Raw genomic sequence first — 129,389 nt, 5'->3', positions numbered from 1 at the left:
GATGTGCTGCAGCCAGCCAGCACTGTCCAGTCAAAGCCTGATTGTTAAATTGTCAAGAATCTTGTGAGCTGGTTACGCGTTAGTAGCTTGAAATTGGCTGCAGTGGGAGTACTCACAACCACATAAGTCAGAAAATGCTACAAATCGAGAGCTACTGTTAAACGGTTACCACCACATGGCTTCTAAAAGTGAAACTGGCTCAGTTATGTCCAACTCTTTGCCACCCCCATGGACTATACAGCGGAGAAGGCAATGGCACCCCACTCCAGTACTCTTGCCTGGAAAATCCCATGGACCGAGGAGCCTGTTAGGTTCCAGTCCTAGGTGTCACTAAGAGTCGGGGACGACTGAGAGACTTCATTTTCACTTTTCACTTTCATGCATTGGAGAAGGAAATGGCAACCCACTCCAGTATTCTTGCCTGGAGAATCCCAGGGACAGAGGAGCCTAGTGGGCTGCCGTCTATGGGGTCGCACAGAGTCGGACACGACTGAAGTGACTTAGCAGCAGGACTATACAGTCTATGGAATTCTCTGGGCCAGAATACTGGAGTGGGTAGCCGTTCCCTTCTCCCGGGGATCTTCCTAACCCCACTAAGGCTGGGCTCAAGCCTTGTCTTTATCCTGTTTTAGATCCTGGGGAGGCAGAGTCCTTTCATCAGGACCCCAGGCCCATTCCTTCTAACTTCTACTTAGAACCACTAGAGATGAGCCCCTGTCTTACTACTCCAACCTTCTCCGATGGCTCAGTGGTAAAAAGTCTGCCTGCCAATGCAGGAGACACAGGAGATGTGGGTTCGATCCCTTAGGGTAGGAAATGGCAACCCACTCCAGTATTCTTGCCTGGGAAATCCTATGGACAGAGCATGGGGGGCCACAGTCCATGGGGTCGCAAAGAATTGGATACGACTAAGCGTGAGCACAAGAGAGCTACCTTAATGTTCCAACCTGCTCAGGCTCCCAGACTAGCATAGCTGGAAGGGAGGTTTCTTTTTCTTTTCCTTTTTTGGCTGCATGGGATGTGGGATCTTAATTCCCCCACCAAGGATCCAACCCACACCCCCTGCAGTGGAAGGAAGTTTGGACTCTCAATTGCTGGATCACCAGGGAAGTTGAAGGAGGTTTCTAATCCTGTGTGTCCATCCCCTTATGTTACAGACCTCAGAACCATGGGCCCAAAGAGGCAGGATGACTAGTTCTTTGTGGCAGAGACAGGAGGTCATACAGGTGTCCTGAACCCCGGCCCACTGCTGACCGTAGCACTTACAGAGCCGGCACGTACTGCTCTGTGCACATGCTGGACTGAATTCTCATAGGCAGGTACTCTCAGCCTGCAGACCTGCCCAGCTACTTTTCCTGAACCTTTTTGCTGGCCATTTCACAGACACTGTTCTCTGCCTTTTTGCTCTTTGAAAGCACCTCAGTTTCTTTCTTTACTTTTCTTTCTCTAAATTGAAATTTAATTATAAGAGTAATATATTTATGTGTGCTGTGTGCTAAGTCACTTCAGTCGTGTCCGACTCTTTGCGACCCTGTGGATTGTAGCCTGCCATGTGAATGTATTCATGGCATCTCTTTACAGAAAATTCATAGGTATTCATATTCATATGCATTCATATATGAACATATTCATAGTATCTCTTTATAGAAAATTAAACCAGTAAAATCTGTCAATTCCACCAGAAATTAAATGCACTAAAGATTCTTGTACATATGCTCCAGCAGATACATGCCAGAATTTTCAAGCACTACTAAGGGTAATAGCAAAAGCAAAAGAAAAGAACCCATCGGTCTATAAGTGATTGAATAATGAATGAGTTTTACTTGAATAATAAATGATTAATAAATGATAGATTCCCCTAACAGAATATTCACCCAATGGAATACTTTCAAGGAATGGAAATGAGTGACCTGCATGAAGTCACATACAATAATGTGGATGGATCTTAAAAATATAATATTGAATGACAATGTGAATGCATTCCTTAATGCCAGCGTATCGTATGCTTAAAAATGGTTTTAATGGTCAATTTTAGGGAACTCCCTGACGGTCTAGTGGTTAGGAATCCGTACTTATATTGCAGTGGGCTGGATCCCTGGTCGGGGAACTGAGATCACATAAGCCATGCAGCCAAAAAATAAAGTTAATTTTATGTTATGTATATTTTACTGCAAAAAAAACAAGCAAACAAATAAGCAAAACCATAATATTGAGTGATATTGAGTGAGAGAAGCAAGACACAGAAAAGAACATGATAAGACTCCATATATATGAGGTATAAAACCAGGCAAGACTAAACAGTTTTGTTGTTAGGACACATACTTAGGAGGTAGAACTAGAAGAAAAGTAAGGGAGTGCGAGACACTGCGCCTCCTGCTGGGGAATAAGGGTATGATCAGGAAACATCTACGTTTCTTGGGGAGGTCCTGGTCTCAGCATGGGTTTTCATGTTGTGATTTCTATATACTATTTTGTATATTTGGTACAGCTCACAATACAAATCTTAAAAATAAAAATACATTTATATATTCATATACATATGTAAATAAGACACCTGATAAAATCAACTTCAAAGCCACTTTGAAGGGAAGTGCCCTTGGCACCCGGGCATGGCATCTGAACTTGAGATTCAAAATCAGAAAACGCACCTCAAACAGTTTGACTTAGGGCACCTGTTTCCATCTGGGTCAGGCATGAAAACCAAATATTTGAACTTAGATCTAGAGCTCCTAGTCACTCTATATAAAATATTGTAGCAGGATTTTAAAAAATAATGAAACACATTAAATCCCATTGCTCTTACTAAATATATTATTGCTAAATATTGTTATATTGTATAAGATTTCATTATATATTAATGTTTTAGTGAGAGTAAGAGAGATCTTTGGTGTTGTAAATAAATGAAAATAATATTAATATTATTTCTAAATGTTGTTTTCCCCAACTTAATTTTTATTTTAGCCACACAGCTTGTGAGATCTTAGTTCCCAACCAGGGATTGAACCCTGGCTCACTGGGCCACCAGGGAAGTCCCTTAAAATTTGCCAATTAAAAAAAAATTTTTTTTTTTGGTGGTGCCACATGGCCTTTGGGATCTCAGTTCCCTGATCAGGAATTGAAACTGGGCCATGGCAGTGAAAAACCCAGCATCCTAACCACTAGGCCACCAGGGAGCTCGTTTTCCTCAACTTTCTGTCATCCTTTTTTATTTAAAAAATTAGAAGTGAAGATGGAAAAAATATTGAACAATTATAGATAAGACTCAAATTCCCTTTGATTGACCTCCTCCCCTCAGCCCCTGTCTGGTCCTCTCCCTGCCCCTCAGGGGTAATCATTGTTTAAGATTAATGAGGATTCTTGCAGAACTTTCTCTAAACAAACAAATTCTATGTGTGTGTTTTTGTTTTAGGAATGTTCACGGCCCCAGATGAGGAAAGGTGCCTTTCCCTTTCCCTTGTTAGGCTGTGGTTGATAAACAGGTTATTTTTATACAGCAGGGAATGAAAGTCCGAAACTGCCAGAAACAGATGTCTACCAGCAGAAAACCAGACGAATTTTTCCAGTAAAGTGCGTTTTATTTCCTACTTAAAATATTATTAAGCAAAACTCAAATATTTCACATTCTGATCTTAGCCCCGCTCCTACTGAGGACCTTCTGCTAGAATTTCCCAGAGGAGGGAAGATGTCCTGTCTCCAATGCATGCTCAGTTGCTTAGTCTGACCCTTTGCAAGCCTGTGGACTGTAGCCCGCCAGGCTCCTCTGAGCATGGAATTTTCCCGGCAAGAGTACAGGTGGTGCGATGCTATGCCCTCCTCCAGGGGATCATCCCAACCCAGGGATTGAACCTGCGTCTCCCACAGTGCAGGTGGATTCTTTACCACTGAACCACTGGGGGAAGCCCCCTGTCTCCAGTTCAGTTCGGTTCAGTTGCTCAGTCGTGTGCCATTCTTTGCAGGAGTCGGGAGGTGACAAAGGGAGTCCCTTTGTCTCCAGGGAGGTGAGCAAAAAGCCGCTTGTACAGCCTGTGGTCACTACTTCTCCCTAGCAAGGAGCTTACCCCTCCTGCCTTTATACCGAGATAGTTGAATGCACCTTCCCTTTCTGATTTGGAAATGGTAGGTTACCTCTGTTCTTAAAAGGAAATACTACGCAAGCCTGCAGTAATTCTCCTAGCTCAGAGCCAGAAAGAGCCTATGGAACCAATTATGCATTGAGTCTCTGTACTCATTAAAAATGATCTCTTGGAAATGAAACAGCTCAAGACTGGCAAGTCCATGTTCTTCTTGGGTTGATTTTAAAAGTCCATCTTTTGGACCTAGAGACTGTCATACAGAGGGAAGTGAGTGAGAAAGAGAAAAGCAAATATCTTCTATTAATGCATATATGTGGAATCTAGAAAAATGGTACAGCTCAACCTACTTGCAAGGCAGAAATGGAGACACAGAGGTAGAGAACAAACATATGGACCCCGGTGCGGTCGGGGGTAAGAATGGGGAGTGGAATGAATTGGGAGATTGGGATTGACATGTATACAGTTATACTTTATGCATACTTTATATTATGTATACAATAGATCACTAATGAGAACCTACTGTATGGCTCAGGGAACTGTCTGTACTCAGAGCTCTGTGGTGACAAAGAGTGGATATATATAGACTGATTTGCTTGCTGTACAGCAGAAACTAACACAACATTGTAAAGCAATTAAACTCCAATAAAAAATTTAAAAATAAATAAAGATCCATCTTTTTCAGCTTCCCTGGTGGCGCAGTGGTAAAGAATCCATCAGCAATGCAGGAGCCTCAGGAGATGTGGGTTCGATCCCTGCATTGGGAAGATCCGCTGGAGGAGGGCATGACAACCCGCTCCAATGTTCTTGCTTGGAGAATCCTACAAACAGAGGAGCTTGGAGGGCTACAGTTCCATGGGGTCGCAAAGAGTTGGACATGACTGAAGCGACTTAGCATGCACATACCATCTTTTTCCAGATAAAGAAAGGATTGTTAATTGGCCTCGCACCCCAGCCTGCCGGGCAGAATTCTCCAAGGGCCTAGCACACTTGCATTTTGGGTTTTGCTTTGTTTTCTTATGAGGGTTGCCTGGTGGCTCAAATGGTAAAGCACCTGCCTGCAATGTAGGAGACCTGGGTTTGATCCCTGGGTTGGGAAGATCCCCTGGAGAAGGCAGTGGCAACCCACTCCAGTACTCTTGCCTGGAAAATTCCATGGATAGAGGAGCCTGGTGGGCTACAGTCCATGGGGTCACAAAGAGTTGGACACAACTGAGCGGCTTCACTTTTCTTCTGTTTTCTTATACATGATACACAGTACACATCCTTCTAAAATTTGCTGTTTTAATCCAGTAATAGGTCTTAGAGATCATTTCATGTTATACATGTAGAACTGTTAGTTTGGATAGAGGATGGATATATGCAGGCTTTTTAGCCATTTTCCTTTTTAGGAAATATTTAGTTTAGAATATTCAGTTTTTCCCCCAACATCTCATTATTACAAATGGTGTCGCATAAATTTCTGAAGTATCTGTATGTCTGTGGGAGTGTTCCTTTAGAATAGATTCTGGGCACTGGAATCGCTGAGTCATGGGGTGTGCACATTTTTCACTTTAATAGATACTGGCAAATTGCTCTCCAAAGAGGCTCTACAATTCACACGCCTACTAGCTGTGGGATGAGAGCGCGCCTCCTCACACCCTGCTCACTTGTCATATTAGCAAACCACTGTGGACCATCGAATTGGGGGAAATGCTGTCATGCTGTTTCAGTGTCCATCCCCTGATTACCAGCGAGGCCCAGCATCCTTCCGTGATTGTCGGCCGTTGTATTTCCTCTTTGTTTTCGACATCTTTTTCTCCTTGGATCACCACAGGTGTCTTCAAGACCAGTCTTGGTTCTTCCCTGTGAAAATCCTGTTTTAAGACTCAAATTGCAGGGCCTCCACCAGTCCTGTGGATCCCTTCAGATTGTTGTTTTTTTTAAGTTGTGGAGAACCCTTTATTGTGGCATGTGGGATCTGGTTCCCTGACCAGGGGTCAAACCCAGGCTTCCTGCATCAGAAGCATGGAACCTTAACTACAGGACCACTGGGGAAGTAAGTCCCCTTCAGATGTTTGCCCTCATCCTAGGTGCTTAATGTCCCTGTGGCAGTGGGGGTCACTCCTGTCTCCCCTACAAACCTCCAGAAACTTCAGACTTGCATGGAGGTGGTGTGCCTTTCCTTATTTGCAAAATTCCAGTAGGACTTGGAGGAACCCCAGACTGCTCTGCCTCAGCACCAAACACCTCCCTAAGACTGCACCTCTTCTGGTTCAGACTGAAGAGCAACTTGGTGCATGCAGCCTTTTTAAAAATTGAGATAAAATTCCATATTTTAACCATTTTATAATGTACAATTCAGTGGATTTTAGGATTTTTCCTAATGTTGTGCAGATAACACCACTCTCTGATTCCAGAACATTCCCATCTCCCCTAAAAGAAACCTCATGCCCACTAGCAGTCAGTCTCACTTCCCCCCTCCCCCATCTCCTGGCAATGACTAATCTATTTTTGGTCAATATGGATTTGCCTGTTCTTAACATTTCATACATATGGAGTCATATAATATATGGTCATTTATGTCTGGCTTCTCTCACTTTAGCAAAGTATCTTCAAAGTTTTCCCACGTTGCAGCATGACTTCAGTTCATAATTCTTTTTTATGGCTGAATAATGCTCCAAAATCACTGCAGATGGTGACTGCAGCCATGAAATTAAAAGACGCCACTCCTTGGAAGGAAAGTTATGATCAACCTAGATAGCATATGAAAAAGCAGAGACATTACTTTGCCAACAAAGGTCCGTCTAGTCAAGGCTATGGTTTTTCCAGTGGTCACGTATGGATGTGAGAGTTGGACTGTGAAGAAGGCTGAGCGCCGAAGAATTGATGCTTTTGAACTGTGGTGTTGGAGAAGACTCTTGAGAGTCCCTTGGACTGCAAGGAGATCCAAACAGTCCATTCTGAAGGAGATCAGCCTTGGGATTTCTTTGGAAGGAATGATGCTAAAGCTGAAACTCCAGTACTTTAGCCACCTCATGCGAAGAGTTGACTCATTGGAAAAGACTCTGATGCTGGGAGGGATTGGGGGCAGGAAGAGAAGGGGACGACAGAGAATGAGATGGCTGGATGGCATCACCGACTTGATGGACAAGAGCCTGAGTGAACTCGGAGTTGGTGATGGACAGGGAGGCCTGGCGTGCTGCGATTCATGGGGTTGCAAAGAGTCGGACACGACAGAGCGACTGAACTGAACTGAATATTCCATCATATAGGTGTCTCACATTCTGCCTATCCATTTATCAGCTGATGAACATTTGGGTTGTCTCCACTTTTTGTCTGTTATGAAAGAAGCTTCTGTCAACATTCACTATAGGTTTTAACTGAACATATGTTTTGAGTTCTCTTGAGTATGTACCTACAATTGGAATGCTGGGTCATACGTTAATTCTTTGTTTGGCCTTTTCAGGAACTGCCAAACTGTTCTCCACAGTAACTGAACCATTTTGCATTCCCCCTAGTGGTACATGTAGTTACTGTACAAGCTTACCATCATCTGTCAATTTCCATTAAAAAATTATAGCCACCCTAGTTATACATTCTTTTCATGTCCTTTTTGGACATTTATATATCTTCTTTAAGAAATGTCTGTTCAAATCCATTGCCCGTGTTTAAATTGGATTAGTAGTCCTTTTTGTTTGGTTAGAAGAAGTCTTTATATATCCTGCATGTTAGACTCATCAAATATGTGACTTGCAAATATTTTTTCCATTCTATGAATGTTTTTTTTTTTTTTTCACTTTCTTGGTAGTGTCTTTTGATACACTAACATGTTTAATTTTGATAAAGTCCAGTTTATTGCTTGTGATCTCGATTTTCATATTTAAGACATCCTTGCATAACCCAGTGTCACATGGATTTACACCTGTTTCTAACAGTTTTATTTCTTTGCTCTATTTCAACTTAATTTTTATATATGATTTGAGGTAAGAGTTCAACATCATTCTTTTGCCTGTGAATATGCATTGTCCCAGAACTAGTCGTTAAAAAGAGACAATTCATTTCACATTGAGTGATCCTGATGCCCTGTCAAAATCAATTGGCCATAGATATATGAATTGATTCCTGGACTCTTGAGTTTATTCCATGGATCTGTCTGTCTGTCTTTATGCCAGTACCACACTGGTTTGACTACCAAACCTTTGTAATAAGTACTGAAATTGGGAAGCGTGAGTCCTCCAATTTTATTCTTCTTTTTCCAGATAATTTTGGTTATTCTATATCTCTTGTATTTCTGTACAAATTTTAGGATTAGCTTGTCTATTTTTGTAAAACAAGGCAGTTAGAATTTTGATAAGGGTTGCACTGGATCTGTAGATGAATTTGGGGAGTATTGTCATCTTAAAAAATGTGAAGTCCTGAGACTTCCCTCACAATCCAGTGGTTAAGATTTTACGCTTCCACTGCAGGGGGCACAGGTTCAATCCCTGGTCAGGATTCCACATATCTTATGGCTGGAAAAAAAAAAATCAGAAAATCAGAGTCCTCCAATCTATGAGAAGATAAGCTATTTTTCCATTTATTTAGATTTTCCTTGATGTCTTTCAACATTGCTTTGTAGTTTTCATTGTACAAGTGTTGCACTTGTACATGTCTTCTTTAAATGTATTCCTAAATATTTTATTCTGTTTGATGCTGGGCATGTAACTATTCTTAGTTTCATTTTCGAATTGTTCATTGTTCGTGTAACATTTTGACTTTCAGAGGAGGCCATTGTTTTCTCCACAGGGTTAGAACTTGGTGTGTGTTATGATTACATCCGGTGGGCCGTGGCTTGGGTTACCTGTGACTTATCTGAAGTCACTGATGGAGCATTTGATTCTGTGACGGAAAGGGAAACTTATCTGACTCATCTTCCCCACACTTCCTTTTCTTTTGTCTCCCTCTACTGGGAGAGGAAGAGGGTGCTTTGGTGACGGGAGCTTCCCCATCTCTCACAGTTGCTTTCCCTGACCTTGGGGCACCTCTGAGGCATTTCTGAAGGTCGAGGGCTGTGGCAGCCATCCCTATTATGTGTGAGTTGGACCAGAATCCTCCCTTCTTTGATGAACGTCTTGCCCACAGAGGAACAGAGACGGTGCCTAACCCAAGGTCACATAGATTTACACCTGGTTCTAAAAGTCTTATTTCTTTGATCTATTTCGACTTAATTTTTTGTATATGATTTGAGGTAAGAGTTCAACATCATTCTTTTGCCTGTGAATATGCATCGTGCCAGCACCAGTTGTTAAAAAGACTACTCATTTCATGTTGAGTGGTCGTGGTGCCCATGTCAAAATCAATTGGCCAGAGATGCATGAATTGATTTCTGGACTCTTGAGTTTATTCCATGGATCTGTATGTCTTTATGCCAGTGCCACACTGTTTTGATTACCAAAGCTTTGTGTTAAGTATTGAAATTGGGAAGCATGAGTCCAATTTTGGTGTGAGTCCCTCCAGGAAGGGTCCTGGAGGTGGGTGGGATCAGAGCAGTCTGGGGAGGGTGAAAATCTGGTAAATGGGATGACACAGTTCACCTGTACTAGAGCTCAGAGACAGCAATGAGAGCTTTAGGATGGGCAATGGGGAGGGGAGGGGTTCTGTGGCCAAGGAGACCCCATCATATGTTCATGCTAAAACAATGGGATAGGCTGGCTAGGTACAGCTGTAGGAAGCAGGATATTTGCAAGTTTGTGTGTTTTGATATTCGAGGGCACAGAAAAAAAAGTCTATGCATAGTTACTGGAATTTAAAGATCCAGTAACTTTACTTATTAATCAATTTCAAACCTTATTTTCCTTAGGCTCTTTAGGTTCAAATAAGTTTTGTTATTCTGTTAAAAATACAATAAAAATGTAAAATCTTACTTATTATTTTTCTTTAATTTCAACCTATAGGTTTTGTTTGACTCTTTATAATAGAGTAAAACAAAGGCAGTGATCTTCACTTTTACTGAGCATTTTTTTATGGTGGTAAAGTACACGTAAAAATTACCATCTCAACAATTAAGTATACAGGCCAGTATAGCTATCAGTGCAGGGCTTCCCTGGTGGCTCAGATGTAAAGAATCTGCCTGCAATGATAGAGACCGGGTTCGATTCCTGGGTCAGGAAGAGCCCCTGGAGAAGGGAATGGCTACCTACTCCACTATTCTCGCCTGGAGAATTCCATGGACAGCGGAGCCTGGTGGGCCACAGTCCACGGGGTTGCAAAGAGTCGGACATGACGGAGTGACTAATCAACATACAGGCCAGTGATATTAAATACATTCACCTGTTGTGAAGCCATCGCCATCATCCACCCCCCACCCCCACAAACTCTTCTTAACTTGTAAAACTGAAATTCTGCATGCATTAAACAAAACTCCATTTCCCCTCCTCCTAGCCCCTCGCAACCTCCGTCTTGCTTTCTGACATTATGATCTTGACTATTCTAAGTACCTCAGATAAATGAAATGAATAGTTTTCTCATGATGCCCTCAAGGTTCATCCATGTTGTAGCATATTGTAGAATCTTCTTCTTTTGTAAGGCTGAACAATATTCCACTTCATGCGTATACCACATTATGCTTATTTACTCATCTGTCAATGGACATACGAGTTGCTTCCACATTTTAGCTGTTGAGAATAATGCTGCTGCAAACACAGTAAACCAATCTCTTCTACACCCTGCTTTCAAGTCTTTTCTGCATATAGCCAGAAATGCAATTGCTGGATCATGTGAGAATTCTATTTTTAATCTTTTAGGCACCACTGTTTGCCAGTAGCTGTACTGTTTTTACATTCCCATCAACAGTGCATGAGATTTCCAATTGCTTCACATTTTTGCCAACACGTATTTTCTGTTGTTTTTTTTTTTATAGCACCCATGCTAACGTGTATGAGGTGATACCTCACTGTGGTTTTGTTTCACACTGCTCTAATGATTAGTAATGTTGAACAATCTTTCCATGTGCTTATGGGCAATTTATCTGTCTTCTTTGGAGAAATGTCTATTCCACTTCTTAGCACTTTTTTTTTTGGCCATGCCACAGGGCGTGTGGGATCTTAGTTCCCTGACCAGGAATTGAACCCATGCTCCTGGCCATAGAAGCGCAGAAACTTAACCACTGGACTGCCAGGGAATTCCCTCTTTGCACACTTTTGAGGGTTTTGTTGTTGCTGTTATTTTTTTAAATTGCTATCGAGTTATTAGAGTTCTCGCTATAATCAGGATATTAATCCCTTATCAGATATATGATTTGCATATATTTTCTCCCATTCTCTGGGTTGCTCTTTTACTATGTTGATAGCATCTTTTGGTAAACAAATTCTGAAAATTTTCATGAAGTTAAATGTGTTTTATATATGTATATATATGTATATATAGTCAGATTATTTTCCATTATAGGTTATTATAAAATATTGAATATAGTTTCCTGCTCTATACTATAGGTCCTTGCTTTTTCTGTTTTACATATATGAGTGTGTATGTTAATCCACACTCCCAATTTACCCCTCCCCACCCTTTCTCCTTTGGGAACATAAGTTTTTCATGTCTGTGAGTCAGTTTCTGTTTTAAATATAGATTCTTTTGTATTATTTTTTAGATTTCTGCATGTAAGTGGTATATAATATTTGTCTTTGTCTGACTTACTTCACTAAGTATAATATGGTCTAGTTCTAGCCATGTTGCTGCAAATGGCAATATTTCATTCTTTTGTATGGCTGGTTAATACTCTATTTTATATATATACCACATTTTCTTGTATCGATTGTTTGTTGATGGGCACTTAGTTTGTTTCCAAGTCTTGGCTATTGTAGACAGTGCTGCTTGCTGAGAGGTTTTTTAAAAATTAATTAATTTAATCTGTGGCTGTGCCGGGTTTTCGTTGCCGCGTGGGCTCTCCAGCTGTGGCCAGCAGGGGCTACTCTGTTGTGGTGCACGGGCTTCTCACTGCGGTGACTTCTCTTGTTTCAGAACACAGGCTCTAGGACACGGGGCTTCAGCAGTTGTGGCCCACGGGCTTAGTTGGCACATGGCATGAGGAATCTTCCTAGAGCAGTGATTAACCGGTGTCTCCTGCAGTGGCAGGCGGATTCTTTATCACTGAGCCATGAGAGAAGCCTGCTGAGAGATTTTTGATTACTGATTTAATTTCCTAACTAGTTACAGGTCTATTCAAACTTTATGTTTGTGATGTAGTCTTCGCAAGTTTTGCGTCTCTAAGAGTTCATTCATTTCATCTAGGTTATCCAGTCTTTCGGTGTACAGTTCGCAGTACTCTCTTATAATCCTTTTCATTTCTGTAGAATGAGTAGTAATGTGTATTTAATTTGATTTTATTATTTTTGGCCGCTCTTCACAGCTTGCAAGATCTTAGTTCCCCAGGCAGGGATCGAACTCGTGCCCCCTTGTAGGGGAAATGCAAAATTCTAACCACTGGACCCCGGGGATTCCCTCATTTCTGATTTTAGTAATTTGTCTTCTCTCTTTTTATCTTAGTTCATCTAACTAAAAGTTTGCTGATTTTGTTGATCTTTTCAAAGAACCAACTTTTGGTTTCAGTGATTTTCTCTGTAGTTTTCCTGTTCTCGATTTTGTTTATCTTTGCCCTAATCTGTGTTATTTACTTCCTTCTGCTAGCTTTGGGTTTAGCTTGTTCTTCTTTTTCTAGTTCCTTGAATTGTAAAGTTAGGCTGTTGATTTGAAATCTTGCTTTTTTTAATGTAGGAAAACTTGCTATAAAATTTCCACTTAGTACCACAATCACTACATCCCCAAAGTTTTAGTATGTTGTGTTTTCATTTGCCTTTAAGTATTTTATAATTTCCTGTGTGGTTTCTTCTTTGATCCATTAGTTGTTTAAAATGTAAAAGTGTTGTAAAAATATGCTGTTTCATTTCCACAGTATTGTGAATTTTACAGTCTTCATTTTGTTATTAATTTCTAACTTCATTCTATTGATCAGAGAAGATACTTTTAATGATATCTATCTTTTAAAATCTACTGAGGGACGTCCATGGTGGTCCAGTGGTTAAGACTCTGAGCTTCCACGGCAAGGAGCGTGGGTTTGATCCCTGGTCAGAAAACTAAAATTCTGCATTGCCATATGAGGCTACCAAAGAAAAGAAAAGAAATCAAAAAGAACTCAAATATATGTGAAGCTTAGCATGAGTCTGATTTCCTTCATCACTTCTTGTTGGGATCAGTTAAGGTTTGACTGGAGAAGCAAAACCGCTGTGAGTGACATGGAATAAGGGACTGAGGAAGGGTCTGTGGTGGGCCTGAGATCACCATAGATCATTTGGGAAGAAATACCGGCTGTGAAGTGGGGGAGGGCTCGGAAGGACCATGTGGAACCTGCATCTGTCCCTCACAGCTCCAACCTGGACGATGTGGGTTGTTTGCAGAAGTACTTGGCACCCTCTGCCATGGAGAGGCACACACTCCTGGCCCAGGAGCTGGTGTAGCTGAAGGGGGAGGTCTGACAGGAGCAGGAGGCTGTGCAGACTGGTTGTTGCTCCCTGGGCTGAAAAAGTGAACTGTCAGAGCAGCTGCGACGGGTGGGGGCTGCCGCACCCATGCACCCATGCTGACCCTCGGGGCAGTGGTTGCTGCTTCACTTCTCCCTTTCCACCTTTCAGACCCCACGCACACATCTCTCATAGCCAGTCCTAATCTGGAACCACACAGAGATGGAATTTCAAGAAACGTGGCTTCATCTTAGCTATGCTGACAATGCCACTGCGTCGATCCCAAACCTTTCTGGAGTTAAAAGGACACCTATCCACCAAGGGAACAGTGTTACTATCTCAAGTGGATAATGTATGACCAGGATCTGTGATGACTATCTCAAGAAGGCTTAAGTTATCTATTTGCCAGGGATCTGAAGCTAGGATGCCAGACCTGGGGCCAATGTACAACTAGGTGAGTCTTCTTGATTGGATACAATAAGTTCCCTGAAATATTTTAACCTCCATTTATAAATTTAATATTTTTGATTTTGTCTAAGTCCATAACCTTTCAATGGGTTTAGATTTGCAGCCTGCCTTCTGGGTCCAAATTGCACCCTCGCTACAGTACATGGCGGCCCGAGACCCCACCCAAGCCTCAGCTAATTCTTGATAACTCTTTCCTTCAGCCTCAGTAAGTATTGGATGTTTTCCTTATCCTGTCTGCTGCTGCTCAGTCATGTCTGACTCTTTGCAGCTCCATGGACTGCATCATGCCAGGCTTCCCTGTCCATCACCGGAGTTTGCTCAAACTCATGTCCACTGAGCTGGTGATGCCATTCAACCATCTCACCCTCTGTCATCCCCTTTCCCCCTGCCTTCAAACTTTCCTAGCGTCAGGGTCTTTTCCAATGAGTCGGTTCTTCACATCAGGTGGCCAAAGTATTGGAACTTTAGCTTCAGCGTCAGTCCTTTCAATGAATATTCAGAATTGGTTTCCTATGGGATTGACTGGTTTGATCTTGCTGTCCAAGGAACTCTCAGGAGTCTTCTCCAGCTTTTTTAAAATTCTGTCTGAGTAGGTCACAACTCTCTCGAGATGATTTCATAACATCCCACCAGCGTCTGCAGACCTCTGCGCACAGCCGTGAAGTTGCTCAGTGGTGTCTGACTCTTTGCGACCCCGTGGACTGTAGCCCACCAGGCTCCTCCGTCCATGGAATTCTCCAGGCAAGAATACTGGAGTGGGTTGCCATTTCCTTCTCCAGGGGATCTTCCCGACCCAGGGATCAAACACAGGTCTTCCACGTTGCAGGCAGACGCTTTAACCTCTGAGCCACCAGGGAAGCGCACAGCCGTGAACTCACCCTAAAGACAGAGCCCTGAATGACAACCCTGCAGGCCCAGGAGTAACCCAGGGAGCTGAGAGACAAAGCACGTGCTGCATTCACCTCTGATCAGGATGTTCACAATTCATGTGATCCAGGGAGACTCTGAGGAGGAACGTGGGGTCCAGGGTCACCTCTAGGGAAAGGATTGAAGCCAGCAAGAACATATTTTGTACGGAAAGGAGTGACTAAGCCTTCCCCCGGGACACTGGGCGTGGGTAGAAGGGCTTTGTGGGCGGATTGGATAACCAGAAGCTTTGGCTCAGAGTTTGAGAAGCTTCTCTGAGCAAGAGGCAAGAGGGTCATAGTCCTATCTGTCTGAGTGTTGGGTGCCCCCTTGTGGCAGAATAATGTTTCTGTCTTCGGCGAGGGCGCTACTTAGAAACCCAATACCCCAATCATCTGGCTCCAAGGCCATCCCGCCCCTGCCCTCCCCAAAGCTTCCCTCTGTCTGCAGAGCAGGTTGGGTTTCAGTAAGACCCAGGGATTTGGAAGAGTCCCTCAGGGAGGGCTGCTGATGGGTGGATGGACTCGGTTCCAAGGACTCCAGTCTGGGGCTATTGAGGCTTCTGTCTTTGGTATGACCCCAGAGAGTACTGTTGAGTATTGTTATTGTTGTTCAGTCACTAAGTCGTGTTGGACTCTTTGTGACCCTATGGACTGTAGCCCACCAGGCTCCTCTGTCCATAGGATTCTCCAGGCAAAAGTACTGGAGTGAGTTGCCTTGCCCTTCTCCAGGGGATCTTCCCGACCCAGGAATCAAACCTGGGTTTTCTGCACGGCAGGCAGATTCTTTACTATCTGAGCCACCAGGAAAAAGTCTCTTATCTGAACTTAAAAGCCCCTGTACTTCCCAGTCTATTTTAACCCAGACTCTAGACCAGTGGTTCTTATTCAGCTTTTCTGGGTCAAGGGGCTCCTTTGAGAATCTGAAAAGGCCCTTATCTCTCTTTGGAAAATGGACACAATATTGTGACTAGACTCAGCGAGTTACTGGACTCTTTGGGGAACCAGGGAATAGTCTGTAAAACCCCTAGTCTAGACCTTCTGCTTCTGTTAGCTTCGCAGAGGCTTGATGCCCTTGAATGACTTGCTGCCTTTTCGGGGAGACTGACAAAGTCTACTTAAGGACGATATCTTTGATGAGGGAGGAAGGATTCAGGGTAAAATGTTCTCTCCCGAGAGAAGGCACATTTGCTTCAAAGAGGCTAAAGAGCTGCCCTGTGTAGAGAAATGATCGTTCCTTTTGGGATAGTATCTGAGATAGATCAATAACAGAAAGAGTTAATGTGCCATAATGAGATGAAAGGCAATCTACTCTCTGGAAAGGCTTCATAAAGCAGTTCCTCTTAAACTCTATTTCAGATAGTCTGAAATGTCTCTGAAAGGTCTCAGCGGCAAGACAAAATATGTAGGAGATTAAAAAAAACACAATAACTTGCTTCTAGAATAGAACTTAGGCAAAACTCACTGCTTCTAGAATAGAACTTAAACAAACTGACCCACATCCCTTAGAGTTGCACCTTCAAAGGGATTTTATTTTGGTTGGATTCTATTCATTTGCTCACCAGCCATTTATATAATGTATATTGAAAAGGAAATTCTAGAGTTGGTAAGAAATTCAGGCATCTCTCTCTTTTTTTTTTTTTGGCCATGTCCCATGGCATGTGGAATCTTAGTTCCCCAACCAGGAATCAAACCCACGCCCCCTGTATTGAAAGCACAGCATCTTAACCACTGGACCACAAGGGAAGTCCAGGTGTCCCTTATTCTGATTCCTTTATTCTCAGACAAGCATCTTGAGAACCAGAAAATTAAAAAGTCACTCATTCATTCACTCACTCAAGTTTAGGGGTCACTTCCTATGTGTTAGGAACTGGCCTTTGTGTGAAGAATAAAAGAGGAACAAATATTGAGAATAATCTGAAGAGGGTAGAGAGGTATGTAGACAAGCAACCGTAATTCAATGAAGACAATTTCTCTAACGGAGGCTACTTCAAAAAAAGAGGAAGCTTAAGCCCCAAACCCAACAACATCTGCTAGAGGAAGATGATGTCACAGGGGAGGCAGTGGTTGAGCTGATACTTGGTAGATGAGTAGGGGGTTGCTGGGCAGGCTAGCTGTGTTTGCTCCAGGCTTCGGAAATGGTGTGCAGGTTGATCCATGCAACATGGGGCCAGGCCAAGGGCTGAGAGGGGCCTGAAATCCAGCCTGCACGCCACTGGCACGAGGAGGTACTTGAGATGTGGGCATAGGTGGAGAAACATACAAAAGCAAGCGATGTTCTGAGAACCATTATCTCAGGAGGGCTAGTGTAAAAGCAGAGGGCAAAGTGATGAGTCTGACCAGGTGAGTGAAGCCAGGTCATGGAAAGCTTTCTCCAAGGTCATGAGGATAGTAATGGTGATGTTGGGAGTGGAACCTAGGTGTTTTCCTACCAGACCATTACTCTTCCTGCAACACCAAATGAACTGCCTCTAATCAGATGCTGAGCTCTGTGCCGGTGGCCAGCAAGGGCACTGTGAGGAATACGTACAAGGCCTTGCCCTTGGGTTTACAATCAGGGAAAAGCACCAGACCAGTGGACAAACAGTAAAATGCGGTAAGTGGCAAATAGAGGGAGAAAAGCAAAATCAACACCCAGAAGTGACTTGCCCAAGGCCTGTGCCACAAGCCAAAAAAAAAAAAAAAAGAGAGAGAAAACTTGCAGTCTAGTGAAAAACCAACCAACAAACCAACATTGTATGGTGTCTAGCGGTTTATGAAGCACATGCTTTGTCACGTTTACTTTTCATTACAGCGCTGTTGTTTCCCCACTTTACAGATGTGGAAGCTCTGTGGGCACAGCCCCCAGCTCTTGCCCAACTGCTCCCTCTGTGTCTGCTCTTCACTCGGGACTGCCAGGCCGTGGCCTCCTCTCCTCGGTTTCCAGCCATCCGCTCCCTCCCTCCATTCTCACTTCCCTTTCTGTACTCTTTAGATCCTACCCTATTTCTGTCTCTCTTGTCAATATTATAAAATCCTTGGCCCCTCTGTCTCTTTTTTTTGGCTGGCTTGCACAGGCTATGAGATTTTAGTTCCCTGAAGATGCATAGAAATCAAGCCGTCTTCAGTGGAATTGTGATGTTTTAGCCACTGGCCGACCAGGGAAGTTCCACCCTTGCCTCTCTGACTTTTAATCACACCTTCGTAGGAATACCTTAATCCTGGATGAACAGAAGTATTTCCTCCTCCACGTGTGCCGTTAGATCTCTGAGCACCATCAGGCAGTAACACCCACGTATCAGCATAGACCAGGACTTCAGTTTATGACCAACTGAGCCCCCAGCTCTGCCTGATGAGCCTGCTACGTCCTTCTGGTCAACCTGCTCTTTCCCTCCCTGCAATGACCATTCATGCTTCCTCTAATCAGACTTCCAAGCGCTATTTCATTCACTTAACAGATGACTTGGCTTCCTTCTTTGCCCCAAATCCAAACACTCCCAAATTGACAGATACACCTGCATTTGCCTCCATCCTTACCCTCCTCCTTGCTTTACAACAGACCAAGATCCCTCCTCTAGTCTAAGGCCAGTTCCTGCCCATGCATTCTGAACCCCATTTCTTTCAGCTTGCTTAGGAGCCTTCTGCTTTTGATTATTCCTTCCATTCTGAGGCTTCAGTCATTTCTTCTCTACTGGCTCCTTTCCCAAACCTTTAAAATATGCTCAAGTTTCTCTTCATCTTAAAACAAACAAAAAAAAATCTTCCAGTCAATGTTGTTAAGATGTCAGTTCTTCCCAACCTGATCTGTAGAATCAACACAATTGCAATCACAATTTGGTGTGTATTAACAAGTTATTTTGTGTATATTGACACACTGATTTAAAAATTTATATGAGGGACTTCCCCAGTAGTCCAGTGGTTAAGAATCCACCTTGCATTGCAGAGGATGGGGGTTTGATCCCTGGTCTGGGAACTAAAATGTCATGAGCTTCAGGGCAACTAAACCCACGTGCCCCAACTACTGAGCCCTACCACCACAATGAAAGATCCCGCATGATGCAAATAAGACCTGACACAGCCAAATAAATGAGTAAATAAAATAAATAAATGTTTTTAAAAAATTTATATGAGAGGCAAAAAGACTCAGAATAGCCAACTCATTATCACAGAAGAACAAAGTCACAGGACTGATCCTAAAGCTACATGTATCAATATTTTTTACTATTTACTGTATCACTACATTTTAGTATTGTATTTTATATTAAATTGGATAAATATGCTCCAATTGTATAAATATTCTGTTTATATGGCTTTCACCTTTTCAACTACTAGAAAACAATGCCCATATCAGCATCCTCCTGAATGCCTCCTTATGTGAACAAGAATTTCTCTACGCCTAGAAATAAAATGCGCATCACATGTAAGAAAATGTGTCTTCTGTTTTGCAAACTACAGCCAGTTTGCTCTCCAAGATGATCTTATTCATTTAAAGTCCCGTTAACAATGCATGAGAGCTCTATATGCTCCAAAATGAGTATTAGTCACTTAGCTGTGTTTGACTCTTTGCGACCCAATGGACTGTAGCCTCCTAGGCTCCTCTGTCCATGGGATTCTCTAGGCAAGAATATTGGAGTGGGTTGCCATTCCTTTCTCCAGGGGATCTTCGACTCAGGGATTGAACCTGGGTCTCCCACATTGCAGGCAGATTCCTTATCGTCTGAGCCACCAGGGAACCAAATCCTTACCAGTTCTTGGTCTCATCAGATTTCTTAATTTTTGCTAGTTCTGATGTGTGAAATAGTATTTGTTATTTTAATATGGATTTTCATGACTACTGATGAAGCTGAATGTTTTTTCGAAATATTTTTTGGCATTCTTTATGAGTGATTTAGGAAAGTTATGACCAACCTAGATAGCATATTCAAAAGCAGAGACATTACTTTGCCAACAAAGGTCCGTCTAGTCAAGGCTATGGTTTTTCCTATGGTCACGTATGGATGTGAGAGTTGGACTGTGAAGAAGGCTGAGCGCCGAAGAATTGATGCTTTTGAACTGTGGTGTTGGAGAAGACTCTTGAGAGTCCCTTGGACTGCAAGGAGATCCAAACAGTCCATTCTGAAGGAGATCAGCCCTGGGATTTCTTTGGAAGGAATGATGCTAAAGCTGAAACTCCAGTACTTTGGCCACCTGATGGGAAGAGTTGACTCATTGGAAAAGACTCTGATGCTGGGAGGGATTGGGGGCAAGAGGAGAAGGGGACGACAGAGGATGAGATGGCTGGGTGGCATCACTGACTCGATGGATGTGGGTCTGGGTGAACTCCGGGAGTTGGTGGTGGACAGGGAGGCCTGGTGTGCTGTGATTCATGGGGTCGCAAAGAGTCGGACACGACTGAGCGACTAATCTGATCTGATCTGATGAGTGATTTGCTGGTTTATACTTTGTCTGCTTTTCTGTCTGATGGTCTGGTTCTCACTGATTTTTTTTTTTTTAACATGCCGGAGAGTAATTCTTTGTCAGTTGTATGAGTTGTTAATATCTTCTGCTAGTCTGTCCTTTGTTTATGGTGTCTTTTAAAGCACAGAGGTTTACTTTTTTTGTTGTTGTTGCCCTGGGTCTTCTGCCTGGAGAATCCCAGGGACGGTGGAGCCTGGTGGGCTGCCGTCTATGGGGTCGCACAGAGTTGGACACGACTGAAGTGACTTAGCAGCAGCAGCAGCAGGGTCTTCATTGCTGTGTGGGCTTTCTGTAGCATCAGTGCTCGGGCTTCTCATTTTGGTGGCTCCTTTTGAAGCGGAGCACAGGCTCTGGGCACACGGTTTCAGTGGTTGCAGCATGTGGGCTTGGTAGTTGTGGCTCTAAGGCTTCAGTTGTTGGGGCTCAGGGGCTGAGTTGCTCCGAAGCCTGTGGAATCTTCCTGGACCAGGGGTCAAACCTGTGACCCCTGCGTTGGCAGGTGGATTCTCATCCACTGTATCACCAGGGAAGTCCAAGTTTTACGTTTTAATATAATCAAGTGTACTAACCCGTCACAGTGTTCTAGTTCAGTAAATGACATCATTACTCATTCAGTGTTCAGGCCACAATTATGGGAGTCATCCTGTCTGCTCAATTCTCCCTTACTTCCCACATCCAGCCTGTTAGCCAGTTCTATTTACTCTACTTCCCAAGTATCTCTAGAAGCTATCTTTTCTTGTTGTTAATTAAAAATTTTAAAAAAGTATTTTTTGGCTACATCACACAGCACGTGGTATCTTAGTTTCCAGACCAGTGATCAAACCTGTGCCCCCTGCAGTGGAAGCGCAGAGTCTTAACCTTTGGATCACCAGGGAAGTCTCAGAATCCATCTTCTTTTCCTTCCCACTGCCATGAGCCTTGCCCAGGTGAGCATCCCCTCCTTCAGGTATGACAGCTATGGGCTCCTCCTAACCCTTCCTCTCTTGCCACCACTAACCACATTCTCCCCACTTAAGTGCTGCAGTCAGAAGCACTTAGGGTTACATTTCTGGTGGTGATCATTTGGAAATGTATAGAAATATCGAATCACTATGGTGCGCACCAGGAACTAACATGGTGTTGGAGGTCAACTGTGCTTGAGAAACAGACAAACTCATAGAAAAAAAGAGATCAGATTTGTGATTACCAGAAGATGGAGAAATTGGACAAAGGTGACCAAAAGTTTCGAACTTCCAGTTAGAAAATAAGTAAGTACTAAGGATGTAGTGTGGGCCTTCCCAGGTGGTGCTAGTGGTAAAGAACCTGCCTGCCAGTGCAGGAGTGACACAGGTTTGATCCCTGGGTCGGGAAGATCCCCTGGAGGAGGGCATGGCAACCCACTCCAGTATTCTTGCCTGGAGAATCCCATGGACAGAGGAGCCTGGTGGGCTACAGTCCATGGGGTCACACAGAGTCGGGCATGACTGAAGTGACTTAGCGCACAAAGATGTGGTGTACAATGTGATTTATATAATTAACAGTGCTTAAGTTATAGATGAAAATCGTTAAGAAAGTAAATCCTCAAAGTTCTCATCACAAGGAAAACATTTTTTCCTACATTTCTTATTTTGTATCTGAGATGACAGCTGTTCATTAAAATTATTGGGGTGATCATTTCGTGATGCATGTAGGTCACTTCACTGTGTTGTACACCTTAAATGTATACAGTGCTGCATGCCAATTATATCTCAATAAAACAAGGAAGAAATAAAGTTACACATGTGATCATTTCATTCTTCTGCTTGACACTCTAGTGTTGTGGTCCTCAACCTTTCTGGCACTAGGGACCAGTTTCATGGAGGACAATTTTTCCATGTATGCGGGGGAGATGTTTTTGGAATGATTCAAGCGAATTACATTTACTGCGTGTTTTATTTCTATTATTATTACATCAGCTCCACCTCAGGTCATCAGACATTGTTAGATCCCAGAGGTTGAAGACCCCTGGTTTAGTGGACTGCTGATCCAAACTGAAAGTCTGGCAAGGTTATTGCTCCCATCTGCATAAGAAAATGCCTAGATGACCAGTCCAATGCATGAAGCTGGGCACTCAAAGCCGGTGCACTGGGACAACCCGGAGCGATGGGATGTGGAGGGACGTGCGCGGGGGGTTCGGGATGGGGGACACGTGAACACCCGTGACTGATTCATGTCAATGTATGGCAAAACCCACCACCAAATGGTAAAGTAATTAGCCTCCAACTGAAATAAATAAATTCATTTAAAAAGAGAGAGAAATGTGACTTTTTTTGATCTCATCAGAGAATTGAGATCATAGGACCAACCATTAACCTGGAATTTAGAAGGTGACAGACACTGACACGGAGAAATAATACTTGTGATGTGCTTACTTGAGAAAGAGGATTAGACTAGAATTTTTTGACAAATAAAAGCCTAGTATTGGCTATTGAGAAAGCATGGAGCCCCTGGGAGCTGAGACACAGGAGGGCTTGTATTCTCTTTCAGACTTTTCCTTCAGGAGCCCCACCAGTCACCCAAAAGAAGACAGTGGGAGTGGGGAAGGGTTCTGAGCAAGTCTCCCCACCCACCCTCTTTGGTGCTGTCACTGTTAAAATTCTGCTCCTCTTAGACAAGACTTGATCTGCAAGAGAAAGGTTGTCAAAACCCATAGGCTGAAGGCACTGAGGGAAGCCCATTGAAATGGGGGCGGGGGAGAGTTGGGAGAGCAGGGAAAGAAACTCTTCCCTTGAGGGAGGGCAGGAACACATGCTGGGCCCAGCAGTGCATCTGGAGAGGAGGGGGAACACTGGGCCAAGGCCCAGGTTCACAGTGCCTGCCTAAGATCCCGGCTTAGCGATAACACCAGACAGCACGAAACCTCCTCCACATCCCATCAGCACGTGAACAGGCTCCAGCCAAGACAGCAGAGACACACCTGGGAGAGCTTGTGAGAGACAGACTCTCTCTGGGGAGCAGCACAAAAGGAGGGTGCAAAGCCAAGTGGGGAGACACAAACAAGGGTCTCGCTAGAGGAACAACTAGGAATTGTGGTCCTGGAGAAGACTCTTGAGAGGCCTTTGGACTACAAGGAGATCAAAGCAGTAGTTAGTCCTAAAGGAAATCAATCCTGAGTATCCATTGGAAGGACTGATTCTGAAGCTGAAGCTCTGATACTTTGGCCACCTGATGCAAAGAACTGACTCATTGGAAAAGACCCTGATGCTGGGAAAGATTGTGGATAGGAGGAGAAGGGGGTGACAGAGGATGAGATCGTTGTATGGCATCACCAACTCAATGGAGACGAATTTGAGCAAGTTTTAGGAGATAGTGAAGGACAAGGAAGCCTGGAGTGCTTTCGTCCATGGGGTCGCAAAGAGTGGGACACAACTGAGTGGCTGAATAACAGCAACAACATGATGAGAACTCCATAAAAATTCCTAAACCACGGGGTTCAGAGAGTTCTGGATGGTGAACACATCCACGAGCTGGAAGGGTGGTGCTCCCCAGCTTCCATAGGAGCAGTAGCTTCTGTATTCTGGACACTTCCAGACCTTGTTCTATGTACATTTTTCTGGCTGATCATTTTTCTCCTTTATAACAAACCTATAATAGTAAACAAAATGCTTTCCCTGAGCTCTGTAAGCTGCTATAGCGAATTATCGAACCTGAGGAGAGGATCTTGGGAATCCCTGATCTGAGCCCCTTGGACAGAAGGGTGGGTAACCTCCTAACACTGAGTATTTAGTGTTAAAACCGAACTAAGTTGTATTAATAACACACCCAATAGGTGTCTGCAGAGAACTGAAGGATATCTTGCTGTGGAAAACCCACACATTTGGTGTCAGAAGTGTCCTGAATAGAAACAGATCTCATTAATTGCAGTCAGAGCAGTGGGATTTGCTAAAACAGTCCTGGTTCCCGGAAACTTGTGGTTTGGGAAAGAGAAAGTATGAAGGGTGGGGGATGAGGAACCTCTGATCCCTGATGGCTATCTAGTCACGCGTAGTCTGAAACTGCAGCTTTGCGGTGAAGGTTACCAGTGGGATTTAGAAGTGGTGGTGGACCGGATTTCTGAGAAGTCGGCTTATTGAGTACATAAGGAAATGCAAAATAATCAGAAGTGTGCTAAGTACACAGTCCCACAGTTATTGTTAGCTGACATAGCGAAAGTGAAAATAAAAGAGAGTGATACGGACTTAATACTGGACCAAGCTCACACTGAGGTCAGTCTGAGCGTTGGCCACCAGCTTCAAAGCTGCTCCCAAAGGGAAAAGTTGTGCCAGGAAAACAGAAAGCAGGACAAAGCCTCTGCTTATCTCTAAAGTGGTCAACATGGAGGGAGGACGAAATCAGGAAGCGACGGAAGCCAGGGAGTACAGGGAGAAGGAATTGCCTCACTTTGTAGACTGGAATCGTCGGCTCCCTGAAGAACGTTTAGGGAGATGGATTGTGAGCGTGTTTAATCTGGGGGCTGTGTCTTTGGTTTTGACATTGCAGAGGCGGAAGAGCATGTTTGTGTTGATGCCGGGCCACTGTTGAAGAATCACATATGGCTGGGTGAAACCCACTGCACAGTGAATTTATCCTGAGAGGAGGGAACACTCCACCCCCCCATCAAAGCCAGGTGGAACATTCCAGATGAAGTGGCTTATATGCTCCATGTACAAGCCCCAAGGACTGGCTTTAGGATGACCTGGATACTCACCTGATGAACGTGCTCATTATCCGGTTGTAGGAAATGCTATGACTATGGGGTGTCTTTAGGACACACCCTGGTGCCTCAGGTGGTAAAGAATCCACCTGCAATGCAGGAGACCAGTGTTCGATTCCTGGGTTGGGAAGTTCCCCTGGAGAAGGGAATAGCTACCCACTCCAGTATTCTTGCCTGGAGAATCCCATGGATAGAGGAGCCTGGTGGGCTACAGTCCATAATGTTGCAAAGAACTGGACACAACTGAGCGGTTAGCACTTTCACGTTTCACTTTAGTATGCATACCTCATATAATTTTCCTGCTGTAAAATTGGACCACAATAGCAGAAGCCCTATCAAACTTGCTGTTTCAGCTTCCTTGTGATCCTTTTTTTTTTCTTAATTAAATTTACTTATTTATTTACTTATTTTTGGCTGCACCGGGTCTTCCTTGCTAAGCAGGGGCTTTCTCTAACTGTAGTGAGCCGAGGCTACTCTCTAGCTGTGGGGTGCTGGCTTCTCATTGCGGTGGCTTCTCATGTTGCAGAGCATGGGCTCAGGCTCATGGGCTCAGTAGTTGCGGTGCACGGGCTTACTTGCCATGTGGCATGTGGGGTCCTCCTAAACCAGGGATAAAACCAGTGTTCCCTGCCTTGGCAGGGGGGTTCCCAACCACGGGACCACCAGGAAGTCCCCTTGTGTGATTCTTACTGATACTGAGAACATTAAAGTAATTAACAAGAAAAAGGGGTGAGACGGAGGGGAGCACCCTGGGCTGTGCCAGCAGAGTAGAAGTCTTTAGATGGCTATTGAGAAATGAGGGGAATGATGGTGGACTTTTGATCGTGTTGAAACATAGTTGTTGATAAACTCTACTGAAGTTTATCCAATGAGCCAATTGGATCCTCTGCTGGTCCATCAACATTAAAAGGCCCCAAATTAATTTATTCCATTTACTCCATTTTGTAGGAGTTTTGCAAATCGGAAGGCAAAAATTATGATGAGAATTGTGCAGGGCAGTGTTTAGCTTAATCCAGGTAAAGACTGATGGATAGGCCAGTGTCTTCTTGGTCCCATTTCCCAGCTGGGGACTCAAGGCCGAATGCATGTGAGTGGATAAACAGCTGGGGTGTCTTGGGGAGGTGTTTCTGGGGCTCCTTGACAGGACAGCTCAATACACTGTGATTTCCATTGACAGATGAATGGCTCAAGAAGAAGTGGTACATGTATACAATGGAGTATTACTCAGCCATAAAAAAGAATGAATTTGAGACAGTTCTAGTGAGGTGGATGAACCTAGAGTCTGTTATATAGAGTGAAGTAAATCAGAAAGTGGAAAACAAATATAGTATATTAACACATATATATGGAATCTAGGATAATGTCTTTTAAAAAATATGTGTAAAGTTTATTTAAATTTATTTTTAATTGAAGGATAATTGCTTTACAGTATTGTGCTGGTTTCTGCTGTACATCAGCAAAATTGAGTCATAGATGTACATATATCTCCTCCCTCTTGAATCTCCCTCCCACCTCTCACCCCATCCCACCGCTCTGGGTTGTCACAGAGCTCCAGTTTGAGTTCCCTGAGGCATACAACAAATTTCCACTGGCTCTCTATTTACATATGGTAGTGTATATGTTAGTAGGCTACTCTCTCCATTCGTTGCACACTCTCCTTCCCCACCTGCAGGATAATGTCTTTTAATAAACCAATACACTTACATAATACAAACAAATAACTGATTACACTATTTTTGCCAGGGTAGGGGGAGATGAAAGAAATAAACTCCAAATTTAGTTCAACGTTTGTCTTTATATAGGTTGGTACTCAGCAGAGAGTGAATCTGACGAACCAAGAAGCTGACCTGCAGCTGCCAGGGCAAAAAATGAAAGTCCTCATTGCTGATGTGCGTTGCTAGGGAATGAAGGTGTGAGTGCTGGGGGCAGGCAGAGCTGCTCCGAGGGTTATCACTCCAGGAACTCTGGGTTATGACTCCAGGCACTACCTGCGGTGCTGCCTAAGAGGAGTGCCTCTCGGAGGCAGGAGAGGTGCTGCCCTTTCTCTCCCTGAGACTGCTGCAGTTTTAACACCACCACCACCAAGAGGGGCCTGGCCAGGGCAAGAGCCAGTGTCTCAAAACTGTCATGGAGCTGGATCAGCAAACGGTAGCTTTTGCCCAGACGGAACTCTGGATATTTCTCACAAACTCTCAGCACTCACAGCCTAGACGTCTCCTTATCAAAGTTGCTTCTCCATGTGTTCTTATCCATATAAGACCCGAGGGTCTTCTCAGAAGTTGAGCTCTTTGTGCTTATCAAAGCCAATAGATGAGGTAGGGACATCCTGACCCAAGGCACTACATTCTTACATCGAAACAACTTTCTATTTTTTTTAAGTAATAAGTAAAAGTAAGACTTTATTTTTAAAGCATTTTTATTGGAGTCTAGTGGCTTCACAATGTTTAATTTCTACTGGAGAGCAAAGTGAATCAGCTATACGTATACATTTATCTCCTCTTTTTGAATTTCCGTCCCATTTAAGTTACCGCAGAGCATTGGGTAGAGCTCCCTGTGCAGGAGGTTCTCGTTAGTTGTCTGTTTTACAGACTTCCCTGGTGGCTCAGTGGTAAAGAAATTTCCCTGCTAATGCAGGAGACACAGGTTTGATTCCAGGGTTGGGAAGATCTTCTGGAGAAGGAAATGGCTATCCTCTCCAGTATTCTTGCCTGGAGAATCCCATGGACAGAGGAGCCTGGAGGGTTACAGTCTGTGGGGTCGCGAAAGAGTTGGACACGACTTAGCGACTAATCAACAGCAACAAACAGTATAAATAGTGTATACATGTTAAATCCCAATCTCCCAATTCATTGCCCTCCCAAGCAACTTTATTTCTAAAACAACCTTTTTAAAAAAATCTTTACCATGAACAAGTGGATTTAAAACAGCTTCACTGACATCATAAATAAGCAGATCTGAAATCATATCAAACCAATACACAATAGGATTTCCATCTGAAGTGGAACCTGGGGAATAGAAAATGGAGACACACATGTGTACTCAGGAGAAGGGAACTTAAAAAACGAGAGACTGATTTCCATCAAATGCCTGACTTGCGGAGACAGACTTATCTCCTGACCAATGAACGCCCAACCAAGGTTTTCTCCCCATTCTGAGGCCAATGAACCTACTTCTGGGACCTTGCCAATAAATCCAGCCCACTCCAAACCCTCAATTTGTAGCTTACTGGAGATTACTTTTCCCAAATTGCGATTCTTTTACTGTTTCAGAATAAACTCAATTTCTGGTCATTGGAGCTTGCCTCAGTTTACCTCCTTTGTTCAGATCAACACTGACAAGGTCAAATGGCAGCCTGCAAAACTGAGTGGGCAGTGCCCTGGAAGACATTCTGTTCATATGATATGATGGTGAACTAGACCAATGGTCAATGACCAAAGGGAGCTGCAGTGATTGGCCAGTATCTTTGAACTCCTATTTTTCAGGCTACATCTATTACAAAGGGTATCACTTGGGAAGCAGTTTCTGACAACTGCTTCCTGCTGGGCCTTCAGACCGGGTGGTGTATGGCTCCCAACAGAATTATGGCTGTGCAACTATAAATCTTAATGATAAAATTCATAACAAGACCCCCGATTATAATTGACAAGATACAATGGCAGCATGCATGCCCAATGTGCCATTCCCATTGGGTGCTATGCACTAATACACATCACCCTTGTTTTGTGGATGGAAAGCTATTAAGCACAATAAGGAAAAACAATGAGTCCTGGATGGAATTAAAAGAGGGGGACATCACGTGGTGGACTTGAGTTCCCGGAGACTAGCCCCGCCTTGAGACATGGGACACTGTGAGAGGCCCCCAGGGCACACTCAGGCTAAACTACATCTAGGTGTGTGTGCTCAGTCATGTCCCATTCTTTGCAACCCCATGGAGTGTAGCCCACCAGGCAAGAATACTGGAGTGGGTTGCCATTTCCTCCTCCAGAGGGTCTTCTCAACCCAGGGATCAAACCCATCATCCCTTGCATCTCCTGCATTGGCAGGCAGGTTCTTTACCACTGAGCCACAGTCACCTAACCCCGGTGGGGGGGACCCAACGTTTTTGGATGCAAAACATGTATCCTAACTGCACAGGGGTCATTAGTACCCAAAGGCAACAACACGTACAGCAGACTGGCCCACAGGACAGGCAAAGGCCTTAGGGGACATAGGTGCTGGTCTAGGTATCCTGGGACAAATTGGAGTTTGCTTCAATGAAGAATGACATTCAGAAGAAAAGATTTATTAATTAGGCTAGGCAGAGTTAAGGGAGTTTTCAGGAACAAAGCAAATGATGAGTCAGCTTGCAAAAACAATGAGGCTATAGCAAAGTGGGTCAGGCAAACTCAACCAATACTGCTGGATAATGCTGGACCCAGCTGGGAAGGGCCTGTACCCTGGCCCAACAGACTGTCTTGACCATTTTATTAGACGGAGGTTGAAGTGGCCATGGGGCAGTGGCCCTCTGTCTTAGCTGTTGAAGCCTAAAGGGCTCACGTCGGGGAATCTTATGGCCCCACAAACTTATGGAAGTTCTTTAGGGGGTTGTCTCAACCCAGATTAAACCAAAATAAAACGTATCCTATGGTGGCTGAGATAGTAAAGAGTCTACCCAGGTAGAGACCCCTGGATTGGGAAGATCCCCTGGAGAAGAGAATGGCAACCCATTCTAGTATTCTTGCCTGGAGAATCCCATGGACAAGAGGAGTCTATAGTTCATGGGGTTGCAGAGTCAGACACAACTGAGCGACTAAGCATGCGTAGTATAGTTAGTATAGCTATTCCATAAACCTAAAAAAATCTGTCCTATAAATGCTACACTCAGTGTAAATGCTCTGACAGATCTCATCAATTTGTTGTAAGGAGTCCATGGCTGGAACTCCTATTCAATATCATACAAGATATCATACAAGATAGCCAGTGTAACCGTGAAAGTCACTCAGTCATGTCCGACTCTTTGCGATCCCATGGAAATTCTCCAGGCAAGAATACTGAAGTGGGTAGCCTTTCCTTCTCCAGGGGATCTTTCAAACCCAGGGACTGAACCCAGGTCTCGCACATTGCAGGCAGATTCTTTACCAGCTGAGCCACAAGGGAAGCCCTGCCAGTGTAATAAGTGAAGAAAACAAATAAAAGGCATACAGATTAGAAAGAAAGAAAACTGTGTTTTTTTGAAGACAACATGACTGTTTATTAATCTACAAAAAGCTTCCTAGAACTAAGAAGTGAGTTTAACAGGCTCGTAAGATACAAGGCCAATATACAAAAGTCAATCATATTTCCATATTCAGCGACATACAATTAACATTTGAAATTTTAAAAATACAATTTATAGTAGCTTCCTCTCTCCATAAAGTACAGATCTTGCATACAAAACTTATGTGTAGGATCTGTATGCTGAAAACTACAAACCACTGTTAAAAGAAATTTAAAAAAAGATGTAAATAAATGGAAAGATATGTTTATGGGTTGGAAAACTCAATATTGTAAAGATGTCAGTTCTCCCCAATTTGAATCATGGAGTCAATCATCTTCACTCAAAAATCACAGCAGGTTTTTCTTTTTTTAAAGAAATTGGCAAGTGGATTCTAAAATGTATGCGGAAAAGAAACTGAAAGGGACTGAAAAAAGAACAATAATTGGAGAAATTACATCACCCAATTTCAAGACTTAGGAAGCTACAGAAATCAAGACTGTGATGTTAGCAAAAGGATAGACACAAGCCGATGGAGCCAGCGGAGTCCAGAAATAAAGCGGCACAAATATTATCAACTGACCTGACAAAGAAACAAAGATAATTCACAGAGAAAGAACAGTCTTTTTAACAAATGGTGCTGGAATAATTAGACATTTATAGGCAAAGACCAAATACTTCAACACAAACCTCATACTTACACACACACAAAAGGCTCATAAGCATAAATTTAAAAAGTGAAACTGTAAAACATCTAGAAAAAATGTTTCCCTTTTATTTATTTATTCAGTTCAGTTCAGTTGATCAGTCATGTCCGACTCTTTGCGACCCCATGGACTGCAGCACACCAGGCTTCTCTGTCCATCACCAACTCCCAGAGCTTGCTCAAACTCATGTCCATTGAGGCGGTGATGCCATCCAACCATCTTATCCTCTGTCAACCCCTTCTCCTCCTGCCTTCAATCTTTCCCAGAATCAGGTCTTTTCCAATGAGTCAGTTCTTCGCATCAGGTGGCCAAAGTATTGGAATTTCAGCTTCAGCATCAGTCCTTCCAATGACTATTCAGGACTGATTTCCTCTAGGATTGACTGGTTGGATCTCCTTGCAGTCCAAGGGACTCTCAAGAGTCTTCTCCAACACCACTATTCAAAAGCATCAATTCTTCAGTGCTCAGCTTTCTTTATAATTCAAGTCTCACATTCATGCATGACTATTGGAAAAACTATAGGTTTGACTAGATGGACCTTTGTTGGCAAAATAATGTCTCTGCTTTTTAATATGCTGTCTAGGTTGGTCATAGCTTTTCTTCCAAGGAGCAAGCATCTTTTCATTTCATGGCTGCAGTCACCATCTGCAGTGATTTTGGAGACCAAAAACAATGAAGTCTCTCACTGTTTCCATTGTTTCCCCATATATTTGCCATGAAGAGAAGGGACCAGATTTATTCATTAAGTTTTTTTTTTTTTTAACTGGGTAACTGCTTTACAATGTTGTGTTGGCTTCTGTCGTACAACAATATCAATCAGCCACAAGTATATATATATATATATATATATATATATATCCTCCTCTTGAAACTTCCCTCCTCACTTCTGGCACCATTTCTTTAAAAAAAAGTTTCCTCCTTTTATTTTATGGAAAAAAAAAGTATAGTTTTTTAAAAATCTAAATACCCTGAAACAACGATTAAGGAATCATGATGTCTGGCTCTAGCCTATGGCAAGAGCAGGAGGCTTTCATTCTCTGTCTAAAAATACAGCTCACATTATTTACTGCTCAAAAAAGGAAGTTGGATTTAATACTTTCAAGGTCAACCTTAAATAACCCATCCGCTGGGTTGGATCAGAAGACTCCTGGAGTGTGGGCCTTGGAGCTTCCCCACCTTGAAGGGCCCCAGCAACAGTCATAACATTAGACCCAGAGGGTGGCCTTTTATGGAAGGAGCCGTCAGCTGCAGCAGCTTCCCTCGCAATCTTTCCAGCTAAGACTGTTTCTACTGGGCAGCACGGTAGATAAATTCTGGGGCCCCAAACATTTACAAACAACAAGAGAGCCTGAGAAGATCTGGAGTTCTTTGGGGGAAGAAAAGAAAATACAAGCAGATTCGGAGATGCTGTGGTTTGATACCAGACCACTGGAATAAAGCGAGTCACACGAATTTTAGGGGGTTTCTCACTACATCTAAACGTTATATGCACACTGTACTGCAGCCTATTAAGTGTGCAGCAGCATTAGGTCTCAAAACCAACATACATGCCTTCATTTAAAAATACTTTATTGCTAAAAAATGCTAACCATCATCAATAACTCAGGGTTGCCACGATTTGTTTAAAAAAAAACCACAATAAAGCGAGGTAAGCCTGCAAGACAAGAAGAAATAAAGTAAAAGTCAAGGTGCTTCTTCTGGTTGAAGGAGGCTGGCCTCCATCTCTCTATCAGCAGGATGTGAACTTGGCCTCTCAATTTATGTCTAAAGTATGGATCTTTCCCTCCACCCAATCTTGCCAGATACGGCCTTCTCTGGTGTTCCAGGGACTATGACTCCATGCTTCCGATGCAGGGTATAGGTTTGATCCCTGGTCCGGGAGGTTTGCTGCATGTCACACGGTGTGGCAAAACAGACAAAACGGAAAACCTTGCCAAACACTTTTGTACTTTGTTTTAAACTTGGGGGTTTGAGAGTTGGCTGAGAACTTCATGCCTGCGGGGTATGGAGGAAGTCTGGTGATTTGAGAAAACCAGTCCATTTTATCTATTCAGAGAAATTCTCTTTTTTATCCATCAGGACTCTAGAGCCAGTCTAACAGGGCCTATCCCAACCATGTGCAGTAAACTGAGCAGCTGACTCACCCCCTCTGGGCCTCAGTCTCCTCATATGTTAAATGGGAATAGTCCTCATACCTGCCTCCTGAGGGTTTTGTGAGGGCTGCATAAGGTAAGGTTGCATGGCATTGAGAACACTGCCTGCCACATTGCCAGAGACTGCTGGCCAATACTGTCATCTCCTGAATTCCATATACCAGCCTCTCACACAAATACCTCGTGGGATTATAGTTGATAACATTTTATATTCCATAGTTTTGACCTGTGCCTTTGACATGGCCCCAATGGAATCGTGTTTCTCTATAAATCCCAAGGAAATCAATGGCCTAGGTCTCACTCTCCTCTTTATTTGTATGTGGGTACAGTTCATAAATACACTCACCAATTTTTTTCCTCCCCATCCAAAACTCGCCCTTATACCTTGAACCCCACCCAAGCCCTTGGTTAGAGAGACTCGCTTTCCTGTCGAGGAGGGGAGTGGTGGGTGGTCTTCCTTGTCACTCCGGCTTCTTGTTGGGTCTCCCTCCGTCCATTGAAGTGTGGGCCCTCAAAGGGCCTCTGAAGCTTGGGGATGTTGAGCACCATGACTCTGCCAGGGGGGCCCCAGTCCTTGAGTGATTGCGTGGCTGGCTCCGTTCCGTGCCAGGCTTGGGATTCAGATGCCACGGGGCAGTGGTTAGGGTCACATGCCCTGTCTGTGCCTGAGGCTGAGCCGGTGCAGCCCCAGTGGGCAGGGAGTCTGCAGTGGAGTCCTGGGCCTGCTCAGGCGGCCTGGAGAGTCCCGCCGGGGCGCCGTTCCCAGCCAGCGCCGGCCCTGCTCGCAGAGAGGCAATGTCTGAGGCCTGGCCCCTCGGGGTCCAGCTCTCCGGGCCCTTCCCAGGCCCTCAGTCAGGCCTGTGCGGGGAGGGCAGCCTCCCTTCTCCTGGCTCCTCCAGACATCGTCCGGCATGGCTGACGCTTTGGGTCCTTGGCCCTGTCAGAGGGCGTAGCACCCCAGTGTCTCTGTCTCAGCCAGGTGCCAAGCCTTGCCATCCTCCTGGTAGGGCATGGAAAGCCCGGGAGGGCGGGGGGCACCCTCTTCGGGGATGGGGTACGGAGGCTCTGGCGGGGCGGGGGGGTCTCCGGGGCCCCGGGCTCCCCCCAGGACCGGCCCGTTGTAGATGTAGATGTTGCCGGTGACCGTCACAGACCCGCCGGTGACATGAATGCCGTTGGTGCCTGTGGGAAGGAAGGCAGAGTGAGGGGGCGAGGGGTCAAGGTTGAGGGGGGCCCAGCGTGCTGCCAGCATGGGACTCTGGCTTCCCCAGGGCCCCATCTGCCATCACCCCTTTCTGCCCTGTCCCTCTCCATGCGCTTTGGTTTCCTGAGCTCTGTGTTCATTCCCTGTTTTCTTGGTTTTCAGTCTCGTCCCTTCTCTGTAGTCAGGACGCTGGCTGTTGCAGTCTCTTCTTTTCTGCCCGGCTCACACGCTCTCCCCCTGCCCTCCCTCCCTCCCCGTCCCCTCTTCTCACCAGGGGCCACCTGGCCTTGTTCTGGGGGCTCAGCATCCAGGTCCCTGGCCTGGCTCAGGGGACTCTGCTGTTGGAGCACCTCTTCCTCCAAACCCGGGTTCGCTGGGACGCCGCCGGAGGCCAGAGCCAAGTCTCCAGGGGCGGGCAGAAGTGGCTTTACCAGGTCAGGAACATGTGTGTTGAACCTTGGGGGCTCCCAGTTTCCATCAGCAGGATTTGATTCCTCTCCCTGCAGGACAGAGGCCGAGAACCAGCCCAGGACGGGGGCCTCAGACTCCATCTTTCTTTAATTCCCACCCCCACCCTGTGCCTAGGCAGCTCCAAGCCCTCCTCATCGAGCTTCCTGCCACAGGGCCTTTGCACTGACGATCCCTCTTCCTGGAGCACTTTCCCTGCTACCTCCTGATGTCTGGCCCTCTGTTTTCTTCAGCCCTCAGCTCAAATATCAGCTGACCACAGAGGCTGTCTCTGTCTACTCTAAGATAGTATACCCTCATTGGTTGCCACTGCCCCCCTCCCCCGCCCCCACCATGCTTTATTTAGCAGTTGGGCTCAGTTGCTTCAGTCACGTCTGACTCTTTGCGACCCCATGGACTTGTAGCCCACCAGGCTCCTCTGTCCACGGAATTCTCCAAGCAAGAATACTGGAGTGGGTTGCCATTTCCTTCTCCATATTTAACAGTTGTCACTACCTAATACATAGTCGACTAACTTTATCCTTGCTCCACATATATGAAACTCTGGGAGGATAGAGACTTTGCTTTGCTCACTGCTATTGATGCTAAAGCTGAAACTCCTGTACTTTGGCCACCTGATGCGAAGAGTTGACTCGTTGGAAAAGATCCTGATGCTGGGAGGGATTGGGGACAGGAGGAGAAGGGGATGACAGAGGATGAGATGGCTGGATGGCATCACCGACTCAATGGACATGAGTTTGAGTGAACTCCGGGAGTTAGTGATGGACAGGACAGGTGTGCTGCAATTCATGGGGTCGCAAAGAGTCGGACACAACTGAGTGACTGAACTGAACTGAATTTCCATAGTGCCTGGCACATAGTGTGCTCAATAAATTATTAGTTGAATGATTAAATGGATGTTGAAGCTGCAGATTCTTTTCCTGCCTGCCCCCCACCCCTGTTCACCTGTCCCCTGCCCCTCCTTGCTGCCTCCCTAGCCTCTGCATTACCTCTGGGTGCCTCTTGAGCAGGGATCCTGGAATAGAAAATGAAACAGCAGGCCTCAGACTCCCAGGCTTTCCCCTCCACACCCCACCCCACAGTATGGCACTGCCCACCCTGGGCTCCCAGAATGATCAGTCTGTCATTACCCTTATCTCCAGCCTCAGAATGAAGGGGCTGGATAGATGTGATGTCTGTGTTGGGGACAAGTGCTGGGTGTCTTGAGGTGTGAAGGGGCAGAAGTATTGGCCCTGAGAGAGCTGAATATTCCCTCCAGCCCCCTACCCAACCTGGATGGGCACAGACCCAGGCAGACATCCCTGCCAGCCTCTGAGTCTTTCCTACCCAGCTTTCTGCAGAGAGAGGGGTGGCTCTTCCAGGTGTAGACGAAGACAGTGGTGAGGAGCAGAAACGAGACCAGAGGCAGCAGGATGGCCAGAACTAGCATCGTTCCTGGAGGACAGCAAACAGGACGAGGCGTGAGGACCCGAGGAGAGCAGCGGGTGGATGGGGCAATTAGGGAGCAGCTCTCCAGTTCTCAGGCCACCCAGATGGGAAACAGGGAGCAGGCTTCCCCTCCTGCTACTGCTACTGCTCAGTCCTGTCTGACTCTTTCCAACCCAGGCTCCTCTGTCCATGGAATTTTCCAGGCAAGAATATTGGAGTGGGTTGCCATTCCCTCCTCCAGGGGATCTTCTGACCCAGGGATGGAGTCTCTTACATCTCCTGCATTGGCAGGCAGATTCTTTACCACTTGTGCCACCTGGGAAGTTCTTTCCCCTTGTAGACCCACTGCAGTTCCTAAAGGAGGAATTGAAGAAACTTCTCTTGGGTTACAGAGAAGGGGCATGGAGCCTGATGTGGGTGGGCTGAGAACCAGGAGAGACTCTGCCTCAGATGGAGATGTTTGGGGTGAGTGTGGTTGGCCACCGGCACAGGGGCAGCCCTGTGAGGGTGAGGACAGGCACTTGGGCTGGAAATGGGAGTGGGAGGCAGTAAGGGAGGGTGGGCTTGGGGTTGTGAGCAGACTCAGGCTGCGGGGTAAAGCCATGTTTCTGCAGATTTGGCTATCTGACGGCAAGATATACAGCAGTAGGAGCTGAACCTGTCCTTCTCTAGCCATGGAAGTGTTTACAGGGGTGACAGAATCGGTGTCCCGGCTGCTGAACTCTGCCTGTGGCTTCCTGGATGAGGGGGGCTGCTGGATCTCCACTGGCTTGCCTGGGGCAGCTCCCAGGAGTGTGAGGGAAGGGGAGGCTGGGCTTCTCAGGTGTCTGTGTATAGCCATGGCAACCGTTGTCTTCCTGTGGGCCTTGTGCTGCCATTGACAGCATGGAGTCCACTATGCCTGTGGCTTGTTCTGTCACCTGCTCCTGAGGAAACTCAGGAGGACTTAGACATTTAGACACTGGGAGTTCACCCTTGGTGGCCCATCTAACTCTGTGGCCTAAGTTAGTCCAGAATGGGAGGTGTGGGGAAGAATTAGGCCTGGGTTCCTGCCCAGTTGTGTGTTTTTCATATACAAAATGAGGAGATTAGTTTATGTACTCTCTGAAAGTCCAGCACTAAATACCAATCTGAGAATTACAGAGCCAAGGACATGAAGACCTATTAGCATCAAAAGATGTGTGCTTCCAGCGGGGGAAGGATGGGGGGAAGGGATAGTTCGGGACTTTGGAATGGACACGTATGCACGGCTATATTTAGAATGGATAACCAACAAGGACCTACTGTATAGCACAGGGAACTCTGCTCAATGTTATGTGGCAGCCTGGATGGGAGGGGAGTCTGGGGAGAATGGATATATGTATATATATATGGCTGAGTCCCTCTGCTGTACACCTGAAACTATCACAACATTGTCAGTTAGCTCTGGTGGTGGTGGTTTAGTTGCTCAGTCGTGTCCGACTCTTTAAGACCCCATGGACTATAGCCTGCCAGGCTCCTCTGTCCATGGGATTTCCTAGGCAAGAATACTGGAATGGATTGCTATTTCATTCTCCAGGGAATCTTCCCAACCCAGGGATTGAACCCAGGTCTCCTGCATTGCAGGCAGATTCTTTACTAATCGAGCCACCAGGAAAGCACTGTTAATCAGCTATGGTGGTGGTTTAGTTGCTAAGTCATGGCCGACTTTTGCGACCCCATGGACTATAGCCTGCCAGGCTCCTCTGTCCATGGGATTCTCCAGGCAAGAACATTGGCATGGGTTGCCATTTCCTCCTCCAGGGGATCTTCCCGGCCCAGAGATTGAACCCAAGTCTCCTGCATTGCAGGCAGATTCTTTGCCAACTGAGCTACAAGGGAAGCCCTCATCAGCTATACACCAATACAAAAGAAAAAAGAAAAAAAAAAAGCTAATCATTTTTGATACACAGTTAAAAATTAAGAATAGAATGTAGAAAAGATTATGATATAGTTGGATGAAAAATTAAGTTACAAACATTCAAATGACTCCATTTTTAGAAAAAATGTAATTTTTTTCTATTGTGTGGAAAAATGCCTGGGAAGATATATTCAAAAATGTTGAGTGGATATGCCAGCTGATGGTTCTGTAGGTGAGGTTTAGTTTTGTTTATCTGAATTTTCTAATCTTCTACAGTCTGCATGTATTATGGCATGGGTTTTGAAGTAAGAAAGACCTAGAACAGGTCTTCATAATACCAGCTACCACATGGGTGATCTTGGGCAAGTCACCTAACCTCTCTGGGCATTGGTTTCCTCATCTGTCAGTAAGGATAATAATAGGACTATTTCATAGGATCATTACAAGGTTTAAATGAGTTAGTGAAAGTCAAGTTCACAGAGTGTCTGACGCACAAACTCTTATTAAATGGAAGCTATGATTATAAATGCTCAGCCATTTTTTAAAATTAAGGAAATAAACTTTCCTTTGATTGATAACAATGACAGTCATTAGAAACATCCTATAATTCTCTATAGGGCTTCCCCAGTAGCTCAGCAGTAAAGAATCCACCTGCAATGCAGGAGACGTGGGTTCGATCCCTTGGTGGGGAAGATCCCCTGGAGGAGGGCATGGCAACCCACTCTGGTACTCCTGAAGAATCCCCTGGACAGAGAAGCCTGAGGGCTATGGTCCACTGGAACATGACTGTAGCGACTAAGCACGAGCATGCATATTCCTCTTCCAGGCAAGGAAAGCAATAATTTCACAGAAAAAAACAAGAAAGCATCAAATGTAGAATCTTCTCTCTAGTGATGGAAGGTGTAACCTACTATACTCAGTAAATGGATTATGTGACGGTGGCATGTCCAAAATGACGACAGTGATATCAGGTACAGTTATATCTGTATCTATATATCTATAGTTATATCTATATCTATGTCTCTGTGTAGACATACTATTGTATGTAACTTTTAAGTTACATGTAGAACATATAACTTTAAAAGTGCATGTATACACATATATGTGTATACACATACATGTGTGTAAGTAACCTGGCCCAGGGATACTCCAGTTTTTCTTTGAGGAACTTCTTGCCTCAACTCTGAGAGGAAAGGGTTCATCAATTCCCTGTTTTTTTTAGATGGATGGAATTAAGGCATCTTCCCAGATGTCCCCTCCCCATGCCCCTGGCCCTTCCTCACCTGGCATGTCAGGGGGCTCTTGTGGATTTCTGCAGCTGGTGTCAGACTGGGGGGTGCCCGGAGCTTCCTCCACAAGGCCCTGGTCCTCACACCTGTGGAGGAAAGAGCCCAGCTCAGGGGGGCTCCTGGCTGGAAGTGGAGCTGGTCTGTGGAGCTGAGCGTGAGGTGGGCTGTCACCAGCTGGGGCTGGGAGGGCCAGAGGAATGCAGACTGGGCACCCTCACCTGGTATGGGGCCGGCAGCGGGCGGTGGGAGAGGAGGTGTTCTGGAAGTGTCCAGCTTTACAGGGGACACAGTTGCTGTTAGCCTCTATGACTTCATCTGGCAGGAGAGAAGCATGGGGCAGCCAGGGTGAGTGGGCACAGGGGGTTCTGTCCAGCTGTGGGCTTCTGTGACACCTGCTGGACGGCCCCCTACCCACCCATCCTCTCCAGTCTGTACTTCACAGTATCTTTCCTTCTCTCCCCATTGCCCAGCTTCCTCTCAGTGCTGGGAGGACCTCGAACCCTGCACCGTCCCAACTCCATTTCTCTGCAGGTTCCATCTGTGAGCCTTTCTCAGGGAGGGAGAAGCATTTTATTACACAGAGAACTAGCCACCCGGGGCGTCACCATGGACACAGCACCCTGCACCCATTCAAGAGCGCCCGCCCAGCCTCCTTCCCACCCTCTGCTGCCAGTGACCTCTGACCTTTGAGCTCGGCCTCGGTGCCAGGCGGGCAGTCGGAGAGTGGCTCGCAGTGCTCACACTCGGAGTTCCAAAAGACGCAGTACATCCCCGGCTGGCAGTGGCACTGGGCCTTGCGGTTGCTAGTGCAAGGCGTGAGCTCCACGAAGCCCAGCACTGCAGGGGCGATGAGGGGCTGCTCAGCACAGGGGCTGTGCTCCAGGACATCCCAGCCCCCCACCCCCACCCCGGAACACCCCACTCACTCTTGTCACAGGGGCGGCACAGCTGGCAGAAGGAGAGATGGTTCCAGTGCTCGTTGTACGACTTCTCGGGGCATGTGGCACAGACGGTGTTCTGGCGGCGGCTACATTTGGTGGAGATGTGCGTGCCTAGGTTGTGAGTGGGGCAAGAGAAGGGTCAGGGGACTGGGGTTCCCACGGTGCCCTCTGCCGCTCGCTGCGTGACCCTGGGCCTGTCCCGGTGCCTACATAGGATGGCCGGCCAGTGTCTCTCGCCCTCTGTTTCTGCCAGCTGATTTCCCTGGGAGCTGGTGTCCGGTGTCTATCCAAGGAAGCAAGGCGGGCTGGAGCCCCCTGTACCCTGCCTCCCCATCCCAGACTTCCTCTGGCCCTGGCCTCTTACCTGGGGGGCAGCGGGAGCAGCAGAGGCGAAGCTTGGACTCATAGTACTCCTTTTCCTGGTCTCCGCAGCTTTGGTTCTCTGTGTGGTATGGGAGCCCCTTCAAGAAGAGATGGAATCAGGGCGGAGAATTATTCAGGGGTCAGCTGGGAGGAGCAGAGGGACATCAGAGAGGATGGCCCAGACCCCTCTCCCCTAGCTAAGCCTGCCCCCACCTACCTGCATAGGCTCCTCCCTCTCCAGCTGGGGTTGGGATGCGGCCAGGAGACCCCAGACGCCCAGGATGAGTAGCCCCCAGGCCAGGCCGCGGTGGGAGGTGGCCCATAGCAGGCGCATGGCGGCCAGTCAGCCTGCCAGCCGAGCAGAGGGATGGAGGCCTGGGAGGGAGGTGGAAGCCTGGACGTCCTGGCCAGTGGTGGCAGAGCCCAGAGGCTGGGACAGGACTTGATGGACGCGCCCGGGGGCCGGAACGGCCGGGCCTGGCCTGGCCTCCGGGGCTCCAGCGCCGGGGCTCAGGAAGTGGGAGTGGAGCGGCCGGCGCGGGGCGGGGACAGGGAGCGCTGGAGCCCAGGCGGCCTCTGTCGCAATCGGGAAGAGGAACAGGCTTGGCTGGCCGACGACGCAGGGCGGGAGGGGCGGCCGGGAAAGCACGTGAGGGCAGCGGGGCCGGAACCGGGGCCTCCTCCCTTCTCCGCAGGCCTGATTGGAGAGGAGGACGCAGGCCAGGCTGGGCCGGCTGGTGGGAAAGGGGTGGTGGAGCCAGCGGATGGTCCTCAGATGGGCACTCGGGAGCCCGGCTGGGGCAGAGGGGACCCGGGAACAGATAGAGTTCCAGACAGAGCTGTGTCCGGCCAGATCTGAAAAAAATGGATGGGCTTGGGAGTGTCAGACTTGGAGGGTGTGGAGACCCACAGGGAGCCACGGACAGCCAGCCAGACCAGCATCTGGGAACCAGAAGTCCCTCTTGGCAGACTTGCTGGACTCCTGGGTTCCCGCCCTGTTGTGTGAATTTTTAACATAAACTGTAAAAGAGTCGCCCCCCCGCCCCTCCCCTGAGTCAACCCAACCCACAGAGCAGTGGGCACAGGTCACCTAGGAGACACTCCAGAGGGTACAGCAGCCCCTGCCCTCCCCCCCAACCTCCGTGTCATCAGAGAATGCGGGGACGTGAAGACCGAGTTCCCATGGTCAGGGGGGCCAGGCTGGGCAACCACTACCCTCAGGCCTAAGACCTTGCCTTAGAGCTTTCGGATCCCTGAGCTGACAGCCTGCCTGTCCAGGCCTCTCACCTTAAGGATGAGGACGCTGAGGCCACGATACCATGTAAAAGAGAGCAGGATTTCAGGAGGGCTTGGTCTGGCCCCTGCCCTGTTTCTTCCTACCATTTCCTTACAATTCATTAAGGCATCCTCCCCCTCCCCGGCCCACACCAGGGAGTCTGGTTTCCACGTTTCTGTGCTCCTGGCTAACTCCCACCTGTCACTGAGGGTCACCTGGGCTTGGGGAGGCACCCCACCCTGGGATGCACAGCCACTCCACCCAGATCCCTCCCTGTGACCCGCTGCTTATCATCCGCCAACCACTGGCCTTTTGTGCTTGGCAACAGCCTGCCCTGAAACTGCAAATCTGGGTTCTGGGAGCTTCGCACAGAGTCCGGTATGGACCACATGTCCAGTACATATTTATGGACTAATTTGATGATGCATCTGTCTACAATGAGGGAGACCCGGGTTCAATCCCTGGGTCAGGAAGAACTCCTGGAGAAGGAAATGGCAACCCACTCCAGTACTCTTGCCTGGAAAATTCCATGGATGGAGGAGCCTGGTAGGCTATAGTCCACGGGGTCGCAAAGAGTTGGACATGACTGAGTGACTTCAATGTCAATGTCAATGTTGATGATGCCTTGCCCATGTCACATAGCCAGTCCATGGCAAAGCAAGCCTAGAGTCTGGGCTCCAGATGTCTGGGTCCTAGCTCAGTCCAGCAACTGCCTCCTCATGACTCAGGGGAGCCCCTCTAGGCATGAGGGGTTGACTCGCTGGGCGTACATCCTTTCCCTGGTTGGTCTGACTGGCTGGACAGGCTCCTGGTGGAGAAGCAGGGGAGCCCTGGGCAGGGGTGCACCGCTGGGGTCAGGGGAATCACAAAAGAGTGAACTGGCCTGCCTGAGATTTAGACACCTCTTTTCTCTCCTGGTACAGGCCCAGGACTTGTATTCTTCCGGTGAATGTCCTGGGCTGCCCCGGTTGTGGGGGGAGAAGAAGTGTCAGAATGGGCGTGCACTGCTCAGGTCAAGGAAATGGAGACTGGGACTGGAGCAATTAAATGCAGAGAGGTCTGTGTGCATTTTGACTTTAGATCCATTTTTCTGTTTTTTAAAGATATTTATAAAAATTGAAGTTTAGTTTATTTACAATATTATATTAGTTTCAGGTGTTGTTGTTTAGTTGCTAAGTTATTTCCAACTCTTTTGCGACTCCACAGACTGTAGCCTGCCAGCTTCCTCTGTCAGTAGGATTTCCCAGGTAGGAACACTGGAGTGGGTTGCCATATTCTTCTCCAGGAGATCATCCAAACCCAGGGATTGAACCTAAGCCTCCTGCATTGGCAGGCAGATTCTTTACTGCTGAGCCACCAGGGAAGCCCGGTTTCAGGTGTACAGCAAAGTTATTTTCTCAGCTTCTTTCCCATTATAGGTTACTATAAGATTTAATTATAATTCCCTGTGTTATATAGTAGGCCCTTGCTGTTTATTTTATATGTAGTAGTATGTATCTGTTAATCCCATACCCCTAACTTATCACTCCCTGCTCTCTCTCCCTCTTGGTAACCATAAGTTTGTTTTCTATGCCTATGAGTTTACTCCTATTTTGTATATAGAATCATTTGTATTATTTTTTAGATTACACATTTGTGATATTATATATTATTTGCAAAAGTAGGAAGTCAAGAAATACCTGGAGTGACAGACAAATCTGGCCTTAGAGTACAGAATGAAGCAGGGCAAAGGCTAATAGAGTTTTGCCAAGAGAGCGCACTGGTCATAGCAAACACCCTCTTTCAACAACACAAGAGAAGATTCTACATATGGGCATCACCAGATGGTCAACACTGAAATCAGATTGATTATATTCTTTGCAGCCAAAGATGGAGAAGCTCTATATAGTCAGCAAAAACAAGACTGGGAGCTGACTGTGGCTCAGATCATGAACTCCTTATTGCCAAGTTCAGACTTAAATTGAACAAAGTACGAAAACCACAAGACCATTCAGGTATGACCTAAATCAAATCCCTTATGATTATACAGTGGAAGTGAGAAATAGATTCAAGGGATTAGATCTGATAGACAGACTGCCTAAAGAACTATGGACAGAGGTTCGTGACATTGTACAGGAGACAGGGATCAAGACCATCCCCAAGAAAAAGAAAGGCAAAATGGTTGTCTGAGGAGGCCTTACAAATAGCTGTGAAAAGAAGTGAAAGGCAAAGGAGAAAAGGAAAGATATACCCATTTGAATGCAGAGTTCCAAAGAATAGCATGGAAAGATAAGAAAGCCTTCTTCAGTGATCAATGCAAAGAAATAGAGGAAAACAACAGAATGGGAAAGACTAGAGATCTCTTCAAGAAAATTAGAGATACCAAGGGAACATTTCATGCAAAGACAAGCTCGATAAAGGACAGAAATGGTATGGACCTAAAAGAAGCTGAAGATATTAAGAAGAGGTGGTAAAAATACACAGAAGAACTATACAAAAAAAGTCTTTTCAACCCAGATAATCACAATGGTGTGATCACTCACCTAGAGCCAGACATCCTGGAGTGTGAAGTCAAGTGGGCCTTAGAAAGCATCACTACGAACAAAGCTAGTGGAGGTGATGGAATTCCAGTTGAGCTATTTCAAATCCTAAAAGATGATGCTGTGAAAGTGCTGCACTCAATATGCCAGCAAATTTGGGGAACTCAGCAGTGGCCACAGGACTGGAAAAGGGCAGTTTTCATTCCAATCCCTAAGAAAGGCAATGCCAAAGAATGTTCAGACTACCGCACAGTTGCACTCATCTCATATGCTAGTAAAGTAATGCTCAAAATTCTCCAAGCCAGGCTTCAACAGTACATGAACTATGAACTTCCAGATGTTCAAGCTGGATTTAGAAAAGGCAAAGGAACCAGAGATCAAATTGCCAACATCTGTTGGATCATCGAAAAAGCAGAGAGTTCCAGAAAAATATCTACTTCTGTTTTATTGACTATGCTAAAGCCTTTGACTGTGTGGATCACAATAAACCGTGAAAAATTCTTAAAGAAATAGGAATACCAGACCACTTGACCTGCCTCTTGAGAAACCTGTATGCAGGTCAGGAAGCAACAGTTAGAACTGGACAAGGAAAAACAGACTGGTTCCAAATTAGGAAAGGAGTACATCAAGGCTGTATATTGTCACAGTTCTTATTTAACTTATATGCAGAGTACATCATGAGAAACGCTGGGCTGGATGAAGCACAAGCTGGAATCAAGATTGCCGAGAGAAATATCAGTAACCTCAGATATGCAGATGACACCACCCTTATGGCAGAAAGTGAAGAAGAACTAAAAAGCCTCTTGATGAAAGTGAAAGAGGAGAGTGAAAAAGTTGGCCTAAATCAACATTCAGAAAACTAAGATCATGGCATCCGGTTCCATCAGTTCAGTTCAGTTCAGTCACTCAGTCGTGTCCGACTCTTTGTGACACCATGAACCACAGCACACCAGGCCTCCCTGTCCATCACCAACTTCCAGAGTTCACCCAAACCCATGTCCATCAAGTTGGTGATGCCATCCAACCATCTCATCCTCTGTCATCCCCTTCTCCTCCTGCTCTCAATCTTTCCCAGCATCAGGGTCTTTTCAAATGAGTCAGCTCTTCGCATCAGGTGGCCAAAGTATCACTTCATGGCAAATAGATGTGGAGACAGTGGAAACAGTGACATACTTCATTTTTTTGGTCTCCAAAACCACTGCAGATGGTGATTGCAGCCATGAAATGAAAAGATGCTTGCTCCGTGGAAGAAAAGTTATGACCAACCTAGACAGCATATTGAAAAGCAGGGACATTACTTTGCCAACAAAGGTCCATCTAGTTAAAGCTATGGTTTTTCCAGTAGTCATGTATGGATGTCAAAGTTGGACTATAAGGAAAGCTGAGCAACAAAGAATTGATGCTTTTGAACTGTGGTGTTGGAGAAGACTCTTGAGAGTCCCTTGGACTGCAAGGAGATCCAACCAGTCCATCTTAAAAGAAATCAGTCCTGAATATTCATTGGAAGCACTGATGCTGAAGCTGAAATTCCAATACTTTGGCCACCTGATGTGAAGAGCTGACTCATTTGAAAAGACCCTGATGCTGGGAAAGATTGAAGGCGGGAGGAGAAGGGAATGACAGAGGATGAGATGGCTGGATGGCATCACCGATCCAATGGACATGAGTTTGAGTAAACTCCAGGAGTTGGTGATGGACAGGGAGGCCTGGAGTGCTGCAATCCATGGGGTTGCAAAGAATCAGACATGACCGAGCGATTGAACTGGACTGAACTGATATTATTTGCTTTCCTCTGTCTTATTTCACTTAGTATGATATCCTCACCTTATTACCAAATTCAGACTTAAATTGAAGAAAGTAGGGAAAACCACTAGACCATTCAGGTATGACCTAAATCAAATTCCTTATGATTATACAGTGGAAGTGAGAAATAGATTTAAGGGCCTAGATCTGATAGATAGAGTGCCTGATGAGCTATGGAATGACGTTCATGACATTGTACAGGAGACAGGGATCAAGACCATCCCCATGGAAAAGAAATGCAAAAAGGCAAAATGGCTGTCTGGGGAGGCCTTACAAATAGCTGTGAAAAGAAGAGAAGCAAAAAGCAAAGGAGAAAAGGAAAAATATAAGCATCTGAATGCAGAGTTCCAAAGAATAGCAAGAAGAGATAAGAAAGCCTTCCTTAGCGATCAATGCAAAGAAATAGAGGGAAACAACAGAATGGGAAAGACTAGAGATCTCTTCAAGAAAATTAGAGATACCAAGGAACATTTCATGCAAAGGTGGGCTCAATAAAGGACAGAAATGGTATGGACTTAACAGAAGCAGAAGATATTAAGAAGAGATGGCAAGAATACACAGAAGAACTGTACAAAAAAGATCTTCACGACCAAGATAATCACGATGATGTGATCACTGACCTAGAGCCAGACATCCTGGAATGTGAAGTCAAGTGGGCCTTAGAAAGCATCACTACGAACAAAGCTAGTGGAGGTGATGGAATTCCAGTTGAGCTATTTCAAATCCTAAAAGATGATGCTGTGAAAGTGCTGCACTCAATACGCCAGCAAATTTGGGGAACTCAGTGGCCACAGGACTGGAAAAGGGCAGTTTTCATTCCAATCCCTAAGAAAGGCAATGCCAAAGAATGCTCAAACTACCGCACAATTGCACTCATCTCACATGCTAGTAAAGTAATACTCAAAATTCTCCAAGCCAGGCTTCAGCAGTACGTGAACCGTGAACTTCCTGATGTTCAAGCTGGTTTTAGAAAAGTCAGAGGAACCAGAGATCAAATTGCCAACACCCGCTGGATCATGGAAAAAGTAAGAGAGTTCCAGGAAAACATCTACTTCTGCTTTATTGACTATGCCAAGGCCTTTGACTGTGTGGATCACAATAAACTGTGGAAAATCTGAAAGAGATGGGAATACCAGACCATCTGACCTGCCTCTTGAGAAATCTGTATGCAGGTCAGGAAGCAACAGTTAGAACTGGACATGGAAAAACAGACTGGCTCCAAATAGGAAAAGGAGTACGTCAAGGCTGTATACCGTCACCCTGCTTGTTTAACTTATATGCAGAGTACATCATGAGAAACGCTGGACTGGAAGAAGCACAAGCTGGAATCAAGATTGCTGGGAGAAATACCAATAACCTCACATATGCAGATGACACCACCCTTATGGCAGAAAGTGAAGAGGAACTAAAAAGCCTCTTGATGAAAGTGAAAGAGGAGAGTGAAAAAGTTGGCTTAAAGCTCAACATTCAGAAAACGAAGATCATGGCATCAGGTCCTATCACTTCATGGGAAATAGATGGGGAAACAGTGGAAACAGTGTCAGACTTTATTTTTCTGGGCTCCAAAATCACTGCAGATGGTAACTGCAGCCATGAAATTAAAACGCTTACTCCTTGGAAGGAAAGTTATGTCCAACCTAGACAGCATATTCAAAAGCAGAGACATTACTTTGCCAACAAAGGTCCGTCTAGTCAAGGCTATGGTTTTTCCTGTGGTCATGTATGCATGTGAGAGTTGGACTGTGAAGAAGGCTGAGCGCCAAAGAATTGATGCTTTTGAACTGTGGTGTTGGAGAAGACTCTTGAGAGTCCGTTGGACTGCAAGGAGATCAAACCAGTCCATTCTGAAGGAGATCAGCCCTGGGATTTCTTTGGAGGGAATGATGCTGAAGCTGAAACTCTAGTACTTTGGCCACCTCATGCGAAGAATTGACTCATTGGAAAAGACTCTGATGCTGGGAGGGATTGGGGGCAGGAGGAGAAGGGGACGACAGAGGATGAGATGGCTGGATGGCATCACTGACTCGATGGAAGTGAGTCTGAGTGAACTCCGGGAGTTGGCGATGGACAGGGAGGCCTGGCGTGCTGCGATTCATGGGGTCGCAAAGAGTCGGACACGACTGAGCGACTGAACTGAACTGAACTGATATCCTCTATGTCCACCCAAGTTACTGCAAATGGCAGTATTTCATTCTTTTTTATGGCTGAGTAATATTCACATATATATTTATATGTATACACACACAACACACACACGTACCACATCTTATTAAACCAGTTGTCTGTTGATGGGCACTTGAGTTGTTTCTGTGTCTTGCTTATTGTAAACAGTGCTGCTATGAACCTTGGGGTGCATGTATGTTTTCAAATTAGTTTTTGTCTTTACTGGATACATGCTTAGGAGTGGGATTGCTGGATCATATGGTATCTCTATTTTTAGGTTTTTAAGGAACCTCCATACTGGCTATATGCAGGAGCCAGGTGGAAAGGACTTTTGCAACCTCCTGGGCTGCCTTACACATTCCACCCTCCTGCTCTCTCCTTGAGAAGCCTGGGCCCCACAGTGGTAAAGTGTCATTTAAAAAGTAATTAATTGGGGATAGGGAGCGATCTCCGAGCGAGGCAGCAAGATGGACGCGGGATTCTTCCGCGGAACAAGTGCAGAACAGGATAATCGGTTCAGCAACAAACAGAAGAAGCTACTGAAGCAGCTGAAATTCGCAGAATGCCTAGAAAAAAAGGTGGACATGAGCAAAGTAAATTTGGAGGTTATAAAGCCTTGGATAACAAAACGAGTAACGGAAATCCTTGGGTTTGAAGATGATGTTGTGATTGAGTTTATATTCAACCAGCTGGAAGTGAAGAATCCAGATTCGAAAATGATGCAAATCAACCTGACCGGGTTTTTGAATGGAAAAAATGCTAGAGAATTTATGGGAGAACTGTGGCCCCTACTCTTAAGTGCACAAGAAAACATCGCTGGGATCCCTTCTGCTTTCCTAGAACTGAAGAAGGAAGAAATAAAACAGAGACAGATTGAACAAGAAAAGTTGGCATCTATGAAAAAGCAAGATGAAGACAAGGATAAGAGGGATAAAGAAGAAAAAGAAAGCAGCAGAGAAAAAAGGGAGCGGTCTCGAAGCCCAAGAAGACGCAAATCCAGATCTCCTTCCCCTAGAAGACGATCTTCCCCTGTCAGGAGAGAGAGAAAGCGCAGTCATTCTCGATCTCCCCGTCACAGAACCAAAAGCCGGAGTCCTTCCCCTGCTCCAGAGAAGAAGGAAAAAACTCCAGAGCTCCCCGAGCCATCAGTGAAAGTAAAAGAACCTTCAGTACAAGAGGCCACTTCTACGAGTGACATCCTGAAAGTTCCCAAGACTGAACCAGTACTAGAGCCTAAAGAACCTTCTCCAGAGAAAAACTCCAAAAAGGAAAAGGAAAAGGCCCGACCAAGATCTCGGTCACGTTCCAAGTCAAGATCCCGGACACGTTCTCGCTCTCCTTCTCATACTAGACCAAGAAGGCGCCATAGATCTCGATCAAGATCATACTCACCTAGAAGGCGGCCAAGCCCAAGAAGACGGCCATCTCCTCGAAGAAGAACCCCGCCGAGACGAATGCCTCCTCCACCAAGGCACAGGAGGAGTAGATCTCCAGTGAGACGAAGAAGGCGTTCATCGGCATCCTTGTCTGGGAGTAGTTCATCATCATCTTCATCTCGTTCCCGGTCACCGCCAAAGAAGCCTCCGAAGAGGACATCCAGCCCTCCTCGAAAAACTCGTAGGTTATCTCCTTCAGCAAGTCCTCCGAGGCGAAGGCATAGGCCATCACCTCCAGCTACTCCGCCGCCAAAAACTCGTCATTCCCCAACACCCCAGCAGTCAAACCGTACAAGGAAAAGTCGTGTTTCTGTCTCTCCAGGGAGAACTTCAGGTAAAGTGACAAAACATAAAGGTACTGAGAAAAGAGAATCCCCTTCACCAGCACCGAAGCCTCGGAAAGTAGAGTTGTCTGAATCGGAAGATAAAGGTGGCAAAATGGCTGCAGCAGATTCTGTGCAGCAGAGACGCCAGTATAGACGACAGAACCAGCAGTCTTCATCTGATTCTGGCTCCTCCTCTTCCTCAGAAGATGAACGACCCAAAAGGTCCCATGTGAAGAATGGTGAGGTAGGCAGGCGACGGAGACATTCCCCTTCCCGGAGTGCCTCTCCATCACCTCGAAAGCGCCAGAAAGAGGCTTCCCCTCGGATGCAGATGGGAAAGCGATGGCAATCGCCAATGACTAAAAGTGGTAGACGGAGGAGAAGTCCCTCCCCACCTCCCGCCAGAAGGCGACGTTCTCCTTCTCCTGCTCCTCCACCTCGTCGACGCAGGTCTCCCACACCACCACCACGACGAAGGACTCCGTCTCCTCCTCCACGTCGTCGCTCACCTTCCCCAAGAAGATACTCTCCTCCAATACAGAGGAGATACTCTCCTTCTCCACCTCCAAAGAGAAGAACGGCTTCGCCCCCTCCCCCTCCTAAACGAAGGGCATCACCATCTCCACCACCAAAGCGTCGGGTCTCCCATTCACCACCTCCCAAACAAAGAAGCTCCCCAGTCACCAAGAGACGTTCGCCTTCATTGTCATCAAAGCATAGGAAAGGGTCTTCCCCGAGCCGATCTGCCCGGGAGGCCCGGTCACCACAGCCAAACAAACGGCATTCGCCCTCACCACGGCCTCGCGCTCCTCAGACCTCAAGTCCTCCACCTGCTCGAAGAGGAGCATCATCGTCACCCCAAAGAAGGCAGTCCCCATCTCCAAGTTCTAGGCCCATTAGGAGAGTCTCCAGGACTCCGGAACCCAAAAAGATAAAAAAAGCTGCCTCACCAAGCCCTCAGTCGGTAAGGAGGGTCTCATCTTCCCGATCTGTCTCGGGATCTCCTGAGCCAGCAGCGAAAAAGCCCCCAGCACCTCCGTCACCTGTCCAGTCTCAGTCACCCTCCACCAACTGGTCACCAGCGGTACCGGTTAAAAAGGCTAAAAGCCCAACACCAAGCCCATCACCGGCAAGGAATTCAGACCCAGAAGGAGGTGGAAAGAAAAAGAAGAAAAAGAAGGACAAGAAACACAAAAAGGATAAGAAGCACAAGAAGCACAAAAAACACAAGAAGGAGAAGGCTGTAGCTGCCGCTGCTGCAGCCGCTGTGACCCCTGCAGCTGTAGCTGCTCCCACAACCACATCAGCACAGGAAGAACCGGAGGCAGAGCCAGAGCCTAAGAAGGAGACTGAAAGTGAGGCTGAAGATAACCTTGATGACTTAGAAAAGCACCTGCGTGAAAAGGCCCTGAGATCAATGCGGAAGGCTCAAGTGTCCCCACAGTCCTAGGTGGAAATGTTTGTTACGATGTAAATTTTATTTGGTTTGTACGCAATTCAATTTCAAAATTGCTAAAATGTGTTTGAGCTTTAGACTATAACATTTGTTGTAATAATTGCTAGGTTGAAGTTCACCATGTAAACAAGGGCATGGATTTACATTGCAAAGGTGTCCCCAGTGTGTTAGTGACATTCTTTCATTGACAGCTGACATAACTTCGTTTAGAGTGAAGTATTTTAAGCCAAAAAAGAAAAATCCCCTTTTTAAAAAAGGGGGTTTAAATACTGTTGGCATTCTTATGGTTCCTTTAAATACCCCTGGCTATTCCCAGAGGTTTTTTTTTCTTTTTCTTTCCTTTTTCTCATTTGAGTCTTAGCACCCATTTAAGTTATGATGCTTTCAACCTTGATGGTTTGCAAGCTTGCCCAGAAATAAGACCACTGTTGAACTACCACAAAAGTATAAATGAATATTTTAATGCCACAATCTTTCCTGTTGCCTGTGGAGTCTCTGCTGAAATGAATCAGGATTCGAGCTCTAAGATGAGACAGAAAATGAAAGCATGTTGTTTGCCAGGACACTGTGGGTTTATATAGATGTGTAACAAGTTGATTTGGAACACTGGAATTTCATTCTTTCTTTCTTTTTTGTAAAGGCAATTAATTAGCCCCAGGAAGGATCCTTCAGTTACGTTAAAAATTTTGTTTTATGAAATGTCATGGCTCCATTCATAATTTTGTCTTGTTCCAGTCAGTATATACAACTTTCAGAGCTCTTGTATTTGGAAAGCTGGAAGGGCCCAGACTTTGAAATAGTGTCTTGTTTTCACTGTTATTGTTTTGTTTTTGTTTCTGTTTTTTTTTTTTTAACTAAAGCTATATAAAGCTTGTGGATTAAACAGAATAAATTTCTAAATTTAAAAAAAAATAAAAATAAAAAGTAATTAATTTATGAATTTGGCTGCACTGGGTGTTCTGTACTTGGGATCTCTGAGCCATCATTGTGGTATTCGGATTCTTTTTTCAGTTGCAGCATGTGAGATCTTTAGTTGCGGCATGCAAACTCTTAGTTTTGGTGTGTGGGGTCGAACTTGGACCCTCTGCTTTGTCAGCTCAGAGGCAGGGAAATCCTGAGTGTCATTCTGAAGTCACATAGTTTACAGGTAAAAATGGAAATCATAGAATAATGCCTATAACATGGTCCCATTTATGGAAAAGCTATATATTTTGTTTTAAAAAAATATATGGAAGTCTACAAAAGCACCCAAAAAAGATACAGATGGACACAATGACAGTGGCACCCAGAGGCGAGGAGTGGAAACGGAATGGGCCTGAGTGAGGCTTTGCTTGATCTGCAAACTTCTGTGTTATTGGAAAACTGTGTTGTGAGGAAAATGTGTTCAGGTTTTTTTTCCCCTGCACCTTAAAAGAGAATATTTAAAACGGAGCTATGACACAGGCGCAGGCCTCAGGTTTCTATTTTTTTTTTCCACCAGAACAAGCTTGTTCTGGCCCATTCCAGATCTGGAACGCTGTTCTCTCTAAGCTGCCACACCTCAGCAGGTGCTTCAGGGACACTGGGCTCGCTCCCCGGCTCAGCCCAGACCGGGCCTCGGGATCCTGCTCACTGAGGCTTTGAAGGAAAAACTATTTGCCTTGCGGCCTTGGGCCAGTGACTAGATTTCAGGCATCAACCGGCAAACAGACGTGGCAGGGATGTGCCTCTCTGAACCTCTGAGATGGGACAGGCAGGGTGCTGGCTACTCCTCCTGTTGGTAGGATGTCCTTTGGGAAGGTGGGGATGGTAGACAGGAGCTTCTCATGGAGCCTGGGAGACAGTCCAGGACCCAGATGGCTGGTGGGAATATGCGAACCTGCCTGACTTTCAAAACCAGGTGCAGGGGAGCCCCAGTTCCCCATGATACTGTGGCTGGTCTGTCTTGGGGTGTGTGGCAAAAGCCCTAAGCAGATAAACCCCCACTTCCCGAAGAATTCTGCTTCTGTTCTTCACGCTACTGCTGTTTGGTTTTGTGTTCACAGAAAACTGGCCTGTCTTTGCGGAGGGTACTTTCTTCAACTGGAAAATGAAGAAAAAGCCAGCCTTTCCCTTCTCCACAGAAAGGTCCCCTAAGGCGCTGGGGAAAGCCGTGTGGTGGGTTTGGAATCCTGATTGACAGCAACTCTCACTGTAAGAGGCCACGGGAGACCAGCCACAAATGGGAGCCTTCATTAGTTTCGCAAGACCCAGATGAGATGCTGCCTTCTCCGAGAAGTCTTCCTGAATCTCCTGGGTTACTGCCTCTCCCTTCCTCCTCACCCCCAGGCTCCCTCAGCACTTGGCTCCCCTCTCTGTTACCAGGATCCTTGTCTTCTGACTTCATGACCTCGAGGGCCTGTCTTCTATCCAGCTGCATCCAGGCTCAGGCTGGGCCTGTCTGCATGTCCCAGCCCCCTCCTCCCGGAGGCGAGGCGAGAGGAGCCAGTGGCTACCTCCTACAGGGGTCACAGTGGCAGACCTCTGGCCTGGGCTGTACGCTTGGGTCTCTGTGCCTCCTGAGCCCTTCTCTGATCCCTTCCCCCTTTCCTGCTCAGTCCCTCACTCTCTTGCTGGGTTGTCTGGGGCAGAGATTTTGGAGGAAAACAATGGCCCCCACGTTGAGTTTTGCCTTCCTTCCAGGGTTGGTGCAGCCTTGGGCCAGGCTCAGCTTCTTCCTCCCCTCTCTCTTCACGGCCAAATCCCTCCTGCCTCCTCGGTGCCCGCTATCCCTGGGCTCCAAGGCTCTGCCCAAGTGCCCTGGTGGCCCCTCTTCTCTGAGCACACATTCCAGCAACCCCGTGACCACAACTGGGGACATTCCTGGCCCGGCAGCCAATGGTGTAAAAAGGAACAGAATGTCCCAGGGCCCCGCCCAGCCCCCAGCTCCACCTGGGCCCCTCCCTGGGCTGGACAGGCTCGGGGTGGGGGTGAGGGGTCAAGAGGGCAGAGGGGTGCTCCTGGGCGGGTCGGGAGGTGTTCACACCTTAGTGAGCAGGGAGGAAGCCTGCAGGCCTTGTTTCCTTCTTCTCCAAGGCCTGGGGGTGAGGCTGACCCAGGGGTGCCCTTGGAAGGATTCCCCGGGGAGGGGCCCTGGTTTTTGGAAGCCCACTGGGGGCAGTCCCTCCCCCGCCTCTCCTTCAGCGGTGGGGGAGGGGGACTCCTTTGGGGGTTGGCTCCCTCCTCCTCACCATCCCCCCTTCTCTGCCTGTCCTCCATCCCTCCCTCCCTCCCAGTCCTTCCCCCTCTCCTCTGTCCACCCACCTCCACTATCTGGGCTTCCCTGTTCTCCTGGTCTCCACACCTTAGTCTCACTCATCCTGACTTGTCCTTTTTCCTTGCTTTGCCCTCCTGTCTTTGCGTTCAGCATCACCTCCTGGTTCCAGACCTCCATCCCTCGCCTGCCTTCTTATCTCCTGGTCTCCCTGCCTGCTGGCTCCCCAGGACTCCCAGCCCTGACTTTTCTTCTGCCCCACCGTCTTGCTTTTCCAGTCCGGACGCTGCAGGTCACCTGCCCTCAGGAGCCCTCCTCCCTCGGGAGAGCTCTCAGCTCTGACTCCTCCTTGGCCCCTCCTCCTGCCCAGCTCACCTTTAATTGAGATGCTAATGAGGCTTCTGCGGCTTCCCTCCTGGGCCGGCGGGCTGGCTCCCAGGTCTGGCTGCTGCACCTGTCAGGTGAGGGGGAGGAGAGGCCGGGCTGCCAGATTCAACTGGAAAGGAACCAGTCCCAGTCCAGCCACAACCTGGGAGTGGGAAGCAGGAGGCAGCCCAGACCTCTTGGAGCCCAGCTGTCCCTGGGGCCGAGAGGGAGTCAGGTCACAGCCCGAGGTCAGGCCCGGGGACCAGAGGGGAGAGTCCAGACTGCAGGGAAGAGTGGGCCGGGCGGGGAGGGAGAGGAAGAGGGCAAGATCACAGAGCCTGACACCTGGAGAGGAAACAGGCAAGGAAGAGAGCCGAGAGACCCAAAGAGAAGCGAAAGGCAGAGAGAGGGACAGAGAGAGAGAGAGAGAGAGACGGAGACAGAGAGAAGCTAAGACACAGATATTGGAGGAAGAAGACCAAAGACAGAGATTGACTGAACAGAGGAGACAGAGGAGACAGAAAAGGAGAGTCTAGGACAGAAATCAAAGGGAGTTTTATCAGGGAGGCAGAGAGGCCACTCAGGGGAGGCTTGGCTCCAGCTTTTCTGCCCAGACGCTGGCAGGTCAGCAGGCTCCCGGGGACGGGCTCGAGGAGGAAGGGGAGAAAGTGGGCAAGAGGTGGGAGGAGAGTGGGATGAGGGCACGGGCCCCAGGTGATGAGGATGGAGGAGGCACCCAGAGCCCAGAACTCAGCCTGGCCCCTCGCCCTCCCCGACCCCCCAAAGGGCTCATGAAGGGAGACAAGCCTGAGGAGCCGGGGCCGGGTCCCGAGCCTTCGGGCCCCCCACCGCCCACGGAGGAGGAGGAGGCCCTGCTCGAGTTCCACCGCTCCTACCGGGAGCTCTTCGAGTTCTTCTGCAATAACACCACCATCCACGGCGCCATCCGCCTGGTGTGCTCGCAGCACAATCGCATGAAGACAGTCTTCTGGGCCGTGCTCTGGCTCTGCACCTTCGGCATGATGTACTGGCAGTTCGGCCAGCTCTTCGGAGAGTACTTCAGCTACCCCGTCAGCCTCAACATCAACCTCAACTCGGACAAGCTCGTCTTCCCTGCGGTCTCCATCTGCACCCTAAACCCCTACAGGTAACCCGAGTCAGACGTCCCTCTGGTCAGGAGAGGGGAGCCCTCGACGTGATGGGCCGGCCGCTCTGCCCAGGGAAGACTTCCTAGTGCCTGGGCCTTCTCCAGAGTGGGCTTGTTGTACCTACAGTCTCCTCCTCCACCCCTTCATCCTCCTGAAAGTGGGAGGGAGTGCCAATGAGTTCAGAAGGGCAAGGTAGGAATCAGCCCCTCCTTATCAGGAGATAAATCTGATGAAGATCCTGCAAGTCATCAAGGAGATGACTGCAGGTGGGGAGGGGGGGCGTTGGTGGTGGTGGTGGTGGTGGGAGCTGGCTGGTACTGGGCCCTGGCAGGGTGGTCTGGTTTGAGAAGGGCAGTTTGTGTTGGAGAGAGCAAAGTGGGGGAGCGGTGGTGATGGAGCCTTCCATGAGCCTCGAGGCGGGGTTGGGGGGTGAGTGGGGGTGTAGTCCCAGAGCCAGGACAGCAGGACAGGATGGAAGCTGCCCTGGCCAGGCTGTTCCTCCAGAGGCCCAGGTGGCCCTGTTGCGCTGTGCAGTCCACCTGTCCAGGTGTGGTGTTTGGGTATGTCCTAAAGTTTTGGGTTTCACCCAGCGTTCTTTGCCAATTTTCGGTTTGGAAGCCAGAGGGGATGGTGGTAACCATGGAGAAGACAGGAGGGCAGAGTTGGGTGTTTACACACACCTGTGTGTTCACTCGGTCCTGCCACACCTCACACCTTGGGACACCTCCAGCAGGCCAGATATGGCTCTAGGCACCCAGCGAATGGGTTCATCAATAATTCCTACAACAATCGTTGCTGAAGGCCAAGTACTCTGCTACGTATTGAAAGATAAGATGGAAGAGATAGGCATATAAACAAATAACCTCAGCGCACTGGGACAGGTACCATAAAAATTGTGAGCTAGAGTCAGAGTGTAAGGTTTATGAGTGAGTGTGTATGTGAACGCATGGATGTGTGTGTGGAAACAAATGAGGTGTGCGTGCAATTGCGAGTGACTGGGATTGGTCACATATCAGGGGCGGTGTAGTGTCATGAGCTGATCAGGGTTGGGACATCCTGTCCTACAGAGAAAACACTGCTCTTCCACTTCACTGACAAACTCCTGTATGAGGCCCAGGTTAAGAGGCCAGTTACTGAGAAGCTGCTTCATGCACCAGACCACCGGATGCAGTTAGGAACTCCTCGGGCAGCTCCTTTAATTCTTCCAACAATCCTCCGAGGCAGATACTGTTATTATTCCTGGGTTACGCTTGAGGAAACTGAGGCAGAGAGCACTAAGGCACACGGTCACAGACTCCACTGTGACTTTCCCTGTTTGTGGTGGTTGTTGTTCAGCCACCAAGTCGTATCTGACTCTTTTGCAACCCCACGAACTGCAGCACCCCAGGCTTGCCTGTCCTTCACTATCTCCCTGAGTTTGCTCAAACTCATGTCCATCAAGTCAGTGATGTCATCCAACCATCTCATCCTCTGTTGTCCACTTCTCCTGCCTTCAATCTTTCCCAGTATCAGGGTCTTTTCCACCCTGTTTGCCTGATTGCAAACCCCTGTCTCTTCTTAATACCCAAAATGTGAATGTGGAATAATGGAGTTTCTGCTCAGATGCTACATCTCATTTCTTTTTCGTTTGTTTGGGGTTTTTTTTGTTTGTTTTGTGCAGCATGTAGGATCTTAGTTCCCTGATCAGAGATCAAACCTGCACCCCCTGCATTGGAAGCACAGAGTCTTAACCACTGGACCACCAGGGAAGTCCCTACGTCTCATTTCTGAGCTTGTCTTATTCCCTCTCTCAGCCTTCTTTCTCTTCCCCTGGTGCCTGCGGCTTTGCTTCTCTTCTTCCCAACCTCAGTGCTCCCAGCCCTCTTCCTTCCCCTACTTCCCCCACCCTCATCCCCTGGGGCAGTGGGGAGGGGAGGGCAGGCAAGCGGGAGGAACTAGCCAATAGTAGGCTCTCAATAAAGACTGTGGTTGAAAGATGCGGGTGAGAGACGGACAGTGTAAGGTTAATCTGTTGAGGCCTGCATATTTTCCAAGGTTCCGCAGGGTGCAAGGCTGTGGGCAGTAGAGGAAAACGCCCCAGGGAATGAAAACCAGGGCCCTGGCCTCTGGGGCTTGCAGGCTGGGAGGCAGGTATTCTCACCGAATAAAACAGTCCCTCCTGCAGGTGTTAGTGGGGAGACACCCAGCACCCTGGATAGGAGGGGAGTCAGAGAAGGCACCTCAAAGCCGGGGCAGGATATGGAGCCCCTACTGTGTGTTCGATCCTGAGCTGGGAGTTCTCTAAGCACTACCTCATTTAATCTTGACCGGTCCATGGAGACGGGCATTATTATTTCTATTTTGCAGATGAGGAAGTGGAGGTGGAGTAACTGAGCAGGGTCAAACTGCAAGTAATAATAAAAAATAACAACGAGAACGTCTCTGGTGGTCCAATGGTTAAGACTCTGCACTTCCAGTGCAGAGGATGCCAGTTCAATTCCTGGTCAGGGAACTAGGACCTCACATGCCATAGAGTGTGGCCAAAATAAAAAAAAAGAAAGAAAAAACACCAATGACAATGGCTAACACATATAGTACTTAATATGTGCCAAACAAAAATTTATATTAATCAAATTATTTAATTTTCACAACAGATCTCTTATGTAGATACCAGTATTGCTCCCATTTTATAGATGACGAAACTGAGGCCCAGAGAAGTTAAGTAATTGCCTAAGTTCACACAGGGAACTGGTGGTGAAACAGATTCAAAAATCCGTCACCTCCCCATCACATAGAAGCCAGTGAATCTAGGGTCAGTAGCTGAGTCGAAGACCAAGTATGTTTGCTTTCAAAGTTCTTTCTCCCATTGCAGTTTAAGGAGGGGCCAGGCAAAGCCATCCAGGGATGGGGGCTGGTGGGAGCCTGTGGGGAGCAGCAGGAGTCCAGAGGGAGGGAGGGGGAGAAGGGAAGCATCCGGGTTATTGGTTCCTGTTCCAGGAGAGAGGCAGGGGTGGGTGGACAGGTTGATGCAGCCTGGTGGGTGGGGACCTGCGTGTGACTCATGCTGCTAGCTGGTGTGGGTGCTGGCAGAGGCAAGATAGGTGACTCGGACTGGGGAGCAGGGAAGGGGTGGAAGTCTTGGAAGAGATAGAGGAGCTTGTGAGATAACTGGAGGCAAAGTCAGCCCAGGTGCCCAACTGCAGGTGGCAGGAGTGTGGCCAGCAGAGGGGGAGGGGTATTCTGGGCTGTTCTGTAACTTCCAGGAAAGGGGATAAGGCTGAAGACCTTCATATTAAGCAAGGAGGTGTTGAGAGTCCAATGTGAAAGGTCAGCCACAGCAATCCCCATCCACTTTCTGGTTAACAAAGGTCTTTTTTTCACCCAAGAGAGGGGGCCAGACAAAGCCACATCCATGGCAAACAGAGCCCAAGAGCGTATTTTTTTCATTCAATCCTTGGGGGGACTGAGGCTGGTTTTAAGGAAGAGTGTGGCATTCTTGGACAGCAAAGAAGGTCATGGAATCTTCCTTCCCCTTAGAGAGCTGCACTGAGGGAGGGGAAGGCTCTGAGCCAGGCCATCCAACCTTGACCCTGCGGGGGACCCTGCACTGCCCCCCACTCCCCCCACAGGATCTGGAAAGCAGGCTCTGCATTGGCAGGCCTGGCAGGGACAAAAAGCCACTGTCCCCACCCCCCGCCCCCCCCGAAGTGATGGACTCCTTCGTGTCAGGAATGTCACTTATCTCTGCAGCAACTGCTGATGGAAAGTTCTTCCTTAGGTAAAGCTGCAGCTTACCTCACTGTAACTTCTGCCTTCCGGCCCTGGTTCTGTCTTTGAAGCAGCTCTAAAGACATCTCCTCCTTCTTTACCCAGTGGTCATCTGTTCAGGGACTCCAAGGACAGCAGTCACCAGGCTGTCTTTTCAGCATCCATTATCATGATCTGATCTTTGTCACAGGCTTACTGGATATGGAGAAAACTACCAGCCAGAGTTGGAGGCTCTGAGAAACGTACAGGTTTTGCAAAGGTCACCCAACTGTTTAGGTGGACGAATCAGAATTGGAATCTGGTCTTCGGCTCCACTTTTATTTTTTAACGAATTATTTATCTTTGGCCATGCTTGGTCATCGCTGCCATGTGCGGACTTTCCTAGTTGTGGCGAATAGGGGCGCAGGCTTCGCATCGCCGTGGCTTCTCTTGTGCAGCGCCAGCTCTAGGCGCGTGAGCTTCAGTAGTTGTGGCGCACAGGCTAAGTTGCTCAGCCCCATGTGGGATTTTCCCTACCAGAGATCCAGCCCGTATCCCCTGCATTGGCAGGTGGATTCTCAACCGCTGGACCATCAGGGAAGTCCCTGTACTTCTCTTAAGATCACAAAGTCACAGGGCAGTTGAGTGGCAGGCAGTGCTCTCCTGTCTCCTCAGCCTTCTCTTCTCCAACAATAGGTTACTATTATTTTACTATCATTATTACTATTATTAAACTGTTCTTTCTTATTAAAGAACAGTTGTGACCATAAAAACAGTAGCTGCAGTTAGACAGTACTCACTCTGCCAGCTCTTTTTATCACTGTTTCTCATATGTTAATTCACTTAATCCTTATCACCTTGAAGGTAAGTGGTGAGGCTAGGAAATGAACCTGGGAAGCTGATTAGAACTCAGTTCCTGTAACTTTTACTGTTTTTTTTTTTTTAAACTTTTAATGTTATATTGGAGTATGCTGCTGCTAAGTCGCTTCAGTCGTGTCCGACTCTGTGCGACCCCATAGACGGAAGCTCACCAGGCTCCCCCGTCCCTGGGATTCTCCAGGCAAGAACACTGGAGTGGGCTACCATTTCCTTCTCCAATTCGTGAAAGGGAAAAGTGAAAGTGAAGTCACTCAGTCGTGTCCAACTTTCAGCGACCCCATGGACTGCAGCCTACCAGGCTCCACCATCCATGGGATTTTCCAGGCAAGAGTACTGGAGTGGGGTGCCATTGCCTTCTCCAATATTGGAGTATAGCTGATTAACAATGTTGTGATAGTTTCAGTTGCACAGCAGAGCAATTCAGCCATACATACACATGTATCCATTCTCCCCCAAACTCCTTTCCAATCCTGTCTGCCCCATAACACTGGGCAGAGTTCCCTGTGTTATATAGTGGGTTCTCGTTGGTTATCCATTTAAATATAACTGCTGTTCTCGGGAGCCTGCTGGGCTGCCGTCTCTGGGGTCGCACAGAGTCGGACACGACTGAAGAGACTTAGCAGCAGCAGCAGCAGCTGTTCTTATAATGACCAATAACAAACAAATCTCAGAATGTCAAACACACACCTTCAACCTGAGCTACATTTTTCTCCTATGAGAGGATGAGGGGCAGCCTGCTAGACTTTTATGAGGGAGATGGTGGCTGAGGACTGTGAGGTTTGGACTAGGCACATGAGGACCGCCCTGTGTGTGTGTTAGTTGCTCAGTTTTGTCTGACTCTTTGTGACCCCATGGACGCAAAGGCTCCTCTGTCCATGAAATTCTCCAGGCGAGAATACTTGACTGGGTAGCCATTCCCTTCTCCAGGGGATCTTCCCAACCCAAGGATCGAACCCAGGTCTCCTGCATTACAGGCAGATTCTTTACCATTTGAGCCACCAGGGATTGTCCTCCATATTGGTGGTACCATTTTAGACTCCCGCCAGCAGCAATTTCAGATGCTCCACATTCTCACCAATACTTGATGTCATCAGTCTCTTTGTTTGAGCCTGCTGCTGCTGCTAAGTCGCTTCAGTCGTGTCCGACTCTGTGCGACCCCATAGACGGCAGCCCACCAGGCTCCCCCGTCCCTGGGATTCTCCAGGCAAGAACACTGGAGTGGGTTGCCATTTCCTTCTCCAATGCATGAAAGTGAAAAGTGAAAGTGAAGTCGCTCAGTCATGTCCAACTCTTAGCGACCCCCTGGACTGCAGCCTACCAGGATCCTCCGTCTATGGGATTTTCCAGGCAAGAGTACTGGAGTGGGGTGCCACTTCCTTCTCCGTGGTTTGAGCCTAATGGATGTTAAATGGTACCTCATTATGGTTTTAATTTACATTTAAGTACTAATGATGCTGAGTGCCTTTTCATGTGTTTAGTGACCATTTGAATATTTGGGGGGTTCCTTTTTAAAACTATGTCATTTTCTTTTTAATTTGTAAGAAGTTTTTATATTTCAGCATTTCTTCTATTTTTTATTCTAGTAAATTTTGCCTACCCCTAGGTCGTGAAGGTATCTTTGATGTTTCCTTCTATAATCTTTATGGTTCTGAATTTTTTGTTTGGGTTGCTTGACTTAATTTTTGTATACAGACTAAGGTAGAGGTTGAGGTTCTTTCTTTCCCCCCTTTTTTCATACAATATCCAGCATCATCTTTTTAAAAAAAATTATTTTCCTCATTGAGCTGAACAGGTGCTTTGGTCAAAAATCAGGTTGACCATATATATATTTGAGTTTATTTCTGGATTCTATTCTGTCCTATTGATCTGTTTATCCTTACATAAGCACTGCTGCTGCTGCTGCTGCTGCTAAGTCGCTTCAGTCATGTCCGACTCTTTGCAGCTCCATAGACGTCAGCCCACCAGGCTCCCCCGTCCCTGGGATTCTTCAGGCAAGAACACTGGAGTGGGTTGCCATTTCCTTCACTACACTGTTTTGATTACCATGGCTTTACAGTCTTAAAGTTAGGTAGAGTAAGCACTCCAACTTCGCTGTTCTTTTCCAAACTTGTTTTGGCCATTCTAGATTTTTGCATTTCCAAAGCAATCTTAGAACTGACCCGTCAATTTCTTCAAAAATGTCTGCTGGAATTTTGATAGGGCTTGGCTTGAATCTGGGCTTTCCGGGTGGTTCAGTGGTAATGAACCTGCCTGCAATGCAGGAGATGTAGGTTCAATCCCTGAGTCCAAAGATCTCCTGGAGAAGAAGATGGCAACCCACTCCAGTATTCTTGCTGGGAAAATTCCATGACAGAGGAGCCTGGTGGGCTACATTCCTGGGGTCAAAGAGTCCCACACAACTTCTCCACTGAGCACGCATGCACAGCTTGAATCAGAGAGCAATCTGGAAGGTGGCATAGGAGTTCCTGATCTACTTATGTCTGCACCTCCTTTTATTTTGGTCTTTATTTCAGCAGGATTTTCAGTGTACAGGTCTTGTACACCTTTCATCAGATTTACTCCCAGTATTTGATGTTGTTTATGCTATTTAATATGGTGCTCTGATTTCATTTTCCATTTTTTTGATCGCTAGCATGCAGAAACATTTTTTGCATATTTTTTTTGTATCCCGCAACCCTGTTTATTTATCCGTCCTAGGTGTCTGTCTTGTTTTGGTAGATTCTATCCCTAAGGCCCTGCTACTTTGCCTGGACTTTCATGATGGAGATGGCATGGGCCCTGTATTGAGAAGGAACGTGAGGATTTACACTGGACAGTGTTTAACTCACGGTTTGTGAGCCCCACCTGAAACTCCTTAAAACTGAGTCTTTGGTAGGAGGGCGGGGAAAGGAGACTGTGTGGTACCGGTATTTTTAAAGTTCCTCGGAGGTTCTAGAAGTGCAGTTGAGACTCCCTGATTTAGAAACTGTCATGTGGCAGACGGTCGCCGAGATCGGGGCGGATGGCCCATGCATCTCGGGTCCGTGGGAGTGTCTGGGCCTTGCCGGCCCACCCCCTCTCCTGCTTTGGGAAACGGCAGACAAGTTCCGGGTTCCCTTCCAGGCCAGGGCGAGTGGGAAGAGAGCACCTCCCGTCTCTCCCTTACGAGAAACATGCGGCAATAAATGCCGTCCCCGCCGGGGCTCACTGTCGCCTCCAATCACCAGGCGGACACACCTGTCTGCGCCTCCCCTCGCCCCCGAGATAGCCCTGCAGACCCCAGAGCTATTCCTCGCAGACTTCTCTGGGCTGAACTGATCTCACCCGTTACAGACGGGGAAACTGAGGCACGGGAGATGGTGGCGTGGGAGGCGGGGGGGCGAGGATTGTTACCAGGCCGCCACCTCCTAGTCCGACCTTTCGCCATCGCCCCTTCCAGGTACAAGGAAATTCAAGAGGAGCTGGAGGAGCTGGACCGCATCACGGAGCAGACTCTTTTCGACCTGTACAAGTACAACTCCTCCAAGACTCTCGTGGCCCACGCCCGCTCCCGCCGCGACCTGCGGGAGCCGCTGCCGCACCCCCTTCAGCGCCTGCCCGTCCCGGCTCCGCCCCACGCGGCCCGCGGAGTCCGCCGCGCCGGCTCCAGCATGCGGGACAACAACCCCCAGGTGAACAGGAAGGACTGGAAGATCGGCTTCCAGCTGGTAAGGCCCCGCCACCCCTCCGCTACCGCCCCGCCCCGCCACCGTCCGGAGGCCCCGCCTCCTCCCCGCCCCAACCCGCTGGTTCCGCCTGCGCGCCCGAGTCAGCTTAGCTCCCCGCCCTCCACGACCCGCCTTCGCTGCCAATGATACGAGGCGGCAGTCCGCGCGCTGGCAAGATAAATAGGTTACATACACGAATAAATTTGAAAATTAAAATTAAATAACGTCTCTCTGGGCGCCAGCTTGTGGAGACTCCTCGCTGGGGGCCTCTGTGGGAGCGTTTATGGGGATGGGAAGCCAGATCTACTGTGGAAATGCTGTTTCTGAATACTGATCCCCAGTGTGGGACTCACTTGGGACCTTCCAGGGTGATGGGGCATTGGGGTTCCTGCAGGCCCAAGACAGGATTGTTGTTGCTGTTTAGTCGCTCAGTTGTATCTGACTCTTGGCGACCTCTTAGACTGTAGTTCACCAGGCTCCTCTGTCTATGGGATTTCCCAGGCAAGAAGATTGGAGTGGGTTGCCATTTCCTTCTCCAGGGGATCTTCCCGAACCAGGGATCAAACCCAGGTCTCCTACATTGACAGGCAGATTTTTTACCACTGAGCCACCGGGGAAGCCCATATATCTATCAGATCAGATCAGTCGCTCAGTCGTGTCCGACTCCTTGCGACCCCATGAATCGCAGCACGCCAGGCCTCCCTGTCCGTCACCAACTCCCAGAGTTCACTGAGACTCACGTCCATCGAGTTATATATATATCCTCTCTCTTAAGCCTCCCTCCCATCTCCATTTATTTTTTTAGTTTTCTTGCTATCCTCTCCTTATTCTCTGTCTTGGGCTTCCCCGGTGGCTCCCTGGTGGCTCAGACAATAAAGAATCTGTCTGCAATGCGGGAGACCTAGGTTCGATCCCTGGGTCAGGAAGATCCCCTGGAGGAGGGCATGGCAACCCACTCTAGTATTCTAGCCTGGAGAATCCCCATGGACAGAGGAGCATAGCAGGCTACAGTCCATGGGGTCGCAAAGAGTCTTACACGACTGAGTGACTAAGCACACACACACACATATATACATATACACACATATATATATTTATGGCTGATTCATGTTGTATGGCAGAAACCAACATAATATTGTAAAGAAACTATCCTCCATTTAAAATAAAAAAAATAATAAAGATTTTTTAAAAAGGGAGCGAAGCAGAGAGACGGTACCCAGTGACCAGGGTTCCAGTCCCCTCTTTGATACTGGGACAAACTGCTTGATCCCTCAGTATTCCCATCTGTGAAATGGGGAGAAGAATCCTTACTTCACCCCCCTCAGAGGCTGCATAAATGACCCCAACGTGTGTGCAGCTTCCAGTCTCCTCCATCAATCCCGTGCTCTCTAGGTCTGCTGTCTTCCAGGCTTCGGCTTCTCCCAGCCTGGTTCCCCGCCCCTATCTATCAGTCTTTAGGACCCCAGACCATTCATTGCTTAACCTTGCCCCGCCCTGCTTACCCTTGCTGCTGGTTCTCTGATGCTCTGGTCTCTGTGTCCAGTGCAACCAGAACAAATCGGACTGCTTCTACCAGACGTACTCGTCAGGGGTGGATGCTGTGAGAGAGTGGTACCGCTTCCACTACATCAACATTCTGTCCAGACGGAGACAGGACACCTCTCCCTCGCTGGAGGACGACGTGCTGGGCAAATTCATCTTCACCTGCCGCTTCAACCAGGACTCCTGCAGTGAGGCGTGAGTCTTTCCCCGCTGCCAGGCTTCCTGCTCTGCCCCTCCCCCCACCTCCCCCCCTGGTCTCCTTGGCTGGACCATCCTGAGACCCAGCGTGGAAGGCACCCTGGAGTGCTGGTTGAATAACTGAATGCCTGCAGGTGGGGAGGAAGGGAAAGTATTGACCTCAGGTCCAAACCTGTGCCTGGGGAATGGCCTTGCAGGACACGTGTGGCTCCCTGGGTCTGCAGCAGTGTCAGATGGGAGCCTTGGGAAGGCTGGGCTTGAAGTCTGGCTTTGAGAAACCAAGGACTGAAGCATGGCTCCCTGTTTTTCTGAGGCCTCTTTCTCACTGGCATCAAACTCGAGAATGCCTGAAAGGTCGTGTGGGCCCCTGCTCCGCTGCCTCAGATAACGCAGGCAGCAGTGGGTGGCGGACACAGCATGGACTGAATCAGGGACTAACCCTGAGTTCCTGCTCTGGCTCTGTTTCTTCTGGACCAGGTGACTCTGGGCATTCACTCCAGTCTTCAGAGCCTATTTCTTTGTTTGTGAAATGGAGGGAAAGGAGATTCTTTCAGTGTTCATTGAACCAATATTTTTTACTTTCTGGACTATGTGCCAGTCACTGTTTTGGGCATTTGGGATACATCAAAGAAGAAGAAAAATATCCTTGCCCTTCGGACACTTTTTCTTTCTTTGACCACACTTGGTGGCATGCAGGAGGATCTTAGTTCCCTGAGCCGTGCTCCCTGCACTGGCATCTCAGAGTCTTAACCACTGGACCACCAGGGAATTCCCTTGACACTTTTTCTTAAGCGATGAAGTTGATAACATCTGTCTTTGAGTACATGAGATAAGGAGTTTGAGGGCACTTTATACACTGCAGTGAGTCGTGGGTCTCGTTGTTAGTGGGAAGTCACAGTCATGCAGGTGAAGTGACTTGCCCTAGGACAGGCTTGTCCTGTCCTAGGCTTGTCCTTGTCCTAGGCTTGCCCTAGGACAGCCAGAGCCTAGGGCCCCCCTCACACTACTGCACTGCCCGCCTGGCATTCTTTCAGTCACATCTCCTTCCATGATGTCTTTGCAAAGAGGTCATGGTTGCAGCCAGCTCTCTGAGGGCTGGGGGGGAGGCTAAGAGTAAGGGAGGTCCCCTTCTGTAGCCGCTGCCCGCCCCCACCCTGCCTTCCGTATTCCTCGAAGTTCAGGCACTGTGTCCCTGCCTCTACCCAGCTGAGGAAGGGCCCAAGGCAGCATCTCCACCCCACAGGGACCCTGTCCCTTCCTTGTCACTGAAGACTGTTGGCAGGGCCAGGTGTCACCTGCTTCTGCCCGCCCCCTCCCCTCACCTGGAGCACACACTCTGCCCACACACACCTTTGTTCCTGTCTCCGGTTTGTGTGTTTGTTTGAGGACAAGTAAGACAGTAGCAGCACCTGAGCCTGTGGCAGCCCACAGCTGCCACCGAGTGGCTCTGTCACCCTCTCGCTTTGCCCGCCCCAGGCTCCCGCCTTCTCATCAATGGAAAGTCCATAGTTCATCTCAGTCTTGACACTTAGGTCACTTCCTCACTGCAGAGCCTCATCGATTCTCACCAGGGTTATCATAACCCCCAAATCTGTCTCTCCACCTCTCGAGCCTCCTTTATTCTGCGACTGCAGGAAGCTTTACTCTTCAGCGTTCTGCCTGCACTTCACTGCACTTAACTGTTCCAGACAGTCCTGTGTGAAATCTGTCAGTGTCTCTCTGGCCTTCAGGATCGAGTTGAAGTTCTTTATCATGGCTTTCTCAGCCCTCTCCTACTCTGTGTTCAATTCTCTTGCCTCTCTCTCTATGATCTTTTCTTTAATAACAGCTTTATTGAGTTGTACATCGCATACCACAAAATTCATCCTTTGAATGGATATAATTCAGTAGTTTTTACTGTATTTACAGAATTGTGCAACTATTAACACTGTCTAATTTTAGAATGTTTTCCTGTCTCCCTATGTTGTCTCCTCCTCCAAGCCTTGGGAACCACTAATCTACTAACCACTGTCTCTATGGATTGCCTACTGGGGACATTTCATATAAATGGAATCACATAATATGGGGTCTTTTGTGACTGGCTTCTTTCACTTAGTAAGGTTTATCCATGTTGCAGCATGTATCAGTAATTCCTGCTTTTCTTTTTTTTTGACTTCGTCACAAGGCAAATCCTAGTTCTCTGACCAAGGATCCAACCCTGGTTCCCCCTGCAGTGGAAGTGTGTAGCCCTAACCACTGGACTGCCAGGGAAGTCCCCCAGTTCACCTCTCTTTTTCACTAAATAGTCTTCAATTGTATGCTTATGCCGCATTTAGTTTATCTATGCTTTGGTGGATGAACGTTTGGGTGTCTTTCACTTTCTGGCTCTTACGAATAATGCTGGATGCTGCTATGAGCATTCCTGTACACGTGTGTGTATGGATGTATGTTTTCATTTCTCTCAGGTAGATACCTAGGAGTGGGGCTGCTGGGTCACATAGTAATTCTATATTTAATATTTAGAGGAATGTTAGACTGTTTTCCAGGTATCTGGGCCATTTTACATTCCTACCAGCAGTGTGTGAGGGTTGCAAATTCTCAACATCCTTGCCTTGTTATATCTGTCATTTTGGCTTTAGCTGTCTTAATGATTCCCTATACCCCCTTTTTTTTTTTTTTTGGCTGCACCATGAGGCTTGTAGTATCTAGCCCCGACTAGGGATTGAACATGGGCCTATAGCCGTGTAAGTGCTGAGGGCCGCTGGACCACCAGGGAAATCCCTGATTTCCTATACTCTTAATAGAAAATTTATATAGCCCTTACCCAGTGCTAAGCACTGTTCTGCTGCTACTGCTGCTAAGTCGCTTCAGTTGTGTCTGACTCTGTGCAACCCCAGAAACAGAGGCCCACCAGGCTCCCCCGTCCCTGGGATTCTCCAGGCAAGAACACTGGAGTGGGTTGCCATTTCCTTCTCCAGTGCATGAAAGTGAGAAGTGAAAATGAAGTTGCTCAGTGATGTCTGACTCTTAGCGACCCCATGGACTGCAGCCTACCAGGCTCCTCTGTCCATGGGATTTTCCAGGCAGGAGTACTGGAGTGGGGTGCCGTTGGCTTTTCCGAAACACTGTTCTAGGTTTCATTTAATCCTCCCAGAATCCCTATGAAGTCAGTACTAGTATCATCCCCATTTTACAGGTGAGGAAGCTGCGACACAAAGAGATCAAGTGCTTGGGCTGGTCCCCTAGCTGACAGTCGTTAGAGCTGGGGTTCAAGTCCAAGTAGCTTTGCCCTGGAGTCCGTACTCTTCACCATCATGTCACACTGCTTCTCATACACTCTCGTAATGCACTTGATGTGTTTCCGTTTACATGTGTTTTTACCAAGTGTGTGTGTAATGTGGACATAAATGGTGTTGTATTATGTACATCATGTTGCCCTTCACTTTTTAAACTAAGCTCTGTGAGTTTAAGATTCAGTCTGTGGTCTGCTCTATGGATTCCACCTGCTGCGGACAGCCTGTGGTGTCCCTGTCCCTTCCCCTCTGAGCAGGGCTCCCAGGCCTTGTAGGACTGGCCTCTTCCTCTTTCGTCCCTCCTTGAGCACAGCCTGTGTTCTGGAAACGCTGCCATCCTAGCTCTTCCCAGAATGTGCGCTAGTATTTCACATTTGAGCCTGCTTTTTGAGGGCAATGAACTATTCCAGATCGTTGAGCTCCATCTCCTCATTTTATAGATGAGGACAGTGAGCTTAAGGAAAATGGTTTGCTTAAGGCTGTATAGGCATCGCTCCCGCTCCCATCTCCGTCCAGCCTGCTTCCCTCCCCTACTTCTCTTCCTTCCTCCTCTACCACCCCCAGCCCAAAGACCTGTTCCCCTCTTCTCCCTCCCGCCCCCATGGCTGGGGAGTTAGAACAGATAACCCCTGTTGGCTGAGGAGTTCAGTTCAGTTGCTTAGTCGTGTCTGACTCTTTGCGACCCCATGGACTGCAGCACGCCAGGCTTCCCTCTCCATCACCAACTCCCGGAGCTTGCTCAAACTCATGTCCATTGAGTTGGTGATGCCATCCAACCATCTTATCCTCTGTCGTCCCCTTCTCCTCCTGCCTTCAATCTTTCCCAGCTTCAGGGTCTTTTCTAATGAGTCAGTTCTTCGATTCAGGTGGCCAAAGTATTGGAGTTTCAGCTTCAGCATCAGTCCTTCCAATGAATATTCAAGACTGATTTCCTTTAGGATGGACTGCTTGGATCTCCTCGAAGACCAAGGGACTCTGAAGAGTCTTCTCCAGCACCACAGTTCAAAAACATAAATTCTTCGGTGCTCAGCATTTTTTATAGTCCAACTCTCACATCCATACATGACTACTGGAAAAACCATAGCTTTGAGTTAGATACCCCCTGTTCCCTTGTGGGCTCTGGCTGCGTCTGCACAGCCTCCCCGTTGGGGGACGTGTGATTTGCTGTCGAATCATGTTCCTATTGTAGCAACACAAATCTGGGACTCCTTTCTCTCTGTTCCCAAGCCTGTCCCAGCCCTGCTTTGTACCTCCCAGTGGGAGGCATGCCATTGCAAGACCTGTTCCTGCCCTTGGATCTGACCTTCCTGGTCTCACTGTCTTGCCCCACCCCACTCCCCCACCACTTCCTTTCTCTTTTGTTCATTCATCAACTATTTGTTCCCGATCTCCTGCGTCTCCTACATGCCAAGAACCATGCCATTAACCCAGAGATGATTCAGCCATGAAGGTGATGTGTTTCCTGTCTTCAAGGAAATTATAATCCGAGTGGGGAAGTAAGATATAGACGTGTGAGAAGCCAGGGATGCTGCAAGAATTCATAATGTAGTGTAGCACCAAGATGGGAGAGGCCACAAGGCCAATGAGGTGGGGTGGCCTGGGGGGCAAGCCTGGGCGAGAAGGTAGCTGACCCGGGTTTGAGTCCTGTCTCATGCTTGCTGCTTGTGTCACCTTGGGCAGCTACTTGACCTCTCCGAGGCCGTGCCTCCTCTCTTGTGAAGTGGGGATGATGCCTAGTGAGAGGGCCTGGGTGAGGCTTCAGCACCTCGTCCACACATAGTAGGTGATCAGGAAACAAAGGGCTCTGAAAGTGCTCTCCCTGACCCTTGCACCTTCCCCTCTGACCCCTCTTTCTCTCTCCTGAATAGGAATTACTCTCATTTCCACCACCCGATGTATGGAAACTGCTACACTTTCAACGACAAGAACAGCTCCAACCTCTGGATGTCCTCCATGCCCGGGGTCAACAACGGTGCGCTGTCCCGACCCCAGCCCCAGCCCCATCCCCTCCGCTGCCCTGTGTGCCCACATCTACCTGCCTTGAGCTCCTGTCCTAGAAATGCTCCAGGCCTCACTACAGCCCTTCTGTACCCTGGAAAATCCTCTTTGCTTTTTCTCCCCTGTGGGTATCACGTATTCCATCCCAGGTGTGACAGGAATCCTGTCCTGGCTCTGGCTGGCCCTGCACCCCAAATCCAGCTCGTGCGTGTACATGCTTGGTCACTAAGTCGTGTCTGACTCTTTGCGACATCATGGGCTGTAGCCCGTCAGGCTCCTCTGTCCATGGAATTCCTAGGCCAGAATGCTGGATTGGGTTGCCATTTCCTTCTCCAGGGGATCTTCCTGACCCAGGGATCGAACGCATGTCTCCTGCATTGTCAGGTGGCTTCTTTACCACTGAACCACCAGGGAAAGCCCCCGAATTCAGCTCAGGGGTTGCCAAATCCATTTGCAGGTCTTCCTTAACTTGCTGCCCTGGGAGGCTTAGAGACTAGGCAGGGTGGGAGGATGGGTTTCCACACCCTGATGCTTCTCTCAACCAATGTGCCCTGCCCCCTGGCTCTGTTCCCCCCGTTCTCCCCAGGTCTGTCCCTGACACTGCGCACAGAGCAAAATGACTTCATCCCACTGCTGTCCACGGTGACCGGGGCCCGGGTGATGGTGCATGAACGGGATGAGCCTGCCTTTATGGATGATGCTGGCTTTAATCTGCGGCCTGGCGTGGAGACCTCCATCAGCATGAGTAAGGCAAGGATGCTGACCGGGAGACCTGGGGAGGACCCCAGATGAGGGGCAGAGAGAGGGCTTAGAGGGTGACAGCTAGAGGGCCAGAAGAAGTTGTGATGGGTGAGCTTCGAGCATGTAGCCGTCTTCAGGAGCAGAAATCTGGGGCGAGGGGCCGGCCAGGCCGAGTGTGCATTAGGAAGTAGGTTTCTGAGGACTACACGTGGGATGAGAACACCGGGAAGGGGTTCAGAACATGCTGAGGGTTCCAGGGGATGCTCCAGGCCCAGTGTCCTTGGTAGCTGTGGGGGCATGTTGTTAAATGACCAGGCAGGTAGGAAAGATGGCGGGAAGGACATACAGCCAGGGACTGAGGGAAGACTGAGGTCAAGAAGAGGCCTGGACCACTTGCTCTGACCGCTTGGTGTCTCTGGGTTCTTAGGAAGCTGTGGACAGACTTGGGGGTGACTATGGCGACTGCACCAAGAATGGCAGCGAGGTCCCAGTGGAGAACCTTTACAATACCAAGTACACGCAGCAGGTGAGGCCCAGCCTGTTTCCATGGCAACCAGCGTGGGTCAGCCGTAGCCACCAGGAGTGCGTGATGGGCGATGGGGACTGTGGAGAGAGGGGTGGAGGTGCACTGGTGGGGCTGGTTTGTCCTCCCCTCCCCTGCCATCTGGGGCTGTGTGGGGGTGGGCAGGCCTGACCCCGTCCCCCTTCGTGCTTCCCTCCCCCAGGTGTGCATCCATTCGTGCTTCCAGGAGAGCATGATCAAGGAGTGTGGCTGTGCCTACATCTTCTACCCGCGGCCCGACGGCGTAGAGTTCTGTGACTACAGGAAGCATAATTCCTGGGGTGAGACTGCGGGAGGCCGGCCCCCATTCCCACCTGAGCCCAGGACTATCCCAGGAGCCCTGCACTCTCAGTGCCCCCTCTGTGGCTTCCGGCTCCCACGTTCTCCAGCCGGTTCTCCCACTGACTCCTGTTTCCCAGTTCTTAGATGCCACCCTGTCCATTTTCCTCTCACTCTCTCCTCTCTGTCCCTCCCTCACCGTTTTTCTCTCTCTTTTGACTTCTGTGTGTTTATAATTGGATGTCCCCATTTAAAAATAACTTATGGGACTTCCCTGGTGGTCCAGTGGTTAAGAATTCACCTTGCAAAGAAGGGGACGCAGGTTTGATCCCTGGTCGGGGAACTAAGATCCCAATGCTGCAAAGCTACTGCGCCCATGAACCGTAAATAGAGAATCTGTGCCAAAAGGAAAGATCCTCAGGACACAATTAAGACCTGACCCAGCCAAATAAATAAATAAGCAAATATTTTTTTAAAATAAAAATAACTTGCAGCAAAAGGAAAGAAGAGCATGTGAGGAAGATCTCCCTGGGTTCCTTGCTCTGCAGGTAGCATCCTGCTCACTCCCCAGGGTACCAGCAGGGCTGTTGCTGGGCGCTAGTGAGACAGTGCTGGGTTCAGGAAGAAAAGACTAGAAATTGTGTGAATCTGCCTCTTTCCCTAACACCTTCCAGTTTATGTATGTTTCATCATGCACATAATATATCAGTTCAATAGGAGCAGGTGTATCATTTAGAAATGACTTGTGGAAGAATTAAAACATTACAACTAGAGGAGAGCGCAGTCAAAAGAATCTGGAAGACACTAGACTCTCCTCCTGGCCCTGGTCTAGGAGCAGATCAATCTCTTTTCCTTTTCTTTACAGCTGAGTTATTCAGCAGGGAAGCTGAGAGAGAAAGAAAGTCCCCAGCAAGAGAACACAGAACATAGCGGGCAGACATAGAACATAGAGGGTGGGCGTCCTTGGTCCACACCCCCTTATCTGGCCTAGCCGACCCCTCCGAGGGCACAGGGCAGGGACACGATGGACCCCAGGGTGGAGAGCAGCCTCTGTCTGTGCATCTCTGCCTGCTTTCTTTCCTGGTGCTGCTCTCTCAGTCCTTCCCCGACCCGTGCCCTGCAGTCTCAGCCTCTGATTTCTGGCTTTCTGGCTTTGGAGAATCACAGCGCATCTGAACTGGAGGGAAGTTCAGAGGCCGTCTTGCTTGATGGGCCCCTTTCTCAGATGAGCAAGCTGAGGCCCAGAGGGAGGACGGGATGTCCCAGGACATGCAGAGCGGGCACTCTGCCCACTGTTCCCCGGGCCCCCAAACGCTGATTGCTAAGTGGTTGTGAGTTTGAAAAAGATCCTTGAGAGAAAAATGACCTTGCTATTTGCTAGAAGCTCTGAGGATAAAGGAGAGAAACTTGGCTGAAGATACAGTCTGCTGAGTTTCCTAAGGACTGCTTGCTCCCCAGCCTAATTGCTTCCCAGTCTTTCTAATTAAAGATTAATTCTGTGATTAATTATATACCCTGGTATTCAGAGGGATTTGGGTCAGAAATGAAGAAGGACCCAGGTGACTGAAAGTATCAAGAATAACAAAAAAACCTTACTTAGAACCTGGGAAACGGGTGAAGGGGGAAGCTATGGTCCCATTGAAAGTGAAAGTGAAACTCGCTCATTCACGTCCTACTCTCTGTGACTCCATGGACTGTATAGTCTGTGGAATTCTCCAGGCCAGAATACTGGAGTGGGTACCCTAGCTGTTCCCTTCTCCAGGGGATCTTCCCAACCCACGGATCGAACCCAGGTCTCCTGCATTGCAGGTGGATTCTTTACCAACTGAGCTATCAGGAAAGCCCTTAAAAGTGAAAGCCTCCCAGTCATGTCTGACTCTTTGTGACCCCATGGACTATACAGTCTATGGAATTCTCCAGGCCAGAATACTGGAGTGGGTAGCTTTTTCCCACTCCAGGGCATCTTTCCAACCCAGGGATCAAACCCAGGTCTCCCGCATTGCAGGTGGATTCTTTACCAGCTGTGCAACAAGGGAAGCCCATGGTCCCATTATTCTTTTTTTGGTAACAGGTGTATTGAGATAATTCATTTCCTGGATAACTCACTCACTGACAGTTTACAGTGCAATTTTAGTATTATGTGTGCCTAGTCACTCAGTTGTGTCCGATCTCTGTGATCCCATGACCTGTAGCCCTTCAGTTCCTCTGTCCGTGGAGATTCTCCAGGCAATACAGTTTTAGTTTTTTTGCACAGTCGTGGAACTGTGTGACAATTGTTGTAATCAGTTTACAGCCTTCTCACCGCTCAAAAAAAAAAAAAAAATTTGTACCCGTAGTGGTCTCCAAGCTTGCCATTCCCTGTATCCACTGGGCCTCCCCCTACCCCCCTGCCCCAGCCCCTCAGAAACACTCAACTACTTTCTATCTACTATAGATTTGCCTCTCCTGGACATTTCATAGATCACAATATATGATCCTTTGTGATTGGCTTCTTGTACTTACCCTTAATATTTTCAAGGTTCATCCACCTGGTATCAGGTGTTCATCCACCTGGTATCAGGGCTTCCCTGGTGGCTCAGCTGGTAAAGAAGCCGCCTGCAATGTGGGAGACCTGGGTTGGGAAGATGCCCTGGAGAAGGGAAAGGCTACCCACTGCAGTATTCTGTCCTGGGGAATTCCATGGACTGTAGTCCATGGGGTTGCAAAGAACTGACTGAGTGACTTTCACTTTCACTTTCCACCTGGTAGCATATATCAGTCCTTCATTCCTTTTTATGGCTGAATAATATTCATTATATGGATAGACTGTATCTTGTTTATCCATTTATCAATAAATGGACGTTTGGGTTGTTTCCCCTTTTTAGCTGTTGGGAACAATGCTGCTATGAACATTTGTGTACAAGTTTTTGTGTGGTCAATTTTCAGTTCTCTGGGGTGTGGAATTGCTGGGTCATTTAGTAGATTTAGGGTTTCCCCAATGGGTCAGTGCATAAAGAATCTGTGGGCAATGCAGGAGACGAAGGGGACACGGGTTTGATCCCCGGCTTGGGGAGATCTTCTGGAGAAGGGCATGACAACCCCCTCCAGTATTCTTGCCTGGGAAATCCAATGGACAGAGGAGCCTGGTAGGCTAGAGTCAGACCCGACTGAGCAACTGGGCACACGTGCATGCAGTATAGCATTTTATGTTTAACCTTCTGAGGAACTGCCAGACTGTTTTCCACAACAGTGGCACCAATTTATATTCCCAGCAGCGATGAGTTCCAATTTCTTCATGTTCTCATCGACACTTGTCATTGTCCTTTTTCACTGTAGACATCTTGGTGGTGGTGGTTTAGTCACTAAGTCGTGTCCAACTTTTCACGATCCCATGGACTATAGCCCACCAGGCCCCTCTGTCCATGGGATTTCCCAGGCAAGAACGCTGCAGTGGGTTGCCATTTCATCTCCAATAGCCATCTTAGTGGGTGTGAAGTGGTATCTCATTGTGGTTTAATTTCATTATTCTTATACAAAAATTGTTCCCACTTTTCTTTTTCACTTTTCAACATTTGTCTGTATCCAGAAATTGCCTGCAGTGTGGGAGACCCATGTTCAATCCCTGGGTTGGGAAGATCCCCTGGAGAAGGAATGGTAACCTATTCCAGTATTCTTGCCTGGAGAATCCCATGGACAGGGAACCCTGGGTGGCTATAGTGCATGGAGGTGGCAAAGAGCTGGACCCATGACTGAGCAACTAACACTTTCACTTTAACAAAGGTGTAACCTGTTGTTTTTATTTTTTGCTGGACGTGGCTTTATTTCTTAAACATGTTCTGGTGCTGTCACTCAGGAGCCCTTCCTGTTTTGCTCCATAATACTCTTCTGCAGTGGGTGCCAGGGGTCTTGGGAGACCTGGAGGGTGTGGGTGGAGAAGTGGAGGGGGCCTAGGAAAATGAGCACCTCTCTGCACCCTCAGGCTACTGCTACTATAAGCTCCAGGATGCCTTCTCCTCAGACCGCCTGGGCTGTTTCACCAAGTGCCGGAAGCCATGCAGGTGAGCATCCCCTCCTGGAGCCCAGGTTGGTCGTCTGGGTACCACAGAGGATCCTTGGTCCAACTTTGAATGGGAGAGCCCCACCCCTCCCCCCTCACTGAGCACCTTCTCCATCCCCTTGTAGTGTGACCATCTACAAGCTCTCTGCCAGTTACTCACAATGGCCGTCCGCGACATCCCAGGTAGAGTATGTGTGTGTAGCACTGCGGTCGTCTCTGGGCATATGTGTATGAGTGTGTTTGACCCCACCCCCAGCTCTGTAAGCCTGAAGAGTACGGGGTGACCCCACTGACACCTCATCCCCTCCCAGGACTGGGTCTTCCAGATGCTGTCCCGACAGAACAACTACACCATCAAGAACAAAAGGTCAGTCCTACCCTGATCCTGGGCTTCCCTGCCCGCTAATGCAGGAGTCTCGGGTTTGATACCTGGGATGGGAAGATCCCCTGGAGAAGGAAATGGCAACCCCCTCCAATATTCTTGCCTGGAGAATTCCATGGAAAGAGGAGCCCAGCGGGCTCTAGTCCATGGGGTCCCAAAAGAGTCGGACACGGCTGAGTGACTAAACAGTAATAATAATTCCTTTCCCTGGGTCCCAGCCCTGGGAAAGGAATCTGTGGGAGGGAAAGCGGACCGAGGAAGAGGGATGGGTACAGCTGATTGGAGGAGAGTGTTTTTGAGCAGCAGAGAAATTAACCCTGGGCCGTCTCTTCCCACCCTCTCCCCTACTCCAAAGGGATGGAGTTGCCAAACTCAACATCTTCTTCAAGGAGCTGAACTACAAATCTAATTCTGAGTCTCCCTCAGTCACGGTGCGTCCTGCCCCACTGAGCCTGGGATTCTCTGGGGGCGGGGGGTCTTAGTCAGGGGGCTGTCTGTAAACACAGGGGATTACCTCTGTGGGGCCTGAGGGTTTTGGCCTCGAAGGTGGGGGACCAAGGGAAGGGGAGAGGGTGAGCATTAGAAGGGTGGAAGGATGCCTGTTGGGGTGAAGTCTGGGGTAGGGGGAGTGCTGGATGATGGGGAGAAACCTCTCGAGACAAGCCTGGGTGTTAGCCATCCCCACAGTGGCCTCATTCTTGGTTTTCCCTGGAAGAAACCAGCCAGCAGTCCTGTGCTTCCAGAGGAGGGGAGCAGAGGCCAGGGGCCCTGGGGTCAGGAGAGGCCAAGGGGAGTGGAGATGGGCTCCCTGCCAAGTGCTCAGCGTGCCTCTCTCCCTCACAGATGGTCACGCTCCTGTCCAACCTGGGCAGCCAGTGGAGCCTGTGGTTCGGCTCCTCCGTGCTGTCCGTGGTGGAGATGGCTGAGCTCATCATTGACCTCCTGGTTATCACCTTCCTCATGCTGCTCCGGAGGTTCCGAAGCCGATACTGGTCCCCAGGCCGCGGGGGCAAGGGCACCCAGGAGGTGGCCTCCACTCCAGCCACCTCCCTCCCCTCCAGTTTCTGCCCCCACCCAGCTTTCTCCTCCTCATACCCGCCAGACCCTGCCATCTCCCCGGCCTTGTCAGCCCCTCCACCTGCCTATGCCACCCTGGGTCCCCACCCAGCTCCATCAGGCTTGGCAGAGGCCAGCACCTCTGCCCACGCTCCGGGGGAGCCCTGAGGGAAGGACGGTATCCCCTCCCCAAGGCAGGCACTTCCCTTGGTGGGAGGGACGCAGCCTTGGCAGGATTCAAGAATGTTTGGCGGCTTCCTGTCAGAGCTGCCCAGCTGCCCCTGGTGTGTGCGTGGGTGGCGGGGAGATGAAGCAGCATGGATGGGGGCTGTGGAAATTGCCTGGAGACCCCCGACCAGCATCACCCCAGTTCCTCCCCGTACCCGCTGGTCTTGCCTCGAGAACACTTTGCTCTCCCCCACCCCAGTGCAGCCAAGTCCTCTTTTTCCTTGGATCGGCTGAGCCAAACTTGGATCTCTGACAAACAACTTTCCTAGGAAACAACTGACGACCAGAACAAAACACAGACAAGGGCACACAAAGGCGTGTGTGGTTTCCTTCCTAAAGATGGCTGGATTCGGCCCCAGAATGGCCCTCCACACTGCCTTCCAGTGACACAGGCGTTTGCGCCTCTTCTTGAACTGGGGTGGGGAACCCCACCCCAAAAGCCCCCTCGGTTAGTTGCTAGGCGACTCTGTTTGCCTGACTCCCAGGGCAGGAACTGGGGCAGCCCGATGTATTAAAGACCTGGATTCCCAGTCAGCCTCACTACCCCATCCCCCTGACGGAGCCTCGCCCGGCGCCTCTGCCCTGTGTCCTTGTCCTTTGTAACTGCGTATTTGCTCAAGCTATTTCCTTAGCCTGGACGCCTCCCCCGCCCCCATCTGCTGGAGAACTCCTATGCATCCCTGAGAACCCTGCTCGGATACCATTACTTCTGTGAAGGCTTCTTCCCCACCCTGTCTTCCCCAGATCTTACCACTTCCCTCTCCCGTGGACTCCCATCACACACCATCACATCCATGGGAGTGCTGACGCTGCATTTAATTTTCTGTTCATTTGTGTCTGTGTTCCCAGCATGACCGAGCTCACTGTGGTTAGGGATTGAGTCTTATTCATTCATGTATCCTCACTGTCTAGCCCAGTGTCCCGCTTGGAGCAAGTAGGCAGGTACTTAATAAATGTTGTTGCATAAAGAATGTCTGGAGGGACTTCCATGGGTCAGGGAACTAAGATTCCCCCATGCCATAGGGTGTGGCCTAAAAGAAAATGTCTGGAGAGCTGGATGGCACCATGAGGGGGCCAGGGAGTGCGTGCAAGTCCCACAGTTCTGGGTTGGGGAGTGGGGCACAGGACAGTCTCCCATTCCTCTGGCTGCACGATGGGAATAACCATCCTTCAGGGGCCTTGGGAGAGACAAACCGTCTTGCTAGTTCTTCCACGGGCATTGCTGAGCATCTGCTCTGTGCCCATCACCATGTTCAGGTGGGAGGTGAAGACAGGTGCCCTCCATCAGGAGTCCTGCTGTGCAATGCTTGGGGTAAGTGTCCCTGTCCACAGCCTAGACCCCTTTCCTTCCCGACTTTGGTCACCACCATCTGTAATCCTCTCCTGCTGAGTACCACTCACCACCCAGCTGCACCACCCTCACCCGCCTGCCTCTCCATCAGCTGCCCAGTGCCGGTGGAAGAGGATGAGGCTCAGCCCAGCTTCCTGAGGAGCCTCGAAGCCTGTGTATTCTCATTCTCACATCATCACAGACAGAGCAGCAGCGGGCATCTTCCCAGCTTTTAAAGGAGACGCTGAGAGATGTCGGAGTGGTTTCCAGACCCCAACTCCTCCCCCAACACCAGCATCAGCCCTGGGACCCAGGCGTCACCTTCCTCACCCTCCTTAGGGCCGAATCCTGATGCCTTGCTGGCTCTCCTTACCCCGCTACCCACCAACCCTTGTGATCTGCTTGACCTGAGGAGCCACGAGAATCTTGGGAAAGGGGGAGATGGCAGAGGGAGGGGGAAGGTAAAGCTGGTGAGGAGGAAATGATGCGATGACTCTGGACTTCCCTTTCCTAGACTCACAGTGATGAGGGGAAAGTGCTGGTGTCACAACAGTTTCTTCTCTGAACCCTCAGGTTCAGCCTGCTCCTGTGCTCTTTGGCCCCAGCCCGCCCTGCCTCCCTCTCCCCTGACTCAGTGGGCGGGGCCTGTCAGACTAAGCTGGAGCTTTTAAGGATGACAGAAGGCAGCCCCTCCTCCCCATCCTTCCCCTGCCGCCCCGGGTCCTCCTGAGTTTCTCCTGCCAAAAAAGCAGGTCCACCTAAGGGTCTTTCATTCTCCCTTCCATCGGTGTGTTACTCCTGCACACTAACTTTTGGGTCTTTTTTTAACTTTAAAAATAGTTTATTTCCTTCTTCACCAACATCCCCTCCCCCCACACACGTGAACATCCTGACCATTCTTCAAAGCATCACAAATTCAATAAAAACTGATGTTAATGTATTCATCTGACGTGATTCAAGATAAAGTTGATTTTAAAAGTAAACAGATGCCAATTATGGGGGCTTCCCAGGTGGCACTAGTGGTAAAGAACCCACTTGCCAATGCAGGAGACACAGGAGACTCAGGTTTAATCCCTGGGTTGGGAAGGTCTTCAGGAGGAGGAAATGGCAACCCGCTCCAGTATTCTTGCCTGGAGAATCCCATGGACAGAGAAGCTCGGTGAGCTACAGTCCACAAGGTCGAAAAGAATCTGATAAGACTGAAGTGATTTAACATGCAAATGTGGGAGGGGACTAGGGCAGGTACCAGTAACACGGGGCATACATTTTTCTAGAGTGTTTATTTTTTATGTTTTGGCCGCACTGTGCGACATATGGGATCTTGGTTCTCCAACCAGGGATCAAACCCCATGCCTCTTGCATTGGGAGCACAGAGTCTTAACCACTGGACCAGCAGGGAAGTCTCTCTAGTGTTCATTGAAATGGGTAGTGATCAACACATATGCATCATATGAGCAGTTATCCAGAATGAGCACATGCAGGAGAGGGGTGCTGTCTGTTTCCTCCTTTCTAGGTCTCAGGTTGATCAGACAGGTAGAGGAGACAGAGTTCACGCTGTCTCACTTTCCTTATGGAGCTTCTCAGGTGAAGTGACTTGTTCAAGTTCATGATTAATACAGAACCAGGTCTCCCTGTGACACATAGGGTTGGCATGACTGGGCTGGGGCTGGGATCCACGTCACCCCGACTGGGAGTCCAGTGTCCTTTCGATGACTCTGTGCTACTGTGGGGTGTGTGACATGTTATGGAGAGAGGGGACTCTGTTATCTGAAGCTCCTTTCCCTTCATCCTTTGCTCCACAAGCCCTAATGGCCAATCTTAGTTTGCCCCCTCTTCTTTTTTTTTTTTTTAATATTTGTTTATTTAGTTTTGGTTGCGTGGGGTCTTAGTTGCGGCACACAGGCTCTCTAGTTGAGCTGTGGAGGCTCAGTAACTGGAGTACAAGGGCTTAGTTGTCCCGTGGCCTATGGGATCTTAGTTCCCTGACCAGGGACCAAACCCATGCATTGGAAGGCAGATTCTTAATCACTGGGCCCCAGAGAAGTCCCCTGCCCCTCCTCTGTTTCTCCGTCTCTCCCTCACCATGACTCCTTCCCGGGAGGGCTTATGCTTGTGTTCTCACCTCTTCCACAAGACTAATTAGCTGTTCATATTCCTAGATCTACCCACCTCTCACCATCTTTTTTAAACAGAATTTTATTGAACAGTTGAATACCATGTTTCTCAAGGCTTTAAGCTTGCTGCGTAAATAGGCATTCATCCTAAACAATGAAAGAAATTCTCCTTTTGTGCCGGCCTATGTGCAATGGCATTGGCAGTTGGAACAGACTATTAAAAATTTCTTGGAACGTTAAAAATAGGACACTGACACTGGAAACTAACACAACGTTGTAAATCAACCGTATTTCAATAAAAAATTTAAAAGAAGAAAAAAACCAGAACATTAAAGTTGTTAGTGTTAATACAAAATATTAACATTATTGTCACTGGGGAATTCCCAAGCTGTCCAGTGGTTAAGACTCTGTGCTTTCAAAGCAAGAGTGTGGGTTCAACCCCTGGTCCGGGAACTAGGATCCTACATGCTGAAAGCCATAGCCAAATAAATGAATAAACCACATTGCTACCACTGACTGATCCTAAAGGGAACCAACCCTGAATATTCGTTGGAAGGACTGATGCTGAAGCTGAAGCTCCAGTACTTTGGATGCTGGGAGAGACTGAGCGCAGGAGAGAAGGGGGTGACAGAGAGTGAGATGGTTGGATGGCATCACCAACTCAATGGACATGAGTTTGCTCAAACTCCAGGAGATGGTGAAGGACAAGGAAGCCTGGCATGCTGCAGTTCACGGGGTCACAGAGTAAGACATGACTTAGCAACTGAACAACCGCAACAACCACTGATTGAATGCTTAGAATATGTCAAACCCTTGCTAAACACTTGACGTCATTTATCATCCACGAATGCGGTGTGAGGGGTACCAGCAAGCTTCCCATTTTTAACATGAGGTGGCTCTTAGTGTCTTCACACTGGAAATGGGCTATTTGACTCTTGCACTGTATTTCAATGACTCGGCTTCTTTAAGAGCTCTGCTTTGGGTCCACTCATGCCGCACTTGGAGCCTCCCTGGGTGATGGTAGAGGTGATCCTCATCCTCTGTGGGTCCAGCTTTAATCCTCTAGTATCTCAGAAGCTGGAGGATGGGGTGGAGTGAAGTCAGCCGGAAGTAGGGGCATCGAGGCTCCATTCACACCTACCTGGGATCACAGAGGGGAGGCCAGGAAGGGCCAGAGAGGGTGGATTCCAGGGTTGAGGATTAGCTGGTGGATCAAGACATCAGTGGGTGAGGAGCTCCGATGCCAAGTCACAAAACCCTAGGCCCTCCTCACTCCTGTCTGTTCTCCCTGTATTTCTAGCAGTCTCAGCAGCTGGAGAACTTGGGGCCTGGATTGGGTCTTGGGGATGCTCATCGCATCCAGAGACCATTTGGGTGAATGTTGTACTCTGCTGTGGGATTCATCTGGGAGACGTCCTGCACAGATGGGCATGGGATAAAACATCCTAAGAGTTGAGGGTGGAGTCTGACTGACTCAAAAGGACTGATAGAGAAGTGGCGATTATCTATTGCAACATAACAGGGCCCTTGGTCCGAAGTCAGGAGTCTGCGGGCTGGGCTGGCCCAGAAGGGCACATGACCTGCACGTCTCTGGGCCGCAAAGCATGGACACATACACACTGCCATAAGTAAAATAGACCGCCAGTGGGAATTTGCTGTATGACTCAGGGAACTCAAACCAGGGCTCTGTAACAACCTAAAGGGGTGGGAGGTGGGAGGGAGGTTCAAGAGGGAGGGGACATATGCATATTTATGGCTGATGCACATTGATGTATGGCAGAAACCAACACAATATTGTAAAGCAATTGTCCTTCAATTAAAAATCATTAAAAAAACAACAACAACAAGGGGGGCTGTAGTAGATTATCTTTGAGGGCAGTTTGGATCAATGTATCGGAATACTTGGGAAAAGGGCACTAGGAACATTCTAGCAATACCTGATGGAGTGAGCTGTAATTCCATTAAGCCTCATGATGTCACCTTCCCCATGGAAGCTGGGCCAGGCACTGTGGCTCTCATTTCGTGACCGAGGTCTTCTGGGAAGTTCAGCCAGAAAGAGCAGTTGGGGGACCTGCCCAGCACAGATTGAATGAGACCTGGTGGGGTGGGGAGTGGGGCAGGTCAGGATCCCCAATGAGGGTTAAGCTTTACTCTGAGGTTTGAATTGCAGGTGTACATTCCCAAGAAAGTGAGACATTAGGATGTCATTGGAGAACCCTGGGAAAAGGGGAAGAGCCCTGAGGACTGGGATCAAGTCTGGCATCACTTACCTGACTGCGATAGCATGAGAGAGGGTCTCTTCATTACGCAGACCGGAACACAGAAGACCACCCAGCTAAAAAAGCAGAGTTCTGAGCTGGAACCCAGCGAATCTGACTCCAAAGCCCTGTCTTTCTCCTTCTGTTCACTTGGGACAGGCCCGGCGTTGTGGGAGAGGAGGCAGAGGGCCGGGAGGGGCGCACCTGGGTGTTTTTCTTTGGGGGGGGCGTGGTTAGGCCCTGGCACGTGGCCGCTGGATCCCGGAGCCCTGCCTCTGTCTGACTACAAAGGGTTAATGGACCTTGGCCCCCCCTTCCTCCCGCCTCCTCCCGCCTCCACCCCAGGCTCTTCCTGTCCTAAGTTGCAATACCCCATCTGCCTCTCTCCCTTCCCCTCCCACCTCCTCTCAGCTCAAGTTTTCTCGGAGTTCTCCGGCTCTGGGCCGCAGGGCTGGCCTTCCGGGTTTGAGGTCCTCCGGATTGGGCTGTGTCCCCGCCCCAGTCTCAACCCTCCACTCCCCGACCCGAGGCCCGGGCTCCACTGGGCATACGCGAGGACCGTGTTGCTGCCACTGTCGCGGGCCGCCACTGCCCCAGCCCTGATGGGGGATTGAGAGGCCACAGCTGGCCGGACATGGGCCTCCCCACCGTGCCTGGCCTGCTGCTGCCACTGGTGAGACGGGGAGGGGCCCAGGGAGGAGTGGGCAGGCGGGCGAGGGGCGCCTGGGGCTGGAAAGGGTGGAGGGCCGGGCCGAGCCTCAGGCCTGCGCGGGCCTGCCCTCACACACTGCCCCATTCACCCGCGGCCCAGAGCTGGGGACAAGCTTGGAATGCCAGGAGGGAAATGGACCCAGGCCTGGGCAGGCTGGGAATGTGGCGGCAGGTGCCCACAGGGTAAGGAGAGGCAGTTTGATAGGAAATCGAAAGCAATGGGAAAAAGAAGGTGGGTCCTCTCAGAGTCCGGATGGTTCTGCCCGGCACGTCGTTGTGTTGGGCCGCAGAGAGGCTAGGCTACCTGGGCGCCGGGCTGAGAATGGAAAGCAGGGGCTGGACGCCGCTCGTGAAGTGGGGAAACTGAGTCCAGGAGAGGCCCTGGGCTGGGGGCGGTGGGCTTGGGATGCTATGTTGGGGGCATTTGGGAAGGGAGTGGGTAACTACATAGGGGCTGGAGATCCCGTGGCCTCCCCAGGCCCAGGCCTCCCGGCCCCCTGGGGGGCACCCTTCACCCTTGGTCTGTGGCCTCTGGCTGTCGGACTGACCCCTCTCCAAGGCCGCAGAACCCCAGGGCCTGTCCCCTGGCCCCCTCCCCCGACCCCAGCAACGGATCACTTGCTTTCTTCTTCCACAGCTCAGTTTGGGGAAGTTGGTAGACACTTGTTTTCGTCACTGGAAAATGTCCCTTTCTCTTGCCTCAGCCTTCTTTCAGTGGATCCTTGACACCCCCCCTCCCCGCCCCCCGCAGTGGTTGGGGGCAGAGACCCAGCCCCTCGCCTCTGCCTAGTTGGGGGGCTGCGTTGGCCGCTTTCTCCTGGTTCACTCTTCCTCTGCCCAGTCGCCCCTCCCCACTTTGACTCCCCCAACCTCTTCTCCCCCCACCCTCCTCCCGCCAGCATCTCCTGCTGTGCGCCCTAATCATTCCTTCTTTTCTGTCCAGTCTCCCCACCAGTCAGACTCCTCGGAGCCTCCTTTTTGAACCTTTCTCTCCGGTTCCTCCCTCTTCTCTGCTCTGGTCCACCTTTCCCGACACTAGTTCCTCACGAAGCACCCCCCCCGCCCCCCCATCTCCTTCGTCCATTCTTCCACACCCCCAAGCCCACCTTTCCCTTCTTTCCTGGCTGTTCTCACAGGCTCCCCATTTCCCTCTGCAGCCTTCCTGACTCCTCTTCTCTCCTGGGGCAAACCACCCGATCCAGTCCTGTCTCCCTCAGGTACTAGCTGTCTGGACTTGAATGGGTTACGTAACCCTCCACGTCTTGCTTCTTTATCTCTAAGATAGACAGAATAGTCACCACCTCATAATGTCGTTGTTTTGGTTTGTTTTGTATTTAATTTTATTTTATTATTGGGGTATAATTGCTTTACAGTTTGTCTTAGTTTCTGCCGCATAGTGTCGTTTCAAAGATGACATAGATGGATATAGATCAGGTATTTCATTCCTTTATGCCTGCTTGGTGCTGGATACTGTTTTAGGTGCTGGTAGTGAACATAGTCTTTGCCTTCACGGGATTTCTGATCTAGTGGAGGAACAGAGTATGGCAAACGGAAAGCACTCAATATTAATGAGAGCTTTTCTATTGTTAGTAGTAATAGTGTGTGTGTGTGTGTGTGTTGCTTAGTCATGTCCAGCTCTTTGTGACCCCATGGACTGTAGCCCGCCAGGCTTCTCTGTCCATGGAATTTCCCAGGCAGGAATTCTGGAGTGGGTAGCCACTGCCTTCTCCAGGGGATCTTTGGGATCCAGGGGATCTTTGGGATCCAGGGATGGAACCCGGGTCTCCTGCATTGCATGCAGATTCTTTACTGTCTGAGTCACCAGGGAAGCCAGTAGTGGTGGTTATTGCTCAGTGGCTTCTGCATTTGGAAAATAGAGATACAGGGGGCCTGGAAAGATAAAGAAAGGTGTCAGGTGCCTGGGGTTGCGGCTGATCCAGCCCAGGTTGGGGTGTGACAGCTAAGGGAACAAGCTTAGCCTGGAACTGAAGGGGACAAAGGAGGCGTGCGGTGCTGGGTAAGGCTTCCCTGGGCCAGTCAATGAGCAGTGCAAGGAATACTGTGTGTGTGAGGGGAGAGAGGGTGGTGGAGGTGGGAAGAATGCAGGAGACACTGTGAAGGAGCACACGAGATCTTACTGCACCCAAAGAGCTTACAATCTTGTAGCCACGACAGCTTACAGAAAAACAAATTATTTTAACGATCTCGGGGAAAACGCCCACAAAAGTGTGATGTGGTGCCCTGGAACACCAATGGGAGGCAGAACCAGGAGCGGGGTGAGTGCTGTCCTGTCTGCGGATCAGTGCCCAGCTCCCTCCCCAGTCACCCATCTCTGACCTAACTAAGAAGTCTTTTGTGTCTTCATCTCATCTTCCCTGGCATTCCTCTGGGATCTGCACCTCAAAGGTGCTCCTCCCCGGTTTGTTGAATGAATAAAGGATGGAATGAGGGAGGGAACGCCTCCTGGAAATTGGGTTTTGGAGCTGAGATTTGAAGTCACAGACAAGCAGGAGGCTGAAAAAAGGGACACTGGTCCGAGGGAGACTTTGGGCTTCCTTGGTGACGCTAGTGGTAAAGAACCTGCCTGCCAGTGCAAGAGACACAAGAGACACAGGCTCGCTCCCTGGGTTGGGAAGATCTCCTGGAGGAAGAGGAAATGGCAACCCGCTCCAGTATTCTTGCCTGGAAAATCCCATGGACAGAGGAGCCTGGTGGGCCACAGTTCATGGGGTCGCAAAGAGTCAGACACGACTGAAGCGACTTAGCACACACGGCCTGGAGGAACAGAACAATGGGGTTGTGTGTTGGAGGCTGGTGGTGGCAAGAAGCTCAGTGTCTTGACTGTTAGGGGTAAGACTCTGTTGAGGTACAAAAAAAGTGAGAGGGGCTCCCCTGGTGTTCCAGAGGCTAAGACTCTTGAGCTGTCAATGCTGGGGCCCTGGGTTTGATCCCTGGTTGGGGAACTAGATCCCACATGCCACAACTAAGACCCTGCACAGCAAAATAAATAAATAAAAATAAATAGTAAAAAGAAAAAGAAAAAGTGAGAAAGAGAAAATTGAAGGAAGTAGGGGAAGGGACAGAGAGAGAATCTTGACTGTGATCCCTGGTAGAGGAATTCCGTTCATTCATTCATTTCTTCATAAATGATTCTCTCAGGTCCGCTGTGTCCAGGAATGTGTCCAGAATAGTAGCAGGTACCTCTTCAAGTTCTCATTCAGGGAAGGAAGGAGTGACCTACGGAAATGATGTTCAGGGTCAGGCGAGAAAGATTCCTACACCTGTGGGTGCAAGTTGAAGCTTGAATGCAGATAAGCAAGGGTGTAGGCTGGACTGGAGCAGGGAATAGGCGAGAAGACAGTGGCAACAATCTGGGAGTGAGGCATCCCATGGAGAGGGCTGAGAGATGACGGAGGAGGTCTGGCAAGATGGACTACGGACCCGGATTGTGGCATGGAAGGGATGGGGACCCTGAGGAGAGAAGGGTGGCCAAGACAAGTTGATGCTGTGATATCTGTCTGGTCGATGGGTTTTGTTTGGGGGCATGTAGAAGGTCTGGGAATTCGCCAAGTGAAGTGCGTATCTGACAGGCTCAAGCAGAGGTTCTCACACCCTTATCAGCCTCGTGTTCAGGCAGAAATGTTCAGACTCTTATCTGTAAGCGCTGCCTTCACTCACCAGGGATGCTCAAAAGGAGTGGAAGGCTTGCCAGCGTCTCCTGTGAGACCGTGCAAGTGGCTGTGCGAGTGTGTGGGAAGGGGGGAGGAGTTTTCCCCTGGAGATAAATATATTCCTACAGCCCAGCACTGACTCCCATCTTCCCACTTTGGTTATCACTGGCTTTTACTGGAGTGGAAGAGAGATAGTCATGAAATCAATCAATCAAACCACATTTATTTTGCCCCTATAGTTCTGTGTGCGGGGGATTAGACAGTATCTCTGACCAAAACACTTTCAGATCTCTCATCGCATAGTTTATGGTCTACTTGGGGAGATTATTATCTAGTCACCCAAAGCTGTTATGTTATGGTAAGAGCCCAAAATAGATATAATAAATTCATGGTTTTAAAGTTCACAGGGTGGGGTTTGCATGGGATATGCTGGAAGGGGGGAAGCCTCGCTGATGGGGGGCTTCAGGGGAGGGAGGCCGGGCCTCAGCAGAGCCTTGGAGGAGAAGCTGTCTTAAGCTCCCCAAAGATTTTGACATCAAATGAACAAAACAGACTTTAATGAACAAGTGAAGGGGGGATGGAGAGTGAGGCGGCTGGTCAGAGCGAGACCACAGGGTCTCGCTCTGCTGTCAGCTCTTCCACCCCCACGCTGCAGGCCCAGCGCAGGAAGTCGCACTTAAAAGCCTCCCCAGGCGGAAGTTGTGGGGGAGTTGGAGGGGTGCTGGGCCACCTCCTCAACTGTCTCTCCACAGGCACCCCAGCTTCCTGCCTTTGCCCTGCTCCAGGCCACAGACACTCAGGTTGACTGGGGTCTGGGCGCTCAAAGCTCACCCTCTGTTTCTACTGTTTTACTGCAAGCCTTCCAATGTAGGAGACATAAGAAATACGGGTTCAATCCCTGAGCCCGGACGATCCTCTGCAGGAGGGCATGGCAACCCACTCCAGTGTTCTTGCTGGAGAGTCCCATGGACAGAGGAGCCTGGCAGGCTACTGTTCATAGGGTCTCAAAGAGTCAGACAAGACTGAAGCAACTTAGCACAACACACACTGCAAGATGCAGTGGCTAAAGATGTGCTCGGTGCCGAGGGATGGTGCCCACTAGTGGGGGGACCTGAGGCCCTGGCTCCTAGGTTCCAAGTGGGCTGGCTGGGGGTGCAGGTGGGGACTAGGGGGGCCCCCCTGGGGACATGATGCTGGTTGTCTTCCATCCCTGCTTACTTGCTCCCTCCCTCATGGAACTGGGCGTTCAGGGCTCTGGAGTTTTTCTTGTGCAGTCTGTGGGCTTGCGGGAGGAGCTGAAGAGCCTCAGAACTGGCCTTGTTTCCTAAGGATTGTTCAAGGACCCCAGGGAGGTCCCCAAGCCCAACCCAGTTGGCCAGAACCAGCTGAGCTGTGGGAAGGCAGTGAACTCAGCTGGGAGGGCAGCCTTGGTTCGCTCCCTTCTGGACATAGGGCGCTCCCTTCTGGAGCTAGGGCAGGTCAGGGGGCCCTCGTTGTCGGGGGACAGGCAGAGCTGGGAGGAGGAGGGGTCTGGGTGAGGCTGAGTCTAAAGGAAGGATGCTGAGGGGTGGGAAGGAGCTGAGTGGCCCTCCGGGAGGGGGAGGGGCGGGTAGTGACCTGAGAGGGGGAAGCCCGAGGTCACCGGAGACTTCCCTTTGGGATGGAATGGGATAGGGAGCCATTTCCCGAAAAAGTGGGCCAAGAGGGACTGAGACCCATGGCCTGGCTGTTTGAAGGAGGAGGGGAGGAAGGGGGGCGCTGCGTGGGGATAGAGCCTGGCCCCCAGGAGGAGGGAATCAGATGGGGTCCAGATTGCGTGCGGGGTCCTGGTCCCATCAGCCTTTCAGCTGACTCATGACCCTTGAGGAGCCGGGGGAAGCGACGGGTCCCCTCTCCCTCCCCTGGATTCCCTCCCTCCCTCTGGCCTGAGTCACTGGGCGGAGCTGCTGGGAAAAGATTTCCCTTTCCCGGATCTGAGTTAACCCCCAAATTGCTGGGGATTGCAGCACGAGGCATGTGGCCTGAGAAAGCCTCTTTCCCTCCTTCTTGGGAAGCTGATTTCCTCATCAACCCACAGTCCCTGGAAAGCTGCACCCCCACCCCCTCAAACCCTGGCCCAGACCTGGACCCCCGCCCCCATTCTTTTTCCTGATGCTGTCTCTGCAAGTTGGCTCTGCTTCCAGCCGCCTGGAGTGTAGTTCCAAGGTCCCGTGACCTTAGATGCTATGAGGCCTTCTTCGGGAAAGGAACTGCACATACAGGATTGGGAAGCCCTTCCCATAAACATCCCCAAACTCTTCCTGTTGCCCTGGAAGCCCCAGGCCTGTTGTCAGGGGCTGTGGCACGGGGCTGGGGTGGCTAGGGAAGGGTGCTGGCCCTGGGTAGGGGAGGCGCCCTACAGGATTGCTGCTGGGTTTCTGAGTATAGCTTCCTTTGGCTGGCGCTGGGGCTGGGGCTGGGGCTTCTAACTGCTGCAGCGACACCCAGCGGGGAGCTGGGTGGTGACCTGCCTATAGCCTACCTGCTCTGGGCTGCCAAGCCCTCCTGTCCTGGCTGGGGTCTCTGGGCTCTGATTAGCCTGTTGCTCTCAAAGTTTAACAGGGCTTCCCTGGTGGCTCAGCAGTAAAGAATCCGCCTGCCAGTGCAGTAGACATAGAAGACTTGGGTTCGATCCCTGGGTTGGGAAGATCCCCTGGAGGAGGAAATGGCAACCCACTCCAGTATTCTTGCCTGGAGAATCCCATGGACAGAGGAGCCTGGTGGGCTACAGTCCATGGGGTCGCCAAGAGTCGGATATTACAATGTAATACAGGAAAGGGCACAACCCTATAGGTTCGCCTCTGTGAATGTTCACGAAGTGAATACACCGTGAGCACAGCACCCAGATGGAGAAATGCCACCTTAACCTTTAGGGCTGCTCATTGGAAGGAAAGGCCTGTTCTCAACCCCTCAACTGAACACCTGCCCTGGTCCAGTCCTGAGAGCTGGTTTGGGGAAACAAGGATAAAGTACAAGCCGCACCTGGGATCTTGCAGCCTTGGGTTGGAGGGAAGAGGATGGGAGAACGAGAGAACAATGGCGACAGCACAGTGCCGGTAGCCCAGGCGGAGTGTAGGTGGGGGCGTCCCAGGGAGAAGGTTCGAGAAGGCTTTAGACTTGCTACCTCTGTGATCCCCATCCTTCCTTTCCTGAGGGTCCTCCTCCATCTGACTCCTCCCCAGGTGCTTCCAGCTCTGTTGGCAGATGTGTACCCCGCAGGGGTTCAGGGGCTGGTCCCTCACCCCGGGGACCTGGAGAAGAGAGAGAGTCCCTGTCCCCAAGGAAAATATAACCACCCGCAAAATAGCACCATTTGCTGCACCAAGTGCCACAAAGGTAGGAGAAAGATCCCCGTGGAACTCCTCAGTCAGGAGGCCCTGCTTCTTCCTTTGCATTTTCCAGATGTTCTAGAACCTGGCTTGGTTGCCTCTCCTGGTCTGGGGCTTTCTCCCTCCTTTCCTCTCCTAGGGACTTTGGGAGGTGCCCAGGCTATCTTCCCAGGCCTGGAGCTCCTCCCCTGAGCTCCTGGCTGCAGCCTAATTCCAGCCCCTGAATCACAGGTACCTATCTGTACAATGACTGTCCGGGTCCAGGGCGAGACACGGACTGCAGGGTGTGTGCCCCTGGCACCTACACTGCCTTGGAGAACCATCTCAGACGATGCCTGAGCTGCTCCAGGTGCCGGGACGGTGAGTCTCAGGAGGGCGCAGGGCTCTGAACAGACTGGGTCAGGTGGGTGTTCGGAGGGGTGTGCAGTCTGTTTCTAGGGGAGGGGACGGGTGTGTGCTGCTGGGGGTCAGTAGGGATGTTCATGCACAAGTGACTGAGTGCATGGCTGTGAGTGCACGTTACACAGAGAGACACACCAGATGAGGACCATGGGGGCTCATACCCCATCTCCTCCCCTCACCAGAAATGTTCCAGGTGGAGATTTCGCCTTGTGTAGTGGACCGGGACACTGTGTGCGGCTGCAGGAAGAACCAGTACCGGGAATACTGGGGTGAAACTGGCTTCCGGTGTCTGAACTGCAGCCTCTGTCCCAATGGCACAGTGAATATCCCCTGTAAGCATGGCTCTCCCAACCCGGCTCCTCGCCCCATCTCCGTCTCCAGAGGAGGGTCCTCACCTTGCTGTACCCTGCCCCTCCTAGCCCTCCCTCTTGCACTCAGGGTGAGGGGCGTCCTCTCTCAGCTGTGCTGCTTGTCTCCCCACAGGCCAGGAGAGACAGGACACCATCTGCCACTGCCATATGGGCTTCTTTCTTAAAGGCGCCAAGTGCATCTCCTGTCATGAGTGAGTCCTTCTGCCAGCTGCTGGGCACTGGATTGGGGTGGGAGGATGGAGAGGTTCTAGGGGGTGCTTTTGCTCCCACGGGATGCTTTTTTGTTTTTGTAAATTTTTATTTATTTATTGGCTGCGAGAGGGCTTTCTCTCATTGAGGAAAGCAGGGGCTACCCTCTAGTTTTGGTGCACGGCCTTCTCATTGTGGTGGCTTCTCTTGTCGCAGAGCACAGGCTCTAGGGCACTCGAGCTTCTGTAGTTGTGGCACGTGGGCTAGAGTTGCGGCTCTGAGAGCCGGGGCTCAGTCGTTGTGGCGCACAGCCATAGCTGCCTTGAGGCATGTGGGATCTTCCCGACCCAGGGATCAAATCCATGTCTCCTGCATTGGCAGGCAGATTCTTAACCACTGGACCACAAGGGAAGCCCGCTACTGGCTGTTTGGTATGGGAGACACTTCATGTCGAGATACCAGCCAGTCTTCCCTGCCCCCAACATGTTCAGAAATCTTATGAAGTCTTTGAGGAATAGAGGCTCATACCCTCAAGGACTTGCAGTTCCTTTTAGACATTCAGATCTTTTTCTGAAGACATTCAGATTCTTGGGAAACAGACTCTGCTATTGATTCTAGGAATACACGCTTACATCTTTGAAATCAGACTGCATCTTACAACAGTTGATGGCACAGGTGACAGCTGTGTATAAATTGTAAATGATGCCTTTGATTGTTGATCTTAGGTTTGATACAGCATGGTCTTTCTTTCCCAGTCCTTTTGACCACACCTCCTCACTCCTTCTTGCTTTGCACACTTGCTTCCAAAGAGGAAACTCCGAGGGCTCTAAAGTTGAATTGCCCTGGGTTTAAACCTCAGGCTAGCCACTGTATTGGCTGTGTGAGCTTGAGCCAGTGACTTAACATCTCTGAGCCTTAGTTCTTCTTTACCTTTAAAGTAAAGATAATGACATCAGGTTGGCAAAGTTGTTAAGAACCACAAAACATAACTACAAAGAGTCTGATGAGAAATTAGTTTCTTTTTCCCACTAGTCTCTTTTTCTTAAAATCACTTTTACACCCTTTCCATGTGGTTCTCTGTGTGAGCTTGTGAAGTGGGCAAAATCAGCTCTCCTTGTTTGCAGATTCCTGCGGAGAACTCACCTCCTCAAGTTCCTTCCAAAACCCTTGATGTAGTTCTCATCCTTCCGTGCTGCCTGATGCCAGCTCCCAACATGGGAAATTGTTCTAGTGTTCTCTGGCTTCCCCCAGCAAGATGTGTTTTTTAATGGTTCACACGTGTGCTAGACCCCCTCTCAAAGTCAGGTGCTGTCATCAGCAGTGTCATCTAGAGAAAAAGTTCTTGAATCTCTCTGCCACTGGATTCTCATCAGTAAAACAATGATAAAATAATTCAAAGGACTTCCCTGGTGGTCCAGTGGCTAAGATTCTTCTCTCCCAATGCAGGGAATCTGGGTTCCTTGATCATGGAACTAGATCCCACATGCCACAATTAAGACTCATTGCAGCCAAATATTTAAAAACAAACAACAACAACAAAAACAGTTCAATGACAGTCAGCATGTATAAGCGTTTACTATATGTCAGGCATAATTATTTTACTTAATCCTTAGTCCAAGTAGGATCCCTGTTTTACTGATGAGAAAACCGAGGCTTACAGGTGAAGTGATGTGCCTGTAGTCACACAACCAGTCTGGTGACTCTGACTCTGACAGGTGGCTCGGTGGTAAAGAATTCACCTGCCAATGCAGAAGACACAGGAGACACTCATTCAATCCTGGGTCAGGAAGATCCCCTGGAGAAGGAAATGGCAACCCACTCTAGTATTCTTGCCTGGGAAATCCCATGGACAGAGGAGCCTGGGGGGCTACAGTCCACGAGGTCACAAAGAGTCAGATGTGATGAGCACGCACACACTTTTAACTCTTTCTCTACACAGCCTCTTCAAGATCAAATCCAACTCTAAAATGAAATGATTCTGGGATCAGCTAATTTTTTTTTCCTTCCACTGCATCTGTTGCCAAGATAGGATTAATTTCCATTCTATCGCAAGATAGCTAAATATTTGTAAAGGGCAGAATTTCCAACAATCTGTATGGGTCTTTCTATTTTTTCCCTCCTATATTCCTCTTCATGGGGGGCCCCTACTCACCAGCACTATCTCTTCTTTTAGTTGTAAGAACAAGGAGTGCGAGAAGTTATGTCCAACCCGACCTTCAACTGGTAAAGACTCTCAGGACCCAGGTGAGGAGAACTATCCTAATGCCCAACCAAGCCCAGGGGCCCTTTCCTGGTCTTGCCCCCCCCCCCATCCATCCAGTCCTGCCCTCGCCTCTGACCACCTTCTGCTCTGTCTCCAGGCACTACAGTACTATTACCCCTGGTGATTGTCTTCGGGCTTTGCCTGGCATCCTTCGCCTCTGTCGTCTTAGCATGTCGCTACCAGCGGTGGAAGCCCAAGCTCTACTCCATCAGTGAGTGGGGACTTTGGGAGGACAAGGGGATAAGGGAGGGTGGGGTGCACAGGCACGGAGGGAGATTAAGGGTATCCTCTTAGTTCCCTGCCAGGCCCGAGCTGATACGGGATGGCTGGTGAGAGCTCGTACTGCATCAGTGATTCTTTTGTCCCTGGGGTCACATAGGCCCTGAAGCGTGTCACCACAAGGGCCCACCACCAGTCCTGCGATGGGCACTAGGGCTGAGAGAGGAAGTGAAATTTGTGACGCTCTGTTTCTTTTTTTCTCAGTTTGCGGGCAGTCGACTCTGGTAAAAGAGGTAAGTTGATACCGGGGAATGACCCCCAGGCTTCCCTAATTGTCCACTACTACCTGGTAACACCCAAAGCACCCAGAATCAACCTTTCACCCTAGGTCTCCCCTGATTCCCTCTAGCCCGGCTCCCATCCATAATCCAGAAGAACTGGGGCTATGGGGCTGTTTATCCTCTTGCGCTAATGCTGTGCCGTCCCTTCCTCAGGGGGAGCCAGAACTCCTGGTCCCGGCCCCAGGCTTCAACCCCACCACCACCATCTGCTTCAACTCCACCCCAAGTTCCAGTCCTGTCTCCATTCCCCCTTACATCTCCTGTGACCGGTCCAACTTCGGAGCCGTCGCATCTCCCTCCAGCGAGACGGCCCCGCCCCATCTAAAGGCTGGCCCCATCCTCCCGGGGCCTCCGGCCTCCACCCACCTCTGTACCCCGGGGCCTCCGGCCTCCACCCACCTCTGTACCCCGGGGCCTCCGGCCTCCACCCACCTCTGCACCCCAGTTCAGAAGTGGGAAGCCAGCGCCCCCAGCGCCCCCGATCAGCTCGCGGATGGTGAGTTCCTCATTCATCCTCTCTGGGAACACCGGCCCCTCCGGGGAGGCGGGTGGGCGGGGCGCCCTGAGTTGCGAGCGCGGTGCGGGGCCAGGCCGGAGGGCCGCCGCTCCAGGCTCACCGCGCTGCCTCCCCGCAGCCGACCCCGCGACCCTGTACGCGGTGGTGGACGGCGTGCCCCCGTCGCGCTGGAAGGAGTTGGTGCGGCGGCTGGGACTGAGCGAGCACGAGATCGAGCGGCTGGAGCTGGAGAACGGGCGCCACCTGCGCGAGGCGCAGTACAGCATGCTGGCGGCCTGGCGGCGGCGCACGCCGCGCCGCGAGGCCACGCTGGAGCTGCTGGGCCGCGTGCTCAGGGACATGGACCTGCTGGGTTGCCTGGAAAACATAGAGGAGGCGCTGGGTGGCACCGCCCGCCTCGCGTCCGAGCCCCGCCTTCTCCGGTGAAGCCCCGCCCCTCCGACTGCGGGCCTCCCCGCCCTGCAGACGGCTGCTTCCTTCCTGTGCCAGGCAGCCCGGAAGGATCTGCGAGATGCCCTGTGGACCTCCTGTTTTGTTTTTTTTTTTCTGGAGAGGAAGTCTTGGAGGAGCAGGCACGATCTGGCAGCCACTGACCTGGTGCTACTCACTCAGTGTACATAGCTTTTCTCAGCTGCCTGAGTGTGTGTCTGTGTGTAGTGTGTGTCTGCGTGCAGTGCGTGTGTTTGTGTCTCTGTATGTGCGTCTGTGTGATGTGGAGTGTGTGTACTCGTGAGAGAGGCCGAGTGTGCCCGGAGCCCAAGGCAGTGGTTGCGAAGATGAGGGGCGCCCTGCCTTATTGCCTGTTTTTTGGGCTTGGAGAACTCAGCAAGGCGACTTGGGGAACCTACGTCGGTCCCTGAGCCGGTTTCGCAGTAGATAAGCCATCTTTGTATCCACTCTGCACATCCACTCATCCACTCTGTACACTAATAGAAACTTTGTTGCCCTGCCTGGACCAGCTGAACTGTCCCCAGGCAGCGGGGGAGCACAGAACAATGGGGCCTCCCAAGGGAGCTGTTCAGTTCAGTTCAGTCGCTCAGTCGTGTCCGACTCTTTGCGACCCTGTGAATCGCAGGGACTTCTGTAAATACACTAAAATCTTCCAATTAAAGCTCTGCCCTGGAGGGACTGGTTTTTCTGAGTGATGATGCTGTTGTGGGAGGCTGGGGAGGAGGAGGCCAGAGCCCTGATCCTGGTGGGGCACAGATGGAGTCAACCTGTGCTCAGTCTGGTACAACCACCCTGACCCCCACCCCAGGTTCTCTTTGCTCCGCCCTCATCTAGTGCTGCTTGGACGGTGGTTTTCACATACAACTTTATGTGGGGTTTCGGGGTATCTGTGATACATAAATGTACAGTTCTTGATCCCCAATGTCCTCTGAGCAGGAGGGGCAGGATGCCTGGGGAAATGTCCTTGAGGTAGAGTCCCAGGGTGGAGGTGGTGACCAGCATTCATCAGAAGAGATTTCCTCCTGGAGAAATGCTAAGGGTCTTTCGTGTTCCTCACACCTCTCTGAAAGGGAAAGAAGCAGGTATCAGGTAGACGTGGGTGAAGAGTGAAGCTAAAGGCCTCTCCCTGCCACGACACCACTATCCCCATTCCTGCCCTCCTTTACTTTTTGCCTTTGCGCAGTGGCTAAGTCATGTCTGACTCTTTGTGACCTCATGGACTGTAGCCCACCAGGCTCCTCTATCCATGGGATTTTCCAGGCAAGAATACTGGAGTGGGATGCCATTTCCTTCTGCAAGGGACCTTCCCAACCCAGGGATCAAATTCTTGTCTCCTGCATTGGCAGGTGGATTCTTTACTGCTGATCCACCTGGGAAGCTCTCCTATGTTGACCCATCTCACAACCCCCCACCACCCGACCACCACCTCTTGCATCCCCGATGGTTCCACACTGGCCTTTCCCTCCACTCTGTCCCAAGCTGGCTTCCGTTCTGCACTTACGATGTGGACAGGGGTGTGTCCAGGTGTACTACATGAGACCCTCGCATCCTCTGCAGTTGGACCCGAGTCAGCTTGCGAGGCCTGCTGTCTCCAGGCTCGGGGACGCCCTCAATCCTTTGACTGGCCAGTTCCTCACGGATCTCTCGGAGCATGTCCTCGGGCCGGAGTGGGTGAGGGGAGGGGGTGTAGTCAGGTCCCTGGAAGAGATACCCCTCTTCTTCATCCCCTGAGGACTCCCAGGGGCTTTCCTCAGAAGAGTCAGCGTGGGTTGGGGAGGGGCACAGTTGCCCCCGGAGCTGAGCCCTCTGCAATGTTTCCACCACCACATTCTCGCCCATTGAGGTCCGGTCTTCTTCCTCAGACCAAGTTGATGGATCTACCCTGGGAAGACTGCCTGCTTTCCGGACACCTTCCTCTGGCAGTACAGGGGCGCTTCGGCGTTGGGGAGCCTGGGGGTCAGAAGGCTGGGGACGCAGAGGGACATCTCGGAGTTCTAGGGTGGAGAAGGTGAGGCGAGGGTCCCGCCGAAGGGCCCTCAAACGTAGACGGCTCAGCGAGGAGTGGGACTCTTTGGGAGAGCCTGGGATGAGAGTGCCGTAGCCAGAGTCCGAGGTGTCATCTGGTACCGAGGGGGCATCATCATCTGTGTCTTCTGTCACCACCAGGTGGGGGATGACAGTCGAGGACTCGCAAGTCCTACAGTTAATAGCAAATGGTCAGAGTCAGATGCTGAGGGGTCAAGTTCAAGTCCAGGGAATCTCCCTTGATCTCTCCATCCAGAAATGGCCCCTCCTTCAAACTTATTTTGGTCTCACTGTTTGCACTTTATTGATTGTTTTTCTCATCTCACTGGCTAGACCACAAGCTTCTTTAAGGCATTTTAGCCCCTACGTTCGGGTCCAGAAACTTGTTATCAAGTATTTGCTCTTTCCTGAGCTCTGCTGAGTTCTCACCCACCATGGATGGAGTCTTTTTTTCCTCTTTAACAAACCAAGATGTTCAGCAACTGTGTTATTTTGGGTGAAGCTCTCACATTATCTGTTCAGATTTGAACTAGCTGGCTTCCTACAGCCCTGACATTCTGCAAAACCCCTGGCCTGGGGAGCCTATTCCTCTCGGTGAGTTTTCTCATCTCCTGTCTGTTTCCTTTACCCTGTGCCCACCCAAGGCTAGCTAACCCAAAGGCGGTCCTTTACAGGGCTGGTGCCAAACTATAGCCTGGGTTCCTCAATCAGGTCCCACCCCACCCCCGCAGCCAAACTTGTCATTTCTAGCCTCATAGATTCCCCTTCCTTGCCTCCCAGCAGGCAGCCCCCCTACCTTGGGAGAACTTGTGCTCCCTGTGGTTCTTACCTGCCCTCCGTGCTGTTCTGAGAGCCCTCCTGGGAAGGCGTGGAGGGCCTGGTGCATGGGGACTCCCCATCTCGGTCCCGATAGAGGGCCAAGAGCTCCCTCTTCTGTTGGATATACTCCTCTGCCTTCAGCTTTTGCAGGGTGGCCTGGAGTGTGGAAACTTTCATTAAGAGCTCTCCTTTACTGAGCACCTGTTGTATGCCAGGTACCATGCTAAGTGCTTTACAAATATTATCTTACTTCATCTTCTCCACCACCCTATGAAGCAGATTTTTTTTGCTCCTACATTACTCCCAGAACTTCCCTGGTGGCTCAGTGGTAAAGAACCCACCTGCCAAAGCAGGAGACTTGGGTTCGATCCCTGGGCTGGGAAGATACCTTGAGAAGGAAATGGCAGCCCATCCCAGTATTCTTGCCTGGAGAATCCCATGGACAGAGAGGCCTGGCGGGCTACAGTCCATGGGGTTGCAAAAGAGTTGGACATGACTTAGGACTAAACCACAACTTTATTCCTGAGAAACAGAGACTCTGAGGTTAAGTAATTACCAAGGTCATGCCTTGGGAAAGTGGGATGGAGCCAAGATTTGAGCTCTTGAGCTGGTCCTGGGGGTAGGTGGGGGAACAGAAGTGCCCTTTCCCAAGCTGTACCATTCTTCCTGCCTGTCATGCTCCCTTGGCAAGCCCTCTCTCTGGTTTGTTTTTTCCTTCAAGAAGCCATTCCTGATTGGTGGTGACAGTGGCATAATTGCTCTGAATGATGCTGGATCCTCAGGTTACTCTTCCTCCTACCTGCAGAATGGGCAGGGGTATGCTTTGTCCTGGGCCGAGGACTCTGCTGTCCCTCAGAGATGAGAGCAACATCGTTCCAAGAGGAATGGAAAGAGGATATACCACATTTTGTCCTCCTTAGCATTTTCCTACGGGCACCATCAGAATAAAAGAGTGATGTCTGAGAAGTTGTTCATAAAGCCCTTCTACATGCATATGGATATTGGATACACATCACCACCTGGCAGAGTGGAAGCATGGATATTAGCCCATTTTACAGATGAGAAAACAAGACTTAGAAAGATGAGTGGACTTGAACCAGGCCTTTGTGAAGAAGCCTTTGTGAGTCCTAGTTCAATAACTGCACTATTTTTAAAGGGCAGCCTTAAAGGGTCAAGAACGATCCAAGGAAAACTTTTCTCTTGGCGGCAGGGAAAGGCGGCAGCGGAACCCTTGGAGAGGCTAAAGGCGGAGGTTTGGCAAAAAGGCTGTGGTGGCAGCTGCTGCAGGCAGCGCTGGTACCGGCACAGGCTGAAATGGCCTTATCACTGTGGAAATATCGAAGGACTTCCATGCTGGTGAGCAAACGGTTCCTGCCCGAGCCTCACGCCTTCCTTCCCCAAGGGCCAGCAGCTGAGAGAGAACATCTGGCACATCAGGGGGCCGCTAAGACCACACCCCCAAGCTCTACTCTGATTGGTTGATTCCCATTAAGAAATTTGAATATGCTCTGGCCCCACCCCACCCAGAGTTGAAGTACATGATCCGGCAACTCTTAGGCACCAGGACCTTCCCAAAGCCTCTCTAGAAACACAGCGAGGTAAAGGGGAGCTGGGTCTGTAAGAGAGACATGTTGGAAAAATGGATGAACAGAGTCAGGAAAATAACCTCGGGTTCCTATTTCCAATTTTCCCACCCTGGCTTCCCAGTCACTGTCTCCTGCGAGGATTCTCAGCAGTCTCTTAAGACTTGGTATGTTGGCCAGAGCCAGGGTGATGGCTCCTGGGGGCAGGAGACCACCATGCCAGGCCAGGTCCTGTGACCTGAGTGTGGTGAGGGAAACGAGGTGGGAGGAGCTGGTCTTGGGGTCAGGGCAGCGCTGGGGCAGCCTGCTTGATGTTCGGGACCCAGGGATCCAACCCATATCTCTTGCATCTCCTGCACTGGCAGGTGGATTCTCTACCACTGATTCACCTGGGAAGCCCACCCTAGCCCTAACCTAACATTACGAAATGATCCCCAAAGAGTCTAGTTAATAACCATCACCATATGTTGTTACATTTTTTTTCCCTTGAGAAAAGGACTTTTTAGGATCTGCTCTCTTAGCAACTTTCATAGTTCATCCTTATCTCTCACCTGAACTCCAGTCTGTTTCCATATTTCCACAAACCCCAAAAAGCCCTTAAGAGATCTCTGGTCTTCACAGGTGGCTTAGTGGTAAAGAATCCACCTGCCAATGCAGAAGATGCAAGAGATGTGGGTTCCATCTCTTGGCGGGGGTGGGGGGGGGGAAGATCCCTAGAGAAGGAAATGGCAACCCATCCCAGTATTCTTGCCTGGAAAATCCCATGGACAGAGGAGCCTGGCAGGCTACAGTCCATGGGGTCACAAAAAGAGTTGGACATGACTGAGCACACTTGCACTGCTAAGAGATCTCTACTTGGCTGTCTCCTACGACTTCATTTCCAAAGGTTTCTGTTTAAAACGAAACCTCACTACCCCAGCCCTACCCCACCCAGGAAGCAGCAACTAAACAAACAGGTTTCCCTTTCTGATGATTTCAGTTGTCTTTGCCAAGGCAGCTTTTCACACAGGAACCTTGCAAGCAAGTCATCCTTTGTCCTTGTGGATCTGAGTTACCACGAGCTGCCACCACACTGCCTGCTTAATCTGAATGGTTTCTTTGAATCTTACCTGTGAGACAAGGACTGTTATTATTTAAATCCATTTGGCAGGTGAAGAAATGGAAGATCAGCCTCATAACTCCCCCAAGGTCACCCATTCAGTAAGAGGCAGAGCTGGGGTCTGAACCATGCATTCAACATAGGCTTCTCTTAGTCTCCCTAAGGCTCACTTGTCTCTTCTTTCTTCTTTAGCTCCTTTCTTCTTTTTCACACCATGTCCCTAAGGCCATGGCACTCAACCTCCATGTTTCATACCCAAACTACTACGCTAAATCTCCTGCCACCAGTCTCTCCCTCTCTCAGCCCACCGTCACATGGCCACCTAACAATTCAAGACCAGACACACAGATTTCACCATGGCCCTCCCTTGCTCAAGAATCTATGGCAACTCTCGTGTCAGCCTGCTAACTAAATTCAGACTCGTCCAGTCCACACTCTTCTGCAGGCCCTGGGGTCCCTGTAGAACTCGGCCCGTCATCACTGGCTCCACACAAAACCCTTCTCTACAGACTCAGAAGGCATGCTTACTGTCCCCCTCAAATAAATCCAGCCCAATTTCTCCCTTGAGTTTTCTGCCTGGGGTTTTCCCATCCTTAAAGTCCAACTCAAATCTTCCCTCTTCTTTAAAAAAAAAAAAAGTTTATTTATTTCTGGGTCAGGTCTTAGTTGCAGCATGAAGGATTTTTATTGTGTCATTCGAGATCTTTCACTGTGGCACTCGGGCTCAGTTACCCTGCAGCATGTGAGATCTTAATTCCTGGATCAGGGATTGAACCCACAACCCTAGCATTGCAAGGTGAATCCTCAACCACTGGACCACCAGGGAAGCCTGCTTCCCTCTTCTTCGGCCATTATGCTCCCATAGTGGGTTGAATAGTGGGCCCAGACAGACAGGTCTAGGTCCTGACTCCCAGAACCTGTGAATGTGGGTGACCTTGTTTGGAAGAAGGGTCTCTGCAGATGGGCACAGATTCTAAGTGAAGGATCTCAAGATGAGGTCATCCTGGATCTGAGGCTAATGAGCAGTGTCTAAGAGACAAAAGAGGGATACTGGGACACAAAGACACACAGAGAGCTGGACCACGTGAAGACAGAGGCAGAGAGTGGAGTGATGCTGCCATAGGTTAAGGAACACTTGGAGCCCCTATGAGCTAGAGGAGGCATTGAAGGATGCCCCCTAGAGCCCTGGAGAGGACACCTCGATTTTCAACTTCCAGCCTCCAGAGCTGTGATGAAATACATTTCTGTCATTTTAAGACACCAAGTGGTAACCAACACAGCTGCATTTGGGGAACTTTGTTGGTGGTCGAGTGGCTAAGACTCCATGCTCCCAATGCAGGGGGCATCTGGGTTCAATCCCTGGTCAGGGAACTAGAACTCACATGCTGCAACTAACTAAAGATTCCCCATGCCACAACTAAGAACTGGCACAACCAACCAACCAACCAACTAAATAAATAAATATTTTAAAAACTATAGCTCCATTTGGGTCTCGCTGCTTCTGAACTCTAGTTTTTGTTGCAGGAATCTGCCCAGCGTCACTCGCCGGGTTAACATTTTCACGAGCTCTGTGTCATTTACAGGACAAAGTTCAAGTGCCCCAAGCATGGCATCTGGAAACCACATGATCTGGCAGGGCAGTGCTGCCCTTGTGCTGGATGCCCTGGTAACGCCACCCACTAGGCTGGTGATGGTCTTAACACACACGACTGCCTCCAATTTCCAACCTTCACACACTCTGCTCTCCATCTGGAATGTCTTTCCCACCCACCTCGTTCCCCCAACGTGCCCCAAGAGATGCACCAACTGGGCTCAGACAGTAGCTCCTTTTGAAGCCTTCTCATCATCCCTACCCTCTGCACAGTCCCTGCCCCAACCAACACCCAGACAGAGTGAGCCACGCTCTACTCCGTCCCTTCCACACGCTTCTGTCGCGTGTACACTCATTTGTCTAGATAGGCTGTAGCGTGTATTACGTGAGGGCAGAAATGGCATTTTATACTTTCTTGATTCCCCAGCCCCTTGCCTTTCGTACGCAGCAGGTGCCCTGTCTGCTGACTGGAAGCCCAAGTTCAGCAGTTAATTGTTTCACAGCCTCGAAACCTTCAGGGAAGTGTGTCTTGGCTGGCCCAGAAATGGGCATCCAAGCTGGCCAAAAGCTTCTTCTAGGCTCTTTTTTCTTTTATACTTTTTTTTTTTCAGCCGTGTCCCATGGCTTGTGGGATTTTAGTTCCCAGACCAGGGACTGAACCCATGCTCTTGGCAGTGAAAGCACAGAGTCCTATCCACTGGACCACCAGGAAATTCCTTCTTGATGGTCAGGGCTGTGTCTTCCTCTGAGAGCACACCAGAGGGGCAGAAGTTCTGGTCTGAAGCTGAGTGCTTCTCCCCTAGCTTCTCTCTCCTCTCCTTGATCCTCCCCTTTTGTGTCTGAGCTGCAGGGCCCTCCCCAGCCCCACGCCCAGCATCACACACCTGGGCCTGCTGGGTCTTCTCCAGCCACCGGGCCCGGTTGGCAGTGCTGGGACAGTGCACGGTGAGGGCGCTGGAGACACACTGGAATTCAGTGAGGTGGATCAGCAGGAAGCTGCCTGGGGGCAGGAAAAGGTCTGCTTCCAGGGCTGGACCTTATCTGATCCCCAACCCCACCTCTGCTTCTGTGGCCGATGGGAAGGGAGACAGAAAAGAGGAGAGACTTACTGGGATCACGGAGCGGCCGGCACACAAGCTTCTCCAGCATGAGGGGCGGGCGGATAACCTTGGCTTTGTCCGCCTTGCGAGGGGGCTTGGTCACCAGGAGCACATCAGAGAACAGGAACAGGTACACATCCAGCTAAGGGCGTGCAAGGAGAGAGACAAGGGTCAGCTGGAGCAGGGGTGGAGAGACAGGGGTCAGGCATGGGTGTGCGGGCAACACAGAGCAGCGGGACTGAGAGCTGGGAGCCCCTCAGTGTGGGCACGTCTCTTTACAGGAAAGAAAGTGGCTGACTTGAGTCACAGCAACCAGCAGAGCAAGGCCAGAACCATCTCCTCCTCCCAACACACACAGACACACACAGAGAGACACATGGACACAGACACAGACACAGACACACACAGAGAAACATATGGACACACACACAAAGACACACACACACACATAGAATACAGACATAGACACAGAGACACAGAGAGACATATGGATACACACAGACATAGACATAGACACACACAAAGATACACACAGAGAGACACGCGGACACACACACAGACACACACACATAGAATAAAGACATAGACACAGAGACACAGAGAGAGACATACGGACACACACAGACATAGACACACACAAAGACACGCGGACACACACACAGACACACACACATAGAAAACAAACATAGACACACACATAGACACACAGACACACACACATAGAATAAAGACATAGACACAGAGACACAGAGAGAGACATACGGACACACACAGACATAGACACACACAAAGACACGCGGACACACACACAGACACACACACACAGAATAAAGACATAGACACACACAGAGATACACACAGAGAGACACGCGGACACACACACAGACACACACACATAGAATAAAGACATAGACACACACATAGACACACAGACACACACACATAGAATAAAGACATAGACACAGAGACACAGAGAGAGACATACGGACACACACAGACATAGACACAAACAAAGATACACACAGAGACACGCGGACACACGCACAGACACACACACATAGAAAACAAACATAGACACACACATAGACACACAGACACACACAGAGACATATGCACATGCAGACACACACACAAAGACACACAAAAACACAGAAACCCATAGACACACACAGACATAGACACACACAGAGACATATGGACACACACAGACACACAAAGATACACACAGAGTATCTTTGTGTGTATGGACACACATACAGACACAGACACACATACACAGAATACAGACATAGACACACACAAAGATATACACAGACACACAGAGAGACACATGGACACACACAGACACATGGACACTGGCAGAGATACACACACAGACACACACATAGGCACACACACACACACACACAGCCTCCTCCTCCCATTTGCAGCCTCTGATCCAGCCTCTTCCCTTCCCTCCCATCGTCCCTGTTTCTCACCTTCCCTTCACGTCCCTCCTTCACACGCGCGGGCCCCTCGAACAGCAGCTGCCTGGTGTGCTCTGGAGCGACCCCCAGCATGGGGGCCATCAGGTCCAGGGTGGAGAAGGGTCGCAGGTTCTGAGGGTGCAGAGAGCAGAGTGGGCACCGGAAACCCCGCCCCTTGGAGGAGTGCCTCCGGTTCACCCCCCTAAGCCCGCCCCGGGGCCCGCCCCCTGCGCCCCCCCCCCCCCCCCCCCCCCCCCCCCGCGTCCCCAGCCCAGCCACGAGGAACGATGGCCACACGCAGAGCCCTTGGCACCTCTGCCCCTCTCCCTCCAGGCCTGGGGACCTTACTTTCCCGAAGCCCCCTTCCCTCTGTCTCTCTCACCTTCTCCACCTCCTCGCTGGACGGCTCCAGCACCTCGTAGGGCCCGATGCGCCGGGCTGCAGCCACCAAGCTCTCCTGCTCTTCGCCCTGGCGCACCTGCTTGTTGATGTGTTGCAGGAATGACTCCATCGCTGCGATCTGGGGGAGCGGGAGGGGAAGGCTGCGGAGGAAGATGGCGCGGCTCCTCGCCTGTTCATCCCACCCACTGACGACATCAGCGCCACACGGGCACATACGCATGAGAAAGGAGACCTCAAGGGTTCCCGGAGCTGCACCCCACACACCAGCCGCCGACAGCCCCCGCCTCCCGCAGGGGTCAGCCCTGCCGGTCCTACCATGGCGGTCAGGGCCTCCCGGGCCTGGGGCTTGGGGGTCCTCTTGAGCACAGCCTGAAGCAGCAGAGGGTACTTGGTGATGCGCTGGTGGGGCTTGATGAGCAGGTCTCCCAGCATCTGCCTTCCCGAGAGCTTGTGCTTCTCACACCACTGCCAGGGAAGGGGCGCAGGGGTGAGGGACTGTAGGCTACCTTCCTGCCTTGGACCAAGGTCCGCCACGTCCCCCTTCCCCAGTGAGTCCTCTCCCACCTGCACGAAGATGTGGAAGAGAGGGTTGTGGTCCTGCTGCTCCCGGGCGTAGGCCATGGTCTGCCTCACTCGCAGGCAGTATAGGACGTAGGGCTGGAAGCGCTGGCTGCACTGGAGGGACAGGTGTGGGGACGGGGAGCGGGCAGGGGAAGGCGGGATACCTGCTCCAGCCACACACAACACGCAGAGCAGCCTGGCCTAGACCCTTCCTCCAGTGCCTGCCAATCCAGACCCTCCTCAACTTCCAGCCCCGCTCCCTGGACTCCAAGGAGGAGTTGAGGTCCTGAGGGGTTGACCCGATTCCACCTCTGAACTCCATCCTCAGCCCCTGCTGTGCCCTGCTGCTCTGGATTTCACCCACCATCAATAATTCAGCAGACTGTTGTTAGGGTGCTGCAGATCCCATTTCAGCCCAGCTGTGGAGTGGCGACCTGAGGCTTGCCCAGAGCCCTGCCCTGGAGAAGGGGGTCACAGAAGGCCCCCAGGAGACTGTGCCCCCACCTCTCTACCCCAGCCCAACCCTGCAAGGCCATGCTTCCCTGGCTGGGGAACTGGGCAGAGGTTGGATCCCCAGCCTCTTGCTTGCCAGTGGCCTGTGGTCTTTCACATCCCCTCCCCCCAGGCTCCCAAGGGACAAGTCACTAAGGCCCCAGTCTTGTTTTCTGATGCTTGTCCCTGAATCTCTGTCCCGGACATCAGATTTCATGATGTGTGTAGCCCTTCCCTGAGACAGTTGCCCTCTGGGATGTTCAGAAGCCCAAAGAGCCCTGGGGACAGAGGTCATACTGGTGAAATGAAGGCAGGAGATGAACTGGTATTTGAGGGTAAGGGCCGTGTCTTTGGACTTGCTTGAATTACAGCAGGATTCCGGCGGCAAGCGCTTGCCCTGCGGACAGGACCCCTCAGGGCCTTCCCAGTTCCACCCCATCTGGAAGCGGCCTTTGTGCCCTCCTCACCGTCAGGAAGCCATCCTGCAGGCTGACCGGGTCCAGAGGCTGGCCTGAGGCTCGTGTCTCCTCTAGGGTGGGCCCCAGCACCTCTTCCCAGAAGCTCCGGTGGGCTCGAATCAGGTTGGGGACGTTTCCAAATAGGGTCTCAGCTGACACCTGGGGGAGGGGGTGGCACTCAGCCATGTGTCTGGGCAGGTGACCCACGGGCTGCACTGGCCACGGACAGGCAGGCCAACTGAGCCTGGGTGCGGGGAACTGGGGTCTAGAGCAAGAAGTGGAGTGGGGACGGCGGGAGGTTGGGGTCCTAGTAGATGGGGCAGTGGCATTTCAGTTCTCTGTGACCTTGCCCCCCCAGGCCCTGGGCTCAGTCCACCCACACTAATCTGTCCCCCCGCCCCACACCAAGTGCCCACTCACTTCCGTCAGCAGACCCACGCGCTGCAAGTTCAGCAAACCCGCAGCTAGGAGCTGGATGCAGGGAGAGAGAGGGTCTTAGTGCCTGGTCTCCTCCTCTCGGACCCCAGCCTCACCCTTCACAGCATCCCCACCCCCATCTTCAGTACCACAAACCTCTCTCCCAAGACCCTGGGCAGGGGGCTCTAGGTATCCTGCCCCTCCCTCTCCAACAACCCTGCCCTGTCCTGGTCTGGATGATGGGGGATGATTCGAGGGCCAGGGCCGGGCCGCTGGGTGGGCGGGGGGTGGCTCACATCCGTCATGATCTTGAGCTTCCGCACGTAGATGAGCTCCGTGGTCAGTAGCTCCCACAGGGCCTCCTGCTGGTGGCAGAGGTCCCGGCTCATCTCCTGGGTGGGGATGGGGCTGGTGAACGATGACAAGACCAGCTGCTGCCGTCTGCTAAATGCTACCGGACATGCGTCCTAGACAGCCTTTAACCTTCTCCGTCTTCCAGTGTGGAGGGGGTGTTTGTCATCCTCATGTCATGAGGCGATGGAGGCACAGAGAGGCTTGTTGTCTTGTCCAAGGTCTCACTAGTACCTGGCGGGGCCTCACTAGTACCTGGCGGGGCCTCACCTAGTACCTGGTGGGGCCTCACTAGTACAGGGCTGGGTCTCACTAGTACCTGGCGGGGTCTCACTAGTATGTGAGGGTTTCACTAGTACCTGGCGGGGCCTCACTAGTACCTAGTGGGGCCTCACTAGTACAAGGCTGGGTCTCACTAGTACCTGGCGGGTTCTCACTAGTACCTGGGGGGGTCTCACTAGTACCTGGCTGGGCCTCACTAGTACATGGCGGGGTCTCACTAGTACATGGCGGGGTCTCACTAGTACCTGGCGGGGCCTCACTAGTACCTGGCGGGGCCTCACTAGTACATGGCGTGGTCTCACTAGTACCTGGGGGGGCCTCACTAGTACCTGGCGGGTTCTCACTAGTACCTGGCGGGATCTCACTAGTACCTGGCGGGGCCTCACTAGTACATGGCGGGGCCTCACTAGTACATGGCGTGGTCTCACTAGTACATGGCGGGGCCTCACTAGTACCTGGCGGGGCCTCACTAGTACCTGGCGGGGTCTCACTAGTACCTGGCGGGGCCTCACTAGTACTGGCGGGGCCTCACTAGTACCTGGCGGGGCCTCACTAGTACCTGGCAGGTTCTCACTAGTACCTGGTGGGGGCCTCACTAGTACATGGCGTGGTCTCACTAGTACCTGGGGGGGCCTCACTAGTACCTGGCGGAGTCGCACTAGCACCTGGAGGAGTCTCACTAGCACCTGGTGGGGCCTCACTCATGGCATGGTCTCACTAGTACCTGGGGGGGCCTCACTAGTACCTGGGAGGGGTCTCACTAGTACCTGGTGGGGTCTCACTAGTACCTGGCGGGGCCTCACTAGTACCTGGTGGGGCCTCACTAGTACCTGGCAGGGCCTCACTAGTACCTTGTGAGGTCTCACTAGTACCTTGTGGGGTCTCACTAATACGTGGTCGGGCCCAGATCTGAAGCTTCAGTGACATGCCTCTAAGTGCTGTCCCTGTGGACCCCACTTCCCATGGCCTTTCCCTCCTCTGGGTCAGAGGTGAGGGGGGTGTGTGTGTGTGTCTCGGACCCCACGTGGTCAGGCTCACCTTGTGCCCAGGCACCAGCTCCTTCCAGGACTTCTCAATGGCCACGCTGTTGTCGTTGCCCTCCCCGATCTCCCAGTGCTGCCGGTCCTCCCGGGGCAGGCGGGGCATCCCAAACATGCTGAAGGTATGCAGCCTCACCTGCAGCTCGTGGGCCTTGGTGACTTCCTGGGGGCGCCAAGAGGGGATTAGTTCTGGCACCTGGACCACCCGGCCGATGAAGGGCTGCATGTGTGCATACGTGTGTATATGTGAGAGAGCTCATCTTTAGGTGGGTTGATAAGGAGTCTGGGGCCCTTGAGGAGAAAGGAGTCTAGAGCCCTTGAGAAGGAGAAAGGGGTCTGGGGGTCTCAAGGAGAAAAGGACAAACTTTTTACACTGTTTCGACTTAGTCAATATAACAATGTATCTTGCTTGAGGGAATGTTTCCCCTTAACAAGAACCTTCTGACTAATCTTGTTATCTTAAGACATATATTGTGGGAGTGAGTCTGGTGAAAGTGAAAGTGAAGTTGCTCAGTCATGTCCGACTCTTTGTGACCCCATGGACTATAGCCTACCAGGTTCCTCCTGTCCATGGTATTTTCTGGGCAAGAATACTGGAGTGGGTTGCCATTTCCTTCTCCAGGAGATCTTCCCAACCCAGGGATTGAACCCAGGTCTCCCCCATTGTAGGCAGACGCTTTACCGTCTGAGGCACCAGGGAAGTCCATTAGCTCTAATCTTATTAATTTAAGCTGTATGTTGTGGGAGTGGGCCTGGTAAAACTCTATAGGGCCCTGATAAGACTAGGGAGGGGGACACTCTCCGTCCCCGTTCTGATGTCTGTGTCAGAAGCTTTCTCTGTCCCCTTTCACTTTAATAAAACTCTGCTACACAAAAGCTCTTGAGTGATCAAGCCTGGTCCCTGGTCCTGAATCTGACATTGTTCACTGTAAGTTATCATATGTGTGTGTGCGTGTGTATGTGAATGGGAGGTGGCAAGCAGCCCTGAGCATGAGTGGGGACACGGAGGCCTGGCAGGGGCGGGGAAGATCAACCCTGGCTGGGATTACAGGGGTTGGCATAAGGCTGGAACCCGTATGGAGAGGAGCCTTGTCTGCAGGAAGGTCCCTGACTCCCGGCTCCCTAATCAGAAAGACAGCTTCCAGGTCTCTCCTGAGTCAGACCCCTTCAGAGGGACCTTCAGGTGAGGGCCCGAAGGGGGCTTAGGGAACCAGCAGTCCCGGGAATATTTGGACACTTGCCCGTAAAGTGGACATTCTTATGAGACAGCCTGGCTGGGAGATGCTCCCTTGAGAGGGTCTCTAGAGCTACACTTGGCTTCTTGGAGGGACTCTGGTGTTCTCAGCTCTGATCGCAGCTCAGGCTGGGAGCTCGGTGATGGGAGAAGAGGGACCCCTCACCTTGAGTTTGGGGGAGTGAGGTGTCCCGACCCCAAAGGGACTTCCATGCGTCTTCTCGGGCTCTGGTTCTCGAAGCCTCAGGGGAGAAAGGCGTCGGGCCGGGCCAGAACCCGTGGTGAAGGGGACATAGCCCATGAAGCGTCGGCGGCTGGGATCCTGGAGGAAGAGCAGGGGGAGCTCTGGGCGTGCCCTCTTCCCGCAGAGGTCCCAGAGAGGCAGAGTGGTGCCCGGCTTAGCTCTGGACAGCGTCCCCTACACCTGCCTGCAAGTTGGGCTGGCTCACCGCTCCCCTAAAACCAGTTTAGTGTGAGCCGCTCCGGCCCTGAGTCACAGTGGTCGCTGCCAGGAAGGCTGCCTAGATGGGCAGGAGCCAGTCGGGCAGGGCAGAGGGGCCGGGGGTAGACGCGGCCTCGTGCAGAGCAGGCACAGAGGCACGTACGCGACTGGGCTCTGCGTGTGCCCGAGTGTCCCCAGCTCCCGTGTGCTCCCTACACTCTGGCTGTGTGTGTGCACAGGGCCCGGTGCACATGCACTCTGCGACCCACGCACACATGTGTGCCCTCCCATCCCGTTGGGAGTGGCTGCCCTTCTGTGGGAGAAGTTGAGGCTTGGGCTAGCAGTCCCTCCTGGGCAGGCCTGGTCACATTCCTTGACCTGCCTGTGGCCTCACTTACCCCATAGACTTCCTAGTCTCCCTTCCCACCCTCGGTGGTGTCCCATGGCCAAACCCTCCTCCAGTCAGACGAGGGATATCCCCAGCTGGAAACAGAATTGACCTCAAGGTGGAGGGAGGCCAAGGGAAAGGCCGCTGGGCCTCCACGCCCCTTTCCTTGGTCAGCGCTGGAGGCTGGCCGGTGGGTGGAGCCGGGCTGGAGCCAGGCAGGCCCCCACACCCCTCCCCACCTGTAGAGTAGGGGCACCTTGAACCTTTGCTCTTCCTCCAGGCCTGACTCAGAGGAAGGCAGGTCTCAGGACGCTGCTCACAAGCTCTTCCCTAGTAAAGGTAGGAGTCTGGGAGGCACTGAACCCTGGGTTTGGTGACCTCCCACCCCCAGCTCTGTGCCTCCGACAGCACCGAGGGCCTGGCCCCTCCTGGCTCTCTGCCTCACCTGCTCCTTCTGTCTGGGGTGAGTGTGGAGTCCTGGGACCCTGGCCCCACACAACCGTCCTCTCCCTCACAATCCAGGAGAGAAGGCGGGGATGTGGGCTGGGAAGAGTGCCACCCAAGGCCTGGCAAGGGGACAGAGACTTGAAAGCCAGGGTGTCCTCCCGCCTGCCCCGCCCAGATCACCTCTGGGGCACAGCCCGGACTCACCAGCAAAAGACCTCCTTGTGGATAGACATTGCCTGGAGGACTCGAGACCGAGGCCCGATACCTGCCTCCATAGGTCTCAATGCGGGAGGCCACCAGCCCTTGGAGGGGACTCTTATCAGGAGGACCCAAGGCCTGCATCCCTTCTCTCCTGGGTCACCTGCAAAGGCTCATCACTCCACTGTGCAGGGGAAAGGGGCCCCCTGAGGCTGCAGAGAGAATATAAGGATCAAAGGGCCAGCCTTGGTTAGTGGAGGGTGCAGGGCTGGAGACAGAGGTGGAGGGGGAGGGGAAGAAGAAGAAGGGAAGGGGAGAGCCCAGTTTGCTTGTTGGGAGTGGGTTGGGTACACTCCCACATGCTGGGCAGAAAGCCCCTTGGAACATACCCCCTCATTCACATGTGCACACTTGGGATACCAGTTCCTGCACTGGCTTCAAAGGATGCTGACATCCTAAAGAGTAGCTGGGATCAAGAGTTACAGACAGGTTCCCTGCTTCCTGGGTGCCCCCAGGTGAGGGGGATGCCCCTTGCACCTAGCAACACCCTTCCCTCCCCAATACACAGGAGTGGAGGTGCGGGGGGGGAAGTTGCCGGGGTGGGGGGGTGGTGGGCAGGGGTGGTGAAGACAGCCCGATCTGCCACCTGTTTTTGCACAGCCCACAAGCTAAGAATGGCTGTTTTACATGTTTAAATATTTGGAAAAGTCAAAAGAAGAATAAACTTAAAAAGTAAATAAAATCATGAAAAAGAAGAATAGTTAACAACACAGGAAGATCATATTCAATTCAAATATCCATGTCCCTAAAGAAAGCACTATGGGATCACAGACACGTTCCCTGCTTGGCCAGTTGTGACTTCCTCCCTGCTAGCTATGACAGAGACCGCAGCGCCTTCAAAGTCTGAAATATTTACTCTCTGGCAACCTATTCCAATATCCTTGCCTGGAGAACTCCATGGACAGAGGATCCTGGCAGGCTACATACAGTCCATGGGGTCGCAAAGAGTGGGACACGACTGACTAACACACACACACACCTAAAGGAACGCCCCACCCCTAACCTGGACCCTCAGGCCATGGGCAGGTCTTAGACTGCTGGCCTTAGAGATGAGCAGAGAGGGAGCAGGCTCTGTCTGGTTTGGCCAGCCTCTGGGAGCCCCTCGGTGAGGCTGGGAGACACGCGGGGGGCTCCATCCCCTCCCCCTCAACCTCGGTAGAGGCCTCCCCGCTCTCTGGGTGGGCCGGGCTTGGAGAGGAGAGACCGCCTAAGCAAGTGCTGGTGTCCCTCCAGGTGGGCCCCGGAACCCCGCTCCGCCTCCCCTTACCTTTCCTCAGATTTGTGAGCAGGGGAGAGCAGCGCTCCTTGCCTCCCAATAACCCTCCCTCCTTGGGCTCCGAGTCCCTCTCCCCGCAGCCCCGGGTCCTTTCTGAGCTTTGACCCGCTTCCCTTCCTCTGGGCTCCGCGACCCCCGCCTCCCGTCCCGCCCCGCCCTCCTGCCGTTCACCTGTGCCCGCAGGTGTCCCGGCGCCCTCTGTCCGCGCCGCCAGCCCCGCGGTCTCCGACGACGACTCCCCCGGCGATGCCCGCCCCGCGGCCCGGCCGGGTCTGGGACCGAGCGGCCCGCAGGACCGGGGCTGCGTGGAGCCGGGCCGGGAGGGCGGGGGCGGGGCGGGGGCGGGGCAGCGGGCTGGCTCCTCCCTCTCCCGCCAGCATCCGACCCGCCGCGCAGCGGGCGCCTTCGGTCCCTGGGCACCGGGCGGCTCTGCCTCGCTCCGCAGGGCTCCCTCCTCCCTTCCCCTCGTCCCTGAAGTCGCCACCCACCCAGTCCGGCCTGTCACCCTCGCGCGCTGCCCTCCGGGTCGGCGGTGGTAACGACCGAGTGACCCGCTGCAGGTGCCCACCTCGCTTTCCGCGTCGGTGAGTGGCCGGCTAGCCCCGTGCCCCGGCCTCGGCCTCGTCTTCCTCCTTTAACCAGGCAGGAGAGCAGTACCGGCCGCAGAAAGGGCCTCGGGGATCAGGGAACCCGGGGGCACTGCCCCCTTCTGGCAGCGGAGTCCAAAGTGTGACCCTTATCTCTGCTTGTCGGCTCCAGCCATCTGATGGAAGGTTGGACTTCACCTTTGCTCCGGGGATGGCGCCTGATGCCAGGCTGAGGCTGGCCCAACACTTCTCCCACTAACCAAGTCTGGGGGTGGGCGGACCCCACTCTTAACTGGCAAACAGCCACACTCCCGCCTTCAGGAGGGCGTCTGAGCACCTGCGGCCACTAATAAAACAGACACTGTTCAAGGAAGGGCACACTTCACATTCCCAAGTCAGGACACATAGTCGGACAGAAACATGGGATATCAAGAATCAGGAGTGTCCATAGATGTGCGGTCACTGTCATCTCACACTCGGGGAGCCAAAGACCCAGTGGAGGGTGGGAGGGAGGTGGGAGCAGGTCTGAATGCAATGGCTCCAGCCCTCCACCGAGTCCTGTGGTCTTCTCCTGTGAGTCGGCTATGTGGTGATACATGGACACTTTCTTTGCTTTCAAAAGCTCCCTCTCTTATTGTATCGCTGGCATATTGAACCCACCAGTAATCTCAGGTGTTCCAGTCCTCGCTGACTGTGACGGCTCTGTTTGATGTGGAAGAGGGATCTTTATCCTTTGATACTTTCTAATTTCGTCCACCTCCCTCCTATTTGCCCTCCAAGTATTCTCTTGTTCTGAGCTTGCTGTGATGTGATTGCTCTTGTAGTTCAGAAGAGATGTTGGTATCTCCAGCTCTATACATCCTTACTTCTTGTTTCCTGCTTTCCAGTTGATTCGGATCAGTTTTAGGGAGAGCAGTAGGATGGGGCAGGAACTGGGATGGAGAGAAGCCTTTTTCCCATTCGTGTGTGTGTGCATGTGAAAGATGGAGAGAGAGACCCAGAGATAACAAGACTAGCCATGAGGGAAAGACAGCCAGTAAACAGGAGGTGGTGATTACTGGCAGTATTAAATGACACCCCAGACACTGCTGGTGGCAAGGATGCCCTCCCAGTTCTCCAGGAAGGAAGTGGAGGGAGTAAGAATGGAATTGAAATTGAGAGACCAGAGGCAAGCCCGGACTTACAGGCTCTGGGGAGAGCTGGCTGGACTGGCCCAGTGGACATGAGGGCGTTAACCCTTTCACTTCCCTCTAGGCTGAGATCCAATCTCCACCAGCCACTGCCCCAGGGCCTGTCTTCAGCCCCTCTGGGAGGCAAGGTTCCCAGGGAAAGCTGGAGTCTAGAAGCTGGGGGAGTGGCCGGCAGGAGTGTGTGGGCTGGGAGGTCGGACTCCTATGTTCTATTTGTTCTACTCTGGCCTCCTTAGATGGTTCCTCTCACAGTCTCCCTTGTCCTTCGGTGCTGTGGAGAAAAGACCCCTGCCTGTGATAGGTTGAGAGGGGAACACAACTCAGGGAGCTGAATGCAGCCTAAAGACTTGAGAGATTGGTGGATTGGCCTCTACTGAGTGGAGCTGGGGTGGGGGTGGGGACACCTGGATAGTGTCTTTCTTCCTGGCAGACCCCCGCCTTCTCTCATACCCCTCCCTCTTTTTTTTGGCTGCACCACACAGCTTTAGGCATCTCAGTTCCCTGACCAGGGATTGAACCTGCGTCCTCAGCAGTGAAAGCACAGAGTCCTAACTACTGGACCACCAGAGAAGTCCCCCGGCTTGAGTCCCATTTCTCCTCTGACCCTCGGTTTCTGCCCCAGTGCAGATGACCCCATCAAGTCCCCAGCTGGACCCCGCAGCTAACAAGGTGTCATCTGTCCAGGAGCGGAGCTCTGAGGAACAAAATGTCCGTCCAGTACAGCATGAGGGTAACTTCTGGGGCTGGTGTAGGGAACCCCAAGTCCCTCCTGCCTTTCCTCACAGGTGGGAAGGTCAGGGAGATTGCCCTGATTCCTGAACTCTGCCCAGCCCACACTTCTCAGGGCGGGGTGGGGGCCATCTGGGTTAATGAGGTGCTGGCAGGCACTGGCAGCCAGGCAGCTGATCAGAGGTGTGTCCTTCTCTAGGCAGAGCTGGGAAGGGTGAGGTTGGGCGGGGGAGCTGAGGGTTCCAGCTGGGAGGCACCAAGTCACGTGAGACAGATAAAACCAGGAGGCCAGGCCAAGGGGCACAGCTGACGGCGCCTTAGATGGGAACTGATGCCCTCCCTCCCTATGCCGCTTACTGGCAGTGTTCTCTGTGCCAAGGTGCGAGGGGTAAATAGAATATGCATTCCTAGTATGAGTATCCATACTGAATAGTACAGGCTTCCCTGTACTACCCTGTAGTTCAGCTGGTAAAGAATCTGCCTGCAATGCAGGAGATCCAGGTTTGATTCCTGTGTTGGGAAGATCCCCTGGAGAAGGGAATGGCAACCCACTCCAGTATTCTTGCCTGGAGAATCTCATGGACAGAGGAGCCTGGAGGGCTACAGTTCATGGAATTGCAAAGAGTCCGACACGACTTAGCGACTAAACCACCACCACCCACTCCAGTGTTCTTGGGCTTTCCCTGGTGGCTCAAGCAGTAAGAATCTGCGTGCATGTGGGGGACCTGGGTCCAATCCCTGGGTTGGGAAGATCCCCTGGAGGAGGGCATGGCAACCCACTCCAGTATTCTGGCCTGAAGAATCCCCACGGACAGAGGAGCCTGTCAGGCTACAGTCCATGGGGTCACAAAGAGTTGGACACGACTGAGCAACTAAGAACAGCACAGCAGCATTCCTATTACAAAGATAGTCCCTGACTTTCAGGAGATTACAGAAGAATGGGGACACAGACTAGTGGGGAACATTGGTATGTAAGTTACATGTAAGCAATGAACCAAGAGCTGTGGGAGGGACTAATAACTACACAGGGCAGCCAGGGAAGGCTTTGTAGAGGAGGCGAACGTTGTGCTGGGGCTTTGAAGATAACTAGGAGTTTGCTAGGTAGAGTAGGAGGGACGGGCATTTCTGGAGGAGGGAATGGCATGAACGAAGACAAAGTGTTTAGAAAGGAAGGGGAAGGGACTTCCCTGGGGGTCCAGTGGTTAAGAATCCTCCTTCCAAGGGGAAGCTGATTCAGATTAGGGGACTAAGGTCCCACATGTCTCTGGGCAACTCAGCCCTTGCACCACAACCAGAGCGCCCTTGAGCTGCGATGAAGACCCAGCACAGACAGAAAAAAAAAAAGAAAGAGAGAAAGTGGGGAAGGGCAGAACTCCCAAAGGCCTCCTGAGAGTCTGCCCTGATGGCCTCCTGGGGACATCGCCCCCTCCCAACTGCCGATTTCTGGGTGGTGGCTTGAGAGGACTAACTTCTTCCTGGAGTTCAAAGACCGCAAATGTATGGTCCCGGTTATGCTTCCTGCCTTTCACCTGCTGCTCCTCTACTTTGTCCCTGGACCGTCCCCATCCTCTGAATCTACATCAGCTTCCCTGGCTCCATGAACTTGCTCAAGCACATCCCCGGGCCGGCATAGTTATCACTTCTGACCCCTTGTCCCCGCATCTCCACTTCCACTTCTTTCAATATCCTGCGTCCTTCCGTACATTTTCCTGACAGTTCCTCAGCCAGAGCAATCACTTTCTTTCCTGCTTTCAATGCCTTGGCCACCAAGCTCCTTGGAAAGGCACCACCTAATCTTGCTGCTGTGAGCATAGGTGCCCATGGCCCTCACTGGACTCCTGGCTCCTTGGGGGCTGGGACACCCTAGCACAGGGGCTGGTGCAGGCCTAGCATCGCTGTCTGTGGAGTTGAATGGCCTTGACTTACTAAAGGACCAAGATAGAATGAACTTGCAGGTAGAATATCATATCTCTGCTCCTGCCGAAGTAACCACCTTTGTTTTTTAAATACTTGGAATGCTTGCCTAATTTCACTGGGGTATTCCTGGTTCATTAGTGAAGCTTCAGTGTTTCCTCAGTGGCGCTCATCTAAAGGTTCCTGGCTCCTTAAGACAACCATTTCACGTAGGTTTTACCTCGCACACCAATTCTGATGGATTAATAGTGGAGTCTTCTAGAATATTTTGTCCAGGGCTTCCCTGGTGGCTCAGTGGTAAAGAATCTGCATGCTAATGCAGGAGACATGGGTTTGATCCCTGAGTTGGGAGGATCTCCTGGAGAAGGAAATGGCAAACGACTCCAGTATTCTTGCCTGGAAGATTCCATGGCCAGAGGAGGCTGATGGGCTACAGTCCATGGGGTCGCAGAGCTGGACACATCTGATCACGCAGATGATCTGATCACATCTGAGCATCCCGCACGCACCTCTCCCCAGAGGGCCCTGGTCTCCCCTAGTGGCAATCCTTGGAAGTGCAGTTAGATTTTACTTGGTCTGCGGGGCCCGGAGTGGCCAGGCCCCCAAGCCCTGGCCTTTCTCAGTGAGATGGCAGCTGTGTGGTCTCACAACTCCATGCAGGAAGGCTGCCTAACGTCCTTGGCAGATGGTCCTCGCTGCTGCCCGATGACCGCCAGCAAGGCTGCTGCCCAGGTTGTCCCTTTTTTCCTGCAGCTCTGATCAGTGACAACCCCTTCCTCCAAGTAGTCGTTTGATTTCCTTCCTCAGGTCTGCACTGACAGTGGGTGTCCACCTGCTCAGCCCCAGTGACTCAGAAGCACACAGAATGAAGAGTTTTAAGGTTCTGGGTCAGTCTTTGCAAAAGTTTTCAAAGTGAGAGTAGCTCACGACCCCCAACCTCGGTCAGCTTCTATGAGCACTATGGCCCTTGTCACAAGTCCAGGCTTACAGCCAGCTCTTCCTTGTGAAATACACAAAATATATGTGTATTTTGAGGTTCATTTGCCCAGAGAGATTGACTGTCGGCCCATCTCATTATGACGCATCTTGCCCAGCCTGGGAAGGTGGGCAGCTCTTTCACTCCTAAAGCAGATGCTAGCACAACAGTCCTAAATCATTATTTATAATTTGATTTGACAACCCTGAATTTCAGGAAGTTCTTTCTCATCTCTGACCCAAATACCTCCTGCTCAAGCTTAAAGTAATTTCCTCATGTTCAGGGGAATACCTGTCTCTGTATCATGGGCCCCTTTTTGGATAATTGAGCCACAATTTGGGTCACAGTTCGTGGCTTCCTAAGTGTCGCTAGTGTTAAAGAATCCACCTGCTAATGCAGGAGACTTAAAAGACACTGGTTTGATCCCTGGGTTGGGAAGATCTCCTGGAGAAGGAAATGGCAACCCACTCCAGTATTCTTGCCTGGAGAATTCCATGGACAGAAGATCCTGGCAGGCTACAATCCATAGAGTCACAAAGAGTTGGACATAACTGAAGTGACTTAGCAGGCATACTCGGGTCATTGTAGCAGCATCCTGAAGCCTTGGATCCACTCCCCATCCTTCAGAGACTTAGATTCTCAGTTTGGGGTCATGTGGGCAGCCCCTAGGTCTCAAGAACCACCCTGTGTGCCTGGCACTGTGTTCAGTGGAGACCAGTTAGCTCTCTTCCCTGCATAACCCAGTGGAATGGGGCTGCCTGTATTAGCCCACTTGATGGATACAAAAACAACTCTCAAGTAAAGCCCCTTGGCCAAGGACATGAGGCCACTATGTGGAGCAGCACACGGAACATCCAACAAGGCTTCAGGGCGGGCATTGGTCCAAGCACTAGCCTCACAGGAGATCTCTGTGAGCATTCTGGAGAGATGTCTTCTCTGACCTCGCCCTCATTTCATCCCCATTTTATGCTTGTCCCATATGGCACTTGTGGTAAAGAACCCGTCTGCCAATGCAGGAGACTTAAGAGACACGGACTTGATCCTGGGTCAGGAGGACCCCGTGGAGGAGGAAATGGCAACCCACTCCAGTGTTCTTGCCTGGACAATCCCATGGACAGAGACTTGTGGGCTGCAGTCCATGGGGTTGCAGAGAATTGGACACGACCGGGCACACAAGCGTTATGTTCATCTCTACCCTGATTCTGCATTGATCCTTTGCATCTGCCTAGATGACCTTCAGTCATGGCCCCATGCATTCCTTACCATCTTTGTTCAAAGGCAGGCCCTTCACAAGGGCTTCTGGGGCAGGTGAATTTGACTTCTCCAAGTCTCCATCCTTGTACATAAAATGAGGATAATAATACTAATTTTTGGATCATTATGATAATAACAGCTAACTTTTTATTAAAGCAATTACTAGGTGAAGGCATAATTTAGCACTTGACATGTGTCATTTCATTTAATCCTCACCAAAACCCTTCGAGTTAGATATTAACCTCATTATAACAGATGAGGAAACAGACTCAGAGAGGTTACATAACATGCTCATGAGGACAAAGTTAGCAAGAGGAGAAGCCAGGATTTGAACTCAAGTTGTCTGGCCCCCAAGCCTGCACCTCTCACCTCTCGCCTGTAGAAAGCAAATGGGTTACTGTGGGTAAGCCTGTCGTGAGATGGTGAAGGACAGGGAAGCCTGGCATGCTGCAGTCCATGGGGTTGCAAAGAGTCGGGCGTGACTTAGTGACTGAACTGAACTTAACAGAAAGCCTGCTGTGGGGCTAGGAAACCAGAGGAAACTGCCTGCCTAGTTTCCATCTGAAAGGTTGTCTCAGCATTCAAAGAGACAGAAGTCTCCTTCCTGAAGCCTTGAGAAGTGATGCTGGCCTTTGCTCAGGGCTGTCCTGTGGCACAGGGCCCTGCAGCTCACCACCAGCACTGCTTCCTTAAAAAAAAAAAAAAAGCATCTTCACGGGATTTTGCTGTCAGTCTAGGGGTTAAGACTCCACGCTTCCACTGCTGGGGAAATGGGTTCAATCCCTGGCTGGGGAACTAAGATCCCGCATGCTGAGAGGTGCAGCCAAAAATCATCTTCATATATCACCCCATCCCCCAAATATCACTCCTCACATCTGTTCAGCCTCTCCGCTCTGTCTCCTCGAAAGCCCTCTTCCTGATCATCCGTCCCGAAGCTGCATCCTCTTGCTGTTATAAAGCCACTTGCCCTGGTCCTCTGGCAGATTTTTCTGGGAAGCCACTGTGCTCAAAAGCAGGTAGTCAACTCCCATGAGGACGGAAGATGCTTGTCTTGGTATCCGGACTCTGGGCGCGTCCGAGGCTGATGGGAAACCCTAACGGGCTGAGGGGCCAACCAAGAGGGGATTTAGAGAACTACCTTCCTCATGGGCCTCTGTCCCATCCCCCTTTTCCTTCCCCTCCTCCAGTCCCTGGGGGAGGGATCAATGGGGAGTCATTCGGCCTTACTGACTCATCCAGTTCTGCATATTCTGCACAACTCAGATTGATTCCTGCCCAACCATCAGACCCCTCTAGTCCCTGCGCCCTCTCCCAGCTTTGGGTCCTGTTGCTTTCGCCACCCCTGCCTCTCGCCCTGCATTCACTGTTACCAAACTTTCCACGGTGGGTGTGCATCTCCTTAACTAGGCTGTGTACTCCTTCAGAGAGGCAGCAACAGCACAGCTGTCTAGCTCAGGTGTGGAGTCAGGCAGTCTTGGTTTGAATCCTAATTCTGACACTTTGGCTATGTGGCCTGGGCAAGTTATTTAATCTCTGTGTCTCTGAATCTTGACAACGGAAGCATCTATCTCATATGATTGTATGAGAACCAACCGAAAGTGTTGAAAAAGCGAAAGTGTAAGTCGCTCAGTCATGTCTGACTCTTTGCAACCCCATGCACTGTAGCCCACCAGGCTCCTCTGTCCATGGGGATTCTCCAGGCAAGAATACTGGAGTGGGTTGCCATACCCTCCCCCAGAGGGTCTTCCCAACCCAGGGATCAAACCCAGACCTCCTGCATTGCAGGCAGATTCTTTACCATCTGAGTCACCAGGGACCAAGTGAGTTAATATTAAAAAGCACTTAGAATGTGACCTGACGTTGTATGCTCAATACAAATTTATAATATAAATAAAATGCAGCAATGGACAAATAATTAATTACTGTTGGAATAATTAGGCTTCAGAGCAAATTAACAACGAGAAGATACCTACAATACTAGTAAGTGGCAGGCTTGCAAAATATGTATTTAATGATTGTTGTTAAATGCATTCTTTATAGGAGAATATTTACATCACAGTGCTGTTAAAAGTTAATCTAACAAGGACACAGTAGGAATAAACAAATGAGCTGAGAAATGACTGATGATTGACCGGCAGAAGATGATCCAGCAAGGAGGAGACATGTATCCAAGTTAAAAAAAAGAAAAAGAATGATTTTCCATTATCCAATAATTTAGGGGCCAAAGTTAGTGAAAAAATTTTCTATAAGTCATTAAATGTTTGTAAAAATATAAAACACTGAAATGCCTCTGATACATGTCCCTTTAATTTAAAGACCTCAAGTAATAGCTCAGTTGGTAAAGAATCCACGTGCAATGCAGGAGACCTCGGTTCGATTCCTGGCTCGGGAAGAGCCGCTGGAGAAGGGAAAGGCTATCCACGCCAGTATTCTGGCCTGGAGAATTCCATGGACTCTATAGTCCATGGGGTCACAAAGAGTCGGACACGACTGAGTGATTTTCAGTTTTACTTTCTTTTGGATTCAGCTGTTGAAAGTAAATGTGAAACTTCTCACTTCCTCCTCCTGGAAGTCGTGTAAATATGCAGAGGAGAACAGACCCAGGCAACACGGCTGAGGGTACCTGCCAAGCTCTTGAAGGCTGAGAACAGCCAGGGCGCAGGTGCGCCTCAGAGCAGAAAGCCTCCATTGCCCAGATGCTCTTTAAGAATCATGAATAGTTTTAAGATAGACGGATAAGGCATGGTGTTGCGCCACCAGTTCATCACCCGCATCATGTAAAGTACCATCAGCCTTGGAATTTCACCTGTTTTGTGCTCAGGGATTCACCCTCAGGAATCAGGCATTCTTGGACAATGGGGGGCAAACGGAAATGAATAGCATCATGGGGACTTCCCAGTGGTCCAGTGGTTAAGATCCTGTGCTTCCTTGGCAGGGGATTTGGGTTTGATCGGTCCAGGGAGTTCTGCCTGCCTCAAGGTGTGGCCCCTCTGTGATATATCCAAGTCTAGAACACCCCAACGGGGCCCAAGTATGTTTTTATTTATTATTTATCACTGCTTTATGGACTCATTTTCTATTAAATCCTCAAAAAAGTTTTTATTGCAGTATGTGCTGTACTTAGTCACTCAGTCGTGTCTTTCTCTTTATGACCCCATGGACTGTAGCCCACCAGGCTCCTCAGTCCATGGGATTCTCCAAGCAAGAATACTAGAGTGGGTTGCCATGCCCTCTTCCAGGGGATCTTCCTGACCCAGGGATCGAACCTGCATCTCTTATGTCTCCTGCATTGGCAGGTGGATTCTTTACCACTAATGGCACCCAGGAAGCCCCAGTTGCTGGTGTAGAGCAAATTAAATCAGTTATACATATATCCCCTCTTTTTTAGATTTTTTTCCCCATATAGATCATTAATGGAGTATTGAGTAGGCTTCCCTGTGCTATACGGCAGGTTCTTATTATCTATTTTATATACGGTAGTGTGTGCATATCAATTCCAGTCTCTCCACCCCACTGCCCCTTACTGCCTGGTAACCATAGGCTTGTTTTCTGCATCTGTGACTCTATTTCTGTTTGGTAAATAAGTTCATTTGCACCTTTTTAGATTCCACATGTGAGCACTATCATGCTATGTTTATCCTTCTCTAAGATAAATATTTATCATGCTATATTTATCTAAGTGAAGTGACTTACTTCACTCTGTGTGACAATCTCTAGGTCCATCCACAACTTATCTTCTTCTTAATGTCACATTGGAGAAGGGCATGGGGACCCACTCCAGTATTCTTGCCTGGAGAATTCCACGGACAGAGGAGCCTGGTGAGCCACAAATCCATGGGGTCGCAAAGAGTCAGACATGACTGAGAGACTAACACTTGTGCCCAAAACAAAAAGATATTTGTGACAGAGAAGACATGAAGCTGGGTCACAGGCTTGTGGTGATTCGATTAAAAGAGGACTCATCAGAACTGATATTTTGGTGTCATTTTGTTTCGGACAAAACTTTTGCATTCCAAGCATTAATATAATCAGTTCAGTTCAGTCGCTCAGTCGTGTCCGACTCTTTGCGACCCCATGAATCCCAGTACGCCAGGCCTCCCTGTCCATCACCAACTATCGGAGTTCACTCAAGCTCATGTCCATCGAGTCAGTGATGCCATCCAGCCATTGCATCCTCTGTCGTCCCCTTCTCCTCTTGCCCCCAATCCCTCGCAGCATCAGGGTCTTTTCCAATGAGTCGACTCTTCTCAATTGGAGTTTCAGCTTTAGCATCAGTCCTTCCGGTGAACACCCAGGACTGATCTCCTTTAGGATGGACTGGTTGGATCTCCTTGCAGTCCAAGGGACTCTCAAGAATCTTCTCCAACACCACAGTTCAAAAGCTTCAATTATTTATTTGGTGCTCAGCTTTATTCATAGTCCAACTCTCACATCCATACATGACCATACTAGATGGACCTTTGTTGGCAAAATAATGTCTCTGCTTTTTAATATGCTACCTAGATTGGTCATAACTTTCCTTCCAAGGAGTAAGCGTCTTTTAATTTCATGGCTGCAATCACCATCTGCAGAGATTTTGGAGCCCCTCAAAATAAAGTCTGACACTGTTTCCACTGTTTCCCCATCTATTTCCCATGAAGTGATGGGATCAGATGCCATGATCTTAGTTTTCTGAATGTCGAGCTTTAAGCCAACTTTTTCACTCTCCACTTTCACTTTCATCAAGAGGCTTGTTAGTTCCTCTTCACTTTCTGCCATAAGGGTGGTGTCATCTGCATATCTGAGGTTATTGATATTTCTCCCGGCAATCTTGATTCCAGCTTGTGTTCATCCAGCCCAGCGTTTCTCATGATGTACTCTGCATATAAGTTAAATAAGCAAGGTGACAATATATAGCCTTGACGTACTCCTTTTCCTATTTGGAACCAGTCTGTTGTTCCATGTCCAGTTCTAACTGTTGCTTCCTGACCTGCATACAGGTCAAGAGGCAGGTCAGGTGGTCTGGCATTCCCATCTCTTTCAGAATTTTCCACAGTTTATTGTGATCCACACAGTCAAAGGCTTTGGCATAGTCAATAAAGCAGAAATCTGGAACTCTCTTGCTTTTTCGATGATCCAGCGGATGTTGGCAATTTGATCTCTGGTTCCTCTGCCTTTTCTAAAACCAGCTTGAACATCTGGAAGTTCACGGTTCATGTATTGTTGAAGCCTGGCTTGGAGAATTTTGAGCATTACTTTCCTAGCGTGTGAGATGAGTGCAATTATGTGGCAGTTTGAGCATTCTTTGGCATTGCCTTTCTTAGGGATTGGAATGAAAACTGCCCTTTTCCAGTCCTGTGGCCACTGCTGAGTTTTCCAAATTTGCTGACATATTGCGTGCAGCACTTTCACAGCATCTTTTAGGATTTGAAGGACCTCAACTGGAATTCCATCACCTCCACTAGCTTTGTTCGTAGTGATGCTTCCTAAGGCCCACTTGACTTCACACTCCAGGATGTCTGGCTCTAGGTGAGTGATCACACCATCATGATTATCTGGGTCATGAGCATTGTAGGCAAATGCTTTAACCTCTGAGCCACCTGGAAAGCTATTAATACTTAATAATAATTAGTAACAAAAATCCAGGAGGGGTGAGAGTCTGAGGCACACCTGAAGTGTCTCACGTGGTGTGTATTATTTTTTACCTGCTCCCTCCTCTCCCTATTAGACAAAATTATTTTCAGCAATAATCATGAAAGAAATGATGACATTTCATATTTGTCCTGACTCAATGAGAAACATTGAACCTGTGATTTGCCCTCTTTTTCTCTGTTTAAAACCAGAAAACACCTATTCGTCTTTTAGATCTCAGGACCCTTAAATGTTGGGGCCTTCTCTGACCCCTGGAAGTGTCCTCCCTAAGTGTCAAAAACTCCATAATATGTTAGTAGGAAGATGAGGGAAGAACATTTCATAGAGTAAGGACTTCAGGTAGGAAAGTCAAGTGCCCAGACTTTCCAGCCTAGGGAATTCCAGCATAGGGAACAGAAATAAACTCAGGATGGGGGGCTCAGGGTCAAGTGGATGCTGGCGGTTGTGAGCAGGAACTCCAGAATGGCCCATGGTTTATCTGTGTTTGCTGGCCTTGCCAAATGTCACGGTCTGCTGTTCCAGGAGGTTCTCAGAGACCAATCCAGAAATCCAGGGCCCTGCCCTCCCTGGGTTGCCTGGGCAACCTCTGTTGGTAAAGAGTCCTGTTTACTACCTTCTGACTCATGCTTACCTGTGGTTTCTATGACTGCCACCAACAATGAAGCATAAATCCATTCCTGGAGGGTGGGGTCCGCAGGGTGGGGCTGCCCTCTTCCTTTTTCTGGCTCAGAACCTGGCAGAATTTCCCAGACTATATAGCAGAGATGATGGGGGTTGGGGGAGAGTCTTTGTCTATGGAATTTCAGGTGTGGGTGTCCTTGGGAGGGGATTCAGAGAGGCGGGGGGCAGGAGCCGAGCAGGATAGAGGCACAGGTCTCTGCACTGGGGCCTGGGGTTCATGCAGAAAGAACAGTGTGGCCCCAAGCTTATCAGAAGCCCTCTATGTCTAAATCATTATGGAGAGAGAGTCTTCAGGTATAGAAGAGTTAGAGCAATGAGACTTCCCTGACGGTTCAGTGGTTAAGCCTACCACCAATGCAGGGGGCTTGGGTTCAATCCCTGGGCAGGGAACTAAGATCCCACATGCTGCAGTGTGGTCAAAAAAAAAAAAAAAAAAAGCGTTAGAGCAAGATTCAGGAGACCTGGGTACTTTCTTCACCAGAGACAAACAGGCTCTGGTCCTCAGGATGGTGGTGGGGATGATAGACTGGGTTTATAAACACAAAGCTGGGGGCGGGGTGTGGGAACAGGCTGATGACAGCTGGTAAGGACACACGCAAAGGAGCCAAAAGAAAGGCAGCCAAAGGGACAGAGGGTCTTTTTACAAGACCACGTCATACTGACTCACTTTGCTATACACCTGAAACGAACACAACATTGTCAATCAACTACACTCCAGTAAAAATTAAAAAACAAAACAAAAAAACCCACCATCTCATTGCACACATTTGCACAGTCCTAGAGGTTACAAAGCACCTGCGTGTCCATTTTCTCATTTGCTTTCCATAGAGCCATGTGAGGAAGCCAGAGCAGGAAATACAGTCTATCCCAGAACGGGGAGACTAAGGCTTATCGAAGTTGACTAACTTAGTCAAGGTCAAAACCAAGACTAAGATGTAGACGTCCTGGCTCCCAGTCCAGTGCCCTTGAAAACCAGTGCTTTTCCAGCTTCAGCATCTATAGACCACTTTAGTGGGTGTCAATGATCGCAAACTCTAAAATAGAATAAAAGAACACTTAAAAAGGTAACAAATCAATGAGAAAGATATATACGAAGCCTTCACCAAAGAATTTATATTGAGGTCGACGTCAGACAGTTTGAGTCATGTCTCATGTTTGAGTCATATCCAGCCAGTTTTTTTTGTTGTTCTGTTTCCACTCAATTAGGACAAGTTAAGGAATGAGCTTGAGTGCTTCGTGAGACAGGCCTGATAACAGATGAAACTTACATTCAGAACCGTGCAGAGCATTCTCAGGGAAGACGGTTTGCTGAACAATTAGGACCGAAGTCTACAAGTTGAAAGACTATTTTAACTGGATGGTGGTTTAGTCACTTAGTTGTGTTCAACTCTTATGACCTCGTAGACTGCAGCCCACCAGTCTCTTCTGTCCACGGGGATTTTCCAGGCAAGAAT

At 49.9% G+C, this 129,389-nt stretch overlaps 6 protein-coding genes and 1 long non-coding RNA gene across 15 annotated transcripts; 4 read left to right on the top strand and 3 right to left on the bottom strand.

Moving 5' to 3' along the window:
* Positions 1-33,446: 33,446 nt before the first annotated feature.
* LTBR (lymphotoxin beta receptor) lies at positions 33,447-41,311 on the bottom strand. Its single transcript, XM_070371786.1, has 10 exons — positions 40,946-41,311; positions 40,730-40,826; positions 40,351-40,476; positions 40,109-40,261; positions 39,643-39,739; positions 39,419-39,510; positions 36,155-36,262; positions 35,818-35,843; positions 34,632-34,860; positions 33,447-34,338 (listed from the first exon to the last, which is right to left on the bottom strand). Exons 1-10 carry the CDS (start codon positions 41,060-41,062, stop codon positions 34,097-34,099), a joined length of 1,287 nt encoding a protein of 428 aa, XP_070227887.1. The 5' UTR covers positions 41,063-41,311; the 3' UTR covers positions 33,447-34,096.
* A 7,617-nt stretch (positions 41,312-48,928) lies between these two features.
* LOC102274386 (serine/arginine repetitive matrix protein 1) lies at positions 48,929-51,947 on the top strand. Its single transcript, XM_070371785.1, has one exon. The coding sequence runs from the start codon at positions 48,957-48,959 to the stop codon at positions 51,699-51,701; it is 2,745 nt and encodes a 914-aa protein (XP_070227886.1). The 5' UTR covers positions 48,929-48,956; the 3' UTR covers positions 51,702-51,947.
* Positions 51,948-53,130: 1,183 nt separating this feature from the next.
* LOC138987997 (uncharacterized) lies at positions 53,131-55,324 on the top strand. Its single transcript, XM_070371784.1, has 2 exons — positions 53,131-53,466; positions 53,732-55,324. The coding sequence occupies exon 2, from the start codon at positions 53,945-53,947 to the stop codon at positions 55,322-55,324; it is 1,380 nt and encodes a 459-aa protein (XP_070227885.1). The 5' UTR covers positions 53,131-53,466; positions 53,732-53,944.
* SCNN1A (sodium channel epithelial 1 subunit alpha) lies at positions 55,263-80,009 on the top strand. Of its 4 annotated transcripts, none has more exons than XM_070371779.1 (13): positions 55,263-55,400; positions 56,092-56,452; positions 64,477-64,744; positions 66,288-66,481; positions 71,625-71,728; positions 72,341-72,504; positions 72,923-73,021; positions 73,221-73,338; positions 77,295-77,373; positions 77,498-77,555; positions 77,684-77,739; positions 78,110-78,185; positions 78,598-80,009. In XM_070371779.1, the coding sequence occupies exons 2-13, from the start codon at positions 56,097-56,099 to the stop codon at positions 78,976-78,978; spliced, it is 1,953 nt and encodes a 650-aa protein (XP_070227880.1). In that variant the 5' UTR covers positions 55,263-55,400; positions 56,092-56,096; the 3' UTR covers positions 78,979-80,009. The 4 variants fall into 4 exon arrangements, with proteins under 4 accessions (XP_070227880.1, XP_070227882.1, XP_070227879.1 ...); XM_070371781.1 differs by lacking the exon at positions 55,263-55,400 and adding an exon at positions 55,407-55,553; XM_070371780.1 differs by lacking the exon at positions 55,263-55,400 and adding an exon at positions 55,582-55,929.
* A 155-nt stretch (positions 80,010-80,164) lies between these two features.
* Positions 80,165-85,269, bottom strand: LOC106701419 (uncharacterized). 2 transcript variants are annotated; one of them, XR_011464353.1, is made up of 4 exons: positions 85,142-85,269; positions 84,753-84,817; positions 84,420-84,578; positions 80,165-83,686 (listed from the first exon to the last, which is right to left on the bottom strand). It is a non-coding gene; the product is annotated as an uncharacterized lncRNA (long non-coding RNA). The 2 variants fall into 2 exon arrangements; XR_011464354.1 differs by having other exon boundaries at positions 84,420-84,553.
* On the top strand, positions 85,109-97,920 carry TNFRSF1A (TNF receptor superfamily member 1A). The gene is made up of 10 exons (XM_070371783.1): positions 85,109-85,413; positions 92,344-92,497; positions 92,722-92,850; positions 93,075-93,224; positions 93,376-93,454; positions 95,626-95,696; positions 95,813-95,926; positions 96,199-96,227; positions 96,429-96,771; positions 96,911-97,920. Exons 1-10 carry the CDS (start codon positions 85,375-85,377, stop codon positions 97,216-97,218), a joined length of 1,416 nt encoding a protein of 471 aa, XP_070227884.1. The 5' UTR covers positions 85,109-85,374; the 3' UTR covers positions 97,219-97,920.
* On the bottom strand, positions 97,323-115,277 carry PLEKHG6 (pleckstrin homology and RhoGEF domain containing G6). 5 transcript variants are annotated; one of them, XM_070371774.1, is made up of 16 exons: positions 115,145-115,277; positions 113,644-113,849; positions 112,329-112,484; positions 110,927-111,091; positions 109,552-109,647; positions 109,259-109,309; positions 108,848-108,997; positions 107,892-108,002; positions 107,643-107,792; positions 107,308-107,445; positions 106,938-107,057; positions 105,469-105,601; positions 105,244-105,359; positions 100,097-100,242; positions 98,744-99,439; positions 98,166-98,305 (listed from the first exon to the last, which is right to left on the bottom strand). In XM_070371774.1, the coding sequence occupies exons 2-16, from the start codon at positions 113,779-113,781 to the stop codon at positions 98,296-98,298; spliced, it is 2,376 nt and encodes a 791-aa protein (XP_070227875.1). In that variant the 5' UTR covers positions 113,782-113,849; positions 115,145-115,277; the 3' UTR covers positions 98,166-98,295. The 5 variants fall into 5 exon arrangements, with proteins under 5 accessions (XP_070227878.1, XP_070227875.1, XP_070227874.1 ...); XM_070371773.1 differs by having other exon boundaries at positions 107,643-108,002; XM_070371775.1 differs by lacking the exon at positions 98,166-98,305 and having other exon boundaries at positions 99,248-99,439; positions 105,244-105,324; positions 107,643-108,002.
* Between the last annotated feature and the right edge of the window lie 14,112 nt (positions 115,278-129,389).

This window comes from Bos mutus, chromosome 5 (assembly GCF_027580195.1).
Source record: "Bos mutus isolate GX-2022 chromosome 5, NWIPB_WYAK_1.1, whole genome shotgun sequence".
NCBI classification, from domain to species: domain Eukaryota; kingdom Metazoa; phylum Chordata; class Mammalia; order Artiodactyla; family Bovidae; genus Bos; species Bos mutus.
The sequence above is the reverse complement of the archived record's forward strand: the minus strand, read 5'-3'. Positions and strand labels throughout refer to the sequence as shown.

Coding starts and splice junctions, on each gene's coding strand:
- LTBR (XM_070371786.1), bottom strand. CDS start 41,062: ATGCGCCTGCTATGGGCCACCTCCCACCGCGGCCTGGCCTGGGGGCTA. Junction 40,477..40,729: donor CTGCTCCCGCTGCCCCCCAG/GTAAGAGGCCAG, acceptor CTCACAACCTAG/GCACGCACATCTCCACCAAA. Junction 34,339..34,631: donor ACAAGGCCAGGTGGCCCCTG/GTGAGAAGAGGG, acceptor TCCTTCCCACAG/GCACCAACGGCATTCATGTC.
- LOC102274386 (XM_070371785.1), top strand. CDS start 48,957: ATGGACGCGGGATTCTTCCGCGGAACAAGTGCAGAACAGGATAATCGG.
- LOC138987997 (XM_070371784.1), top strand. CDS start 53,945: ATGCTGCCTTCTCCGAGAAGTCTTCCTGAATCTCCTGGGTTACTGCCT.
- SCNN1A (XM_070371778.1), top strand. CDS start 56,001: ATGAGGGCACGGGCCCCAGGTGATGAGGATGGAGGAGGCACCCAGAGC. Junction 56,453..64,476: donor TGCACCCTAAACCCCTACAG/GTAACCCGAGTC, acceptor CGCCCCTTCCAG/GTACAAGGAAATTCAAGAGG. Junction 66,482..71,624: donor CAGGACTCCTGCAGTGAGGC/GTGAGTCTTTCC, acceptor TCTCCTGAATAG/GAATTACTCTCATTTCCACC.
- TNFRSF1A (XM_070371783.1), top strand. CDS start 85,375: ATGGGCCTCCCCACCGTGCCTGGCCTGCTGCTGCCACTG. Junction 93,455..95,625: donor AAGTGCATCTCCTGTCATGA/GTGAGTCCTTCT, acceptor CTCTTCTTTTAG/TTGTAAGAACAAGGAGTGCG. Junction 96,772..96,910: donor CCCCGATCAGCTCGCGGATG/GTGAGTTCCTCA, acceptor GCCTCCCCGCAG/CCGACCCCGCGACCCTGTAC.
- PLEKHG6 (XM_070371773.1), bottom strand. CDS start 113,781: ATGCAGGCCTTGGGTCCTCCTGATAAGAGTCCCCTCCAAGGGCTGGTG. Junction 109,648..110,926: donor AGCTGGTGCCTGGGCACAAG/GTGAGCCTGACC, acceptor ATCCCCACCCAG/GAGATGAGCCGGGACCTCTG. Junction 105,360..105,468: donor CCGGCCGCTCCGTGATCCCA/GTAAGTCTCTCC, acceptor TCCTGCCCCCAG/GCAGCTTCCTGCTGATCCAC.